At 44.3% G+C, this 121,536-nt stretch overlaps 1 protein-coding gene and 9 pseudogenes across 1 annotated transcript; 5 read left to right on the forward strand and 5 right to left on the reverse strand.

Moving 5' to 3' along the window:
* Positions 1-8,625: 8,625 nt before the first annotated feature.
* On the reverse strand, positions 8,626-9,219 carry LOC100396469 (guanine nucleotide-binding protein G(s) subunit alpha pseudogene; annotated as a pseudogene).
* A 2,531-nt stretch (positions 9,220-11,750) lies between these two features.
* On the forward strand, positions 11,751-21,317 carry FAM240B (family with sequence similarity 240 member B). Its single transcript, XM_054238142.2, has 2 exons — positions 11,751-11,893; positions 20,717-21,317. Exons 1-2 carry the CDS (start codon positions 11,751-11,753, stop codon positions 20,808-20,810), a joined length of 237 nt encoding a protein of 78 aa, XP_054094117.1. The 3' UTR covers positions 20,811-21,317.
* A 14,381-nt stretch (positions 21,318-35,698) lies between these two features.
* Positions 35,699-35,799, reverse strand: LOC118148326 (U6 spliceosomal RNA; annotated as a pseudogene).
* A 5,605-nt stretch (positions 35,800-41,404) lies between these two features.
* On the forward strand, positions 41,405-54,044 carry LOC100396098 (tyrosine-protein phosphatase non-receptor type 1-like; annotated as a pseudogene).
* Positions 54,045-55,467: 1,423 nt separating this feature from the next.
* Positions 55,468-59,944, reverse strand: LOC100395741 (DNA repair protein RAD51 homolog 1 pseudogene; annotated as a pseudogene).
* Positions 59,945-60,310: 366 nt separating this feature from the next.
* Positions 60,311-62,013, forward strand: LOC100395385 (ubiquitin-conjugating enzyme E2 S pseudogene; annotated as a pseudogene).
* An 8,034-nt stretch (positions 62,014-70,047) lies between these two features.
* Positions 70,048-81,944, reverse strand: LOC100395018 (trinucleotide repeat-containing gene 18 protein pseudogene; annotated as a pseudogene).
* A 1-nt stretch (position 81,945) lies between these two features.
* On the forward strand, positions 81,946-83,271 carry LOC100392247 (ataxin-7-like protein 3 pseudogene; annotated as a pseudogene).
* Positions 83,272-96,134: 12,863 nt separating this feature from the next.
* On the reverse strand, positions 96,135-98,351 carry LOC100394303 (stromal membrane-associated protein 1 pseudogene; annotated as a pseudogene).
* Positions 98,352-107,647: 9,296 nt separating this feature from the next.
* LOC118145520 (G-rich sequence factor 1 pseudogene) lies at positions 107,648-109,314 on the forward strand (annotated as a pseudogene).
* The last annotated feature ends 12,222 nt before the right edge of the window (positions 109,315-121,536 follow it).

Consider the following 121,536-nt stretch of genomic DNA (forward strand, 5'->3'; position numbering starts at 1 on the left):
TGGGTTCTTTGTCCACTAGACACACTGAGTGAAGCACACCATATTAAGTTAGGTCCTTGCCCCAAGGTAGTTAAGAGTCTAGTTGAAGGGACAAGATTTTGGTGTCAAAGCCCCAGGGAACAGATACCTGGCTTGGCTTCTGGTCCCAACCCTAACAGGCATGGAGGCAAACCCAAGGGCAGCTCTGTGTGGGCAGAATGAGCTTAAGAACCTCCCAGTTCCCTTCTAGGTCACAGTTGGGTCAAATTGAGCAGCCTGGATGTGACCAATAAACCCGCAGTGGTCCGCAGTAACCTGCAAGGGTGGTGCTGAACTCTGGTTGCTTTCACGTAGTTTTATTTCAACTCTACAAGCACCCACTATACGTTTTTCCAGGAATCGAAGGCGTAGTTAGCTACACGGAGAACTCAGAAGTCTTCTCCATTAGTCCATGTGGGGCTCAAAAACTAGTGACCCAAAGGCCAAGTCCAGCCCACAGGCATATTCTGATGCTCTGCATAGTCTTTTGAAATGTCTATAAATTATTATAAAAATTTTAAAATAAATTACACAATGTTTTAAAAATCAGATTTCCAGCTGCTTTCGAAAAACTCGAATATCAGGTAACACAGGGACCATGCCCCACAAGCGACAGTCGGTTGGTTGGAGTTGAGTGGTAGTGTCTGTTTGAAATAAGTCATGCATTCTAGAATTTGCCACAGAGCCTTCTAAACACACCAGGATTCCACAGGCTTCCGAGTGAGTGCATGGCCCCTGATCTATCAGTAATCAATATACGGACATAAATTAGGTAGCCCAGGATTTCATGAAGCACTTACTGTGTCAGGCAAAACATTTTTCACAGCAGTCTTTTCCACTGAAAACTGGTTAATTGGTAAAGTACATACTGTTCCATTTTACAGATGAGAAAACAGATACTTAGTCAAGTAACTTGCCCTATATAGAGGGTGGGGGGTCTCCTAACTCCTAGTCCTGGGCTCTTACCACAGCACAGGGCTGAACAGCAGGACGCTGCAGGCTCCAGGACGGGCTATCACTGTGTGCACTGAAAATGTTCCTTAATTCCTATGTGCCGATGGTGTCAGGAAGATGCATGTGCTTTTTACTTTTTATTTCAAAATAATTTTAGATTTAGAGAAAGTTACAAAGATAGTACAGAGTGTTCCATATACCTGTCATCCAGCTTTCTCTGATATTAACATCTTACATAGCCATGGTACATTTATCAAAACAATAAAATTAGCATTGGTACAGTAAAATGTACTGCAGAAAATTTATTCAGATTCTCTCAGTTTTCCACTCCTGTATTATTATCTCTTTTTTCTGTTCCAGAATCCAATCCAGGATACCATGTTGCATTTATTGGTGTATGTGTGTGTGTGTGTGTGTATATATATACATATAATTGCAGGTAGAATTCATTGATCAGTGCACTGATAATGCACACACACACACACACACACACACATATATACACCCATAAATATATATATACCAATAAATGCAATGTGCTATATATATGTATAATCAATCATATCTCCTTATTCTTCTCCCATCTGTGGTTGTTTCTCAGTCTGCCTTTATCTTTCATGACCTTGACACTTCTAAATGAGCAGTGTTCAGGTATTTTGTAAAATATTCTGGAATTTGAGCTGGTCTTCAGTTGTCTCATGAATAGACAGCATTCTGGTGTTAGGGTAAGTACACCATAGAGTCACCGTGTCACATCACGTCACATCAAGGGACACATGATATCAACAATGCTTAGAAGCATTAAGAGCCTTAACCACATTAGGGGTATTTGTTTCTCCACTGTAAAGTGACTACTTTCCCCTCAGTCACCAAGTTATCCCAGGCTCAGGGAGAAGGTGACTTAACTCCACCTTCTAGAGAGAGGGGGAGTATCAAACAATTTGTGATCATATGTTAAAACCACCAAAGTCATTAGTAAATTTTTGGAGACATATCTTTGATGTTATGCAAGCATTCGGTTCCTCTTTAAAACGTCATCCACTCATTTTACCACTGATGAGTGGCTTCTGCCTGTGATAATTATTAGTGTGGTATTACTACTGTGGTATTCTCATGGTGACTTTCGTTTTTCCTGATTCTTTCTACACTTACTCGCTGGAAGTCTTCTGAAAGTAATAGTTGTTCTTTCTCCTCCATTTGTGTATTTCAATAATTTATATCAATTTGAATTCATTCTTTGGGTCATAACTGACATCATGTTATTTATTTTGTTGTGCAAATTGTTCCCTCTTTGAATATTGAGAACTCTCAAGTTGACTAATTCTGCAATGCCCGTCACCTGTTTTTTAAGGCTTTGTTACTTTGTGACACTACAAAATGCATTCAGGGTTTATTTACAGAGGTTAGAGCTCAGTATAAGAAGTTGTAGGGGGAGGGAGATAAATGGGAGAGAAACAGAGTAAATAGCAATTTTTCTCTTGAAAGGAGATAAAAGTAATGTTTACTTTTCAGCATTCTTTTGGCAGTAACTTCAAAATTACAGAAAGAATAATTCAAAGAATTCCTCTATAGTATTAGCCAGATGCATTTATCATTACCATTTATCCTGCTTGATTTATCATTTGCCTTATAAATTTACATATCTTCTCTGAATCACTCGAGATAAGATGACACATCATAACCCTTCACCTCTCCCGGGTGAGGTTCCTATTTGATTTAGTCAGCAAGGCTCCCTGACCCCACCCACAGACTGGCAGGATTGAGCACGCAGGTTGGACCTGGATGGATCCAACTGAGGCCCTTGCAGAGCATCTTAGAATAATGATAGTCTATGATGACAGATGCTAACTAGTCCTTATTTTTCTAGGGCATGGGAACTTTCCCCTAAATGAAGGAGGAAAGTGGCTTAAACTGTGGGAGGTGATGACAGGACTTTTGGCATCAGACATTGTGGCTTCAGAGCCCAGGACCAGTGCTTACTGGTTCTATGACTTAGACAAGGATTTAAACCTTCTACCCCTGGCTTATTGTCTGGTTACAGGGAACATAATAAGATTTACTTCCCAGAGCTCTTGATACCTTTAAGTGAGATAACTTTGAAGATCACATTAGCAATTACAAAATACTATTCATTGTTCACTGTCACTTCTGTGATGCCAGCACCCAATGACTGGACATCCTGGGGGCTGTGAAATCAGCAGGTCTGGACCCTTGGCTCTCTCCATCATGAGCTCTAGAGCTTGGGGCAAGTCAACCTCTCAGACTCATTTTCTTGCTCACAAATACAGGAAAGTAAAACCTAGCACAATATGCTGAGGACTAAATGAGATAGCATTTGGTACTGGATGCAATGAAGGTTGCTAATAAAAATATAGATGGGGATGATATTTATTATGAAGCAGATAGTACGTTAAGTACTTTTCATGCTCTGTTGTCTCATGTAATTCTCAGAACAACGCATTTTTCATGTGATAAAATTAAGCTCCGTAAGGATCATATGGAGTAAAAGTCACAGGGACTTACCTCATAATTGTGGTGTCCTTCTTTCCTGACTTGGAGCCACCACAATCAATTCGGGCAAGCTGAATGATCGTGGATACATCCAGTACAAAGAAGCTTTTCTCCCCTGTTACGTCCTTTTTTAGTTAAAGCTCCCAGCTACCCAAGAACTCACTGGTATTGCCCAGGCGATCTTTTCTTTCTCCTGAGCCTCCTCATAAGACCCAAATAAACTGCCAGCAAAATCTGAGGTGGCTTTGAGGGATATTAGTTATAAGTAGATGGTGCAGAGGGACTCAAGACTGAATTTCAAATGGCCGGACAGAATTTTGGAGGGAAAGTTAAAAAGACGATGCTTTCTGAAAAGGTGCTAAACTAAGGAGAACGCTCCCACATTGCACTCCGGCTTCCATCTGAGAAGGTGAGAGAGGACAGGAGGAAACTCCATCTGCTCTCCATCCAGTGGGGCCTGAAGGTGGGTGGAAGGAGAAGCCCATCCAAATGTCTTCGGGCCACAGCCAGGTGGAGCCATCTTACTCCCAGACCTAGTAACTTTGGACCTAAAGGTATTTTCACCGTGGGTGAAAAAGACCACCTGAGTAGAAATGGAATGAGGGTGAGTCCCCTGTACCTGTGGAAGCAGAATCTCCAGGTGAGGGGGCTAAATAAACAAACAAGTTTGGTGCTGGTGTCAGGAGGAGTCTAGTTTTTGTTTGTTTGTCTATCCTTACCATGCCCGGCATGAGACTGGCCACAGTGAGCACTTTGACAGAAAGCGCTGAGATGTGTGCCTTGATGTGATGCACAGGAGATCATCTTGGGAGAAAGTTAATCTAGTTCTGCTTTGAGAAAGAATGGATGACTTGCATATTGCTCTCAGCAGATTTAACTGGATGCCTGCTTTCTCTGCTCCCTGCTCTTGTCATGAGCTGCCATCTCTCTGTCCAGCGGCTGGGTGGTGTGCTGGTGATGACATGGGCTTTGGAGTTGGGTGTGGTTTAAATCCCAGCTCCATCACCATCAACAAGGCGATCTCAAGTAGTGGCTTGCCTCTTTGTACTTCCTCTGTAAAATGAGGATAAGAAGAGGGTTGTAGTGAGAATTGAAGGTGAGATGTAGAGCGCTTTGAAGAATAAAAGGTATTCAGTAAGCACTCAATAAAGAGCATAAAAATAAGCCAGAGAACACAGACCTGCAGCCCACCAGCCATTAGGCAAAAATAGGGTGGCAGGTTTTGTCTGACCACTTAGCGGGGGCAGACCCGCTGCATTTCTGAACTCACTTCCACACCCGCCTGGTTGCAGGGCTGAGTTTCAGTTGCCAAAACCAATGGATTTCCCACCACTGTCTATACTTTAAAAAGGAGAACTATTGCCCTCTACCCATGAGTTTATAAAAACCAGGGAAACAAAAAGATGAATGCAATAAACCTAATTTTTAGAGGTGGGAGGGAGAAGCAGACAATATTCCTAAGTGTTTGTTATAAAAATAACCAGAATAACACAAGTATGTGGCCTTCTGGACACTATAGCTATTTAAATTTGCTGTTACTGCTTTTGGAGCCCCTGGGGATGGAAGACAACACAGTTATCTAGGTTATGAGAAAAATAAATGATCTTATATTCTGAGAGAATCTCGGGTGTAGAGGGAATTTAAAAGACATCAAGGTCAGGCGCAGTGGCTCACCCCTGTAATCCCAGCACTTTGGGAAGCTAAGGCAGGTGGATCACAAGGTCAAGAGATCAAGACCATCCTGGCCAACATGGTGAAATCCTGTCTCTACTAAAAATACAAAAATTAGCTGGGCATGGTGGCGTGCATGTGTAGTGCCCGCTACTTGGGAGGCTGAGGCAGGAGAATCTCTTCAACCCAGGAGACTGAGGTTGCAGCGAGCTGAGATTGCATCACTGCACTCCAGCCTGGCAACAGAGTGAGACTCTGGGGGGAAAAAAAAAAAATCAAGAGCACATACAGGCTCCTTGCTCCTCTGAAAAGCTCTTCTCTTCCATGTGCATACGCAGGGATGAAAGTAGCAAGTGGAAATTTAAAAGGCACATGAGTGTGCACCTCTGAAATTGGGTTTATAAAACAAAAATCAGTTACACAAGAACAGAATGGAGACACCTGAATTTGAAAAGTTTCTCATGTAAAACATAGGAGCTTAATCTTATAGAACTTTAAAAGTAGCTCGGGAAGGTTCAGATAGCTAATGGTTTTACGTGTCTGCACATTGCTTAGTATTTCATATTTCTGTTACAATAAAAACACTACCAATCCATCCCACAGGGGATCACAGCAGCTTTCCCTTCTTCCCCACCACACAGAGAGAACAACTTGAGAAAGTAATGCTTTTCCACTCTCGTTTGAGCTCCAACAGGGGCAGCACCATATGCATATGACATATAGCTAATGATTTTCTCTGCCTGGGCCAGGTGCAGAGGCAGAGAGCAACTGTCAGTGCCTAGGTTTCCCATCAATAACCCAGGGAAAGGCAGACCTCTTTTATTTCCTGTTTCCTGCCTTATTTTGATGCTTTCCTAAAAATGCTTTTCTAAAATTGCTATCCATTCTGCTCAAAGTGGGCAATACCAGCAATAGTGAGCCCAGTAAATGGGAGCAATAAATGTAAAACAAGTTTTTAAAAATGGAAGGAAGAAGATGTCATGGCTCATCTCAAACAAAATGCACTTTCTCTTATGGAAGTTCTTACACGTTGTCATAATCCTACCTGCTGAAGTTCAGGTTCCCCGGCAGTTTTCAGCAAAACAAGCAGTGAGGCTGTGAAATCACATGGAGAGATTGAGCCCAAGAGTCAGCACAGTGGCAACTGTCGACTTTAGTAAGACAGTTTCTCCTTAAACATGTTCAGCATCACTCAGTAAATGTGATTATAGGGCCTGACCACAGAGAGCCCACAGATATAACATCCTAAGTGATATAAGGGTGAAACTCATCACCAAGAGCTTTGCTGAAGGCTTCTCTGGACGTGGTCTGACACTGGACCTGGGACAAGATAGGAAACCTCTTATCCCCATGATCTAAGGCTTTCTAATTCTTACAGCCCAGTAACAGAGATAAATAAGCCTTCAAGATGGGCTGAGTCAGTAAGAAGCAAAACATTTGGTATCATGTATAAACTAAACACAAGGAGACTGTATTTAGGTGGTGGTTCAAATTCAGTTAGCACTTTTGAGGCCTGCCAGGGATGAGAGATGGACCGTGAGTTCCCTGGACAAGTATGTGGCATGTGGGGAGAGACACTGAGGAATGAATAGTGGGCTGTGTTGGGGGCACTTTTCTGCACATCACCACACTTCATCTCCACTTCAAGGCTAAGGAAAGGGGCTCAGAATGAGTGAAGGGCTTGCCTTCCCAAAGTCACAACAGTGACAAGTCCTCTACTGAGCTTTATCTCCATCCTGGTTGTTGGGATGCAGCTGTGTTTTGCAGGCAGGACAGCTGTGTCTATATGACCCCTAGTGGGGGGGCTGCAGCTTGGTGAAGAACTCCAATCCCAGTTGCTGCTGGAATGACAGCAGTAGCAAGCCTGGCCAGCCAGAGTGGTATCTGCCTGCTTGGGTGCAGAAGCGGGATGGGGGCTGCCCCATGAGACAGCAAGAAGGAGAAAGGCATAGAGAAATCAACATAGTTCAGGGTGCCCTGTAGGGAGAGTACAGGGAGGAGGTTTCGAGGAAAGCTAATGGAGAAAGACATAGGCTCTATCTGTAAACAGAGAATGCATCCCCTAAGAGGGGCAGGTGGGTAACCCTCAGACTGCATCCAGCCAAATGCCATGTTTTGTTTGGCCAGTGTGGTGTTGGGCCTTTTTTGGAAAGCATGTCTTGAAGCAGAACACGTGCCCTTCAAGACCTAGTGCCACTGCTCCCAGTCGCTTCACTCCTTTAGGGTGCCTACTGATCCCTGAAGACGTCTGAGTTCCTGTCTCCTCCTTAAGTTCTTCCAAAACTCATGCTCGCTATTCTCAAGCTACTCAGCGAAAATGGAGATCCCAGAAGTGCTTTTTGATCAAACAGGAATTGGAAGCAGACCTCGAATACAACAGATTCTTCGTAGCCTGATTTCCTCTGGGTTCACCCTGATTTTAATTTACTCCTTGGGTGTGTGGACACCACCCTGCTTTCATCAATTTTCCGTAACCCAGCTCGTGACTCTGCAACTACAGAATATGCTAGAATAAATCCTCTCTCCATTTCCCAAACCACACCTTCCTCCCAGACAGAGAGGATGCGAAATGCCATGCGGATGTGAGCAGCCTGTGTTCCTTGTCTTCATAATGAAGCTCTTTAGAAAACAATGTTCATTATTAATTTTGAGAAAAGAAGAACATTTCAGTGAGTACCTGTTTGACCAAGCTATCCTTTTTCTAAATATCAGGTACCTAATATCAACTTGTAATCTTCAAGGGTATTCTGTAAGTTTAAAAATCTGTGAAACTATCATGCACATAAAAGGCATAACCTTTTGCATACTTAAACTGCAAATTCTGCATTTAACACCTTCCTCCCAGTTAAAAGCAAGCACTATTTTTTTTTTTTTGCTGAAACATGCAGAGAATTTTTATTTATCATGAATATTAATACTTATATATACTTGCAGAACAGTCACAGAGAGATGTGCAGGCGAGGTATGAGTAGGTTCAAGGGTTTAGCACACCATCTAGTACACAGCAGGTTGCTCACTAAGGAAGGACTTGTCATATTTTGCTCAAATGCCAACTTTTGGTACAGTAGATTGTCAGTCATTTTCTTTTCTTTTCTTTTTTCGAGACGGATTTTCACTCTTGTTACCCAGGCTGGAGTGCAATGGCGCGATCTCGGCTCACCTCAACCTCCACCTCCTGGGTTCAGGCAATTCTCCTGCCTCAGCCTCCCGAGTAGCTGGGATTACAGGCACGCGCCACCATGCCCAGCTAATTTTTTGTATTTTTAGTAGAGACGGGGTTTTACCATGTTGACCAGGATGGTCTCGATCTCTTGACCTCGTGATCCACCCGCCTCGGCCTCCCAAAGTGCTGGGATTACAGGCGTGAGCCACCTTGCCCAGCCCATTTTTTTGTTTTTTCAATCATCGTTCAAGGTCAGGTAGTAGGGGCCCCTCCCCGTTCCCTCCCCCCCCCCCCCCCCCCCCCGGCACAACAGAACAGTATTCTTATTATAAGTTTCTAAGACCGAGCATGCAAATCGTGCAAATTCCAGCATGCAAATTGTGATAGGACATAGCCGGGAAGATGAGAAACTGTAGCCATCATCTAGGGATAATACATTCCAAAGATGTTGCTCCTTGCAGCCTGCTGGTCCTCTTCGCCGCCCTCTCCATTAAATCCATTAAAATGCAGGATCTTCATCTGCTTCACAATGGTGCTTTTACCAGATTCTCCAGCACCCAGCAGCAGCAGGCAGTGCGTGGCCCGGTAGACCTGCTTGTCCTTCTGCAGCTGCTTCTCCATCTTTTTGTTGGCCTCGCGCTGCGCCTTCTCCTCGCTGCGCTGGTCCTCGGTCTTACTGTTCCCGAGGCAGCGCATGGCGGCGGTGGCGGCGGGCGCGAGCGTCCTCACGCGAGCCAGGAGGGCCGGGGCAGCCAGCACTATCTTCTTATCTTGAATTCGTATATCAGGAAAATGAGATGCCTTAAATATCCCTGGAGTCTGAACAAAACCCGCAGGAAGCCTAATTGCTGTGGGAGGGCATGCATTCCACACCCTAGTTCTATGAATGAAAATGTAAAATCAGATATATTTTGTTAGTGGCTTCTCTTTCAATGTCCAGTGGCTAGAAATTTATTAAAATTCTGTGCACCGAATTATTAGCCCGGGAAAGAAAATAAGCAAGAAATATGCCCTTGAAAGACAGAAGTGTGTACACGGGTCAGGCTGGAGGATAGCCCCAGCGTTCAGAGAGAAATTCCAGAGGCTCTACGGCACTGCTCCAGCTTGGCAGACTGCAGAAAGACTGTGTTTCCCTTACCCAGAAAGCGCAAAAGCAATCCACTCTCAGACCCTCGATGTCTGAGATACTTCAAAGGGGCCAGCTCTTCGTATGAAAAAGATAATTTGGAAGGGGGTCATTTCATTTAACTTGAATAACTGAACACCCATTAAATGCTTCAATGCATTGAAAATAAACTAAGACTGGGCTTCTGATCACGAAGCTCTACCCCTCTAAGACACAAATACCGCAGCGTCCATCAGTCGCAGGAAAGGGTAAGGTCACCGAGCGCCTCCAGTGCGAGAGGGCACGTAAGTCAAACTTCCTCTTTCCAAGGAGTGGCCGGGAGCGGTAGGAAGAGTGCAGGCTCCAGGTCCTGACAGCCACACCGCTCTCAAGCTGTGGAACCTCGAGGGGGTCTATCAGTGCCTCTGAAAATCAGCTCCTTCATGTGCAAAATGAGATGTGAATTAGCTCGATTTAGCTATTCCACAATGTGTACATATTTCAAAACTTCATGTTGTATGCAATAATATACAGTTTTTGTCAATTTAAAATATATTTTAAAATTATTTTTAGATGTTTAATAAAAAATAAAAATGTTTTAAATAAGAAAATAATGGCCCTCATGTAGCTGTGTGCGACCAGGGAGAACCCCCCACAGAACGCCTGGCAGGCACTGAAGAAAACGTTCTCTCCCTCTTCTCTGCTAGAATCTCCTTCCACCATCCCCACCCTGACCTGCCTTGCCACCGCCACCCAGCACATGCTCAGCACAGCTTTTTCCAGAGCAGCTCTGACAGTAGAAATAAGCAGGTGATTGGAAGATGGGTCCAGGAGGAAGAGCGCCAGAAGCAGATTCTTAAAATCTTTATCGAATACCCAAAGCTGTTTTCAGTTTCAAGCTTCTTACCTCAGGACACTTACAGACACTGTTCCCTTCACGCAGGAAGTTCTTGCTGCCTCTCTGATAAAGGCATCATATTTTACTACTATACATATAAATAAAATATAAATTATTTTATATCATAAATATAAATAATAAATGTTATTCTCTAAAGCTTTTTCTAAACTCCTCTGTCACCCCTAATCCTTTGGGTGCCCCAGAAAAACCCAGCTTGTGTGGGATCATATCAACTTCGTAGCTGGGAAGTAAGGGACCAGGTCCCTTTCCAGTCTCCGGCCAGGGCTGAAGCACTTCTCTGAGCAAGAGCTGCCAGCAGGCAGGGAGGGCTCTGCTGTGCAGGCATTTGTGTGTATCTGCCTGATGGCACTACAAGATCTGGAAAGTGGGCCACGTTCAGGTAAAAAGCAAACATTTTTGGGTTAAATATGTGTCCCTTCATAGGATGTATACACATATGCTGAACGAGCTTGCTCCAGGCGTACCCATTTCCAAACGCAGTGGGCACGTCTGGCAAGCAAAGAGGATCTGCTTTGAAGGTGGACACACCTAGGTTCAAACGCCAGCACTTGTATTTTCAGTGGTGGCCACAGGAAGATTCTCACTCTAGTTTGCTCATCGGAACAGTGAGTGGAGACAGAGCTACAGTGAGCATCAGATGGGATGGTGTGTAAAGCATGCCTGGTGCACACTGGGTGCTTGATAGATGGCAGAGGCTATTGCTGTTCTGTGAGGAAGGATGGAAAGAGCACGCTGTTGACTGGGCGCTGGCTGTCTGTCATGCATGAGGCTTAGCACTTTTGTTGGCAATGCACACCTTCCACACGCACACACACAACTGTGAGTTCACTCTTAAAGGATCATTTTTTTAAGAAAGCTAAAATAATGAATCACATACAAATATAAAATGAACATGCATCAAATATTTTATTTAACTTATAAATAAGGAAAAAACTAGTAACGTATTACAATTGATTCAGAAGAAAATTTAAAAACACATAGATGAAAAATTGGTTGATATTCGTGGATAGAGTAATTGCGTTTTAGTGGACAAAATTTATTTAGATTTCTATGTTCGTGAATCATTTTCATTACTGTAATTGTTCTATAATTTACAAAATTGTCAAATGTCTCAAAGACAGTGAAAGGGCAAGCTTTAGAATCGGGTAATCTGGAAGAGTTACCAGATATCCTTTTTGGTTTTGTCTAATTCAAAATTTTTCACAATGTTTTCTGGCATAACTATTATTATTCCCATTTGCAGTTGAGGAAATAGACTAAGAGTACAGGTGTGTGATATGTCTACAGTCACCCCCCAAAAAGAAGTGTAAATAGCAGTGTCTACGTGTAAGCTCATCTTTCTATCACTCCAAACCTTGAGTGGCTTTATTTGAAGGACTGGGATTTGCTTTACTTGTATATTTCAGGGGATGAACAATCAATACATCCGTAGAGAAGTCTTCTGCTGTGAAACTTGTCATGAGCTCAAAAGCTTCTGGGAAAAAGAAATTAGCAAACAGACTTTTTACCGCGAACTGGAGGAAGATCGTCAGGAAAGAAGCGCCCTGAAAAAGTATGTGAATTTTTTCTCTATTATTACTTTTAAAGTGGATTTCCTAGAAAGATGTCAGATATGAAGATGGACCTAGTGAATGCTCTTTGGTGTCCACTGTTGAAGGAATGTACATATGCGGGACATGAAAGCGTAAAGGCTGTACAGCCACAGGAGGAATTGCGAGCTCTCACGAGGACATGGGAGCAAGGCTTGGAAGGAAGAAGTTCACTGTACTCACAGGTCTTAGAGAGGGGGTCACACATGTCCCACAGGGCCAGAGGGGAAGCTCCTGGTTTTGGTTAGGTGGGAGAAGAGCTGGTGAGAACCTCTCAGCCAGAGTCTTTATTGGGATTTCTATGAAAAAGGCAAGGCAGGGCAGAGTGTATAATTCAGGATTGGTCAGTTTGGGTCATTCTGGTAGGCTTTGGGCTGTAAGAGTGGTTTCCAGTTACCTGGTACCTGGTCCCATGATAATCAAGGGCAGGAGAAATAGTGGCTCAGTGTGTGAGAGTTAGACGCAGAGGTGGCTAGGGCTACAGACTTGAGACTCGTTGGTCTGGAGATCGGCCAAGCATTTGCTGTCTCTAAGATAGGGCTATTCCTAGCAGGGACAGTCTCTTCATAGCCAGCAAACTGTAAGATGTCAAAACATCATAAAACGCGGAAAACATCACCAGTACATCCACTCATTCAGTCTTGCAAGTATACCAGGGATTTTCCAGCTCAACACTATTGACATTTAGGGTCAAACGTTGTTTGTTGTGGAGAGCTGTTCTGTGCTAAGACGTTTATCAGCATCCTTAGCCTCAAAGCTTAGCTATCTGTGAGATTGCCACACACCTTGTGACAACCAAGGCCACCTGGAGGGCAAAGTCAACCCTGATTGAGAATGAATGACTTGTAGATTTGGACAAGACTTTTTAATACAAAAAATGAGATTATATTATTTATGTCTTGATGAATTAAAACAATATCTTCGCCATTTCTTCTCTGTTGCAATCTCCAGCACATGTGGTTACACTAAATTTTAGGGTTAAGTTGACAGATATGTATATGTGTGAAAAACTAGTTTAATAAAAAGACTCCTCATCTGGGATAATATCAAGATTCTCTGGAGAAGGATTCCTAGTCCAAGGAGTTTACTGAGAGATGAAGATTTGCCGATGTGGGAAGATGTGTCATTTGGACCAGTTCTTCTGGGCCTGTCCTGGTTCTCTGTCCCTAAAATGGGAAGAGGCTAGCCAGGATGTCTGTCTGCTAGGATGTCCACTGCAGGTGGAATGGCAGTTGTGTGTTCTCCACAGCAGAGCACCACGATTCCATGTTTCTGTGTCTGCCTAACGCATGCTGAGCTGCAAACATCAGTAATTCACATGTGTAAAACTCAAAGTTAATTTCTAAAACAAAGTCCTTTCTTAAGCCCCAGAAAGGAGCCTGCTTCCATACTCAGAGAAGAGCTCTGCCAACATTCCAGCCACACTCCTGGTGGCCTAATACGCAAAACTAGGCTTTTCTACATGCTAGAAGAGTCTCATGTTAGAGCATCCAATCCTGGAGATTCTCAGGGAAGTGAAGGGAGTCTGTTGTGTGGTCCCCACCATCTTCCTTCCCCTGGTCCTGGCCCACTAGGCCACTGGAAGCCAGATCCCATCATCAGCCCTGTGCTGTATCTTCCCTTCCAGAAAGCTTGCAATATGATCTTATTTTTGTCAAGATAGTAAAATATATATATACACAAATACATATACATATATATACACATATACATATACTATATGTATATACGTATACATATACATATGTATATGTGCGAAAAACTAGTTTAATAAGAAGACTCCTCATCTGGGATAATATCAAGGTTTTCAGGAGAAGGATTCTTAGTCCAAGGAGTCTGTATTAAACTAGTTTTTTGCCCATATATATATATAGTATATGTATATAGTTACATACTATATATATACAGAGAGAGTATGTAAAAGAAAAGGATTAGAAGAAAATACACTAAGATACTGAAAGTGGTTATTTTTGACTAATGGGATGACAGATTGTGTGTGTGTGTGTGTGTGTGTTCTCATATCTTTTCCAAAAATTTGGTCCTGTGCCATTTTGTAAGTAAAAAATAATAATAAGTTATAAAAATGGCAATCAATTGCAAATGGTCCACAGAACGAACTGCATTAATTCTCCAGGCTCCCATGTGCCCCAGAAATGACCTCCTTTCCTAAAGTTTGGAGCAGATTTCTCTACCTTCTGTGACTGGAAGAATACATCTTTGCACTCATCATGAAACATTTTGCTAGTCTCCCCCAGCTAAGTGTTTAAAGACACGATCACAGCGGCCGCAGGACTCAGAACCAGGATCCCACCTGGAGCTGGGGAAGCGAGGCAGCTCCCTGTGGTCTCTCCTTCAGCCTAGAGTCCACCCACCAGAGCCAGCGTGCTTGTCAATTGTGAATTAAAATTCTCAAAAGCCTTTCTAATTTGGTAAACAATGAATTAAAACCTAGTCGTTTTACTTTTACTTTTGCTGAAAAAAATGCAAACTCATACCTATCCCACATGAACCAGGTTTCGCAAAAAACCTAGAATTTTTAAATGAAAACCAAAATGTCTTAACATTTGCTTAAATCCCCACTGATCTGAGCAAATAGTTTGAAACACTGTCTTAACAAAATAATAATCTCCCAGCATATACTTGCAGACCCATGAATATCATAGATACCTGGGTCCCTATTTCAGCCCTGTGGACCCTGCCTCCCCCAACTTCACTATAGGCAAATGCCCACCCTCCAATGTACACATGCAGGCACACACACCTTTTTTATTCTACCCGTCATTTATATAAAAAAAATCCAATCCACTGTACAATCAAGAAATGTTCTAAGTGTCTGAGTGAGCAGTAGAGTCAAAAAACCTCCAAAACCCTTTGTTGACAGGAGACAAATCCAATAATGTCTCATGCTCCTCTCCCTCTGCTGAGCTAACCTGGGAAGATGCTGTACCAGAGCCGGGTGAAGGGTGTTAAACACACACCTGTGGGTTCAGTGACTCTGGGAAGGAATCCAGGGACGGGGAGAATCCATTTTTCCTAGGAACCAATGTTCTATATCTGGCAGAGGACTGGCGGTGAGATCACAAGGCAAAGTGGGTGGCCCCAGAACTGGAAACTTCTTTACTTTCTCTGAGTCTGGATAGAGAAAAGCAACAGAACATGGATGGGTTAGTCCCCCAAAGAAGTTGGAAAGTGTTTGCAAGCAACTGATTGAGGTAATTCGAGAAGAGTCCAGGGCTGCGTGGACATCCTCAGTGAGCACACCTCCTGGTTTGCCCGGGCAGTTTGGTATCATCATTGACTGTAACCCCTTCAAAGGTATCTCAGTTTAGATCATAAATCTTATGGACACCTAAGTGCCCAGCCGGTAGCTATAATTAACAAACTGATCAGTGAACAGCTAGTGTTTTCATGCAAGAAGTGTAGTCTTCAAAATACCACTTCATAATTTAGCAGATCTCAACAGTGTCAAGTAGAGGTTAAATCTGGGGGTACATCAAGCCTCACCCCAAGACTACTCACCTCCTTCTGCTCTGAAGCCTGCTTATCAATTATATCAACTAGGATGTTTTCAGCTTCAGGCAATCACATATTTGACTCAGAATCTCCCAGCCAGATGAAATCGCTATTTCAAACTTTTTATAAGACAAGAGTTAGTCTACAAAGAATAAACAGAAGAGAGAAAATTTTTAGTTAGATTTTTCATTCAAACTAAAAGGATAGGAAGGAAGCATCTGGTAAATTGAGTTGGTCAAATCAGTATGCCAAAGCTTGCCAGCCTGTGTGGATGGACTGAGCTCTGACCCTTGACCAGAGACCCAGCCAGCGAGCTACAAGTCACAAAGAAACCAGACGCAGGCCCACCTCTCCCCACTATGAGGAAACAATTGTCAAGGCATGCTTCCTACCCATGAGAATGGCATAGGTACAGCAAAATCGTCCTGTCACTTTTCATACTTAAGCAAAAGGACAGAGATCAAGATCGGAGTTCTGAGATCTGAAATGGGAGATCAAGAATTCAGTCAACTCTCAATGCCTTGGGGACAGGGAGTATTCGGTTGCTCTTCTTCACATAGCATGGTAGCCACGGAAGTGCCCCACTTGGAGGCCCTCCAGGATCATTTGCTTTGGGAGCATAGCTGACTGGTAATGCCAGTGGCTCCCTTTCTGCATCTACCATTGTGGGTGAGCCAAAGCCATACCTCCCCAGGCTGCCCCTAGCCAAAACTGAGGTTGGCAGAGGTCCTAGTTCTAGGCAATTCCTGCATGACAAGCCTTCTCTGAAGGCAGCATTTGCTCAGGGACTCCCCACCAGCCCAGTCCAAGCTTCCTCAGAACTGTGCTATCGGATTGGTTCTTCCTACTCAGTCGTGACTTCCCCCTCTCTCCACAGATGTCAGACCAGTACTGAAGTCTGTAAGGCTCTTCCTGACTGCTTCAGTTTCCTCCCTCCTTTATTTTTCATAGGAGTTTCCCACAAATCTGCTTCTTGGAGGACCAAAACTGTCACATACGTTTAGTACCTAGCACATGATAGGAAAAATATAATTATGGATCCAGTTGTCCTCACGTACCCCAGGAATAACATTATGATCATGACTTAAGAATCTCACAATATCTGTGATCTCACAAATATCTCACAAATACCTGTTTTCTAGGTAAGCCCCAGACTTATCAAGGAGAATCTGTGCTCCTAGAAATTAACAACTCCTTCACAAATTAGAAGACTCTGGAACAAGAAACAGTAGACATGACTTGGTCTCCATTTGAAAAGTGAGGTCAATATTTTTAGGCTGAAGGTATAAATGCTCTCTCTGAGCTTTAATGCCAGTCATATGGCTCTTTTGATGTAGCTGAATTTGTAAGCAAGTTTTAAGCATTATCTTCCTCCTATGGATCTTCCCTGCTGCAAAAGGAAAGCCCCATATGTATAAATCTATATTCACCAGTTTACTGAGAACCCCAAAATAAACAGAAGCAACACAGTAGTGAAAGATATTGACCAAAAAGGAGCAGTAAAGTGTCTAAATATTCATCAGACAAGATTTAAAAGACATTTGGGTAGATAGAGACCTGAATTCTTTACCATTAGCAATAGCATATAACTGCTATGAAAAGTAAATAAATATGTTACGAATCCCAGATTCCCAAATTTTTTTTCCTAGAATGAATGCATCACACCAAATGTGTTAATTCAGGCCCTCTAAGAAGCAGAGGGTAAGGGATTAGATGTGCATGAGATTTATTGGAGGAAGCACCTGTGAATGAAAAATTGGAAGGAAGCTGTGGTATGCCGATGAATGTTTAACCACTGACTCTGGAGGAAAAATGTATGTGTGCATATATGTGCACACTGATACAAAAGCTGTGTAGCACACAATTTATAAACAATAAGAAAACGCACAATATTCTTTATTATAAATCCCGTATAGTCACCTGGTTCTCACAGAGAATAATAATGAAAAGTGTTTTTATTCATTTTTTGCCAACCTCTTGTGTCGGGGCCAACTGATGGTTGAAATTCAACCATAATTTGAAAACTTACACAACAAATAAATGCTTGATTACTATCCAATTCAGCAAAGAAGTCAATTGCTTTCTAGTACTGGAAGAATATTTCCTCAACGTGTTCTTGCTATTTATAATATATTAGCTACAGACATGGCACACTTAGAAATTTAATACATGTTAAGATTTTGTCCATCATTTTCTTAAGTTTAGACCAAGGGTCAGGAACATTTTCTGAAAAGAACCAGACAGTAAATATTTTTGGCTTTTTAGGTGATGTGATCTGTGTTGCAGCTCTTGAACTTGTCACTGTAGTGTGAAAACAGCTATAGCCATATGTAATTAAAATATGTCAACAAGTGGGCAGGGCTATATTTCAATAAAACCTTATTTACAAAATGGGTGGCTGCCAGATTTGGCATTAGGGCCAAACCTTAGTTCAGACAATGAACAAAATGGTACATCAAGTCATGCATGATTTATATTGTTTGCAACTTCTGTGGTGTAAATATTCCCACCAGTCTGTTTCAAGCTATCAGTGAGATGTCAATGAAGGCAGGTTCAGAAGAGGTGTTTGGCAGTAACCCCTCATCATCTAGTACTTTCACCACACAGGTGAAATCGACCTAAGTAACCTGGAGAGCATAGATTGTTATAAAATGCAGTAATACATTTTACATACCTGTTTTAATACAATTTAATTAGAACTTTATATAATTTACTTTTAATAACGTCTGCATTTAATAATTAGCTTAAAAAATTCCTGAAAAGTAATCCTCGATTCTCATGAACTGTTATGAGCCAGCTTCAGCCCACCACACAGCCAAAGAAATGAAGGAAAGTCATCAGATTGTGCTGTGGGTCTGACCTCCATGAAGGAGAAGAAGAAAGAAGTAGGACTGGAAAGACAGCAGGGCAGCCCTAGTAACTTTTGGGCAGAGTAACGAGGAGTCAGTGAACCAAAGCCACCTGCTAAAGAAGTTCTGCAGCTTGCTGGGAGGGGCCTGCGCTAATACCACGGCCATGCACAGTCGCTGTCTGAGAGCAGCCTGCAAGAAGTGTGGCCTTGGCATTGATCTGAGGCAAATACAAATGGAAAGAAGCTGCAGCCACCAGTCAGTTTTGCCACCACACCCAGTGCAATTACAGTCCCTTTTGTTAATGAATGAATCCACATTAGGTTAAGAAGTCCATCAAGTTCAATGAAACACTAGGCAGCAGCCCTTGTTGGTGAGCTTTGAAGGATCCTAGGTGACAAAAGTCAGGTACTTGAAGGCAGATTTAGTTACAGAGGCTTTCAGAGATGTGTAACCAAAAAAGCTTGTGAAATTGGGTATTCTCCAGGTTGGAGAGGTGGATTACAAATTAAAATATAGGATGAATGCTTAATCACCATGATGCAGAAATATAATTATGAAAATTACTAATCTGTAGAAATCAAAGTAGAAGGTCATATAAGCTCAATTAAATCATCCCTTTGTAAGTACAACGTCCTCTGACCAGTGGTGCGGAGCGGAGTTCCCCACATGTAAGGAAGCTGCCCCCTCATGGAAGAGCAGCAGCAGCCCCGTGCTCCGCAGACAGACAAACTATACTTTGACGTCATTCGTTTCTATTTAAAATTGAGGTAGAATGAGGACTACAACCAATGTCTTGACACTATTGCCCATGTGCCTCATCCTCTGACAATATTTCAACTTTCAGTCCCTGCTTGCTCATGTGTTTATGCAACAGGCACCACCCAGCAACAGGCTTGCGCGCCAGATTCTTTCCATTCTTTCCGGGGCCCATAATTAAGCAGAGTTGTAAGTAAGAAGTTTTCCTGAAGCCAATCTAGTAATAGGTGCCTAGAGCCTTCAAAATATTTATACCTTCTAAGTGGTATTATTTCACCTCTGGGAGCCACTCTGAGGAAAACAGACTGGGATACAGAAAGAGTATTAAGTACTATACCCCTTGTATGGTTATTTATAAGAATGAAAGATGAAAGTAAATTCAACAGTTTTAATTCTTTTCTGAATGTTCTGATTTTCCTGTAGTACACGCATATTATCTCACCCCCAGAACCTCAGAGCATGAGTCCAGAATCTTCCCATTCTTTCCCAGGCCCATAATGTAGCAGAGTTTAATACCATCCCCTTGGAAGTTAGGATTTCACTATATGAATCTGAGGGGAAACACACATGTTCAGACCATAGCAGATTTCAAGTCTATTGTTTGATTATAGATACATAATGCTCTGGCACCATTTGATGAAAAGCCTATCCTTCCTCTACTGAGTCGCCTGGCCACGTTACTGTGTATTTATTTCTGGACTTTCTATTCTATTCTGTGCTATTAATCTATTTGTTTATTCACTGCCTTGATGATGGTAACTTAATTATATTAAGCCTCATTGGGAGGCCAAGGCGGGTGGATCACAAGGTCAAGAGATCGAGACCATCCTGGTCAACATGGTGAAACCCCGTCTCTACTAAAAATAAAAAAAAATATCAGCTGAGCATGGTGGCATGTGCCTGTAATCCCAGCTACTCAGGAGGCTGAGGCAGGAGAATTGCCTGAACCCAGGAGGCGGAGGTTGCGGTGAGCCGAGATTGCGCCATTGCACTCCAGCCTGGGTAACAAGAGCGAAACTCCGTCTCAAAAAAAAAAAAATTATATTAAGCCTCAAATCAGGTAGTGTGAGTCCTTCAACAGCGTTCTTCAAACTTCTTAAGGCGAATCTACTTTTGTCTTTCCATATAGAAGTTGGAACTGGCTTGTTGATAGGTATAGAAAAGTCTTCCTGGGATTCTGATTGGCATTACATGGAGTCCACCTATCAATTTGGGAAGGATTACATTTGGGATAAAGCCGTCTATTCACAGACATTGCCTTTGTGACTATTCATTTTTTTCTTTGTTCGTTTGTAAAAAGCATAGGGATTTAAAAATTATTATTTTACTTTAAGTTCTGGGATACATGTACAGACTGCAGGTTTGTTACACAGGTATACATGTGCCATGGTGGTTTGCTGCACCTATCAACTCATCATCTAGGTTTTAAACCCTGCATGCATTAGATATTTGTCCTCCCCTTAACACAGGAACAGAAAACCACAAGCACTGCATGTTCTCACTCATAAGTGGGAGTTGAAGAATGAGAACATATGAACACAGGGAGGAGAGTAACACACACCAGGTTTCTTTTAAAATATCCTTGAGAAGAAAAAGCCATGGTTCAGTGGACCAACATAGGTGGAGACAAAGGCACTGAGTATGTGCACGGTTTCCCCTCCGCAGGCTCAGAGAAGAATGGAGGCAGAGGCTGGAGAGGAGGCTGAAGATGCTGGACAACCCTGATGAGAAGGAAAAGCCGGCCAACACCACGGACTGAGCGTTGCCCACCTCACTGACTTCAAAGATAGCAAGTGACCATGGGCAATTTTCTAGGGGAAAAAAACTGACACCCAAGTTATGCTGACTTAATAAACAGGATGTTCTCTATTTGTGCTTCCATTTGCTAGGGGATTTACATGTGAAACCTCCCCCAGTGCTAATGGGAGTTATTATCCTGCTCAATCCCCTCTGCACAGAGGACAGGATGACCGAAAGTGGGATAGGACGCTCAGGCTATTTAATAAAAAAGCACTTGGAATTAGCACTCCCCAGGACTCACAGGCCCATGTAGCATAATGTATTTCCACATTTCCTTCTCATTTCGAAATGTTTCAAGTCTTGAGACATTTGGAGTGTTTTCTCTAAGCTTACTGAGGGCAATTACCTTGATGAAAATTTGGCTTCCCCAGTCTCTTGGAAAAGGAGTCATAAAATCTTGTCCTTCTTTCCCTGCTTTTTATGAACACAGAAATGTAACTGCTTGCAGAAATAAAGCTATTATTATTAAAAGAATTTAACAATGTGGCTTGAAAAGGAACTCAATGAATTTATTTCTTCCTGTAAATGTGTTGCTCTTTCTTCATAAACGGGTTTAATTAGAAGCATGCAATGAATGCATGGCGATAAACTTGGTTGCAGCTCCCTAGAGGTCAGTCCCCTGTGTGAACTCCCTTCACACCTGTGGGGTTAGCTTTCTGGTGGCACAGCAGGTGTCCAGACACATTCTAGAGTTTAAAGTCACCCTCACGTTAGCCTCCTCTCAGGCCTCAAACACGATCATAGGGCAGGTGGCCTTCTATGGGGGCAGTAGTGATGGGGCCACCATTGCCCGGCTTCCTTCCTGCAAGGCTGAAGCAAAGGGATAAAGACTAGGTGGCCAAGAAGCAGAGAGGGCCAGAAGGCACAGAGGGTGCAGTGGGGGCATAGTTTGAGATGGTGCTGAACAGGATCCCAGCCCTCGCAGATGCCATGTGCTGGCATGACTGCTTCCTTCTGCTTCCACAGGAATCTAAATGGCCTCATTTCAGCTGACAGAGCCACGGGTGGCTAGAAGGGTTGGAGATGTGTTCTACTAGCCCACTGTGATGAGATCCCGGGTGCCATGCTGGCCCCTGCCGTAGGCTTTTATTCAATTCAGATGCAACAAATTAGCCATAAACTATAGCTGGGAAAATCTGCACAAAGTTCATGGAGGCTAAAAAAAAAGAATAATAGAACTTGAGCAAGGACAGAGGACCATGGGAATGAACATCTGGAAGGCTACCACATCTGGAGATCAAGGAAAAGGGAAAGCTCCCCAAGAAATGGATGCTTTAGCTAAGGTCTAGACAGTATTAATCAATTGCGCATGTGTTCATAAGAACATCATGGTGTACACCCTAAATATATAGAATAAAGAAAGAAATACAAACAAGTAAGAATCATCCAGGAAACTGTGTCAGGGAGGATGTCTTGGACAGACGACAAAAGCGAGTGTGAAGAACCAAAGAGGATCAGGAGATGGTGCAAGGGGTGGGGACCTGAGGTCCCTGGGGAGATGTGTCTGTAGCCCGAAGACTGGGGAGGAGACTAGTATATAGGAGGGGGAGGGGTGAAGGGGCCTCTGGAGCCAGATAAGAAACTCTGGATCTAACCACAGGGTAACAGCAGACCATTGACAGGTTTCAGGTGGAGGAACAAGCTGATCAGATGTGCACTGTGAACTTTTTCAAGCACACATATACATGTTTATGTAACTTCGTGTAGGTGCACAAATATGATCATATCATGCACGCCGATTGGGCTTATTACAGTTTTTTACTAACCTTTTCTCCCTCATCTCTGTGGTTGGGACTTAACTCCCTCCCTTTTCTTTCTACTTCCTACTGTCAGCGACCCCCACACCTCAGTAACAACCTCCCCTAGTTTGCTCCACGTTCACATAAATAACAAACACACACACACACTTGAACACACACTCACACTATACATCTAAAAGGCTTTATGTGGATGTGTTCATGTGGTAGCATCTTACAAAACAGGATCACATTCCTTTATGTATCTTGTGTTCCTCACACAACCATGCTTCATACAAATGCACCCAGGTGAATTTAATTCCAATTTACATTTTTAATGCAGCTGTATTATCCCATGATGTGGATGTTCTGTAATAAAGTTAACAATTCTTTTAGAGATGGACAGTCACATGATTTCCAGCGTTTTGCATTTGAACAATGCAGCAGTAAGTAATCTCGTCTGGAGGTCCTTTATCACAGGAGTTTGATACTGGAAAATAGATTCCCAGGAATGGAAAGTTAGAACATGGTATTTGCAGTTTTTACTCTTAACATGCTACTAGAAGGCTTTCCAGAAAGGCTGGAGAAATTCCCATCTGAACCAACGGTTTATGAGAGTATGCTTCTCCCCACGTCACTGCAAGCATTAAGTGTCATAGCTAGCTTAAATTTTCTGTAGTCTGAGGGGTGTTGAGTGACATCATGATTGGAGTCTCTTCATTTGGTTGTAGATTAGGTGAATTTTCTCATCTGTGAATTGCTTATGCATACTTTATTGCCCATTTTTCTAAGATATGTCTTTCATGTCAATGTGTACAAACTCTTAACATCGTATATAACTTAACCCCTGGATTGTCATTTGCATTAGAAATCTAGCTTAAATACTCACAATTAAGTTTGAAAACCTTGAAGTTATCAAGGCAGAAATAGACATATTTATTTATATAAAGTTGAAAAGCTTCTATGTCATAAAATGTACCACAAGTAGAGTAGCTTCGGCAGATTTGCAAGTTTAAATGATCATTCCCCTGCAGCTGAGAAGACAGATTTGAGGGGAGATGGCAGGACACGGTGGGAGACAGATTAGGAGGTTGTTCCCAGGTCTCCATGACAGAGAATGGACATGAGCAAACAGAATTGATAGATCTTGCTGGTTAGATCTGCAGGGGCATAAGGCATGGAGCATCTACAAACACAGATATTCATTTATTTTACCTAGCATTTATTTAACATAGGATAAGGAAGAAGAATGTGAGTCCAAAGAGATAGCAGAGCTGGTTTTGTTAACATCTCCACTACGTACCAGTGGGGACCTCATACGAACTCCATGAGCTTTGGTTTCCTCATCTGTCGTCATAGGCATACCATCATCTGTTTCTTGCGGTGGTTGAAATCAAATGAGTGGGTATAAATGCTCCCAGAGCAGAACCTGGCACAAGGTGGGCCCTCAGTGCACCTGAGCTCTCTGCCTCCTCTCTCTCTCTCTCTGCTCCCTTCTGGCTATCACCTGGCTGGGCCCATGGAAAATGCATCCTTGATCTGAGCAGTGGTTACAAGGTCTGCTTGCCAGTCAGAATCACCTGGAAAACTACTTTAAATTCACAGATTCCTGGGCTCTGCTCCCAGAGATTCTAGTTCTGTTGATCTGGGGTGGGTCTCGGGGATGGTATTTTTATCATGCTGCCCAGGAGAGCAGATGCTTGCCAGACTTGGAAACTGATTCCTCAGAGGGTGCAGAATCTAGCGGAGAAGACAAAATGATAAAAAATGCATCTGCACGGTAAGTTCTTTCAGAAGAGCACTGAGTGCCTGGGGGAGAAGCATGGAGATCTCCCAGAGAAAGATCAAGCCTTGAGGTAGAGGCCAAGTGCATCCCGGACACAGGAACCAGCTGTGTAAAGGCAGGAAGTGGCCTCTGTGCTGTCCCTGTAGGGAGTGGAGGGGGGCAAGGTTGGGGTTAAATGGGGAAGGCCCTTGAATGCTGAGCTAAGGAGTTTGGGCTTTGTCACATAGGCAATGGAGGCTCATCAAAGGTTTTTAAGCAAGCAAGTAACGTGCTAAGAACCTGTCTTAATGTCTTAGTCAAACAACCCTGGCAGCAGTGCAGAGAATGCACTCTACAGATGTTAGGGATTGTCTTTGTTAAAACTATGATGATCCAAACAGCTTTATTTGGAAAATACACCCTTTATGTGATCCTCTACTCTGGTCAAGGTGAGTGAAAGTACAAAAATAAGAGTGTTGTTTAAGTGATGAGATACAGAGACCAAAGCATGGTAACTGTACCTTATGTTGTGGCTCAAGACAAACACGTTTAAACTTCCAGTTCTCATTTCAAACTTGTTAGCAGTTTTCCTTTAGTAACCTTGTGTGAAACGCAGATTGAAAAATGGAAAAATTATTTTACCAACTTAGAGGTGACCTCAGCTGCTCAAAACACTTTACTGAATTGAAACCATAACTTTATTTACGTTGACAAGGAGTAACAACAACAGATCCTTCTTTCTTTTGGACAGCTACACATGATTCAGAATTAGTGACAGAAGAAATTAAACCAGAAAAGGTACCTTTTTGCAAAGCAATTGAATGATGAAATAAAAAAGAGCTCTCGAGTTTCAGACCAGTCTGCGAGTCCTCAGGCTGGTTTTGGTGCATATGAGCTGACATACATGTGCCCAGCCCAGAAGACACACTGGCACTTGCAGGCTTTGCTGTGGGAGACATTACAGATGGGGAGAGGGGGAGGGAAAGGGAGAGAGACACTCGTTAGGAAAGATTTACTGTCCTAGGCATGTGGACGAGATGGGTAGCACCCAAGGACAGTTGGGCAAATCAAAGGATTATTTGCAGCACAGAGCCACCTCCCCCAGATGCCATGAGAACTGAAGCAGCGCTAAAGTGCAAACCAGGCACAAAGCCAGTCCTCCCAGGACGACCACAGCAGCAGCAGCAGCCGCAGCAGCAGGAGAGGGTGCTCAGGGTCGAGGTGCTCCAGGGCAACTGTAACATTTTCCTTGAAAACATGCAGATTCTAAAGGAAGAAGACAGGATTCTCCCACACTGAGAATCTCCCATTAGCTTAGGAAATAAAGCGTTTTCTTTTAAAATAATAAATAACCTGACTTTTTCTGATTATAAAATATTTGTTTATGGTAAAAATTCAGAAAAGGAAAACGTGTAAAGATTACCCACATTGCCACCACCCAGCAATAAACACTACTAATATTTTGAACAGTGTGTAACAGCTCTCTAGTCATACCTACACAAAAAAATTGATAAATAATTTTTCAAAAGAGAGGCCTTGCCGTAGATTTTTGTCACCTGTTTTTCCATTCAGTAACATTGTGGACATCTTAAAATTGATAAATATAAATCTCCATTATTTTTGTTGGTTGTATAATATTTAGATATGAATGATTTATTTAAACATTTCCTTTTTTCTTTCTTTCTTTTTTTGAGACAGAGTTTTGCTCTTGTTCAGGCTGGACTGCAATGGCAGCATCCCGACTCACTGTACCCTCTGCCTCCCAGCTTCAAGCGATTCTCCTTCCTCAGCCTCCTGAGTAGCTGAGATTACAGGTTCATGCCACCACATCTGGCTAATTTTTGTATTTTTAGTAGAGACAGGGTTTCACTGTGTTGGCCAGCCTGGTCTCAAACACCTGGCCTCAGTTGCTCCACCCTCCTCAGCCTCCCAAAGTGTGGAGTACAGGCGTGAGCCACTGAGCCTGGCCTGAACAATTCCTTTTTAATAAAAGTTTAGAGTTATAACAAATGAATTACTTAAGCATATTCTACATTACTAGAATTTACAAACAATTCCTTGAAAACGTTATTGCCGACATGATAACATAGAAAGGTTGTGTGTGTCCTGTTATAATATTTCACATTTCATTTAACAACTCTGGTTAACTTTCCGGTTAACTCTAGTTGACTTTCTGGTTTTTCAGTTTTTTTTCTTTTGAGGCATAATCTCACTCTGTGGCCCAGGCTGGAGTGCGGTGGTGCAATCTCAGCTCACTGCAATTTCTGCCTCCTGGGTTTAAGTGATTCTCCTGCCTCAGCCTCCCGAGAAGCTAGGATTACAGGGCCTGCCACCACGCCTGCCTAATTTTTGTATTTTTAGTAGAGATGGGGTTTCACCATGTTGGCCAGGCTGGTCTTGAACTCCTGACCTCGTGATCCACCCGCCTTGGCCTACCAAAGTGCTGGAATTATAGGCGTTAGCCACTGCACTCAGCCAACTTTCTGAGTTTTCACTCTGTGTACATACATACACACATGCTTCTCCAGTTGTGTATTTTGGATAAAGTCTAAAAGTAGAACTGCTGTGTTGAAGGCCAGCCACAGAATAGACAATTCCTGGCTCACAGCCACCTCTCCCAATGCCGGGGGCATTGTGGAAGCTGTAGGTTGTGCCTGACAGATGCCTAGTGTCTCCTTTCCCTTACAACAGACTGTACTGGCCAGAGAGGAGGAAGACACCCAACTCAATTCACCTTACCTGCGGGGAGGGCAGGGCAGCTCCACTCATAGGCGCTTGACACAAACCTGGCCAAATGAAGTGCCACAGCCTTGCGGTGCCAGCGATTGGCTCAGGGATGGCCCCCTGGCCCAATTGAATTCAGGAGGAGCCAGGGCCCAGGCTTGGGCCGGAGCTACAGGGAAGGAGATTGCTGGCACTTCTGGGTGGACAGTAAAGACGATGGAGCCTGGAGCTGCTGCCAGCCATCCCAGAGAGTATTACCTAGGAATGAAGCCAGCGCAGAAAGGCAAAGCTCAGGGAGAGAGAGAGATGAAAGAGAGACGCAGAGAGTTTTAGTCCCTGGACCCAAGCGATTTGGAGCCAACTTTATCTCTCAAATCTTTTAATTGTTTTTTCTTTTCTCTTCTCTTTCTTTTCTTTTCTCATTGTAGTTGTCTGTTTCTTGTAATTTAAAACCTCTGAATGGGGCCTGGTTGGGGGCAAAGGGAATTCACTGGGACTGGCCCCAGTACATGGGCCTCTGCCCCAGGACCCTGGCTGCACCTAGTGATCCTTCCTGCCCTGCCATATGACTGATCCCGGTCTGGACGCTTGAGCTAGCCGGCCGGCCGGGCACAGAGACCCCTGCGCTTAGAGATACCCCGCCGGGGAGCGGGTAATAGACTCTCCTCCTCGGTGCCTACGCAGCCAGCCCACAGCAGCCCGGGCTCACCCCCTCCTGTGTCCTGGGGTCTGATCACCCCATTTCAAAGGAAGCATGACTCGTCAACTAAGTGTGACAAACTCTGGAGTAAAGAATAGAAACAACTGCATTTTTTTTTTTTTTAAAGACGGGGTTTCACCATGTTGGTCAGGCTGGTCATGAACTCCCGACCTCAGGTGATCTGCCCGCCTTGGCCTCCAAAGTGTTTGGATTACAATCGTGAGCCACTGCGCCTGGCCGCACAACTGCATTTTAAAATATTCTCTTCTGGACTTCTCAGAGTCACTAGCATGCTAATCCGAATCAGGACTCTCCTAACCTAGTGTGGTCGGAATGTGCAGAGCAGGAGACCGCTCCGGGGCCTGGCAGCCCACAGGCTTCCCGGTGAGAGTGCCAGGCCGGCCTCCCAGCTGGAGCCCTCAGGCAAACCGCTTAACCTCTCTGAGCCTCCGTTTCCTCCTTCCTAAAGCACCTACCTCATAGGGCTGCTGTGAAGATTACCTATGCAAAGTACTTGAAAAGAACGGGAAACATAAACAGTCTGCAATAAATGTCAGCTGTTAGCATTTTAGCATGAACGTCTAGAGTAGCCTCTGTCTGAGGACTCTTGTCTTCCTGACTGGAATTCCGTTTGGCCTCCACACTGACCTCTTAGACCTGCGGGGTTCTCTGTGGATGGACTGCAGTCACAGTGAGGGACGGGGTCTTCCTGGGAGCTGCTCTTCTCCCCTGAGGTCTACTCAGGACTGGCCTTCAGGGCACTTCTGTCGTTTCAGTCTCAGAATGTTCCATTCAGAATGAAGTTTTTTGATTGGAACGGTGCACCCTGGAGTAACCGAAGTAAATGGAGGCGTTTGGCATTCCCCACCCCACAAGCCCTGATCTCCTGAGGGAGGAAGAAGCAAGTGGTCAAGAGAGGGGGCTGGCTGTTGGCACTCGAATTGCAGTTCAGAAGGATCCCTCTGTGGGGGTGGTCTTCAACACCAGTTCCCACCAGACACTCTGTCAACTTCTGCCGAGGGATCCTTACTTTAAACAGCTTTCGTCTGGTTTTGGCTGAGCTGCACACCCCACCCCCACCCCCACACCAAAGTATGGAACAGTTCCTCCTAGGAAGAAAATTCTTAACTCTTCAGACACCTCCTTGATGCCCCAGAGCATCGCCCCCAGTGCAATAAATATGGGGCTGGCTCCTTAAGAGTCACATCCATTCCCAGGCACAGGTGTCCAGGGAGGCCTCCTTGTATTTGAAACAATGGTAATGCCTCAAGGTCAAGTCAAAGCTGAACCTTCTCATGACCTAGCACTAGAAAAGCGGCCAGGTCAGGAGGGCACATTGTCCTCCTTTATCCTCAGGCCCTTTCTTGAAAGACCATTGGAAAATATATTAGAATGCAAGAACTCTCTCACTGGGTGAGCACCAAAGACTGAGCAATGTGGTTGGCAGGCAGGCTGGGGAATGTTTCTTGTTATTCTGATATTAATATTCCTCCTGTGGCTTTCCTCTGGTTGGCACTTGCCTGGATTCTTTTTCCATCTATTTTCCACTGTCCTGCATTGTACACAAGAATGAAGCACTACGGGTGAACATCACACTTCGTCTCTACTAATTGCCTCCTCAGTCATGGACAGACAGCGAAATGCTCCCAAGTGCAGCACAGAACAGGGTTCCTGGCAGGTTCTTCATGCACCACCACCTGTGATGCTGAGTGGGTATCTGACGACCCAGAGAGATCACTTTAATTCCCATGTTTGATCTTTCCCCTGTTAAGTCATGCATGGGAGAACCATGCTAAGAGATTGAGTTTGGGTGCTAAAATTGGCTAAAAAATAAATACAAGAGGTTAAGGGGCTAACTTTTTACCAAGTATGGCCTGATAACATTTCTCTTTCAAGACTTTTGCAGGGCTAACTTCACATTTTTAAGCACATATGTAGTAATTAACAGTCAATCGTTGACGTGCATCTATCCATTGTGGAGTAGTGGGTGGGAGAGGGGCTAAGAAAGGAACAGAAATCTACAAATCTGGCTTTCACCGGCTGCTTGCTGGGACTGTGGCCAAGACTCAAATGCAAATAGCCAATTGTTATTTGTAGAGACCGGGGATTAAGGGCATGGGCTTTGGTGTCAGGCAGATCTGGGAGCTAATCTCAGGGCTGCCACTCATTAGCACATTATCTAACTTCTATAAGCGTTAAACACCAGTTTCCACAGCGTGGGGATGGGGCAATAATTCTACTTCACAGGAATTTGGGGAGGATGTCATAAGAAAATGTACCTGACCTACTTTAAAATCAGAGCCTTGGTTCTTGTGGAGACGTCATTGGGAGAATGAAGAGTCCGGCCTCAGAGTGAAGGGGATGTTTTGTAACTTACATCAGAGAAGACTGGCATCCAGAATGTCCTGAGAGTCACAGAAGGGGCAGATAACCCAGCGGAGGAACGAACAAAAGAACCAAATGGACACTTTTCAGAGGTGCGTACTCAGGTGGCTGTGGAACACAGGAGCGTTCAACCTCACCGACAATGGAAAATGCTGGTCAAAACAGAGAGCTGGGCCGGGCGCGGTGGCTCAAGCCTGTAATCCCAGCACTTTGGGAGGCCGAGGCGGGTGGATCACGAGGTCAAGAGGTCGAGACAATCCTGGTCAACATGGTGAAACCCTGTCACTACTAAAAATACAAAAAATTAGCTGGGCATGGTGGCGCGTGCCTATATCCCAGGTACTCAGGAGGCTGAGGCAGGAGAATTGCCTGAACCCAGGAGGTGGAGGTTGTGGTGAGCCGAGATCGCGCCATTGCACTCCAGCCTGGGTAACAAGAGCAAAACTCTGTCTCAAAAAAAAAAAAAAGAAAAACAACGGAGAGCTGCCATACGCACGCACAGGATAGCTAATGTGAGGATAACTGGCAGCACCATGTGTTGGAGAGAGTACGAAGCATGAGACTGTGAACTGGTGCAGCCACTTTGGAAAATGTCTCAGCTTTGCTGCTTGAGTGGAAGATGCTGCACATGGCCTATCGCCCAGCAATTCCTGTGGGCATCAGGAAGCATGCGCAAGAGAGTTCAGAGCAGCAATGTTAATGATGAGTTACAATGGCCGTAATCTGGAACTGGTTCAGATGTTATTCAACAATAGAGTGGAGAGGTGGATCCTTTTTCATGCAGCAGAATGTTAAATAGCAATGAAGATGAATGGATCACTGCTATATGCAGCAAGATGGATGAATTTCAGACACTGAGCAGAAAAAGCTGGACACACACATACATTCCATACGTTTGAAATTCCTAAAATGCAAGACAAAATTCAACTTCGGAGATGCATATTTGGTGACTGGCAATCAAAAGCAACAGGGAAGTGATTACCTTAAATGTCAGGCAAGTTATTACCTACGTTTTGTGAGGAAAGAGAGGTCAGTGGCAAGGAAGGGGGATGGGCATGATTTCTGAAATGCTAGTCATATTGTATTTCTTTTTTTATTTAAGTGATGATATACCAACATTTGCTTTTGATAATTCACTCAGGTGTGTATTTTTGTTTCGTATGTGTGTCATATTTCACAGTAAAGGGGCTAAAAAAAGAAAATGCACATCAAATCTTTAGCACCATGGAAGTTCTCATTAAATTAGATATGTATTTGTTTCAAGAATATTAATCTGGAGACTTTTAATTAGAACTGCAAAACTAAATGAAGCGTTTCAAACTGTCAACTCTCCTTCTAGTTGTAAAAGTCAAGAGTGAGATATAAGGTACCTGGCCTAAGAATGCATCAGGAAACACAGCTGTGGGGTCACCTTTCCTGGAGATGTTAATCAAACCCGCAGGTTGCAGGCAAAGGCAAGGCACAGTGCTTTGCAAGGCCGGCAGAGCCCAGGAGAATTGCCTAGCTTGAGAGGCAAGAATTTCTGAGTGTGGAGATGGCATGGGCATTTTGTTAAATCTCCCTGATGAGTCTAACCTGCAGCCAGGGTGGCAGAGCTTGCACTAGTGCTGAGGTGAGAGGCGGCGGAAGCTGCTGTCAGAGGCCCCCAAGGAGAACAGCTTTCCCAGAGGTGGAGCAGAAGGGCCTTTAGCAGACCTGAAGTTTTGTAGAGCAGGCTGACATGAGTAGAAATGGGGGTGGCTGATGCCCAACTCTGCCTCCTCTGAATAAAAAGGTGAGAAAAGTTGGTTCTTGAGACAGGATAGCTTCTGTGCTCATGAGTACATCCCTTTGTTCCATTTAGGGATTGATCCTGGGATTAATTTTTCAAAGAAGGGCACATCGCTTGGTTCAGCATCCTCCTGGAGAGCAGGCCACATACTGGATGCACAGACACCAATGATTCGAATCCAATTTTCAGACCTCCTGAGAAATTCTGACTTTGTAACTACTGAAAATGGGAAAGTTACAAGGCATTTCAATGATGTAACAATAAATGAAAATGCCAGTTTATACATTTATGAGTCTTTCTCAAAACACATGTGCCTCTAGAGACAAAAGACATAGAATGAAGTTAAGAGAGACAAATCTGACGTGGGGCGATCTGACACACATCCCCGTTTATTGTGCAATACGGCACACACATACAGCACCACAGGACTCTGAGCAGGCCGGTAGTGCCTCTTCCCCTGCCAGGAGCATGAACTTTCTGCACTTCTATACGATTTTAACCACCTAGAGTTAGCAGCAGACTCCATAGACCAAAGGGCAGAATACTCAATAAGATGGCTCTCATTTCAGATGTCAGACACAAGTTTTGGGATCCCCATACCACCCACATTTCTGACCAAATGTTGCAAGTTCAGGAGGTTCCCATAACTCCCCTCAGTTTTAGTAATTTACTAGAATGATTGACAGAATTGAGGAAAGCACTATGCTTAGGAATATCAGTTTTATTTTAAAGGAAGGTGCAGGGGTTTTATTATGTTGCAGGTGCATCACCTCCAATGCATCAATGTGTTCACAAACTGCAAAGTGTCACTGAGCTTTAACGTCCAGTTTTTAATTGGAGTTTCTCTGTGAAGGTATAATTGACTGAAACACTGGCCATGTGTATGAACTCAGCCTGCTGCTCTCCTCCCCTCTTTGGGGGCCAGGCTGGCTCAAAGCCCCAATCCTGTAATCACATGTGTGGTCTTTATGGTGACCAGCCCCATTCTGAGTCATTTTGTTAGGATAAACTAAGATAGTCAAATGACTTGGAAAATTTCAAGGACTTAAAGTCTCTCTCCCAGGAACTGATGATGGCTAGTCAAATTCTTTATGATCTAAGAAGCTTTATACTCTGGGACCCCATGTCCAGAAAGAGAAAAATAGGATCCTGCCATCTCAAAGGCAGCTTTCATCTAAGAGCCATATATAAGAGAGTATTTAAGCCAGCCCTCACATGAAATGGAGATCTAAATAGAGCAAATGCTCAAACTCAGAATGTTCTATTTAAACTAAAATGCTGTTCATTGGCAAGTGTGAAGCATCCTGCTGCCCCCCAGGCTGTGGGCTCATGGGAAAGAACCAAGCAGTTTAGAGGATACCTACAGGACCAGCAGGAACCTAAGGAGTTTGTATAAATGCAGATAACAATGAGGCCATTCATAGTAAGGAACAGTTTGATTAGGTAATTCAGCATCCTTGACCCAGCCTGTTAATGCCTTCTTCCATAGGCAGCAAAGCCAGCAAGCAGAGCAAATTTATAAGAGAATGGTGCTTGGTGAGGATGGGATTGGAGCATTGCTAAACACCACACATTCTCACTTTGGGGCCCTTTCCAGCACTCTGGGTGCACTACTTCCCTTCATTTTCAATAGAGAATATTGTCCTTAGATATGCTCATCATATCTGTTTATATGTAGCCTTACTTATACCCTGTTGTGTCCCCGAGGACAAATCAAGAGCCTCTTGGTTGACCTTCACAGATTAACAAGTTTCCTTCAGTACATGTTCACCCTTAACTGTGAGAGTGAGTCATTGCTAAAAGTGGTTTACCTCATATTCTCATCCAATTCCAAACTAATTATGACCAGCCACTTTTAGGGAATTACATTTCTAAACTTACCCCAGAATTTGGCCTGAATGCTTCTGTACATAGTAAGAAGACTTCATCTGTTGACATAATTAAAAAGCCGTCCTTCATTCCAGCACGTTTACTCCTGGAGGCATGCGTGGCTAATTGCAGGCATTTATTACATGCCTAGTGGTCTGGGTGGTATGTCCTAACTGTTGTTTTCTGACATTTGATTGTTTAGTTGGAAGCTTTATGCATGTTTCAGCAGCAGGGCATGAATAAAGAATGATATTCCTTCACATTGCCACTAGGATGGGCCCAGGGAGGACAGAGGGACTGGAGGCAGGGACGAGAGAAACTCACAAATACAAGGCCACTTCTGCCTCTGGTGGATCTCAACCGGGTATGTTATTTTTTGTTTTTGTTTGTTTGTTTTGAAACAGAGTTTCGCTCTTGTTGCCCAGGCTGGAGTGCAATGGCACAATCTCGGCTCACTGCAACCTCTGCCTCCCAGGTTCAAGAGATTCTCTTGCCTCAGCCTCACAAGTAGCTGGGATTACAGGTACGCACCACCATTCCCAGCTAATTTTTTGTATTTAGTAGAGACAGGGTTTCACCATGTTGGTCAGGCTGGTCTCTAACTCTTGACCTCCGGTGATCCGCCCTCCTTGGCCTCCCAAAGTGCTGGGATTACAGGTGTGAGTCACCACACCTGGCCAGTATGTTTTTATTTTCCAAGATTGTTAAATGAAAAGGCAGCTGCTCCAGAGACTCAAGCTTTGTGAGTGGATGCAACATTTAGCTTCAATCACTCAGCACAGTGTCTGCCTTATAAGCCAGTGCTTCAGAAGCGTTCTGAGTACTTCCCACCCTGGGGTCTACAGGACCCGGAATTGAACACACGGTTAATTGGCAAGTCTAAAATATGAACATGCCCCAGAAGATCCAGTCAGGATGCTGTCGCAAAGCCAGTGTGGTTTATTTGGGAGCAGCCATGCAAAAGAAGAAGAGATCGTTTTTGTCAGCTGTCCTGTTAGCAGGCCTGGCTGCTGCATGTGGCAGAAAGAGCGTTCCATCTGTTTTCCCTCGGGAGTGGTCCTGAGTCCTCACCAGTCCCATGACAGAAGTAACTCAGAAAACAGTGCAGTGCATGAGCCAGCAGAATCCCCAGAGACTCCACCAGAAATTAGTGCAGGCCTTAGCGAGCCCTGAGTCAACCACCCTTGCACAGGATCTTCCCCCACTGGCAGCTGCAAGCCTCCCTGAGGCACAAACTCAACACCATGCCCAAAACAACCATCACTATCCATCCTCCAAGCCCTTCTGTCTGGGCTTCCTACCCCAGTTACTGGCACCACTGTCCACCCAGCGGTCTGTCCCAATGAGTCCTTCTCACCCCCAGAGCAACTCCTCAACAAGTTTAGCCATTTGTCCTCCAAGTTTTCTTGAATCTATCTACTTTTCTACATCTCAACTCCAGCACCTTATCCCAAGTGATAGCCAATGTCTCCTAAAGAACTCTGACACCTTTCTACCTGGCCAGCTGCATCCACTGCCCTTCCAACCACTCTCGCCCTAGTCCAGGGGGATTCTTTTGACACAAGTTATGTCAGTGCCCTGATAAAATCTTTTCAGTAATCTTTCCCTGGCCTTGAGACAAAGACTGATAATCAGATTCTGCAAACCCAGTCTCATCTTGGGCCACACGCCACCCCACAAATCTCAGCACACAAGTCCTGGCTGCTGGCTTTCCTCTCGGGCCACTAACACTTGTACCTGATGCTCCCTCTGCCTGCAATGGGGCATTTGCAACTCCACACATTCTCTCCTTTTTAAAATTGTGATACATATTATTACAGACATAACATAAAATGTACCAATTTAACCACTGTAAGTGTACAGTTCAGTGGCATTTAATGCCTTCACATTGTTGTGCAGAAATATGAAACACTGAATTTATGATCCTCCTTGCACAGGGCCATGTGAATCTTTCCTGAATTGCTCCAATTTTAGTATACGTGCTGCCAAAGCAAGCACCTTAACTCCTTTTGCCTATAAACTCATCTTTGGATTTCAGTTTAAAAGTCATTTATTCAGAGAAGCCTTCAGAACAAGGCTCAGTGCCCCATCACACATCACCCTGGCTTCACAGTGTAGCAGGAGCAGCCTCGAGAAACGGATCTCTTGGACACCGAATACAGGAGGAAGGTTTATTCAACCGGGAGCAAGGTGGCATAGTTGCCTAGCAGCCAAGCTCGTCTAACAAAAGGAGGTTCAGCCTTTATACAGGCTTATACTTTAGATAGTACAAGTGAAAGAATCTTAGGTTTATAGTTTTAGGACTCACATGTGAAAAGGTTTTTGTTTACAGTTTCAGGAATCACATATGAAAGGGTTCCGGTGTACAGTTGTAGGACTCACAAGTGAAAAGATTTCTGGTTTGATCTTGTTTTAAGTAAAAATAGTGCCTTCTGGAGAGTTTCCCCAAGGCCTAGCCAGTCACCTATAGGAAGAGTAAAACTAGAGGCACCAGTCAGTCAACCTTTTCTTCTATTGAAATGCAGCATGATAGTCAAAGGGGAAGTTGATCTGAGAAGCCTGGGTCTCCCTCTTCAACAGCACTTAGTGGCAGTGATGCAATTGTTGGATTGGTGTCTGTTCCTCTTACTAGACTGCAGGATCCATGCAGGCAGTACCCAGGCCTGGAGGGTGCAAGACACTCTGTTGGAATCTGTACATCCTAGCTCAAAGAACAATGCTTGAATGAGTGAAGAAATGCAGTTCTATACACAGTGAAGACAACCCTTGACATTATTGTAGAAAACTGTGTGGTTCTCTGTTGTCTTAAATGCTATTTCACAGTAGGATCTTGGCTTCACCTTTCAAAAACCAAAACCCATAGTGAAGTGTCTTTTTTTCCTTTTTTCAAACAGAAGAGCAATTTTCCTCCAACCATTAATTTGGGCTTCAACTCTTACAAAAGAGAAAGCCACCTAGTAGTTTCTAAATGGTAGGTTTTCCTTTGATTTTGTTCATCAAAGTTCAAAACTAGCCAATCCAGAATCAGACTTCTGAAGCAGTTTGTAATTTCTGAAAACTAATGTGAAGTGGAATTTCTTTTGCAGCAAGACACTTGGCCCAATTGATACATTGCCATGTCTGCAGAAAAGCACCCTCTCACCCATCTGGGGTTGAGTGTGGGGCCTGCAGATGGGTCTCCCTGGAACCTGAGGTCTGTCTGCACCACCCAAGTTCATGGAAAACTCAGCCATGCTGGACGCTAGGAAGCCCTGCTATGGGGCCAGATGGGGTGGGTCTAGGATTTCATGGAACCAAAGACTCAACCCTGAGTTAGAGCAAGAATAGGTGATATTCACTCTTGTGACCCTTCACACTTTAGTGTTACTCATAACATCAGGAGCAAGAGATAAGCCCCATCTTCATCTGTAACAGCATCCTAAGTTTATAGATAAAGGGATAACATTGAGAGGTCAAGGAGCTGGCCCAAGAGGTTTTGAGGAGTACTGGGCTGGGTTTATCTGATTTCAGTACTAAAACTTTTGTGCTTTTCACTCCACTTTGCTCCATATGACATTCACCACTGCATTTTTAGAAGCAACTTCCACTATAATGTCACCCTTGAAGTGGCATAAAGATCTGGTCTTCTGCACTGTGGGCAAAGCCATACAAATAGAAAGAGGTGTGCCCTATGACTGTAAGGCCCTTTAATGTGACTGAACACTCAGACTTGGCCACACACTCTGTGGTTGTTCAGTGTGTGTGGACTCTCTGGCTGATCAAAAGCCTGAGAGGGGGCAGCAGATGCTGAGCAGGACTACCCGGTAACACTAAGCCCCTAAAAGTCCTGGTCCCATGAGCCATGCCCCAGGCTCTGCCTCCACTGTCAGGAGTGTCCTATGTAAACACTGTCTTGAAGTTGGAGTCTATTCTGGCTTTCTGCAGTTCACTTAATCTTGGGGGGAAAAGTTAGGATGCCCTCTGCCTTCCCGCATAGCCTCCGGTAGGCTGGGTCCCTCGGGCTTCCTCTAAATCCTGCCTGTCCCCACCCTCCTCATGGAGATCCCAGTGAAGAACACACTAATCTCTTGGAGCAAGTGAGGAATGAAATGCATAAGGCTCCCACTGCAGGATCAGAGCGTGCTGAGATAACCCCTCCAGCTCTTGCTTGGCCCAGGAGGTGATAAAAGAGGCACCTGCCATGAGGTCACCAGCTGAAACCTTGTCCCTCAGCACCCCCGTCCACCCTTGGCCCCACTGAGCCAATGGTTCCAGTGACCCTAAACATCCCACAATCCCACATCTCCCATCTCCCCATGAGGCTTCCCTGCTTTCTGTTGACAAAGCTGCCTTTCATCACCTCTGTGGCATGTTCCCCTCCATGTGCCCTCCATGACCCTCGCCTCCTTTGCCCTTGGCCACAGCTCATTCCCCTCCATGTCAGCTGTCAGATTCCAAGTGGAGCAGCCCATGGGCACTCAGCGTTATTCACATAGCAACACACATACACATCCCCCAGATGTTTGTTTTCTGCCTCCTTTGAGGTTTTCCAAAGCTCCTTTGTTTGAAAAATAACTTTTCCCAGGACCTCCTTACCTTACCTCCGTAGTCTCACCTTCCACCAGATTCCTAGAGGACTTCAAATTGTTTGGGGTGTGGGGAAAGTGCTTTATAATGGTTTCTGTTCTTTCCATGATTGCTAAAAAGTCATTTTCACCATCATTGTAATTATTATCTACCCTGGATTTCCACTCTGATCCCTATTCCTGACATAAAAAACCTTCTGCTTTTGTATTCTTTTAAGTTAGTGGTTTTATTGTTGAATCTTAACTTTGTCACCTTAGGAGTAGTTTCCAGTGATTTCTGCATTTTACGTTCTGTTCCTGCTCATTTGTCCTTTCAGGTGTGTGTTTTTTACACGATGACTTCATAGAGGACACATTGTGAGTGTACAGCGTCAAGAACATGCTGTGGCCGGGATCACATCTCCCTGAGGCACAGAGGATGGCTCTGTTTGTTCAAGTATTTGTTCCTGATCAATAACTCTTCCTTGCTTTTCAGGCAAAACTGATGCCCTTAGAAAACCACCAGAGGACCAGGTGCAGTGGCTCGTGCCTGTAATCCCAGCACTTTGGGAGGCTGAGGTGGGAGGACCCCTTGACCTCGGCTGGTGGAGACTGCGGTGAGCCATGATCATGCCACTGCATGGGTGACAGAGCGAGACCCCATCTCAACAATAACATCAAAAACAGCCACCAGTGGTTGTAGAGAAATGCTATTGATTTTTAAGGGGAAATTCTTAAGGGCAACTAATCCATTATCAGGTGCTTACTTATTTCCAGCACCTATAGTTTAAACCATTTTACTGTTAAAATTATTCATGACCATGCACTTTAGAGGGCTCATTTAACAAACTGACTGTTGAAAATGCAGAAGCGGTGGAATGGTGGGGAAGCAGCACTGAGGAAGAACAGCACAAGGAGTTGGAAGCAACTGGGCAGCTTTCTTTAAGCTCATCTGAAAGGGCAGCCCCTGGCTACAAAGCTGGCCATTGTGTTGTAAATTAACTTCTCTTCCTGTACTGAGTGTTGAGCAAGCAGAAGGGCTGCTGTGACTTTCCACGTAGAGCATCTGGTGCTGGGGAAGAATCTGAGTCTTCTAACAACAGCAACACAGGCTCTAACCAGTTCCTCCATCATTTGGTGAGTTCGAACCTGACTTCCTAGTGGTTCAAGAGCATAAACCAGAAGAGGATTTATAGGGACTTGACATCTTTAGAAAGCAAAGTAGTATAATGAGACCAAAATACAACTATACAACTACGCAGAGGCTTTTCCTTCTTCCTCCTCACACTGTCAAATTGGCAAAAGAGGCCTCAGTTGTCATGCTTGGTTCTCTATCCTGGGAAAATTCCTTACAATGCCACTTTCTTATGGCTGTTGCATTATTAGTATTTTGTTCCAAAGTCACCCACATTCTCCAGATGCAGAGGCTTTAGGGTCCACAAGTGGAAAGGGGCATCTAGAAAATGAATAACAACATTACATGCGGTTTTACATTTGCAGGACTTGGTATGCTTTAATTTACATAATGCCTTATCGATAGCACTCAAAGCTTGTTTTGTAGGTAGATTATAAGAGATATAGAACTTCTCACATCTCAATCATTCCCAGCCATGAAGCATCCTGTTCAAACATAATCACTAACTCTGAAGACAAGGATTATCCATGGCTGTGTAACAAACTACCCCCAAAATTCTCTGGCTTAAAACAACCATAAATGCCTATTACCTCTAGAAGTTTTCTGTGGGGCAAGGATTTACAAGCAGCTTCACTGGATGTTTCTGGCTCAGGCTCTTTCACGAGGCTGCAGTCAGAAAGTCAGGACTGCAGGAGCACCACGGCTTGAGTGGCTGGAGAATCTACTCGCACATTGGGAAGATCACACAGCTGGCACAATGCTGCTGATTGCTGGTGTGAGGCCTCAGTTCCTCATCCAGTGTGCATCTCCACAAGGCTGCTTGAGTGCCTTAATGATATGGTGGCCGGCTTCCCACAGAGTGGTCATCCTGACAGAGAGAGAGGCAGATGGAAGCTGCATCCTTTTGATGGTCTTGTCTCAGAAGTCACAAGGTCTCACTTCCACAGCCTTTATTCACTGGCTGTGAGTCATTCAGTTCAGCCCAAATTCAAGGGGAGGGAGTTAGTCCCCGTTTTGAAAGGAGAAGCATCAAATAATTTGCAAACATATTTTGAAACCGCCAGTGGTTATATTTTCATGCAGATGATTTTAAAGCATATAACTTCTTTTGAAGTACATTTATACAAAGTAAAATTCACAAATTTTAAATGTACAGCTTAGTGACTTTTCACATGAGTAAATGCCGTATAACCATCACCTAGATCAAAGTATGGAATGTTTTCAACACCTCAGAATGTTCTGTCATGGGAATCTCATGAATTTGAATGTTTTATGTACACAGTTATCACATACAATAAAGACAGCTTTAGTTCTTCCTTTCCAGCCTTTGAACAATAAACTTTCATTTATTGTTCTTGACTTACTCTACTATCAAGGTTGAATAGATCTGGTATGAGTGGGCATCCCTGCCTTGTTCTAAACTTAGGGGGAAATGTGTTCAGAATTTTACTGTCTTTATCGGTAGAGTTTTTAATAGATAACTTTTATCAGATTGAGAAAGTCTTCTACTCTTGGTGTGATTGAGTTTTGGAAATAGAAGAGTAAGTAGAATCACAAGTCATAACTTGTGACAAGTAGAATCACAAGTCATAGCTTGATCATAGGTTTAAGCATTTCCCAGAGTACTGACTTTAGCTGTGAATGTTCTTTATCTAATCTACAAAAAAAGAAAATTGTACTAGGCCTACACATGGAAAATTATTGTCCAGGCGGTCTGCGATCTCCAAATATGTTGATCTTCACATGTATATTGGTTTGTCAGCTCCTTGGAATTGGAAATTGTCAGACTTCTTCACATGCAACCTTAATTCTGCATGGTGCTTCCATATTTAGGTCAATTACAAAAGTCTATTTAATTACCTTATGCCCAAAGTATGGTTCTGTGCCATGGTGGCGGGGTGTGGGAGAGGGGGTTTGAGGAGAAATGGAAGGGAGAAGACAGAGGAAGCCTAGGTGCCAGCGGTACCGGCAGCAGCAGCATGTAGAGAAGTCAGTTCTCACAGCCAGAGACTCACGGAGCCACCCAAGCCGGGTGTGGCTGACATTTGTGAATTGGCATTCTGTAAGTCAGGGCTCTATAAACCTTGCCACGTGTGGTGAGAATTTTTAAATGTCTCAACACCCAATTCACATGGCTTTAAAAGCAATAAATTTTAAAACAAGAACGTTTAAGTGGCACTGACAAAGTGTCCTCAGATTCATTATCGCATTTACTCTTCAGCGCAGCCCTGTGAGGTTCACATCCAGGCCTCACAGAGGACACTGAGGCCGAGAGACACGCTGGGTCCTGCCCGAGATGGCACAGCTTGGCTTCGGTGCCCCGGACTGAGCCACAACTTAGGGCATGTGCTCTTTTCATTGTATTATGTTGGCAACGACTGCCTGACAACTTTTTATATGGTTTTAAAAAGTCCCTGCAGCAGATGTGTCTCTGCTGAGTGTAACTTGAGGTGTTAGTTGGTTTCACGTAATTGAAGCGCCTCATTCTCAGTCCCCAGGTTTTGGTCACGGTGTGTTTAGCCATTTGGCTGAACAAATACAGGGATTGTTTCTTCCTCCTCCTCTCAGCACATGCACCTTTTTCACATTTTATGAATTTTGCTCCAGTTGTCCAAGCATGAGAGAGGGGGGAAATCTGGAAAAGGAATACTAATTCTGTAACTTGGCAAAGACTGTCTGCCATAAGTCAAACAGTCAGTGAAAATCACCAAGCGTCTGCGTTTCATTTACGTTCCCATCACCAAGTACAAGGCCCTGCCTTGGGCACTTTGAGGGCCATAACTGTGGAATATTTCAGAGAGCAAGTCTCAATTTACTAGTTAGTCCCTAAGGGAGATGTTGGGACCACTCTTGTTTTAAAAGTGGTAAAACACACTAGGCCACTGTAGGACATACACATTTTAGATGTCAGATTGATTTTCGGGCAGGCAGTGGTCTGCAAAGCTGGTAGAGGAGTGCCTTTGGATAGGGGACATGTCAACATTGATGGGGGCAGGGTTCCTGAGCTCTGTCTAGAGTGAAAACCCCATGTGCCACCAGGCACCTCCAAGAGCTGGAGGAGAATGGCACCAGAGAGCAGCAGGACCCGGTGAGCCATCACAGAGGGACCCTGTGGTTTCAGAGGTGACCACAGATACTGCTGAAGGGCTGGACAGAGAGCAGCTGGCTCTGCTGGGTGTGGCCAGTGTCACTGTGGGGTACAGGCCCAGCAAGGACAGCAGTGGGGCTCGGCGCTCACATAACAAGCTCTGACCTCTGGGGAAGGCAGACTCACATTTCCTCAAGGTTCTCTATTTGTACCAGATGAACTCACTGTCAAATATGAAAGGGCATCATTCCAAGGGCCGTTGAGAGAGTCTCGTTTACTATGTAAACAAGGACAGAAGGCATCAAAGCCAGAATGCCATTATTCCTTGGCTTCTGAACGTTCAATTGGAACTGCTCGCCCCCTGATTACTATTATCCTTAAAATACTGGTTGGATTGTCCCATGAACGTGAAAGTTTATAGCAAAGAGTGATTTTTCCAACAGAGGAGCTGAGATGGTATCTGAGTTTGGCTTCTGTCTCCTTAATTTTCTGAGGGTCCCTCAGGGAAGACCCCAGTGGTCGGCAGAGTGGGTAGGATTTAGGCTTTTTCAGGGCTTTGATTAGTCTAAAATCTTTTTCTTTCTTTCTTTTTTTTTTTACAGCTCCCTTAGAGATTAATTTTGAGGTGCCCCTGCCATGACTTTTCTGACTGCCTGTGTGGCCTTCAAACCTGCCCACCACAAGTTTAAGAGTGAGTCATTTCCCCACAGGTAGGAGTGTAAGAAGAATCTTAGCCCCCACGGGGAGGGTCAAGAGAGCAAACACGAGAGGACTTGTTCCTTACCAGAGGTCGCCTCCAAAACAGTGAGGTGTTCCAGTGATCATTCCTGACTGATAACTTCCTGAGCTAATTATTTTCTCCAGTAAACCAAGTCTATATGAGATATCATAGAAAATGAGTTTTTTAGACTTTCTTCCACAAAACATGTCTTTTCTTGTTTTCCAGCAGCATTTGCATTGTTTTACCCTGATCTCACTTATTCACAATTTGTGACATTTTTTCAAATGTCACCTTGGTTCACCTTTTTTTCATGTTGTCTTCTGGTCCTCTGAGATAACGCTTTTAGAATTTTACCATTCTTCTGTGAGGCCTGTGTCTATTTCTGTGAGAAGAATTCCATGTGGAGGAGGTGAGGTCCCAGTGTTCTGATTTGGAGAAGCCCATGATTGCTCATTCTTTTCAGATCCTGTCTTTGCCAGATGTACGGAATACCTTCTTGTGACATGTACAGCTCTTCCAGCTGAGCATAGAAGCAGGCACCTCACCTTTTTATCAAATAATTGACTCAGAACTTTAAGCAAGACAGATACAAGTATCTCAAGACCTGAATTGTTGTTTAATTTACGAGGTGTTGTGTTTCGTTTTGCACACTAATTACAATGCACAATTAAGAACAGTGTAGGATGGGCTAAGAAAGAAGGTGATGAAACTCTGCTGCAGAATGCCCTCTCAGCAAACTTTCACAGGGCCTGGGCTGTAGCAGAGTCATATGGAGAAAAGCCATGGGCTTTGATTCCAATGACTACTTCTCATCTCTTTCTCTTATTTACTGATTTGGGCTCTTCATGAAAGGGATGTTTTTCTAGTCCTCTCCAACTCTTGCTCATAGATAGTTTAATAGTTAAGTCAGAAATGTCTTAAATGAGAAAAGCTTCATCCTATTTAGATTTCTAATTACTCTGTGGAATTTGAATTCCACATAATTTGAGATTGCTTTAAGAGTCCACTAATACCCAGTGCTGGAGCACTCTCTCATCACTTATAACGGGGCACTAAATGTCAAATGTTCCTCTAGTGATTTATGTTCCTATTTCACAGCTTGCCTTAATTGCTTTTTACATAAATCTGAGAAACAGTGATTAAAGTATTGCTGACTTTGGCACATTTATCATTAGTTTGTAATATCTTCTGATACAATGTTAAGTGCTTGGCTAACAGAGATGAAGCAATACTTTAGTCACAGGGCTTCCCTGCCATGGAGAAGGCTGTCCCCAGCAGGGAATGGTGAGTGGTGCCGACTGTCCCTGTCTCAGAAGAGCCCATCTGTTTCCTAGGAATTCGCACCCCACGGCGAGAAATGACATCACTTTCTGCCTTTCCTACGGGGTCACACTCACTAGATAGAAAAGATGATGCGATATCCTCTTTCGTGTTAATTTTTATAACAGTGAATACTCAAGAAATGGGATCAGCCCTCAGTTTCTCCTCATATTTCGGCCCTAAAGCCCTGGTAACTGTGAAAACTGCTCCTGAGGATGAAATGGGCAGGATCTTTGAACTAAAAAGCAATAGCAAATGTGTGGTGCCTGCTCCATGGGCATTCTGTTTCTGAGAACGTGTTGTCCTGCCCCAGTCTGGCTGTCTGTTCTTTTGTAGGGTCACACAAGAGGTGGGAGGACCATGGCAAGAAGTGCTCCAGTCTTTATAGATGTTCTTTTCCCAGAAAATGGGTAAAAACTATGTTTTTAAATATCCTGGAATGACAATTCAAAACACAATGGAGAAGAAGGAAGGAAGGAAGGAAAGAAAAAAAAATAAAGAAAGAAGGAAAGAAAGAAAGATGGAAGGAAGGAAGGAAGGAAGGAAGAACGAAAGAAATGGAAAGAAAAAGTGAGTCACAGGCACAGCAACTGTGGAGATAATCTGAATCAGCAGCAATGCCTTGAAGCTCTTCAGAAATCTTCTCATTCCCCAATTAGAAACTGACCAAGTGGTCTATTAAAAACTCTCAGGCTTCATTCTACAAGATCATCACCAGGCATGGCCTTTGCTAAGCCATGAGGCTGCAGCAGGGGCTTTGCATGGACCCTGGAACCTGGGACTGACTGTGCCTCAGCCATCAGCACTGCCTTCCCTCCTGATGGCCTTGGCCTCTGGCCCAGAGCTCTTTCCCAAGGCTGGCTGCCCCTCCATCAAACATGCATGTGGATGTGATCAGACAACAGGCTGAGTTCTTCCAGTGTCCTCTCCCATCTCCAGAGCTTTGCCCCTTCCCCTCTTCACAAACACCTGCCCGAGTCCCTCCTCAGGGCTCCTGTTGCCTGTTCCCTCTCTCTGTGAAGCCACCAGTAGTCCATGTGCAGTAAAGGGTTAACTCAGCAAGTCTGGAGCATTCAAACTCTGCCCGTTGAAAAACATGCCTCACCCTTGGCCAGTTTCTGGGAGGTGACCTCTAAGTGCTCAAAACATCCCGCCTTACAAAAGCATCTGTGTGTACCTGACTGTGTGTCTCGGGCCACACCAGAGTGTGTGTGCTCCCCATGGGATTATTTCAGGGTGGAGGGCTTGGCACATGCTGTCTCCATTGACCGCTGAGGAGGCTGGAGACTGAGTAACTATGGTCAGTATATGGTATGAGGAGAGAATCTACATCTGTTCCCCACCTATTGTGCCTGCATCACTGACTAACCAGTTTTCCTTCCCTCATAAATAGTGATGCTGCCCATAAACCCTTATTCTGGGAGTGGAGCAGAGGAAGGGTCCCTGCAAGCAGCCTGTGCTCTCCAATTCATCTACCTACTCTTATAACAGACCTATATCTGCATAGAGGTCTATAATATCTTTAAATTTTTCCAATATTCTTTATATTTAAAGACTTCATGGTGAGTATTGGTGCTTACCTACAGGATATTTTAGCAAAGCTTTGTTCAATCCTGCTCTCCAAATCCCATGGGGCTTTTGATTTGAATTTAAACGTATTTGAATTGAAACTCTTGCCACTTATTCAAGTCTACTTTTATTGCTGTCTGTAAAGGTTTATGTTTTATGTCATGAAAGCCTCTGTACTATTTTTTCTTTTGGATTTTTAGTTACTGTACTGTTGTAAATGAAATTCTCCACCAGCAGCATCTTGGTTTTCTAACCTGGCTTTGCTGTGACCAGCATGTAGTTATAGACAGATGTTAACGTATAAAAACCATGACCTGTTTCTAGGTTTGAAACTTCTGTATAAGCAATCAGCAAGTCAGAAAGTACCATGACTACTATTTGCTAAGAATCCTGTGCTAGGCGCAACCCCCAACATTTAAAACTTCCCTAAGGACACACTAAATCGAGGGGAAAACCCATCCAACAGTTCCAACTTGCCATTGGCCGTGATGTAGCTTCTTTCACCTTTACAGCTCTCGTGCAGTTACCCTAAAATGCAAATAGGAAACCACATGAATTCTTTGGGTCACCAGGTTTTTCATGCGTGATTAGAACAGTCCAGCCAGCCAACTTGCAGCCCTTCCAATACAGGGAAAGAAACAAACAGAAATCAAGGCAAGAAGTCCTGGCCATGCTCTCCTTTGGCTGGAGGCATAACAATATTGATAGTTTTGCGAGAGCAATAAGGAAGGAAAAAAAATGCCTTTGCATGTCCCCAGGTCATAGCATGAAAAATAAAATCATTTTGAATCACAGAGAAGTGGACCGATTCAGGTCCTCACAGTCTTTTACAGGTCAACATTTTCTCAAGAGGGAGAATCCTTCACTCATTCTGTTTTTTTTGTTTTGTTTTTGAGATGGAGTCTCGCTCTGTCTCCCAGGCTGGAGTGCAGTGGCGTGATCTCAGCTCACTGCAACCTCAACCTCCCGAGTTCAAGCGATTTTCCTTCCTCAGCCTCAGCCTCCGGAGTAGCTGGGATTACAGGCATGCACCATCACTCTCAGCTAATTTTTTATATTTTTAATAGAGATGGGATTTCACCGTGTTGGCCAGGCTGGTCTCAAACTCACTTGAGGAAGTGATCTGCCCGTCTTGGCCTCCCAAAGTGCTGGGATTACAAGAGCGAAACACTGCATGGGGCCCCTTCACTCATTCTTGAGATAAGACCATGGATTTCAGAATGGACTGGCTCCTTCGGCAGTGTGAGAACTAGACCTACGAGATGTCACTAAAGTCTTTTATTCTTTTGACTGGAACCACAGATCAGCCTGATGTTCTCATCACCCCCACAGCAAGTTTCACATAGATTTAATGAGCAGGTAGAGCCATTTTATTCTGAAGAGGCTGATCCAGTTTGGAAGTGTTTCCAAGCTTTCCAAAATTATCATGTTTTACATTTATTATAGAACACATTTCAAATGTTATTTACATATTTTTTCTATTTCTGTAAATTTTCACACATATGGAAGCTTTTTAACACTGCTGACCAGTACCTGCACTCAGGGATTTTATGCATACCTGTGTTTTTTAATCACAGGTTTCCACCTCTTAACAGAGACCTCAAAGGAGGCAGAAAGAATCACTCCCCACTGACCTGAGGGACAAAAGGGAAAGAGAGAAAGGGAGGGAAATGACTCACAAAAAAACGCTGGTGTCTCTTCACAACTATGCCTAAGCTCAACCATGTGGCTTTGCCTTTTTTTCTCTTAACACTTTCTTTCACAGAGCAGAAGTTTTATTTATATTTTTAATAGAGATGGGATTTCACCGTGTTGGCCAGGCTGGTCTCAAACTCACTTGAGGAAGTGATCTGCCCGTCTTGGCCTCCCAAAGTGCTGGGATTACAAGAGCGAAACACTGCATGGGATAAAGTCCAACTTACCTATTTTTTTCCCTTCATAAATTATGCTTTTGATGTAGCATCAAAAGCTCAGAGTCAAATCCAAACTCATGTAAATTTTCTTTTATGTTATCTTGTAGAAGTTTTATACTTTTATGTTTTACACTTAGGTCTATGACCCATTTGTAGTTAAGTTTGTGAAGGGTGTGAAGTCTTTGTCTAGATCCTTTTTTTCTTTTGCACATGATGTCCAGTTGTTCCACCACCATTTGTTAAAAAGACTGTATCTTTGGGCCTGGCACAGTGCCTCACACTTGTAATCCCAGCACTTTGAGAGACCAAGGCGGGCAGATCACCTGAGGTCAGGAGTTCAAGACAGCCTGGCCAGCATGATGAAACCCTGTCTCTACTAAAAATACAGAAATTAGCCATATGTGGTGGCAGACACCTGTAATTCCAGCTACTTGGGAGGCTGAGGCTGGAGAATCGCTCAAACCCAGGTGGTGGAGGTTAAGGTAAGCTGAGACTGCACCATTGCACTCCAACATGGGCAACAAGAGCAAAATTCTGTCTAAAAAAAAAAGACTGTCCCTTTGTCCATTAACCTGCATTTCTTCTTTGTCAAAAAATCAGGTGACTATACATTTACATGGGTCTATTTTCAGGCTTTCTATCCTCTTACATTGATTTATCTATCTGTTCTCTCACCAATACCAGACTTTCTTGTTTACTGTAACTTTAAAATAAATCTTAAAGTTGGGTAATGTCATTCTTTCTCTTCTTCTTCAATATTCTACTGATCTATCCACAGATATTTTGCCATTTCATGTAAACTTTAGAATTGATATGTTGATATCCACAGAGTAATCTGCTGAGATTGTGACTAGAATTGCACTTAATCTATAGATTCCCAGATGGGAAGAACTGACCTTCTGACAGTATTGAGTCTTCCTATCTACAAACATTAAACATCTCTCCATTTATTTAGATTTGTTATTTCTTTCATCAGAGTTTAGTAGTCTTCCTTCATATAGATCTTACACCTAGTTTGTTAAGTTATGCCTAAGTGTTTCACTTTTTTAGTGCTAATGTAAATGGTGTTTTGCTTTTCATTTCTATTGTTTATTGCTGATATATAGGAAACCAATTGACTTTTGGATATTAATTAACCTGCATCCTGTAACCTTTCTTTAATGACATATCAGTTCCAGGAGAATTTTTGTTAATTATTTGAGATTTTCTACTGAAGAATGTAGAATAATGTCATTGTTTCTTCCTCCCCAATCTGTATACCTGTTATTTCCTTTTCTCGTTGCATTGTATTAACAAGGACTTCAGTATAATGCTGAACAGGAGTGAAGAGCAGGGACACCCTGGCTTTATTCCCAATTTTAGGAAGAAAACATATAGTTTCTCACCATGAAGTATGATGTTAGCTGTAAGCATTTACAGATGTTCTTTATCAATTTGAGAAATGTTTCCTGTATTCCTAGTTTGCTAAGAGTTTTTAATAGAAATAGGTGTTAGATTTTGTCAAATGTTTGTTCTGCATCTATTGATATGATCATTTAATCTGATTCTTCTTCTTTAGCTTGGTGCTATGATAGATTGCACTAATTGGTTTTTGAATGTTGAACCTTGCATACCTGACATACACCTCATTTGATTGTGGTCTATAACTCTTTTTACACATGGTTGGATTCAATATGCCAATAATTTGTTGAAGATTTTTGCATCTATGTTCTTAAGAAATACTTGTCTGTAGCTTTCCTTTCTTGCAGTATCTTTATCTGGTTTTGGTAGTAGGGTAATACTGGCCTCATAGAATGAGTTAGGAAGTGATCCTTATACTTTCATTTTCTGGAACAAATTATGAATAACTGATATCAATTATTCCTCAGTTGTTTGGTATAATTCACCTTTGAACTCCTCTAAACCTGGTGCTTTCTGTTTTGGAAGTTCATTGATTATCAGTGCGATTTCTTTAGTAGATATAGGCCCATTCAGATCATCTGTTTTGCCTTATGTGAGCATTGGTAGGTTCTGTCTTTCCATGAATTGGTTCTTTTCATCTAAGTTGTACAATTTATGGGCATAGAATTGTTCATAATATTTCTTTATTGTCCCTTTAACATCCACTTGATCAGTAATGATGATTCCTCTTTCATTTCTGATATTAGTAATCTGTGTCTTCTTTCCTTTTTCTTAGCCTGGATTGAAGAATTTTAAAATTATTTTTAAGTAAAAACATGCATGGGGCCGGGCGCAGTGGCTCACACCTGTAATCCCAGCACTTTGGGAGGCCAAGGCAGGTGGATCACGAGGTCAAGAGATTGAGACCATCCCGGCCAACATGGTGAAACCCCGTCTCCACTAAAAATACAAAAATTAGCTGGGCGTGGTGGCACCAGCCTGTAATCCCAGCTACTTGGGAGGGTGAGGCAGGAGAATGGCTTGAACCCCGGAGGCAGAGGTTGCAGTGAGCTGAGATCATGCCACTGCACTCCAGCCTGGCACCTGGTGAGGATGCAAAACTCTATCTCAAAAAAAAAAAATTTAAAAAACCACGCATGAGCATATTTGCAAAGACGTCCCTTGGTTACTGCAGCACCAGCCCCACCCTCAGTCATCCTGCAGCCTGTGCTTCCGCTCTTTTACAGGAAACTTGAGGAGTTCCTCAACATCTGACTCTCTGAGTATTACATTTCATTGCTCCTCTGAACTAGGGCACTCAGGGAAATTTTTCCACTGAAAGGTAACATACTAATTTCTTTGCAAATAAGGACAGAAGAGAGAATCTCGCACTTCACACTAATGAAAACAGTGTGTGGTTTTGTGCTTTGGAAACCTAGCAAGGCCAAGCAAGCTTCTTTCTGAGCAGCAGCACTGCACTGCCTCTGCCAACTGTTAACATCCCCAGCCTTGAAAGTCAAATAAAAGTCAAAGTGGACAAGCGGGTATTGTGTGGAAGGATGAGAAGGGATAGGAGAATCCACCTAGCTCACTGTGGCATGATGAAACAGAGATACAGATTTGAGAGTTATTCAAGGTATCAGGAATTTGACTTATACTTGCCCCCTCTCCACAGAATACTGTGAATACACACAGAAGCTGGGCATTAATGTGATGTTACACAACCCTCAAGAGGTTGCTACAAGTTGTCTCTCTTATCCATTTATTTTTTTCATGCCAAAGATAAAGCTATGGCATAAAGTTATATCTACAAGTACTTGAAGGAATTTAAATATCTATTAGTAACATATGGTCCATATATTATTAATATTCATATGGAAATAACCTACACAGAAATGACCACATTTCATCAGTACTATGAAGATTCTATTGATTCATTCACATTACATTAGAAAAATGTGCCTATCTAGCACAATAAAATCTGAGCACATTTAACTGAATATATGAACCGAATTTTGATTTCCAAATCTTAAAGTTCATTAATACACATAGTGAAAGCTCACGTATATCATTATCTTGCAACCTTAGCATAAGGTGATTTTACCATATCTCACAGAGTATTCAATTCTTTAACTTCCTCTTTTTTTAGGTTTTAAAAGCCTTTATTTTTTAAAGTTACTATGTGCATTATAGAAAACTGAAAAACACAAAAAGCAAAGAACAAAGTCATCCACAATCATAAGCAGTTTACAGTTTAACATGTCCTTCTAGGTCCATGTGGTTGTAGATGTTAGGATTCATTCCATAAATTTCCAGTGAATGAGTGGGCCAAGGGGTCTTGAGCCACTCACAGAGAGAGAGAACAGCTACACGATCCTGTAGCTGACTAGTTTGCCCTCTCCCCATTTAGTCGGTATAGATTTAATAACAGAGGCTCTAAGTCAACACACTTGTAGAGAAAAATTAAAGGCCAGGTTTGGATGCCCAAAGCAAACACCATTAGTGAATAATCTCCCTAGTCGACCTCCCCCAAGGGGACCATCTGGCTCAAAGGTTAGTTTTAGGACCACATGAGTAAACAACCTAGCTAGGTAAACTACTCACAATCCTTTGTATTTGCACCTTAATCTCTCTGGCTCCTGCAAAGAGACTCTGGCTACTTCAGCCAAGAATTGTAGAAAAAACCCTTAGGCCTTCCAAAAGGGTTTGAGACTACATCCTATAACTTTCTGTACTATTTTTCCTTTAATAATTTTGCCACCACACTGAGTGAATTCCCACATGTAGACACAACAGTTAATTTTATGGCACTGAGATCATACAGTATATATCATGCTTTTTCACACATCTTGAGTATTTACCAATTCAATATCTCAAAGCTATATGAGTACTTTGATAACCAAGAATACACTACACCAACTTAATCTGTTAGAAAAAATGTAATCCTGCCTTTCTTGGGACAAAAATGTCATACAAGACAAAAATGGTGACATGCCTCTAGATAAAAGCGTTGGCAGAGTTTTGATTAAAATACTGCATTCGCTTAATACTCAATTTAAAATGAAATACACTAATGATAATGTTTCTAAGAGAATTCATTAGCAAATCTATACTATTAAAATATTAACAAGGTATGTTTTCATTGAATTACTTAATGCATTCCTATGGTACAGCTAAAAAGGGTGCACATACATCAATGGCTATCATAAACATGTAAATATGGACACATCTGCAAACATCACTCTCTTTATACTTCCTTCTGCTCCTCTGTTGCCAAGCTAATGAACAAGTCCTGGCATACACTGCTCAGAGGTGGTTTAGCAATTCCATGTCAGCTGGGTGTGGTGGCTCATGCCTGTAATCCCAGCACTTTGGGAGGCCAATGCTAGCGGATCACTAGATCAGGAGTTTGAGAACAGCCTGGCCAACATGGTGAAACCCCGTCTCTACTAAAGATACAAAAAATTAGCCAAGCGTGGTGGCAGGTGCATGTAATCCCAGCTATTCGGGAGGCTGAGGCAGAGGAATTGCTTGAACCTGGGAGGTGGAGGTTGCAGTGAGCCAAGATTATGCCACTGCACTCCAGCCTGGGTGACAAGCCAAGACTCCGTGTCAAAAAAAAAATCCTTGTCCAAGTTGCATCTTTTCTATAAACTATAACAAAAAAATTACAAATTGGGTAATTCACTAGTTCTAGTTTTTATCACTGGCCACAAAAAGAAGAAAAAGAAATGATCTTTGAAGACACAAGTTTGAAATTAACATTGATCTCTGAAGATATCAAGTCATATTATACAGTTCAACAGCTAGAATTGGAACTTTCTTTTCAAAGTCAGAGAGTCAGGGCCACTCAGCCCGGAGCATGGCTCCTTAGTGGTGCACTGCAGTGCAGGCATTGGCAAGTCCGGGACCTTTTGTCTGGCTGATATCTGCCTCTTGCTGATGGACAATAGGAAAGACCCTTCCGTTGATATCAAGAAAGTGCTGTTAGAAATGAGAAGTTTCGGATGGGGCTGATCCAGACAATAGACCAGCCGCCCTTCTCCTACCTAGCTGTGATCGAAGGTGCCAAATTCAACATGGGAGACTCTTCCATGCAGGATCAGTGGAAGGAGGTTTCCCACGAGGACCTGGAGCACCCACCCGAGCACGTCCCCCAACCTCCCACACCCCCACCCCCACCCACACCCCCCGCCTCCGGCCACCAAACGAATTCTGGAGCCACACCATGGGAAATGCAGGGAGTTCTTCCCAAACCACCAGTGGGTGAAGGATGAGACCCAGAAGGATAAAGACTGTCCCATCAAGGAAGAAACAGGAAGCCCCTTAAATGCCGTACCCTACAGCTTGGAAAGCATGAGGCAACACACTGACGTTAGAAGTGGGGTCGTGAAGGGAAGTCTTCGAGGTGCCCAGGCTGCCTTCCCAGCCAAAGGGGAGCTGTCCACCTGCGAAGAAGGAGGACCATGCACTGACTCTCTGAAAGCCCTTCTTGGTCAAAATGTGCGTGGCCATGGTCTTCACGGCCGGTGCGCACCTCTGTTACAGGGTTCTGTTCAACAGCAACATGTAACCTGACCCTCCTCCACTCCACCTCCACCTCTGCCCGCAGAGCCCACCCCGACTAGCAGGCATGCCGAGATAGGTAAGGGCCGCCGGACCGCGTAGCCAGCCAGGCCCCAGAAGGATGTTGATTCTGCACTGAAATCCTTCTTCCCTGGGTGTGTGTCTTATCCCTCATCCTTTTACTTTTTGCCCCTTCCCCTTTGAGTACCAAATCCACAAGCCATTTTCTGAAGAGAGCGAAGGAGAGGATCCTGCTGGTGGCACAGAGGGAAGGGGCCTACATCTGTCTCGGGGCTCGCCCCACCCCAGGGCTCCCTTCTAGAGCAACCCAGGCGGGCGGCACACCAACAGCCCCCCTCAAATCCGCAGGGAGCAACTCTCCACTCCATATTTATTTAAACAAAATTTCCCCCAAAAGCATCCATAGTGCACTAGTGTTTTCTAGAGGATCACGAGGTCATTAGATCAAGACCATCCTGGTCAACATGGTGAAACCCCGTCCCTACTAAAAATACAAAAAATTAGCTGGGCATGGTGGCGCATGCCTGTAATCCCAGCTACTCAGGAGTCTGAGGCAGGAAAATTGCCTGAACCCAGGAGGCAGAGGTTGCGGTGAGCCGAGATTGTGCCATTGCACTCCAGCCTGGGTAACAAGTGTGAAACTCCGTCTCAAAAAAAAAAAAAAATTTTTTTTTGATGTCAGCCTTATATCAAGGGCTTTATGAAAAAGCACAATAATAAATCCTCAGGTAGTACTGGGAATGGAAGACTTTGCTATGAGCCTGCTGCATCAGACCAGTACTGGGAAGGAGGACGGTTTTAAGCAGTCGTTATTAGTGATATTGTGAGTAACTTGAGAAGATAGAACAATGCTATAATATATAATGAACACATAGGTATTTAATAAGAAACATGGGCCCGGCGCAGTGGCTCACACCTGTAATCCCAGCGCTTTGGGAGGCTGAGGCTGGTGGATCACTAGGTCAGGAGTTCAAGACCAGCCTGGCCAACATGGTGAAACCCTGTCTCTACTAAAAATACAAAAATTAGCTTGGCATGGTGGTGCATACCTGTAATCCCAGCTACTCCGGAGGCTGAGGCAGGAGAATTGCTTGAACCAGGTCCAAGAGGCAGAGGTTGCAGTGAACCAAGATCGTGCCACTGCACTCCAGCCTGGGCTAGAGAGCAAGACTCATTTCAAAAAAAACAAAAAACATGATGTGAGATGACTTTGTCCCGCTTATTCTCCTCCCTGTTATCTGCTAGCTCTAGTTCTCATCACTGCTCCCCCACGTGTATTAGAATGTATGCAAGGTCTTCTTGTGTCCTGATGAAAAATATGAGCTTGAAATGAGAAAATAAAGAAATAAAATCATTATTTTTACACTCCAGAAGGAATAAACATTTTAGATTAGTTTGTGACTACTGACCTGTCTCCTGTTTACACCATCAGAAAAGCTGACACAATAGCTGTTTTCCTGGAAGCCTTTTCCTGGCAGTCACAACAGGAAGAGGCCTGTGGAGAACCGCAGGGGGCAGGGTGGTGCACTCCCATTAGGCTGCCACACTTAAGGTTTGTAACAGGAAAAAAACACCAATGATTCAGTCTTTGGCATCTCCCACTGCATCTGCACTGATGGCAAACATAGCTTCGGCTTCAGGAAGACAGGGAGAGTCGTAGATTTTGCAGATTCTGGTTTCTTCTCTTCCTTTCCTCAGATACAATCTGGTTGTCGATGCATGGGCAATGATATTTCCTCCAGTAGGTTTTTTGGGATGGGCAGCAAACACGGCTGCTCCATCCACCTAGGCTACCACCTGATTAGTGATTACCACTGCAACACCAAACTCATCAGCAAGTCGCAGAAGCATCCGCAAAAACCCGGCCAAGTGCATCTGCCTGGCTGAAAGCTCACTTCGACCCGAGTAGTCTGTTCTGTAAAGGGTGGTGGCACTGATTCTCCTATCGTGGCTGATGCTTGATAAAGGAGCTGGGTCTGGCAGTCTGTGTTGAACGCTTGAGCGTATGCTGCATTATGCAGGACATCACTGCCAGAGAGACTATACCTCTCAGCCACTGCTAGCAGCCTTTCTGCCCTAAAGTACCCTTGGTGTCAATGTACATGGCCTTTCCTTCACCTCCACCTCGGTCAATGGGAAGCTGGCAGGTGACAGCCAGTGTATGTGTGACAGATCTGGGTCTTCCCAGTTCGGAATGCTCCAAATGTTTCTGTGATCCATCCAGTCTTAATTCTACCTTGAAGTAGTTTGTCAAACTCTTTGGAGCCAGTAGTGATCTGTGTGATCTCTGGCCGCCTTTGGTGGAATTCAGTTGCATGCTGAAACCTGCTGGAACTAATTTAGCTGCTTCAGCCAGAATTGTATCAGCTTTGGCTTCCTGATACCCCTCGTATTTATTAGCTCCTTCTTTGGTGCATAGGCAACAGTCTCCACAGTATGGAATCCAGCTTCTTCCGATTTTTTTCACATCATTGGCATTTATGCCACACTGTTCTAACCGTGAAATGGGTTGTAGGCCAGACTTTTCTTCTTCCACTGAAGAAGAAGCTGCATCTACATTGCCATTACTAGGGCTGCATGCTCCGACTTCAGCTGTGGGCCTGGCACATGCACAACTGGTGTGGACCCCAACACCCCTGGGTTGCGCCCCACTTCTCTACTTGCTTGCCCCAGCCTGCTGCACACACCCCAGGTGAATTTCAGCCCCCAGCTGCACGCCTGGGCTTGGTCTCTGGCAGCTGCCATGCTCCCCAGGACATTCATAAAGCTTAGATGTTGCAAAATAATGAGCTTTGTCCAGAATTACACACAGGCACTTTACTAAAAATGCTATGGTTACCATCTGAAGCTGTCTTCTAGATGTGAAGATACTGGCAAGGAGCCCTTTCCTTCACCCTTCCTTTTCTCCGTCTTCCACTATCCCAGTGACTAAGTATAGGACTATATCTGGCTCCAAGAGGCGGAGTAACGAAGGTCACTCCCAGAAGACAGGCCTTCCTAAAATCTAACAAAAGAGATAGATTGTTTTACTACATCTATTTTTTAACATACTTTGAGCATTAGGGCTTGTCTTTAGTAGCCACTATTAGCTGGGTGCAGTGGCTCACACTTGTAATCCCAGCACTCTGGGAGGCTGTAGATTAAGCTGAAAGTTTCTAATAAACACTAGCAAAACACCTTTTGCAATTTCTTCCCTCTCACCACCCTCAACCCAATAAACGAGTACAGAGATTATACTGTTTGCAGAGATAGTTCAACAAATCCACTTCCAAACAGTATTTCCCATCTGTTTTGTTTAAAGCTATTTACAAATTTTAAAAATGTGATTATTCTACTTCTAATAATCACATGCCAGGTGCAGTGGCTCATGCCTGTAATTCCAGCACTTTTGGAGGCTGAGGCAGGTGAATCATTTAAGGTCAGGAGTTCAAGATCATCCTGGCCAACCTGGTGAAACCCCATTTCTCATAAAAATACAAAAATTAGCAGGGTGGTGGTGGTGTGCACCAGTAACCCCAGCTGCTGGAGAGGGGAGGCAGAGGTTGCAGTGAGCCGAGGTCACACCACTGCACTCCACTTTGGGTAACAGAGTGAGACCCATCACAAAAAATAAATAAAAATAAAAATAAATAAATGAATAATCAAGCATTTTCAAATGTCTTGAAAGACTAGGTATTTCATTTAACTTGTCCACCATGTACACAGCACCGTTAAATAAAATCGTACACACATAGCAATGGTTATAATCTGAGGTATCTTCTAAAATGACCTTTTTGGCCTTGAACCATTCTCTCCTCACTTTTTTCTCTCTGCCTTCAAACCACTGGACAAGTACAGGCACATGTAATGCTTAGAGACGAACAAATTTCTATCCAAAAGTCATTGACAGAAGACAAGTCTTCCTATAAATTTCAACACAAGGAATAAAAATATACTGATTTTCTTAGTACTTTGCCATACACTGGAAACCTCTTTAACATCTGGAGACTAGATGCTACAAAATTAAGACTCGCTTTTTCATTATATGCACTATATGCACAGCAAAACAAAATGCACAAAACATACAGAAAAATGGCGTCTGAAAATGTCCAAGTATGAACACACTAGCATATTACCTTTTGCAATTTCCTCCCTCTCACTTCCTCTAAGTCGTTGAACAAGTATAGACAGTACTATACTGCTCACAATTCAATTTCCAAAAAAGAGTATTTCCCACAAATTTTAGCAAAAAGATATTTGCAAAGTGTTATGTTGTCACCTCAACATTTAACATGTATCAGGCACTTTAGACATCTAGACAGACTAGATGTTTCAGGTAAGGAGTGATTTTGTCCATTATGTACACCACAGTCTGGAATAAACTGCGCACATGTAACCATAGTTATAATTTGAAAGAGTCTTTGAAATATGGACATTCTGGCCTAGGATCCTTCCCAGCTCCATCAACCCAGTGAGAAAGAATGCTCAACTTTTCAGGAGACAATCTTTTCTTGGAATTTTCAAACAAAATATACGAAATATATGAGTTCACTAACTCTACTTTTGCCATACACTGGCACCCTCTTTAACATCTAGAAAAACTAGATGTAAACTAGGACTCCTTTATATGCACTGTATACAGAGATAAGTAAAACAAAATGCACAGATATAATGGATAATGGTTCATCTTGCCTCACTGTGAGCACAGTGGCACAGAGCTCTCTACACATTAGCCTTCTCTCGACTCCCCTGAACCAGGTTCAAACACACTGCAGGTTACTCAACAGGTGGTTTTGATTCCAGGTTTCGGGGTGCAGGGGAGGTTTAGCTTGCTCCTTGGTGTACTCCAGGCTCTTGGTCTCTCCCTCTCCCAAGAATGGGAGAGGGGACCACACCGGGCACGGTGCACTTGCAAGTAAATACTGGACCCAAAAGGTTTTTGCAGAAAGCGATCTATTTAGGCAGAGAGAAACAGAGAGAAAAAAGAAGGGAGAGAGAGCTAGCTCTCACACTGAGTGAGGAGAAAGAAAAGCTGCTTTCTCCTGAGAAGGGTCCCCAGAGGGGGAAAATCAGGGAAGGAAAGCTCCTCTCACACTGAGTGAGAGAATCCAGAAAGATGGAAACCAGGAGAGAGAAAGCAGCTTCCACAAAGGTAGTGGCAGGGGACCCACGTATGGAATCCAAGGAGGTGAGGAAGAAGGGGACTTTTAACATGGGAGGAATTTCCACCTTCTCTAAGCCCGCTGGCCAATGAAAAGAGTTCCTTTAAACTTCCACTGGAGTGATTGACCTTTGGTCCTTTTCCACATGTGCCAAAGTTAAACAAAGATGGTTAAGTCTCCTGGATGGTGACATGGGGGAAGGTAGGTAAGGTCTGTCGCTAGAAGTTCCTGCCCTAGAAACTACTCCCCTTGTGGACCTGGAAAGAGCACACATTCCCTCAGTTTGGCCATTCTCCCCCAAAAACAACATTTCATACGAATTTTAACAAAAAGATATTTGCAAAACATGTTTGTTATTCCCTCTAACTTTTCCATCTATCAGGCACTTCAGAACACCATGGCTGCAATGGCGGAGACCTCTAGGATTCTCAGCAACGCCAGGTACAAATCATCTGTTACCAATGAACAATGCTGACAAGCTGGCACAGCTCACACCGTGCTCCTCAAATCCACAAGTGCAAAGCACCACTATTAATTAGTCATGACGTTTCATGCTCTGACTAGGGGTCAGCAGTTGCTTTAGCAAAAGAGCTCAGGCCTGACAACACCTACAGGTAACTGATATTTCTGGGTCACAAGACAGGCTTAGATCTAGTTTGAGTAGGTAGTTCCAGTTTTTCAAAGCAGCCGATCCACCCTTTGCCTCCTTGCAGCAGTCGGTGCCATCCCTGCCAGCACTTGGCATCGTCAGTCTTTTAAATTTTGTTCATTCTGTTGAATGTACGGTGATGTTTCATGGCGAGTTTAATTTGCATTTCTCTGATGAGTAATGATATTAAACATATTTCCATATTTCTTGACCATTTTGTATATCCTCTTTGGGGATGTGCCTGTTAATTCTTTTGTCTTAAAAAATTGTCTTTTATTTATTTGAATGTGTTCTTTAGATACTCAGAACATGAGTCCTTTGTTGGACATATGCATTGTGATTATCTTCTCTGAGATTCTGGCTTGTCTTTTCACTCAATAGTGTATTTCAAGGAGTAGAATTTGTTAATTTTAATGAAGATTAATGTATCACTGTTTTCTTTATTGTTAATGCTTATGGGTCATGTCTAAGATGATGAAGGTGAGAACATTGAGGTGGTGTATTCGAAGACTGCCAGTGTACCGAAATTTGAAATCGTGAAGTCTGACAACAAGGATGACGACATTGATATTGATGCCATTTAAGCGGAGGGATGCAACCTAGCTTAGCAGTGTAATGCTGCACATTTTTCCATTATCAGCCAGAAGAGCAACATGTATGTGCAAAAGCTAAAATGGCTTAACACCATGCTACACATTGAACTAAAAATCTATTACTGTGGGTGGTCTGTAATTAAGCCCAATGAGACATCTAGGGAGTCCATACACATCAGTGAGCAGAGGTAGTTTGCTTATTTATAGCATGTTTCTTCTTGAAAAAACTAGTGGTGGACACATTTCGATCACATTTATACATTTATAAAAATAAAGATTTGATTTCGGTCATTCTACAGATGTTTGGCTCTGAATGACTTAAGGTGAAGTAATTGGCTCCTTTTTTAAATGTTGTGCCATCATTTCACCTGATGAGCATTCTTGGAGCCTGATAGATATTGTTAGGTGCTGAGGCTGTAAAGAGGTCTTCAACAGAAGGTAAAGCAAACTTACTTGTAATTACCTTATTCAGCCAATTAAATATAGAACTAAAGTTTTATCTCTAGTTCCTCAAATCGGCATTCGGTAATGTACGTTGTGAGGTAGATTGATAAATGACAGTGCAACATCCTACCAAGAAGTAAATACGACCTGATGACCTGAGTGTTGTATAAGAAGCAGGTTTTGAAACTTGGAGAGTTATTTTCTTACATCGTGTACACTAGCCCCAAATCGTAGTCTTTGCTATGCATTGTACATTGGATGAGCCAGGGAAATTATTACATTAACATGCATTTTGTATGTATGTAGTAGTTACTTTGTACTGAGAGAATTTGCTTTGGGGTGCAATTAAACAACAAACTTATTTCATTTGGGAGAAAAAAAAAAAGGGCTCAGTGCGGCTGGGCACCGGGGTGGCGGGTCGTTGGACGCTGTGAGTGGCAGGTGTCAGAGGCAGCCGGGAGCTGAGCGGGGCCGCCGGGGTCTCGCCAGGGCCGTAGCAGCAGCAGTTGGGCCCCCTGCCACGGCCGGCGGGCCGAAGAATGCAGAAAGGGGGCCGGGGGGACCCGCCCCCATCCGGTCCCAGCCGTAAACTCCAACGTGGAGAACCTGCCCCCGCACATCATCAGCCTGCTGTACAAGGAAGTGACGACACTGACCACAGACCCACTCGATGGCATCAAGGTCTTTCTCAACGAGGAGGACCTCACCGACCTCCAGGTCACCATCACGGGCCCTGAGGGGACCCCATATGCTGGAGGTCTGTTCTGCATGAAACTCCTGCGCTGGGCATCCTACAGTGCTGCTGACCATCAAGTGCCTGCTGATCCACCCTAACCCCGAGACTGCACTCAACGAGGAGGCGGGCCGCCTTCTCTTTGAGAACTATGAGGAGTATGCGGCTCAGGCCCGTCTGCTCACAGAGATCCACAGGGGCGCTGGTGGGCCCAATGGCAGGGCCGAAGTTGGTCGTGCCCTAGCCAGTTGCACTGCAGCCTCCTCCACGATCCTGGGGCCCCAGGGGGGCCCAGCGGGGGCTGAGGGTCCCATGGCCAAGAAGCTGGCGAGTGAGACAAGAAGCTGGCGGCCAAGAAAAAGACGCACAAGAAGCGGGCACTGCGGCAGCTGTAGTGGGCTCTCTTCCTCCTTCCACTGCAACCCCAGTCTCTCCTGTCCACTCCCTCCAACTCTGTCTCTAAGTTATTTAAATTATGGCTGGGGTCTGGGAGGGTACAGGGGGCACTAGGACCTGGATTTGTTTTTCTAAATAAAGTTGGAAAAGCAAAAAAAAAAAAAAAAAAAAAAAAAAATGACCTATCCCAAGGTCATGAAGATATTCTCTTACATTTCATTCTCAAATCATCATTGTTTTAACCTTCAACACAAGGTATTGATCCATGTCAAATTAATTTTTGTAAATGGGGTGAGCTAAGAGCTTAGTTCATATTTTCCAAATAGATATGGAGTTGATGTAGCATCATTTATTGAAAAAGACATTCTTCATTCACTAAATTGCAGGAGTGGCTTTGTGTGATTCTGTGACCATTTATGTGCAGGCTATTTCTGGATCCACCAGCCTCTTCCATTGGTCTATTTGTCTTTATGCCAATACCACAGTGTCCTAATTAGCAAAGTTTTATTGTAAATCTTGAAATCTGGCATTGAGAGTCCCTCAGCTTTGTTTTTATTCTTTAACATTTGTCTGGGCTCTTCAAGATCCTTCACAATTCTATACAAATACAAGGCAGTGTATTTCTGAACAGGCTCATGAGAAAACACAGCCCATTACACTTAGATAAGTGTTTTGCCACTTGGGTGTTCTAGGGCAGTTTCACAGGAGAGAAATGCTCAGGTGGAACATGCCCAGAACAGGAGGCAGATGAGAATTGTGGGCAGGAGCATCAGCATGTGCAAAGACATGCAATCCCATGGTTGAGGCTGGGGGTAGGGCAACAAGGAAAAGGGCAGGCTGGGGCCAGCTTGAGAAGGATTGGCCCCTGTGGCAGGGTCTGCTGGTACTCTCCAATGCCCACATCTTCCTCTTCTCCCTGGGTGCAGAGATGGATGACATTTCCCAAGCTCTGTCACAGTTAAGTGGTGTACAAGTTCTTGCTAACGACATGTCCGTGGAAGTGACAAGCTCTTTACTGGCTCTTTCCTCATCTCGTGGCTGCATGGTGAGGACTCCCAGTCACAATGTGCCACAAGCCTGTGTCTCAGAGTGGCTGTGCAGAACAGCACAGATTTCTCACAGGAAGAGACCCAGGGCAAGAAGAAGAAGAAGAAGAAGAAGAGTTATGAAGCTACTGCGGTTGTCTAGAAAGAGACAGTGAGAACTTGCACCCAGGTGGCGGTGGAGAGGACAGATGGGTCTTCTCCAACCCTTGTTTTTTTTTTTTGAGACGGAGTTTCCCTCTTGTTACCCAGGCTGGAGTGCAATGGCACAATCTCGGCTCACTGCAACCTCCGCCTCCTGAGTTCAGGCAATTCTCCTGCCTCAGCCTCCTGAGTAGCTGGGATTACAGGCACGTGCCACCGTGCCCAGCTAATTTTTTGTATTTTTAGTAGAGACTGGGTTTCACCATGTTGACCAGGATGGTCTTGATCTCTTGACCTCGTGATCCACCCGCCTCGGCCTCCCAAAGTGCTGGGATTACAGGCTTGAGCCACCGCGCCCGGCGCACCCTTGTTGATTTTATCTAATGTTCCCTGCTTTGGAATATGTTTCTGAAATGATATTTCATGCAGTGCATAAAACTCATTCATAATATTCACACTGATGATGCTGATGAGTAAAGGGCAATAGAATGAGAAGCACCTTTCAGAAAATACATAAACAAAAGCAGTGATTTTGGTGCACAGACAGAAAGGCTTGAATGTGACAGTCAAGCCCCAAAATGGACTCACCACTCAGATTAAGTTCAGACTCTTTCACCATCACTACCACAGTAAAAAGTTATATTTGCTGTTTGCTTTCCCTGCAAACTTAGCCCAACTGTCCCTATTCTACCTGGAAAAGGGGAGCCCAGGCTATTTCCTCTGAGGCTTACTGAAGTCCCCTTCCACCCTTTCGGTTTCTGTCTAAATTATTCCTAGACGGTCTGTTCTGCTTGCCTCACCCACCACCTCCCATCAGGAAAAAAATCAGTATGACCTTTCTTAGTAAGACATAATGAAGACTTCAGCTTTCACATTCTCACAAAGGACAAAAGCTACAATAAGGAACAAATAATTTATAACATTTGAGTCTTTGGAAAGCCAGATGAGACAAAATTTCTGTGAAACTGGCCCCAGAAGACACAAGCACAACCTCCTCTTTGATACTGACATGAAATATTCTCCATCTTTACCCCTCCAGAATTCTTTATAAGTTGAGCCGTTTTGAGAGCGATTAAGCGTTTTGGAGTCAGCAGCATTACTAACAAACAGTGGAGAGATGGACAGAGGTCCTTGGTGCAGAGGGGACACAACAGCAGCTAAAACTGAGGGCAAACTCCAGTGTTGGGAGTCAGTCTTGCTCCTTTGCGTGTGTAACTGGGATGAAATTTTAACTTCATTGCTGTGTGTATATATTAAATGCCACATTATTTTCTCTAAAACAGATTAACTTCCATTCTGGAAGGAAATCAGTCATGATTGGGATAACCTCCCCATTCCCTCCTCGAAGTGTAGTGAAGTGCAAGGGGTCTGAAACACACACACGGGCACATGCATGCACATACCCAGACCCGAGGGTTCTACTGTATGCATTTTCTAAAAATGCTACTTTTTATTTAAAATACATCAGGGACACTGCTCTTAGACAAGACGTGACCTCTGAGAAGTGTGTGTGGCAGAGCTGCCATCAGTGGAAAGCAGTACATGGCAGAAGTGGGGAGTGGGGACGACACTGGCCAGGCTGCTGCTGTGTCTTCGGCCAAGCTCCTGTGAGCAGAGATGGGAGAGTATCATGCAATCCCACCTGCTGCTCAGTCACACTCCAATCCTGTCCTTGTTGCTTCTAACTACATGACTTTGAACCTCAGTTTTCACATCCCAAAGTGGGAATAACAATAGTCCCACCTCCTAAGTATTAAGGAAGAAAAAGTCATACCTGTAATCCCAGCACTTAGGGAGGCCGAGGTGGGTGGATCATTTGAGGTCATAAGTTTGAGACCAGCTTGACCCATATGGTGAAACCCCATCTTTACTAAAAATACAAAAATTAGCCAGGCCTGGTGGCATGTGCCTGTAATCCCAGCTACTCGGGAGGCTGAGGCAGGAGAATTGTTTGAACTCAGGAGGCGGAGGTTGCAGTCAGTCGAGATGGTGCCACTGCACTCCAGCCTGGTCAACAGAGTAAGACTCGTCCAAAAAAAAAAAAAAAGTACATAAAGTGCCTGGAAACAACATGAGCACAAAGAAATGTTAGTGCCTGCCCCTCATGGTAATGAGAGTTTTGGTGTGACAAATAATGGAATGACCATGGGGACATTAGACCCATCTCCTTGAAGTCAAGGCTATTCCGGAATACTGGGGCCTCCACAAACCCTTTCTGCTGCCCTCTCTATAACCCTGAGAGCATGATTTCCTTTACCTGCATAATTTCAAAATGTATTTCATCTCTCTACTTACTCTGCTTGTCAGTGCCTGTTGCAAACATCATCAACTTAAAAGAGGTCCAGCACGTGTCATCCTGGGCTGTATCCCATATGAATAACCCCCTTCGTGAAACTGTGACCACCTCCAATCACCTGAATCTCATTCTCATGATCATCCTTTTAAATGCCTTGGCTGTGCTGCTGAAAATTGCAGCTCTGAAAGACATACTCAAAATCCCTGCCTAAGAAAACAGTGCATCATCGGGCTTGCACAGAGTAAAATCTATGGGTGCTGAACCCTTGCGCTTAAGATTCCTCAACAGCTGGCTGAAGGGAACACACCTAGAGGTAATTTGCATTTACCCCCAAATAAGCTTTTTAATCAAAAGTACTTTGGAATGAAGCATATTGAAATATCTTGTATTTGCAGTGGGTGGGGTTGATTGATTCATATGCCTATGCAACATATGCTGCTCGTGCCGTGGTTTACAATTATGAGTTTGACTGAGTGTTCCATTCTTCTGTTGCCGATGCTCTAGTGGACTGCTTGCTTTGTATTATCACAGTGCTCAGAGCTGGAGGGTTCACTGTTTCTTTTTTTTTTTTTTTTTTTTTGAGATGGAGTTTCGCTCTTGTTACCCAGGCTGGAGTGCAATGGCGCGATCTCGGCTCACTGCAACCTCCGCCTCCTGGGTTCAGGCAATTCTCCTGCCTCAGCCTCCTGAGTAGCTGGGATTACAGGCACGCGCCACCATGCCCAGCTAATTTTTTGTATTTTTAGTAGAGACGGGGTTTCACCATGTTGACCGGGATGGTCTCGATCTCTTGACCTCGTGATCCACCCGCCTCGGCCTCCCAAAGTGCTGGGATTACAGGCTTGAGCCACCGCGCCCGGCCGGGTTCACTGTTTCTATGATTGCTGGCTCGGGGTTAGAATGGCTTTTCTTTTGGTTATTAGTATTGCAGAAGATACCATTTTTGAAATGTGAAGCAGTCTTGTGATGATGTCATCAAATCAGATGCAAACATCATGAAGACCTCAGCTAGGGGGTCATGCATAACACCACATGCAAATATCATCAACCATTACCACCCAAAGAACTCGTGGTTCACACGACAGGGCGTTGACTCAGACTGGAGTGTGCTATAAAGGCAGATTCACAGCCCCACTCAGGGAGACCGAAGCCAAATGTACATTTTATAGGATCTCCAGATGCTTCATGCATATTAATGCCTGAGTGGCACCATCCTCAACCACCTAGGACTTGGGACACTTTTAAGACGTTACTCCAAGGCTTCCACAAACAGGATCCCATTCAATACAACAACCTAGTGGGCAACTGCCGTCCTACTTATCTCTCATGGCGGGAAAAGGAGGCTCAGCAAGTGACCCGTGCAGGGTGGAAGCACTGACTCTTGGAGGAATCAGAATTCAGCCCAGACCTCTGAGGGGCTCCCTACCCTGCCTGTGCACCAGGAAAAAAAAAAAAAAAAAAAAAAAAAAAAACCTGATTATTTTAAATCAGTTGCCTAGTTCTCTTTGACCCACTGACCTAGTCTTCTGGGACCACGACCCTGGTGTCTGTTTTGTTATGAAGTCCCCAGCCTTATGCAGCCAGTCTAGGGGCTGCATGCAAAACACCACCCCATCCAGCCAGACCCTTGGAAAAACTGGCATGGCAAGCAGCTGCTAACATTGATTTGGCAGCTAGCATTGTGGCTGGGGGATTTAAAAGTATACGTCAGGTGTTCGGTTCCTACATATCCCCTACACTGAGACGTGCAGGAAGGTGACAACAAATGGAGGCTTGCAGGGCCTGACACTTAGCAGGTCCTCTGTAAGTGTCTGCTGATGAGTGTTGGTCATCAGTGGTCCCCATCCTATTTGGTCTTCCAGCAGCCCTAGTGCTGTCAGCCACTCCCTCCTTCCTGAATGTTCTCTCTGTGCCTCTGAAATAGCCCCTCCCTGATCATTGTCTCTCTGATATAGCCCTACCTCATCTACCTTCTTTTAGGCTGCTCCTTCTCTACCCATCATGGCATGGGGAGCTCACCAAGACTCAGGCCAGGATCCACCCCTCATCAGCCTGAACTTTCTTCACAAGGCAACCTGCTGATGCTCCCACTCTTAAATATCCAACCTGCATCTCTGAGCTCAAGACTGAGACATCTTCCTGCATGCACAAGATGTCCAGTAAAGTGATTCGGAATCTCAGGGTCCTTGTGTATCATTTCAATGCCAGTCCTTTGAAGATGGAACCCCTGATCTTTCTCTGTTAACCTGGTCCTTGTCTCATGGTCCTTGACTCCACAAATGGCCCCAGTCTATGCAGTGTAGAAGACAGACACCTAAGAATGCTCTGTAACATTCTCTTCCTTTTCTCTCATATTCAACCCATTTCTAAGCTACTACCTGTCAATTTTACCTTTTAAGTGTCTCTCCAACATATACAGCCAGAGTCCATCGTCACCACAGCTACCAGCTTCTTCCAAGCTATAATCTGCACCTGTCCCTCGCTTAGACTCCTGCAGGAGCCTTTGAATCTTCTCACTATGTTCATTCTGACCCCTCCAATCCATTCTCCACACTGCAGTAGGCAGCATCTGCACTGGCACCAAGACATTCCCACCCCCTGGCATTCACTCCTTGGTACAATCTCCTCCTCAGTGTGGGCCGCAGCAGGTGAGTTGTTTCTATGAATAGAATATTGTAAAAGTGACAGAATGTCACATTTCACATTCGGTTACAAAAACGATGTTTTCTCTCTCTCCTGCCTTACCATTCAGGGGGAATCAAATTGCCATGTTGTGAGAAGCATTAGGGAGAAGCTCCTGAGACAATGAAGAAATGCTTCCAGCCGGCAGTGAGCAAAGGCCTGAGGTCTGCCCACAGCCACTGGGTGACCTTGGAAATGAACCCTCTCCCCAGGCAAGCCTTGAGATAGCTGCAGCTCCCGTTGACACTGGATTGTAATCTTGTGGGAGACCCAGAGGCAGAGGACCCAGCTAAGCCATGTCCAAATTCCTAGCCCAAAGAACTGTGAGATAATAATATAAGTTGTTTTATGCCACTACACTTTGGGGTAATTTGTTACACCGCAATAAGTAACGGATACGCCTATTATACCACACTCTGCTTTACTTCAAGACCACCCGTTCTTTAAGAATAAAGACTAAAACCCCTGACACCTAAGGGTCATGTGATCTGGCCTCTCCTGACCTCTGTGCCTCACCTGGCACCAGGCTCCCCTACTTTCAGGGTTCCATGATGGTGCCTGTGGTCCTAGCTGCTTGGGCAGCTGAGCTGGGAGGATTCCTTGAGCCCAGAAGTTCAACGCCACAGTGAGCCTGACTCTAGCCTGGGTGACAGAGTGAGATCCTGTCTCTAAAAACACAAAAATAAAAAATAAACAGCAAACCTATGTGAATGGCAGAGTTCACTGGCTTTGGTCAAAGACTAGGATCACCAATAAAAGGGGGACCCCCTGCTGCTAAATGAGCTTGCGACATGTTTTCATAACTCCTGCACATTGCCATTGACCTCTCATGTTCTAACCTCTCATCTCCTGACATCTTGTCCTCTGGCAGGTCCTTGAAGAAGTTCAGCTTCCTCTAGACACAGGGCCTTTGCACAGGCCTCTCTGCTCCAGACACCTGTGACTCAGTGGAAGTGTGGCTCCCTATGGGAAGCCTTCCCTGACTCCTCAGTTCTATGCTGGGCTCCACCGATGGATGGATGCTTTTACGGCTGCCTGTCCCTTGACTTTTCAGGGTTGACCTGCTGCCCTTAGTTTGTAATTGTCCACTTATGTCTGTGGCTCTTTTACTGCAGTCTATCTCCCTCACCAGACTGTAAATTTCAGAAGAACAAAAACTATGTGGCAGAGCTCATGTCTGTTTAGGCCCCCACTGTCTTGCCAGTAGCAGGCACATCAACGTTCTTAACTGATAGCTGTCTAAACAGTGAGTAGGTCTATGCCCTGCGTGGAGGTTGCTCTTCTGCCATACAGGAAAGTTTCCTGTCTCCCCTCTCCCAGTTCAGACATCCACACTTCTCTACAATCATTTTCAAGAACAATTGGGAGGCTAAAGGGGCTGAGACCAGTCACACAGCTATGTGAGATACAGCAAAGGATGCGCCTTTTTTTGTTTGTTTGTTAAAAATGAACTCGATGTGTTTAATAAAGCTTGGTAACCAAAATCGCGGTACAAACATCAAGTCACACGCCCACAAGACAGAATTCCATTTACAAAATGTTGCTCGGGAAGCCTCCACCGGGCCGTGCCCCAAGAGAGCCCGATCCAAGCCTGGGATCTCTGGGTGGGCAGAAAAGGTGAGTGCAGGGGTCTGGGGTGGAGGGGGAGGATCTTGGGCTAGGGGGAGGAGGACAAAGAGGAGGGAAAGTGGAGAAAAATGCAGACTCAAAGCGGTCCACATTACAGCTCCAAAAGAGCTAGCCGGTGAGATTATCACAATGATACAGTCCAAATAAAAGCAAAAATAAAAATCATTCGGCTGATGCAGCAGGCTATGCTGCCAAGAACCCAGATGGCGGCCTTCCTGCGGCCATCTGCACGGGCCTTCTCACCCACCATCTCTCCCGTGCGCCCACTCGCTTCCCTCTCGCTCACTCGCACTCACTCCCTCGCTAGGAAACACGGAAGCTATTTTGCGTTTGGAGCTAGTAACCTGGTCAAGCGATTCCTCCGAAGAGTCGCTGAAGAAGGACCGCGCCTCGGCCTCTAGAAGCAACAAACAGAATGGCTGCTTCCTGCTGGTGGCCGGCTTGGGTTTCAGAGTCCGGGGTGCCACCAGGCCCCTCTTGGTCAGCTTGGGGCCGCCAGCCGCCTTGCTGTTCTTTGCCACCATGCCACACAGGAGGGAAGGCGTCAGTTTGGAGCTGGAGGGGCCTTGGGCGGGCCACTCGTCCTTCAGGAATTCTTCATCTTCATCTGAGTCCGTATTGTAAGAGTAGCTGCTCACTTCTGAGGCGAACAGGGAATGGGCCGATTTGGGCTGGCCTCTGGCCGTAAACCCCACCTCCATCTTCCTGGTTTTGGCGGCCCTTTTGTGTTTACCTTCTCTGGAGGATTTCGGAGACAGGCCGAGGCCCTTGGCCAGCGCCTTCCTCTCCTTGCCCAGCAGGCTGTCGTAAGGAGTCAAGTACCTGCCACAGCCCCTGCCAGTTTTCGATTTCCACCCAGTACTGTCCAAAAACTTGAAGGGCGACTTCAACTTGTCCTGCTTGGTGAGGGAGAGGGCCTTGTCGAGCTTGCTTGCCAACTGCTCCTGGTAGCTGGCCATCTTCTTCTTCTTAATTTTTAGCTGACTTATGAAGTCAGACAAGGTCTCATGTTCATCCCAAGTCTGGCTCCTCCCCCTGGCTTTCCCCATTCCAATGTGGGCATCCTGTTCTTCCTCGGGCCCTTTGTGTCTCTTCTGTATCCCTGCTCCCAGCTCATAGTCATCTGACGTCAGCAGAGACTTGCTGCTCAGCTTTCCGCCACTGTTGCAGCACTTCCCTCTCTTGTGGGGGCGGGCAACAGGGCGCTCAGGGCATGGGTCCGTTTCTGCAGCCTGCCAGGGCCTCTGCGTGCCAAGCTTCTATGGGGTTCCTCATGCCTGTCCTCGGAGTCCCGGCGCCACTGCAGCTTCAGCAGCTCACGCTGCTTCTCCTTGTACTCACGCTGGACCTCAGCCAGCCGCATCTGGAAGTCCAGCTCCAGGGCATCTATGTCCTCTAGGGAGGAATTCATGGCATACATCCGCTCCTCCTTCTTGTGCATCCAGCTGTACTTCTTGTTGGGCTTCAGCTTCCCGGGCAACCGCAGGTTCTTGAGCGGGTCCACCACAGGCCCATCCAGCACCTCCCTCAGCATGTGGCTGCCCACTGCCAGCAGGCTCTCCAGGGAGGGCCATGCCACCAGGGCCCGCTCCACACCTCCTAGCTCCTGGCTCCTCCTCTCCAGCTCCAGCTCTGCGATCTCGCTCAGCAGGGTGATCCAGTGCAGGAAGCTCTGCTCCAGGACAAGGCTCTTGGCCACTTCCAGCTTCTCCACAGCCTGGGCTCCGGCAGCGCCCGGGGAGGGCAGAGGCCTGGCCTGTGGCAGCTCCGCAGCCGCTGCCAGGGCATTCATGCCAGCCAGTGGGTCCTCCAGGCAAGGCAGGAACTGGTCAGAGCTTCCCTCTTCCAGGTAGCAAGTGCTGCCGGGTACAGGCACGGCCTCCTGGGGCTCCAGGCTCAGGCACTGTCCCTCCCCAGCAGGCACGTCACAGTCCATTTGAAGGCTGGGCTGGGGCTCACTTGGGGTTTCCTGGGCCAGGCCTTCCTCAGGCACTGCCTCTGCCACGGGCACTGCCACAGGCAACTCCACGGGCTCCTCCTTGGTCTCCACCAGTGTCTGAGGTGCCTGCTGCACCCCCAGGTCCAGGGTGGTCATGCAGGGTTCTGTCCAGCCTGGGGAATCCACCCGAGCTTCAGGCCCCTCTGCAAAGTCTGGGCACTCGGAGGGCTCCACGCAGCCCTGCCCGGTGGCACTCAGCGCCTGGGCCTCCAACAGGCCACCTCCACAACTGCCTGCAGGGCTCGGGGTGGCCATGGTTTCTGCAGCGGGCAGGGGCAGCAGCAACTCCAGAGGCAGTAGCTTTGCGGGACCCTTGTCCATGTCCTCCACCTCTGCCCTCACCTCCCGCTGGGCCAGTGGTTCTTCCTCTGGGCCCTCCCGCAGTGGCTCTGGGATCTTGGAGGGGACAATTGGATAGGCTTGTCTTCCAGCGAGAGTGCCAGGCGCTCAGGCCCATCAGCCGGGAGTGGCACATCTGGGGCCAGGCCATCTGCGTCAGCAGCCTCCGTGGGTTGCAGCAGGAAAGGGTAGGGCCTCCCGTACTGCGGCGGCAGGGCTTGGAACGGGTACCTGGGTGGGATATCTGAGAACAAGGCCTGGAAGGGGCTGGGGGCTTCCTTCTCCAACTCCAAGTCTTTCTTCTCGACCACATTCTTGGGGGCCTCCTCCTTGTGGGTGATACCCGGGGTGGGGGGCGGAGAGGTGGGTGGTGAGCTGGTGGGGTGGGAGCGGAGGGGGGGTGGCAGGGGATGCATAAGTGGGTGACTTGGACGCATCCTCCAGCTTCTGGATGACCTTGGCTTTCAGGGCAGCCACAGGGGACGCACGGGGCGATGGTGGCGGGTTCACAGCCTTGCCATAGGTGCCTGCAGGGCCGGCGGCCAGGCAGGGGGGCTTCCAAGGCAGTAGCCCAGGGCCGGCGGTGGCCAGGCCACCTTTGCTTGGGGCCTCCAGACCCCCCTTGCTCCCCTTCTCCTCCATCTCCGCCCGGTGCTCCTGTGCCTTCAGCCGCTCCTGCAGTAGCTAGGCGCTCCTCTGCAGTTCCAGGGCCTGGGCCGCCTGCTGCTGCAGGTACAGGAACTCCTGCTGCCATAGGAAGTGCTGCTGCAAGAAAAGCTGCAGCTACTGGGCGTGGTGCAGGGGGCTGCGGCCCGGCTGGTATACAGTGGACCAGAGGGGTGGCACGGTGGCCCACTCCATCAGCTCCACGAAGTGAGGCAGGTGATCGCTGGGAATGACCACCAGCTGGCTTGACTGGGGGTCCCTGACAAACTGGTAGGCCGACAGCAGGGAGCCCCCCAGGCCGGATGGAAACGCAGGGGCCATGCTCTGGTGCAGAGATGGGGGCGGCAAGCCATAGGGGTGTCCGGCGAGCCACATGGATGTGCTGCCCAAGTGGGGCAACCAGGGGTGCGTGGCCAGATGCGCTGCGGGCTCAGCAGACCAGCGCCCTGAGCCCGCCAGCGCCAGGCCCCCGGTCACCATGAGGTTGGGGTTGAGGCTGTTAGGAGCACAGCTGGTAGGCTGCAGGCGGGCCAGGTCTGCCAGCTCCTTACTGTCTCTGAGCCACTTCTCCTGATCCCAGTCCAGCCGTGCCCCCAGCAGCCGCTCCTCCCGGTGCCTGGCCCGGTCATCCACACAGTCCTCATCACTCGGCAGTGCCCTTCGACGTCACTAAACGACAAAGAGCACTCCTGGTCTGCCAGTCCAGGCCCCAGCCTGCCACTGCCGCCACTGTCTTTCTGTCGGGCCACGGCCACTGCAATGCCCATGGGCGGGTGTCGCACTTCTGCCTCACCCTGAGCACCAGAGCCCTCATGCCCAAAAGCCTTGGCACTCTCGGGCCTCTCGGGGTCCCGCTTCAGCTGCCGGCTGCCACCCACTGCAGGGCCTCCAGGGTGTGGGAATCAGGCCTGGGCTCAGGGGGTACCTGCAGAGGTGGGAGCAGGCTCAGGTTTCATGGTGCCCAAACCTCCAAAGGGGCTCTTCTTGCCACAGCTACCAGGGCGCACGGCCACGGCCTCCCGGGCGAAGCTGCCACTGTACTTTATAAGGCTCTGAATGGCCGAGGCCTCTCCAGGCCCATGGGCTGCAGAGTGCATGTCGGCAATGGGCCGGCCATAGGTGGCCACTGAGCGGGGCAGCATGGCCCCGGGATCCAGGTAGGCCTTCTTGGAGCAGGTGGCGGCAACCACAGCACAGTCCCTGTGCTGGACTCTGGCCTGGGTGGTGGGAATACTGCAGTATGCAAAACAGACTCAGCCCTGGGGCTCGTAGGGTTTCTAGTCTGGTGGGGGAGAAAAATGTTAACCAAATTATCACACTAATAGACACAGCAACCGTCCATAATGGCATTGTGCAGGAGTTATGAAAACATGTCACAATGGAACCAAGCTAATCCAGCAGCAAGGGGTCCCCCCTCTTACAGGTGATCTCAGTCTTTGACCAAAGTCAGTGAACTCCACCATTCACAGAGGTTTGCTCTTTCTTTTTTATTTTTGATTTTTTAGAGACAAGGCCTCGCTCTGTTACCCAGGCTGGAGTGCAGTGGCACCATCAGGGCTCACTGTAGCCTTGAACTTCTGGGCTCAAGGAATCCTGGTACTGGGGAGACAGCGGTGACCTAAACAGACCCAAGCAGCTGGGACCACAGGCGCTACCATGCCCTACTAATTTTTATTTTAATTTTTTTGTAGAGATGGGTTTTCTATGTTGCCCAGGCTTGTCGGAGCTACTAGTCTCAAGTGATGCTCCCCCTTCAGCCTCCCAAACTGTTGGGCCTGTAGGCCTGAGCCACCGTGCTCGGTCTGACTGTGGCAAGTCACACATTGTCAAGACCAGCTCTTGAGATTCCCATCCCCACACTTCACTCTCCCCTCACTTCCCATTCCGCATCATTCATAAATTCCATGAGCAATTAAACTGGCATATTACAGGCAAGGCACATTTGCCTCATCCTCACCATATATTCACCTGGTAGATTTTAGACACCAAAAAGAGAAAAATACGTATAATGGGGTGAGATCCAAACAAAGTCTTCATACTTTGCAATGATACACAACAGGGCATTTAGACGTGTCCAGTGAATAGCTTCCCCAAAATTCACAAACCAAAACCGCTTAATGAGATACCTGTCCACTCAGATTTTAAAACTTTTGGCAGCCAACATCCTTAAGAAATATGTTTTCTGTTAAATGAACCTAATAGTGCAGTAAATGCAGGAGCGTAAGATGGCTTTCCCTCTTCTGTTTTAAATCATAAACTCCATGATGGAAAAAGTAGAAAAATATTTCTCACTTAAGAGTGAAGGGGAAGGCCGGGCATGGTGCTCAGGCCTACAACCCCAGCACTTTCGGTGGCCAAAGCGGGAGGATCACTTAAGGTCAGGAGTTCAAGACTAGCCTGTTCACCAACATGGTGAAACCCCACCTCTACTAAAAATACAAAAATTAGCCAGGTGTGGTGGTGCATGCTTGTAATCCCAGATTCCTGGGAGGCTGAGGCAGGAGAATTGCTTGAACCCAGGAGGCGGATGCTGCAGTGAGCCAAGATTGTGCCACTGCACTCCAGCCTAGACAACAGAGGAAGACTTTGTTTCAAAAAATAAATAATAATAATAAGTAAGAGTGAATAGGATACCTCATTTGCTCTGATGCAATGCATTTTATTATGCATTGCATGCCTGTATGAAAATGTCTTGTTACCCCGTAAGTGTATATACCTACTATATACCCACAAAAATTCAAAATCAATTTTTTCAATAGTCATAAGGAAGTCAAAGCTTTTACTCAACAGGTTTATTGGCTAACATCCATAAGTAATAATGGAATGTATAATTGAAGTGTTTTAAGTGCCACCCGAAAAGGAAAATCAAGTCTCTCTTCCTTTAACTGATAAAATTTTTATTTCACTTTTGAATTTTTACCTTTTTCTTGATTATTCCCTGTAAGGCAAAATAATAAGTGTTTAAAGGACATACACAAATCTAGTATATTAATAACCAGGCATTTTTCGTTTTGTTTCTTTTTTCTTTCTTTCTTTTTTTTTTTTTGCTATTCTATTTTCCCAGCCACAGGTATGCTTGCTAGGCAATAAATATAACTATCAGAGAAGCAAATGTTAGGCAGAATACTGGTAAGAAAAAACAAAGCTACCAGACACACAAACAAGACGAGATTGGTTCCACATTCACTACTCATTTTCAAGCAGCAAGTATTCACTGAACATACGTTTTTGTTCAGCTACAAAGGAGGGAGGGATTTGTATTGTCTTTTTTTCTTTTTTGGTTTGTTTTGAGTCAGTGCATGCATTTTTTTTTCATCTCAGCAGATAGGCAAACAGATGGACCCTGAAGCCAGCTGGAATGTCAGAGGTGGAGGGAGACCCTGGGAGACTGATGGGGCCTGGATCCTCTCCAGCCTCTCCCTCACAGTGTCCACACAACTGCCCCAAGTGCTAATGTCTTGTTTAAACACTTCTGAGAGTGAAGCTGCATGGGTGCACTTGGCAGACCTGACGACAGGTACTTACAAGCGTGATCAGGGTCAACCTCAATAGAGGGAAAATACTGGATATTTTAAAATACTCTTTTGATGCATGGTGTGACTGAAGACAACACTATATTGAGAATTGGAGGAAGACAACGCTGTGGTGCAGGCAGCTCTTCTCAACTCTTTAAAGCAAGCCTTGCTCACCAAGGTGCTCGCTCATGTCTCTCACCCCTGCCCATATGTAGCATTAAAAAGTGAACAAAAGACAGATAAAGCAAGAATTCAGAAAGAAAACGATGTAAGAAAGCAGAAGGACAGAAATTTAAAGAGAGAAGAGAAAACCAAAGTCAGCATTCGAAAGGGACAGGGGCAATGAATGTTTAGATTTCAAAATCTAAAAGATCCAAGCATGCCTATAATCCCAGCACTTTGGGAGGCCAAGATCTCCTGAGATCAGGAGTTCAAGACCAGCCTGACAAAATGGTGAAACCCCATCTCTGCTAAAAATATATAAATTAGGCGTGATGTCTCATGCCTGTAATCCCAGCTACTCATGAGGCTGAGGCGGGGGAACAGCTTGAACCCAGGAGGCAGAGGTTGCAGCGAGCTGAGATTGTGCCATTGCACCTCAGTCTGGGCCACAGAGAAATACCTCCTGTCTCAATAAATAAATAAATAAATAAATAAATAAGAGCCCCACGCTAGGAAGAACCTAAAGCCTGAGTACTCCTCATGTGAAAGGCAATCTCTGTAGAATATTATTATTTTTTTTTTGGAGACAAGGTCTTGCTATGTTGCCCATGCGTGAGTGCAGTCGATATTCACAGGTGCTACCATAGGACCCTACAGCCTTAAACTCCTGGGCTCAAGTGGTCCTCCTGCCTCAGCCTCCCAAGTAGTTGGAACTACAGGCACGCACAACCACGCCTGACTCAGAGCATTATCCTTAAAAGTATTATCCAGGAATGTGGGGTGAAGGCATGTGGGGAAGGGATATCTGTGCTATAATGACAGTGGCTAACACTTGGGGTGAATGCTGTGTATCTCTGGTGTTCTGAGCACTTTGAACGCATTGTCTCATTAAATTCCTCACACCAAAAAAAAAAAAAAAAAAACAAAGGTAATACCCAGGAAACAGATTAGAGCATTCATAAACCACACAGCATTTAGCTCAGTGTTAACAATGAAAAATAATTCCACTCCTGAAGCACAAACTGCAAATCAGTTACATATCGCTGCAGGAAAGGGGGTTTAGTTAGGTGTGTCATATGAGCACCAGAACTTTTCACAGTGTTGCAAGCAAGTTATCTGTCCCAAAGAATTTCAACTTCAGGATTTGAGTTTCCTTCGAGGAAGATGCTGTGGACATTTGTGGTCATGAACTTTTGAGCGCCAATAGCCCAAACAGCTCCAGTGTCTCTAAGCTCTGAACAGGCAACATCACTGTGAATTACCGTTAAACTCGGATACCAAATGACGGTGTCTCACTCCAAATCCCAGCATCATACAACATGATCTCTCTAACTTTCTGTACAACTTTACAATAGAATTGTATTTCAGTGACTATTTTGATATTGGATTAAATATTCCAAAGAGTTACATAACATTCAGGTCTATTTTTCCTGTCAGAGTTCTGCTGAATTATAAAACCCATCATCACAGTGTTCAGCGTTAAGAAAATTAAACACACAGTAATCTTGCCAATGTTAATCAGAACCAAAACTCCAGAATGCCTTGCCATTTATGGAACCAGTCTGGGTTTTAGATACAAATGCCAGCTGTTTATCCTATGAACTATTTTTGCTAGGCTGAGGCAATACACAATTCTTTTGTTTTAATCTCACAAAGGGATGTATGTGGGTGGGACAGGGTGACACTGAACAAGGGATTACGGGGCATGACAGAGGCAGTTCTCAGCCTCCCCAGCATCTCCTGAGTCTCCCTGGTTTCCTGACGTCCACAGAGTGAGATTGTCCCAAACTCACTGCATGGTGAGAGTGCCGTCTTTATAAGACCCTTCATGCAGTGTATCCAATCCAGTGATTGCTTGATCAAATGCCACGTTTGCCAGGCTGCAGACCTTTTCAGGAGAATTTCAAATCTCATAACAAAAGAGTGAGAAATTAAGTGCCAGGCCCAGTCGAATTGGGTGTGCAGACTGCTCATCTTTCTTACTGATTTCAGATGCTTCCTGGTAAGCCTGCTGGGAGTTCAACACAGTGAACCCCAGACGCCACCCCAGAAAGACACTAAGGCCGGTTGCCCCCTCAGGAGGCCGGACACACCCACCTCTGTATTCAGTACCTGACTCTGCACCCGACACCAGGCTCTACAGTCGGCACCTAGCTCTGACACATGGCTCCCCTGGAAGGCTCCCGCTAATGCAACCCTGGCAGGCTCTCACCAGAAAACCCGCCCAACAACCCGCCAACCAAATATCGGCCCGCCCTGTCCCAATCCCGCTCCCCTGGAGCCAATCAGAGCCCCAACTGTTGCTTCTTCCTCATAGCCATAAAACCCCCCCACCCCGGGAAGTCAGCGCGACTTCTCTGGCCCCCTTTCCCCGAACCAGAGAACCTCACCTGGGAGCTGAATAAATTGGCATTTAATTTTTTTATACTGGCCTCAGTTTCCTCATCTTAAACTGGGCAATAACCTTTACAGACACCTGACACAATCTCCTCTCATTTTCAAGCAGAACACCTTGCTTTCAGATTGTGTCACCTGGGGAATAAGAGATTTCTCCAACAGCTCTGGAACCTCATTGCAGATGTCCAGCAGTTCTGCTGTTGTCTCCCACAGTGTTCTTTGCCCATCAGCTGCTTCTCTTTCCTCCCTGTTCTCTGCTCAGCCCTGGAGATGACAAGCCAGAAAGGATGGCGGGCACCCATCGTGTTCCTGTAGGCGGCAGAGGGCACATGGCTGCCTTGAGCAGGGAGTGCGTGCCCCTGTTGTGCGGCTGCTTCTCAGGCTGCAGCCACATCATCACCGTGCTCAGCCTGCCCAGCGGGCTTGGCTTTCTGTACCAGCGCACTTTTACCCATTGTCACTTCCAAGCACAGCTCCGGGCATGGTGACCACCACCTTCCCAAGCCCACTCCTCAGGCCGCTGCAGTGGCGGCGGCGGCAGCTACTCCAGCTCCGGAATCAGCGGCGGCTGCTCCGCTTCCCAAAAACAACCTCTCTTTGATGAGCTATTAGCATGTCTTGCCTGGATGGACCACAGCACCTCTCAAAAACTAAGTAAAAATGAGCAGAAACAAATGAGCCCCAAGCTGCTAACTCTCTGGAAAATTCCGAAGACTGCCAGCAGATGTAATTTCCAGGTGTGAGAAAAATAGATGTGTCTGAGAAAGGACGGGACGCAGCAATCAGAATGGCCAACGCACAGGGAACCGAAGCGGGCCAGGGAGGCCAGTAGCCACGTCAGGGCGAGTGTGGGTAGTTCCTGTGTTCCTTTCAGAGGCCCAGTCTCACCGATAGGCCACACAGGATGGTCTGTCTCTAAATTTTAATCTCGAGGTAACAAAAGTGGCATTCAGACATCAGAGCATCGATGGTGGCAGTTTTCTGCAAGCCCCCACTCACCCCTGCATTAAAAGCCCCCCCTCCACTCTGGGCTGATGGTCATTCCTAAGAGGGACCCCAGCTCACCACTGGGAAGGGGTCCACACTCCGGTCCTAGAGTAGCTGCCATCTCTTGGGCAGCCCAGGCTAGGAACACCCCACTAAAGTGCACATCTGACAGTATCATACAATTCGTCATAGTAGGAATAATTGAACTTAGCTTCCCTTGGGCCCTTTTTGGATTTTCAGAAAGTTTAGGACATTCCATGTTTTTATTTCCTCCTTTTCCATTTCTCAAATGTGAAATTCAGTTCTCCAACCCTTGCCGTGTGGGTTCTATAACGCAAGCCAACAGCACCATCTAGTGTACACCTCCCCAACTTTCTCAAAATGACTGTGGCCAGTCCTCTGAGGAGAGGTGCTAGGCATGTGTGCTTTTGACTCCCTGTCAATCAGACTTAAGAAACATGAGGAGAGACAGGAGGATCGCTTGAGCCCGGGAGGTCGAGGCTGCAGTGAGCCATGATGGTGCCACTGCACTCCAGCCTGGATGACAGAGCGAGATCTTGTGGGGGGGGGGGGGGGAAGAAAGAAAGAAAAAGAAAAGAAGCATGAAGACCTAATTCATTTTTCAGTGTCAGAATAAATTGCATTTTCTTTCTGATAAAATTGCACGTAGCCCTTGAGCTATATCCTGTCTACACTTTATTTCCATGGTTAGCACAAGCGGGGGTGGACCGTGCCTGCTCTGTCCTGAGGCACATCAGCTGTTTCCCAGAGCCTCCAATTTCAGGAGGTGGGTCATAGGGGCCATGTGCAAGGTCTGAGCTCTGAGAGAGAAAGTCCCCCTGGGGAAGATCATGAAGAAGGTCAATTGCCGGCAAATCACCATCGTGCTCAGCTTCAAGGAGGCACTTTGGGCTAAAGTGAAAGATCCATATGAAAGCCAGATCAAGTCAAAGAGGGATTTTTGTGTCAAGATCCAAGCATGCCTCGCAGGGCCTGACGTCACTGCTCTGAAGTTATGTTCACTTTCTTCTTCACGTTTTTATCTCTGTGTGCTGGTTTCTGTTTTTTTTTTTTGTCTCCTGGCTGGCTGAATTTCTGTTTCCTGGGCCACAAGAGAGAGCTGGCTTTCCACAGCTGCCAGGTTCCCCAGGGCTCTGTTGTAGGAAGTGAACCCAGGGGCAGGGGCAGGAGCAGGGGAGACAGTGGCAAACAGCACGATATGAGGCACCCAGTGCATCCGAACTCAGCAGAGTGCTAGCCCAGTCTGTTTTCTCTCTCCTCTCACCCCTTAGAGACTCGTTAACATAAAGACCCCTCCTCCTGGGAACATCACACACTGGTGCCCGTTGAGGGGGTGGGGGAAAGAGGAGGGAGAGCATTAGGACAAATACCTAATGCATGTGGGCTTTAAAACCTAGAGGATGGGTTGATAGGTGCAGCAAACCACCATGCCATGGGTATGCCTTGCAGGACTGGAAGGTGCTCTGGGTGAGTCAGTGTGTGAGTGGTGAATATGAAGGCCTAGGACATTATGTACACTACTGCCCACTTTATAAACACAGTACACTTAGACTACACTGAATTCATTTTATTGAATTTTTTTCTTTAATAATAAACTAATCAGCTTACTGTAACTTTTTTATTTTATAAACTTTTAAATTCTAAAGCTTTTTGATTCTTGTAATAGCTCAAACACAAACACACTATTCGGTTGTACAAACATATTTTCTTTCTTTATATCCTTATTTTTTTGCTTTTTCCTATTTTAAAATTATTAACTGTTTTTTACTTTAAAATTTTTTTTTATTAAAAACTAAGACGGGGTGGGGGAGAGGTGCGCGCCGAACGTGCCTGGGCAGGGTGAGGTGAGGAGGAGGAGGAGGAGGAGGAGGAGGAGGAGGAGGCGGTGACGGGACAAGAAGGGAGGGGAAAGGGCCACAGCCGCCCAGTGAGGCGGCGAGGCGGGGTGGGGGGGTGGGGGGTGCCCGACCCCCCAGCCCCGGGCCCTGGGCCCTGGGGAGAGGCGAGGACGGACCGGACCCACAAGGGGCTCCGGAGCACCCGACGCCATGTTGCGGCCCACTGTGCTATGAGCAGTCAGAGCGCCGTCTCCACAAGAGTTTACAAATGAAAATGGAGAAAATGTCTTTGTCTGGCCTGGATAACAGCAAACTAGAGGCCATCGCTCAGGAAATATACGCTGACCTGGTCGAAGATTCTTGTTTGGGATTCTGCTTTGAGGTACACCGGGCTGTCAAGTGTGACTACTTCTTTCTGGACTGCACGGACCCTGATGGCATGAAGGATTTTGAGATCGTGGGCCAGCCGGGGTTGGACATCTTTGGACAGGTTTTCAACTAGTGGAAGAGCAAGGAGTGTGTTTGCCCTAAATGCAGTCGCAGCATTGCCGCCTCTCGCTTTGCTCCCCATCTGGAGAAGTGCCTGGGAATGGGTCGGAACAGCAGCCGAATCGCCAACCGCTGGATTGCCAATAACAACAATATGAACAAGTCTGAGAGTGACCAAGAGGATAATGATGACAACGACTGGTCCTATGGCTTGGAGAAGAAGAACAAGAAGAGAAAATCAGACAAGAACCCCAATTCCCCTCGAAGATCCAAGTCTTTAAAACACAAAAATGGGGAACTTAGCAATTCGGATCCTTTTAAGTATAACAATTCAACTGGGATCAGCTATGAGACCCTGGGGCCAGAGGAGCTTCGAAGCCTGCTGACTACGCAATGTGGGGTGATCTGAACACGCCAGGAAGATGTGCACAAGGTCCCTGCGCTGCCCACAGTACACAGATGAGCAGAGGCGAAGTGTGCGGAGTTATTTCCTCAGACCCTCGGCCGTCCTTCCGGAGGTCCGAGAGCTCCCTGGATAATGACAGCTTTGACATGACTGACAGCCAGGCCCTGATCAGCCGGCTTCAGTGGGATGGCTCTTCTGACCTCTCACCCTCTGATTCAGCCTCCTCCAAGACGAGTGAAAATCAGGGATGGGGTCTAGGTACCAGCAGCTCCGAGTCACGGAAAACCAAGAAAAAGAAATCCCATATGAGCCTGGTAGGGACGGCCTCCGGCCTGGGTTCCAACAAAAAGAAGAAGCCAAAGCCACTGGCACCCCTGACGCCCAGCATCTATGATGACAACTGACTTGGGTGCAAGGGATAGCCTTTGGCTGAGCAGAGCCCTCTCTCCTGACCCCCACCCAGGTGGCATAGCCTGGCAAATGGACGGCTGCTGAGGGTTGGGGCTTGGGAAGCTTGGTGGGCCAGGCAGGCAGAGGATCCAATTATGCGCCCCTGGGGGGTGTCAAGGTCCTCTGCGATGGAGCACGACTCCTCAGCATGCAGGACTCAGACCTGGACATATTATGCCTTGGATATAAGTTTGGTGGGGAGGCAGTTTTCCTATTTATTCTGTGAGTTACTGGATGTCCAGCTAGGCCAGGGGCCTGACCTGGGCACTGTGCCAGAGCACTGCCTGCCCCCCACCCCAGGAACTGGCCCTGCTGGGGAACTAAGCCCTGCTGAGGGGCAGTGTAGTGACCTGGGAGGCTGTGGGTTGGAAGCTGAGCCTGAAGGGGGTCTGCCCTGGCTGCCCTCAGCAATGTGAATAGGTCGGGTGCTTGGAGCTGAGGGATATGGCTGGGCATGTGCTGTCTGTGTGCAGAATCCTATCAAATGCCCCCAGTCCCAGGGGTAGGCAGGTACAGAGTGCTGTCTGCTGAGGTGGGCGCCCAGAACTGCAGCCACCTTCCTGGCCCCTCAGTCCCCATGGGCCTCCTTGGCAGCAGAAGCTGTCCTTTTGTTGTTGGGTGCCAGGAAAGGGCCTCCAGCCTCTACAGCTTCAAGGAATGGGAAAGGGAGAGTAGAAAGAGGGAGATGTGTTAGAATTCCTCCCCCTGCCTCTCCTCCCTCACCCAGGGCTGGTGAGGAGTGGGGCCCCAAGGTGAGAGGGAACAGTGCTGTTTCATTTGAAATGTTTTCTTACCTCATTCCCTGCCCTAGGAAGGGACCCAGCCTCACCCTCCTGGGGTGGCCCCGTGTTCCTCCTGCCCACTCTGCCCCATTGCCCTACAGGGGTAGCCCATGTTCCCCACTGGTGCTCCACCCCCCTTCACCTTGACTGGCTTCAGTTCCTCTCAGCGTTCCTGCTTTCAAAGCCTGCCCTTTTTCCCTTCCTCAGCGCTTTTAAGTTATTTATTCTGTACTTGCTGTTTGGGGCTCTGAGGAAAATCCTAATCTTGTGCCTCTCCCCCTTTGCTAGGAGTCAGGTGGGAAGAGAGGGTGGCCTCTGTGCTCTGGGTTGTCAGTGTAGGGGAAGGGGTGTCACTGCCTCTCTGTGGGACGGTCATGCCAGTGTGCCCACCTGCCTGGTCTACATCCAGAAGAGATGTACCGTCCCCGCTCCACGCGGGCACCACCACTCCCAGGAGCCAAGCTGGACTGCGACCTGGGCTGGGAGCAGAGCTGACTGATACGGGTGGAGGTGACCTTGAGTTCTCTGGCACTTGCTGGACATGTCCGCTGCCCTCTTCCCAAGAGGGGCCATCCCACATTTGGGTAGCTGGTACCCAGGACTGGTTGGACTGATGGGGTTAGGGACCCTAGAGGGTTAAGGGAACAACAGAGATGGGGCCGAAGTGCCCTGTCTGGAACGCTGCTCTCCCCTTGGGGTGGTTCTGATTGTGGCTGATGCCTGGTTGCAAATTGGTTTTTAACCCACAAATTGTGATTATTTTTTAAAAAGCCAAACAGAATTTGGCAGGAGTTAGAATAAATCCTGGGGCCAGGCCTTCTCTGTTCTTGGCCCTCCGTAGCCTTCTCCCTCTGCCTCCGAGGGGAGGCTGGAGGGAGAAGAGGATCTCAGCAGGCCTCTAGCCGCTTCCAGATGCAGTCTAGGGAGTGGGCTGAAGGTGAAGGGAGGAAGGCTGTAGGCCACTCTCCCTTCTGAGAGGCAACTGCAGCTCAGGCCCTAATACACTTTTGCTCTGTGGCCTCTCCCTTTTCCCCCTTCTGGTTGGAGGAGGGAGAAGTGGGAAGTAGTTTGGGAACTGGTTTGTCCATATAAACTTCCCGGTTGTTCCTTGGCCCGCCCTCAGGGCAGAGCCTCCTGCCCAGGCTGGGTAAGAGATGGGCTTGGTCCAGCAGAGACCCTGAGGGAACAAACCCTTTTCCTTTTGGGGAGAGGGTACCCCGCTACCAGGTAGTTGAACAGGGGCTAGGAGCTCCCCACTCCCCTCCCTCTTAACAGCAGGCTGTGTGGGTTCAATTCCCATCCTTCCCACCCCGGCTAGGTGTCTGTATCCTATCATGTGTCTGAGTGTGTGTGTAGGGGGGAGCTCTGTACTAATTTCCATGGCCGGTGGCTTTTCCTTCCATGCATCATCCCCCTCTCCTGCGCATGCCCAGGGGCCACCCGCCTGGCATTAACGCATGCTGAGGTCATTGGGGGAGGGGGGAGGGCTCACGCTGTCCTGTGGTCTTGAGATTTTTATTTTTGCATACGTAATCCATTCTGTACGAGGAGCTACCTTTGTAAACGCTGTGTATTCCCTCTGCTCCCATGGCTGCTGGTGTAAATAAACGGCATCTCCCATTGGTAAAAAACAAAACAAAACAAAAACAAAAACAAAAACTAAGACACAAACATTCACATCAGCCTAGGCCTACATAGGGTCAGGATCATCAGTGTCACTGGTTTTGTCCCAGTGGAAGGTCTTCAAGGGCAATAACACACAGGGAGCTGTCATCTTCTGTATAATAATGCCCTCTTCTGAAATACTCCCAAGGACCTGGCCGAGGCTGTTTTACAGTTAACTTTCTTAATACATAAAAAGAGTATAGTTTAAAATAACAACAAAAAGTGTGATATAGTGAGTACATAAACCAGTAACAGTCATTTATTACCATTATCAAGTATTATATACCGTACATAATTACATGAGTTATACTTTTACATGACTGGCAGTGCAGTAGGTTTGTTTACATAAGTATCCCCACAAACACCTAAGTACTGTACTGCGCTACATTGTCACAACTGTGACATCAATGGACAGTGAGAATTTTTCAGTTCTTTATAATCTTATGGGACCACCATCATATATGCAGTTCATCATTGACTGAAATGTCATTATGTGGCACATGACTCTCTCTCTCTCTCTCCATCTCTGTGTGTGTGTGTGTGTGTGTGTGTAGAAAAAAGAATTACTAAAATCTTTCAAATTCGGCAAAAAATATAAGCTTATAGATTCAGTAATCTCAGCAAACACCAGACAAGATAAACTCAAAAAAATTGTTAAGGCACATCATAAAATAACTTTTGAAAACTAAAACAACACGATTTTCTTAAAAGAGTCAGAGAACGATGACATTTTATACAAGGAAATAATGACTTGAATGACTGTGAATTTCTCCTTACAGATCATGGATACCAGAAGGAAAAGGCACAATACTGATGTGTTAAAAGGCCTGTCAACTCAGGATTTGTATCCAATGAAAATATTTCAGTAATGAGGTGAACTAAGTACATTTTCAGATGAACAAGTTAATCAAAAGAATATGTGCTAAATGAAATTCTGCAAGTAGAAGGGAGATGATTATCAGAGGGAAACTTAGATAATCAGGTGTGAAGGAATAAAAACAGAAATTGTAAAAATCTTGGTACATTCAATACACTACTATTCTCCTAAGTTTTTTAAAGCATGTATGATGGTTGAGAAAATGTAACATTGTCTGATAGAGTTTTCCATGTATGTTAATATAATACATAAAACAGCTATAGATAAAATTAATGTGGGAGGATAAAGGGACTTATATTCATGAGGCTTCTTCACTCCACTTGAAGTAGTAAAATACTTACCCTGAGTAGATGGTTAAAAGTTAAATATGAATATACCACTGTTCTACAAAACAGATTCTACCAAGCTGAAGCTATGAAATAAGGAGGGCTGGGCACCCGCAGAACCAGGGAGCTTCAGAAAGATAATGCAGTCTCACCTGCAGCCTACAGTGGAAAGATCTGGGTAAGTCAAGCAGACCACGGAGGGCTCTTGGGGAAGGATAACATTAGGAGAAATACCTAATGTAGATGACATGACGGGGGATGCGTGCAGCAAACCACCAAGCACGTGTATACCTACGGAACAAACCTGCGCGTTCTGCACGTGTACCCCAGAACTTAAAGTGTGATTTAAAAAAAAAAAAAAAAAAGGAAAAAAAGATTTATTGCAGCAAAAAGATGCAAAGCAAAATCAGCAAAGAGAAAACACACATGAAGTAAATTCTCGAGGAAATCTGAATTTCCAAGAGTCACAGCCCAGTATATTACATAGGATACATACGATCCACTTAACCCTTCCAGCAACAAGTGTGCCGACATGTCTGTAGTGTTGTTTGCCATGAAAGTTCATTAGAGATCCAGCGTCTTTGTATTGGAAGCTGGTCATATAAGCACTTTCTGCCTAGCACATACCAAAATTCTAGATTTCCAGGAAGAAAGCATGTAGTCAGTAGAAACCGTATTGTTTGCTCAAGTGGCCCAGACACAGGAGCCATTCTTCTTGTTTAGGGAAAGTTTCCTGTTCATGTAGGGAACTGTTTACCCACTAGGGTCTCTGACACCAGCCAAATGCCAACCTTGCAATCAACCCTTCTGAGGAAAGCGGTCTCCACCCTGCTTTGTTAACTCTTTCTGCACGGTCACCTTTGTACATACTGTTTCCTCAGCTTGGATTGTCTTTCCAGTCTTCCAGGTTTATCTCAAATGCACTTTCCTTGAAGCTGTTCTTCTTCTCCCAGCTGGAGACTATTTTACCTCCCTGGAGTCCCTACAGCACTTAGACATCACTTATGGTAATGACCTCAATTTCTTTGTATGATAGTTATTTACTATTCCCATTCCCTCATGTCCTTCTACTGTAGCAGAGTGCAAGGTGACCCTATAGGGATTGCTGTGATATGGGAAACTGAAACAATGTCACTGAGGGAAAGGCACTCATGAGACATGGCAGAAGTGTGTATGGAAATTGCCAGGCCTCTGTATTCAGATAGACCTGGGTTTGGATTCTGACTTACAGTTCTACATTCTTGGTCATGTTTCTTAACTTTTCTGAGCCTCGGTTACCTCATCTGTGAATTTACTAGAATTGCCAAAATACTGTATGGAAAAATAACTTGGCAAATAGTCCCTCAACATGTTTCATTTCCTTCCTCTCTCCTTTCTATTCCACATCACTGGACACACAGATGGATTTGCCTCTCTAATTTTGAACTTATCTTAACTGCAAGTCACTGGTGTCAAGTTCGTCCCCCGTGGCCCCGTTTTCCTTCTGCTGTTTTGCCATCAGTTGGTCCATCAGCTCAGGTTTCTTGAACTGAGCCCCAAGAGTTCAGAAATGCTAAGGAGAGAGTGTACCCAGTCAGCTCAGCATCAAAACATTCAATGCTCTATTGCAGAGAAATGAAATATGCTCAGGTTCTACCAAACAGATTGTACCAACCAGAAGCTATGAAGTGAGGAGGGCTGGGCACTGGCAGAGCCAGGGAGGCTTCAGAAACTTGATGCAGTCTCACCTGCAGCCTACAATGGAAAGATCTGGGTAAGTGAAGCAGACCACGGAGGGTGCTAGGCAAGGGGACCGGTTTGAGCAAAGACTCAGAACAGGGAGTTAACCTACGATGCTGTGGAGACAAGAGAAATCTGTTGATCACAGCAGATGGTTTGTGATGAAAGGCTGGGAGCAAAATTTGAATAGGTAATTTGGAGACACACTCCCAAAGGGAAGGAAAACATGTTTTTCCACTGAACAAATTAAATATGAAATAACTCTCCGCAAGTGCCTCTTCCTATAACAATGGAATTTTAAAAGTAGTGGGATGCAAATAGGCATAAGGGATCTTTGGGCAGTCATTAAGATGTTCTATAATTGTGTTGTGGTGATGGTTTAATTATATACTTCAAATGGGTAAATTTTAGGGTGAAGAAATTTCATTTCAATGAAGCTGTTTTTTAAATATTTTATTAACTTTGATTTCCAATTCATGCTAGGTCTATTGTGATTTCTCTTTCTTTTCTTTTCTCTTTTTTTTTTGAAATGGAGTCTCACTCTGTCACCCAGGCTGGAGTACGATGGCATGATCTTGGCTCACTGCAACCTCCGCCTCCTGGGTTCCAGTGATCCTCCTGCCTCAGCCTCCTGAGCAGCTATGATTAGAGGTGCACACCACCACGTCCAGCTAATTTTTGTATTTTTAGTAGAGATGGGGTTTCGCCATGTTGGTCAGGCTGGTCTCGAACTCCTGACCTCAGGTAATCCACCCACCCGCCTCAGCCTTCCAAAGTGCTGGGATTACAGGCATGAGCCACCACGCCTGGCCTGTGATTTCTTTTAATCCCAGTTGCTCGAGATAGACCTTGATCCATGCTTGTGTGAATAAATGTTTTGTAGGCAAGTAATTTAGACACTGTGTCAACTGAATACATTTTATTTTCTTTCTCATCTGTTTATACTTACAGGGTATTGAGTAAGTTTTTTTTCTCTCAAATTCATGTTAAAATTTTGAAGGGAATAATCTTAAGCAAAGAAAAAACTCTTTTCTGGGAGAACAGCTTTGAGGGTCCGGCCAGGGTGCCTGCCTGCATCAATGACTCAGCCTCAGGCCGGAGCTGACGGGAGGGTGGACCCGCGGAAGGGAGCTTTGTCAAAAATCTTTCAACTGCTTTTCACATGATACTCTCAGCCATAAGAGAGAACAAGTAAAAAAAAAAAAAAATCAAAGGAAAAGACTATACTGAAATTATTAACACACGTAGAATAAAATGTTATGCGAAGCAGAAATCACAAAACCTTCCTAGCCCTCTTTTCAAAATAAAATATATTGGCCCAACCCTGCGGCAAAGACCAGCGTTTGATGGTGTCAAACACATTTGCACACGGTTCTCTGCTGACAGCTAGTGGCTGAATCACAAATGCCAGGTGTGAACCTGAGCGTGTGATGAAATATTTCTTGGCAAAATTGGCTCTAGAACAGACTGATCCTAAATCATTTTGTCTGTTTATTCACATGTTTCACGTCCTTTCATGGTTGCTAGTTATTTTGCTAGGGCTACAAACCCTGGGACTAACAATGATCAAAATGTCTAAATAAACCAAGTTGATCTTTCTTATCACAAATAGATGCCTCCACCTACAGGCCCCTCAGAGCAGGTCTCTCAGACCCCTCCTATGTTTGTCCCCTTAGTAATCCACAGGTCAGCAGTCTGTCTTCTGCCTTCCCCACACCTGCAGCACCCAACCTTGATGAAGGGTTCAGAGGAAAGCTGCTAACCGCATCCAAGTGGAGGTGGCTGCTGGCTTCAGATAAACAGTGCTGGAGAAACAGACTCTCCAAATAGAAGTTTAGGTACAATGACAAGGTGAAGAATTTCAAGGGAAATATTCAGGGGCAGTTCTTACTCCTAAGGACTCCTTTCGAGCCTGGCTCTGCTCATGGGGTTTGTGAGGCATTGTGGGAAGGGGAAGTTAAGCCTTCTTTTTCAACTTTGAAGGACAGATCCAGGGAAGCAGAGACACCACCTGTGAATGTGGGGGAAGCAGGAGGCTGCCTAGAGAGCTGAGTGGGGCATCCTCTCTAGGACAGACACTCTGGAGGGATCCAACAGGCTTTTTTTTATTATTGTTCTCTTCTCTCTTCTTGAATTAACGGCTACCCTCCCCAAGGTTTTTTAAATGATAGAAATCACGTAATCAGCCCAGAGGATGAGCTCTGTCAACCTTGTAAGTAGAATCTTGCTCTGATCCAGTAACTTACACCAGGCATGGATCAAGCACTTCATGTCCTGTCCTTTTCGTCATTGCTACTGTTGTTCTCATTGCACATTCCTTCCACAGAGAAATGAGCAGTAACAATCCACCCAGAAGCAATTCTGGGGTTGATTTGCCACCTGGCGTCAAGTTGACAAAAGGATAGGGATGTTAGAACTGCAGGAAGCCTCAGTAATCACTGGGCAGGTCTTCCTTAAAGAGGAATCTGACCCAGAGAAGTGAACTGGTCCAAGGTCATGCAACAGTGTCAGAGGCCAGGGCAGACCACAGGCCAGAGCTCCAACCAGCACAGACCTTGTTCAGTAGCTGTGCGTGTGCTTTTAGTCAATTTCTACCTGTTTGTTATAGGAAAGTATTAATATGTCCTTAAGAGGTAAAAATCCTTTTAAAATTTGGTACACTGCTAACAAAAGCACACTTGATACCATCACATCCAGATATTTTCTCATGGACTAACATTCGGGAAACTTTCATGAGAACTCAGGGGCAACAGTTGCTCTTTTGCGTATAAATGTGCACATCAAGGTTGGATTCGGGTTGGCTGGTTGATTGGTTTGTTGATTGGTTGGCTGTTTTCTCAACAAAGTTCTACTTTAAGCAGACTTAGAATGAAAAGAGGTAAAACAGCGGCTTCCTTCGGTGGACCTGACACTGTCTGTTTCAAGTCCTGAATGGAAAGAATGGGTGGTTCCTTTTCACAGGTGCCTGCATGTGCCTGTGTGTATAAATAGAGCAAGAAAATCATCAATTCCATTTCTTTTGATCATTCTGTGGAAAGGCACAATTATTTCTCGGACATCTAGCTATGCTGGAATAATGCTTACAGGTGCATCAATTTAAATGTAGCAACATAGAAGGCTGACTATGGCATAAGTCAAAAACCAAGTTGCAGAAAATATGTGTAGTATGATCTAATTTTATAAAAACAAAAATTGTATATAATCGTAAACATATATATGTATAGATAATGCACATATCTATCAATACAGAAAAATGTTAGAATACCACTCTGAGGTGTGGGATTATGGAGTAATGACTTCAAATTCTTTTGTGTTGTTTTAATTTTTAGAAAGAGCACATGTTCCTTTCATGACAGTTTAAGTTCATGTATTTCTGCCCTTCACTTCCATGGCCTTGAATGCTTCACTGGGCTCTAGAATAATGAAATTCTGATCATCTCTTAAGGCCCAAATCAAACATCCCCTCGATGTCCTGTCAGTAAAAAGTAATTGCCTCCTGCACTGACTTTGCATCTTGTCCTTACCTCTACTCCAGCAGTTAATCAAGGCCGCCGCGGTGTCTTCACCTTGGTATTTTTGCATCTCTTGTACTTAGCACGTTACCTTGCATTTAATGAAGCTTAATAAATATTAAATGATGGCTATCTGAGTGGTAGGTAGCTAAATGAAATTCAAATTCAACTCATTTCGCCTGTAAGGGAAGATTGCTGAGCATCTCTGTCCCCCAGGGAGCCAGCCACCTGCCATACCCAGGCTCCCTGGGGGACAGTGATGAAAAATACTGTCCTGCCCCCAGGAGCTCAAGGCTTATTTGGAGCAGTGCACACAGCAGACTCTTGGACTACATTTTAAGGATTTATGTTAGACACAACTACATATTTGGAGCGTCCTAGGCAGAACGGTAGAGGAAGAAAGGGATCTGAGAAGGAGGAATGAAAATCAAACTGTATCATTAAAGAACAAATAGTACTCAGCAGAGGCAAAGGTGGAGAGAAAAGGACTCCAGGCAGAAGGTCAGCTCATGAGAAAGGACAGAATCCTGAGAACACACAGCCCCTTCCTGGGGGCCCTACCCCATTGGAGTGCAGCAAGCTGCTGGGAAATGCTTTGAACCAGGATCAGAGGGCAGCAGGGACTGAATGACAGTGAGCCCCTGTGGCCTCCCCAGTGAGTGGGGAGTTGGATGAGTGTGGATCCTGCAGGCAGTGAAGAGGCTGGGAAGTGGCGGACACAAACTATGTAATGCATATCTGACCCTGAGTTGTTTCCTTGTTGTGTGTTACTGTTCAGCAGCACTGCATAAGAAAAAAGAAGTAACTAATAAGTCATCTTGATTTTATCCTTAGACTTGTGGACATGTTTATGTAAGCAGCTTCTGACTCAAATGTAAGCTACCGGGTTCATAGAAGGTAAGTACCTGCTATAGGTTTAAACTGGAAATTACCTTAAAGTTGTAAACATGTTGATGTAAAACATAGTTTGTAAACAAGTAGCATCTCTTGTAAACATCCTGGCTTATTGGGAGTGTGAAAGCAGACTCCAGAAGGCTTCAAATAATAATTTACGTAATAATAATTCCAATAATAATTACATAATTGGACACAATAAAAAGTAAGGGATGTTTAACATGATCAGGCTTCAAAACCACCTCCATATAATAAAAAGCCAGATACGAAAAGACTGCAGCAAACATCACGCCCAGTGGTGAAAAATAGAAAGCTTTTCCTCGAACATCAGTAACAAGACAAGGATGCTCACTTCTGTCATTTCTAGTCAACATAGTCCTGGAAGTTTTAGCCAGGGCAATTAGACAAGAAAAACAAGGCATCTACATTGGAAAGAAAGAAGTAAAATTATCTCTGTTTACGGATGATAGAATTTCATCTGTAGAAAACCCTAAAAATTCCACATACAAAAAAAAGCCTGTTAGAACTAATACCTTGATAATTTAAAGTTTTTGTCTGGGCATGGTGGCTCACACCTGTAATCCCAGCACTTTAGGAGGCTGAGGAGGGTAGACTATCTGAAGTCAGGAGCTCAAGACCAGCCTAGCCAACATGGCGAAACTCTGTCTCTACTAGAACTACAAAAAATGAGCTAGGTATGGTGGTGTGCACCTGTAATCCCAGCTACTAGGGAGGCTGAGACAGGAGAATCACTTGAACCTGGGAGGTGGAGCCTGCAGTGAATTGAGATTGCACCACTGTACTCCAGCCTGGGTGACAGAATGAAACTCCATCTCCAAAAAAAAAAAGTGTTTGCATGCACCTACATAAAATAAACAGGATAAACTCTTTTAAGTGCTTAAGGACTGATAAGCCTTATTTAACAGCCTTGCTCAACACCGAACTTAAGGGGGATCAGAAATGCCAACTTGTACAGTTTGCTTGTGATTTTCCACAGCTTCACATGAAGTACATCCTGTTTGCATAAAAGAGAGAAATAAGGCTGTGCTGCCAGTTTATTGCTCTGTCACTACTGTCACAGTCAGCTTTTGCATTAAAGGTTCAAGGATTTTTACAGACAAAATTGTAGTTAATAATTTAAAAAAAGGATACGTCAGACCTATCAACTTGTGTTTTGTGTTGTTTGATTTGGGTGTCTCTGGTTTTGTTTGTCTGATTTTTGTCTTGCCCAAAGGAAGCCTACAGGATACGGAATAGGGTCCATTTGTGCAACGACAGGAAATTCAGTCCAAATAAGAAGACAAATCCGCTACCCCTGGGAATTGACCAACACTGAGGACCTGGTTGCCAGCTAGGGTAGATGGAGATTCATTCATGCTGGTCCCGGGAGCAAGCCGCTGAGTCACCCAGTAGACCCAACTCACCGGGGTTTAGCGAGGCGGGGGGACTCAACCAGATATTCCCCAGACAGGGCTTGGGGCACGCCGCTGGGGAAGCCTGGAGTCTGCAGCAGCAGCTCGGGCCCACCCACAGCCTGCCCAAGCTGGGCTCTGGGGCTTTGGGATCGGATCCCCAGGAGGACAGGGACCAGCGTGGGTTAGGAAAGTCGCTGAGGAGCGAAGCTTTGCACCTGTGCTCACATGGATCGCACTAACTTTTTGTTGATTCTGTCCCTCCTCATCCCCCCTCCCCCTGCCACCTGTGAATAGGATTTCATTTTTAAATCTCATTTCATAGAAGAATGGATAGATATTGTAAAATAATATTGACCAAAAAACACGCTCAATGTATGTGACGTAGTAAAATGATGCTTCCATAATATTATGTTCGTGTGTGAGAGATGCGTGATTTGCATGATAACCATTTTCTTACTTTGTGTTGTATTTTTGTGTATTCTGTATTTTTGAAAAGGTGTCTTCTTTTCTTGTTTTTCTTGAAGTAAACGCAGTGGTCATATATACAGTTGTTATACAGTAATGCTGTGCTCCGTTTTCTACCATTTTATTTTGAAGGGCGCCAGGATATGCCACCCCAACATATGCCACTTTGGCGTAACAATTACTTCATGCTAAAGGCACTTGCAAAGCTGCAGATACAAGAGGAGCATTCTGGTGCACACCTGTGGTCACAGCTGGTGGGGATGCTGAGGCACGAGGATCACCTGAGCCCAGGAGTTCGAGGTTGCAGTGGACAATGATCAGGTCACTGAACTCCAAAGCCTGGGCAAGAGAGTGAGATCCTGTTTCTAAAAAAAATAAAAGAAAGGCATTCTGATCTCTCCTTTTCTTCTTGGGGAAGGAAGATTGGAATTGCCACGTGAAAGATTCCCCCACTGTACCAGGAGAAAAGGAACATTCTTTGATGGGTATTTATAGCTTCAGAACATTCTGTAAAAACAGACCTTGTTAAAATAACACCTATCTTCCTTTAGGTTCCCAGTATACATAATTACTTTTCCTCATTTACCTCTCTTTGTTCAGCCTAATACAAAAGCATGTAAGTTCTACCACCTCTTTGGGTCAGCTCCTTCTGAGGGTTCTAATGTCACATGTAACATATTTAACTTGTGTGGTTTTTCTCCTGATGATTTATTTTATGTCAAGTTGATTCTTAGGCCTAGCTGGAACCCTGAGAGGTGGGGAGGTAGAGTTTTGATTGCTCTACAATTTACATATCACAGTTGTATTCCCAAGGGATGTGTACCTTGACTTCTTTTGGCTGTTTTGAGTTTTAAAGGAATGCTGCGGGAGGAAAATTCAGCATATATATGAATTTATATGAAAATTTTATATATACACACATACATACATATATACATATAGAAAAGGTGGCTATTTTAGCCTAAAAAGCCTAGTTTTTATTAGAAAATTAAGCACCTTAAAAATTGTGTTAATTATCTAATTTTTTCTTTTATATTCTTTTCAAAAAAGTTGCACCCAATCTTCAAACAGAAAATTTTTAACACTTTGTCCTGTTTCATTTGCTTACTTGTTTTGGTTGGAAATTTGTAGAGTTGCAGATTATACAGTTTTTATCATAAATACTTCAATAGGCATGACCGTCAAACATTAGCAAATTTTCCAACATAACCCCAGCATTATTTTCATAAATGACAAGAGTAAATTTAATTTTCCTTAATTAATGTCCACATTTCTAAGGTTCACTGACAATGTCTTCCAACCATTTTTAAAATGCAGAAAAATTCTTTGTCTACAATGCATCCAAAAACTCGGCCTTGATGCTGTATGCTGAGCTGACATATAGATCTATAGATCCTGAAGGTTTTTTTTTAGTGGATTCGTCTGTTTAATATAGGGAAATAACATTTTATCAATACTAGGCACCATAAAATGTAAACACAATTACTGTCATAAACCTGGATATACCTTCAAGGATTCAAAGTGGCTTAGTTTTAGTTACCCTATTTGCATATAGAGCAGAAAAAGGTCTTCACGTTAGCACATGTACATTAAGAAGAGATCCAGATTACAAGAAAGGCAGATAAAATTTGAGTTCTTTAAACAGTCATTAAACTAAGTTTCGGAGTAACATCCAGGTTTATCTTCCTCTCACTAACCACATTCCCTGTTAAGCACATCATAACAACAGCACAGTGAAGTGAATGATGAAATAAAAGAATTTTTGATACACTAGAAAACAGTGCTCAGTGAGACATTGACATTCTATTTATATGATTAAACATTTGATCATACAGTACCTTCCTACAGGATTACTGGCTAATTTGGGGATGGGGTTTATAGTGTTAGAGGTATTACTAACATGATAACTACTTCCCTTATATGTAAACATTAGAGCTATAATTTTATTGAGAGGAAAACTGATTTTGTAAGTTGACTGAGCAGCTTCTCAAATAATGCAGTATATGAAATCATGGGAAATATGAACAAAGCCGCCCTTTACATTAAAATGGTTTATCAACCTGCTTTTCACCACATCAAATTTAATCAGTACAGACCAACACAGTCAATCAGATCATTCTTAATATGAACAAATGGGCAAAAAGAAAAAAAAAATGTATATGAAAAAACAGGGGAACTAGATGCATTTTAGCAAGAAATGTCAGGTGGTAGTTCTGGATGAAACTTGTATCGCAGTTTGCGTTTCCATAGTTGTGTGCTGAGAGTCTGACCTGATGAGCTTCCAGACCATCCTGCTGTTATGCTGGGGTGCTGGCCAAAACCCGGAGTAGGGGTTGCACTACTGATACTCATGCCAGCCGTTTGTTGATTCATCTGTGAGAGGCTCCACTGGGGCTGCTGAGCTTGCGGCAGGCCAAACTTATTCTGGGGTGCACCCATTTGTCCCACCATTCCTCCTTGGGGGCCAAGAACGTTTTGAGGAAGTGGCATCACACCAGTTTGTGCATTTCCCATAAACCCATTGGGCATGGGCATGCCCACCGTGCTTGGACTCTGCCCCATCACGTTTCCTATAGGGCCAGGAGCTGCAGCCACAGGTACACCCATCGATGGAAAACCCTGAAATGCAGCTGGTCCTTGTGAGGTAAATGGTATATTTGTGGGTCCCATAAACACACCAGGAGTACTTTACTGTTGAATGGTTCCTGCGCTATACAGAGATAAGATGGAGTCTTTGGAAAGTTGTTTCTTTGCCACTTCTTCTGATTTTGTAGTCTGCTCAGTGAATAGATCCAGATCCCCAGATGTTACTGTAGACAGGCTTGCAGCTGCTGATGCAGAGGATGTCCCCTGAGCTGGGGGCATGACAGTTGCAGGTAAGGGATTAGAAATCATCGGTCCAAAGATGTCCAGATCATCATTGAGGGCTGGCACTGTGGTGTTCCCATTAGTCACTGGTGCTGCAGCAGGGCCATCAAGTCCTGAAAGATCCACAGTGGGCTCCACAGTTTTTTAGGGTTGCTACTTTTTTTAGGCTCCAGTTGCTGATCTTCTTTCTTCTTTAGATTTGGAATAGCTATAGCATTTTTATCGTAGTATTTCTTCTTTTCATATTTATCTCTGATGAAAAATTCCACTGCTTGATCTGTGGTCTTCGAAAGTTCTCTGGAAGATTGGCTTCGTAGAGTAGTCTTGCTTTAGTATTTCCCATATCTTGCATGCACTGTAGCTGTTCTAGGTTGGTCTAGGTTGACTGATTTGACCCTGGATATATGAACCCCAAGATTTCTATGAATTCCAGCACATTTGATGCAAATAAACACACCAATATTCCAGGAAGCCCATCGAGGACTTTTGGCCTCGCAGTCGGCGCAGTACTTGTCCTCCTCTCTCAGAAGCTTGGAGAGGATGAGCTGATGCTGTTCGTTCAGCTTCTGAGCCTTTTCCCTGCAGGAGCGCGTCGCCATCTCGGCAGCGGGGCGGGGAGCCCGGGAAAGCTACAGCGGCGGTGGACGCTGGCTGAAGCCGGGCACAGTGAACGCACCTGGCGCAGCCCGGACCCCGGGCAGCCTCAGCCCAGGAAGCGGCGGCGGCGGCGGCGGCGGCGGCGGCGGCGGCAGCTGGAACAGGAGGAGAGGCAGCAAGCAGCAGCCGCGGTGGCAGCGACGTGTCCCGCCTCCTCGCCGGGCCGGCCAGCACGCATCTTTCCTGAGAGTTTTATGTTTTATGTTTGGAGAAATTTGAAAGACTGACAGCGATTTCTTAGCATGAGATAGAATTGTCTCCCCAATCTCTAATAAGCCAGGGAAGGTTAAAGAAGTCAATTCCAATTCAGGCAGCAGAGAAAGCCTTATATTGGTTACTGCTATTTGCAACATTGACATTACAGTGACCGTGAGAGAATACAATCTAGGGGAACTCTCTTCTTGTTTAAGTTTCTTGTTTGAAATCATTTCAAACTTACAGAAAAGTCTCAAAAAAAAAAAAAAAATGGTATAACGAATACCCAGATTCACCTATTGTTAATATTTTGCCTTGTTTGCATTACCTAACATTTGTTCAGTCTCTAACTGGCAGTATGTGTGTAAACACCCGACATCTAGACACATACATGGTTCTATTCTGGCCTTATGTGAGTGCGTACGTCACGGGCATTACGCCTACTCAGTGTGCAGAACCACAATATTCTCTTCCATAACCATAGATGCTAACAATTTTGGCAATTTTAACATTGATTCTACACTTCTATTTATCGTACTGTTAGCATTCTAGCTTTGTAAAATGACCTAATAATGTCCTTTTTACAGCTTTTTTTCATTCTATACTAGTAGTCTAAGATCAGGTGTTGTATTTTGTTCACGTCTTTTCAATCTCCTTAAACCTAGAACATTTCTACACACCATTTCCTACCTTTTTAAAACATTCACATTTTAAAATTACTCAATTTTTTCTCTTTTTAAATAAAATATTCCTCTTCGGAGGTGTACAAAAGTGCAAAAGAGCTGGAAAGGTCACCGCCCGCTGGGGCGCGGGTGTTCATGGGAAATGTAGTCTTGAATGGCGGGGGCGCGCGCACAGCCTTCGGAAGACGGCCTCGGGGCTGCTTCTGCGCATGCGCACCTCTAACTCCACCGCCCTCTACGTGTCTCTCGTGTTCGCGAGTGTGTCCACTTGGGTGCGGAGTGTTGGCACTGGGATTCGAAGGCGGAGGGACGCGGGATCCATGAGGCCTGGGGACCACCCGGGATGGTCCGGGCGGGAAGTCCGGGAAACGCCCGGAGCGCTCCCTCCTGGCGCTGGTGTGAGGGCTGAGGCGGCCGGTGGGGGCTGAGCGCCGGTCGGGAGCAGGTGCTCGGTGCGGGCTGCTAGAAGCAGGGAATCTCTGGAAACAGGAGTCTTAACCTCGGATAGAGCACTTCTGATTTTTGTCCTCTCACAGAGCTTTAGAACACTCACCAAAGTGTCTAGAAAGGAACAGATCCTCGGTTTGAATGGTCAGAACCAGTCCTTGATCCTCCTTCCCAGAATGACCCAAACTTGCAGGTGACACCCCCTCCAGCAGCCCCCACAGACAGGGTGACTGGGAGGTTTGGACCAGCTTTGAAAAGAGTAAAGTAAGCTGAGGAGGCCCAGGGCAGGCTGCTCTGGAAGGGCCTCTGCACTCCAGAGCTTGTAAAGAAAAGGCTGAGGTAGGGGTTATGAGGCAGAGGATGGAGATTCTGTCCCCACAATCCCAAAATAGTCTCCAGTCCCTTCTCCACTCTACAGATACTGCACTGCCGTCACACGTGTGGCACTGTTGAGTTTACCCTAACCGTACAGAATCCCAGCATCATGGCTCATGAAGGGTTTCCATAATCATCTGTGTATGACCCATTTTAAAGCATTAAAGACATTCCGCCTCAGAGCATCAGTGCATTGTCTGGGACACTTAGTTTGTGATGAAGCCAGGGGGTAAACACAGTACTCCTCAATCCCTCACAGGTAAGTCACCAAAACCAAGTTACCATAAGGGACTTTTAAGAAACTGCAACTGAGTTAAAAGAAACAAATATTTTCTAAACCTTGCCATAAAGTACCCCATATCATTGTGGGAAGAATAAAGCTGCACCGGTTGCATGGAGGGGGTTAGGAAGGACAGATTTTAGTTTTACATGAAGCAATCAGGTAAGCTTCTATAAGACGTATTTGAGAGAAACTTCAAAGAAGATGCGGGCATAAGCGACATGGATAGCTAGAGAATACTTCAACCTGAGAAAGTTACCATGCAGATGCCAGTGGTGCAGGGTGGTCCTAAAGGTGTTCCAGGACAGCACACAGGCCAGCGTGGCCAGAGCAGAATAAATAAGGGGAGAGTAACAAAACCAGTCATGAAGGAGGGATCATGTGGGGCCTTGCTAAGGGTCCTCTCAAACTCAGGACAATGCTTCTGACACCAGATTCTCCAGCAGACCAATTGTGTGACCTCTTAATTCGATTCAGTTCTGATATTATCTACCTGGAGGTAGCCTCAGATCCCACAGGTGAAAGGCTCAGCCCCATGAGTCCGCCCCCACTTCAGATGTCAGCCACAAGCTCCAGGCATGTGACCTGTGCTTCTCGCCAACCAGCTATAAGTCAGGGTTCACATGACTGCCTTCTCAGGTACTAGAGCAGCTCACAGAACTCAAAACACTTCATTCACATTTACCTATGTATTACAAAGGATGTTAATGAAAGGCCCGGTAGAGGAGATGCATAGGGCCAGGCATATGGGGAGGAGCATTGAATTTACTGTGACCCTCTCTGGGTGTGCCACCATTCAGGAATTTTCACATATTCAGCTATTAGGAAGCCTGAACCCAGTCCTTTAGGTTTTTATGGAGTTTTCAATAGTAGTCACGATTGATTACAGCATTGGCCATCAGTAATCAACTCAATCTTCAGCCCCTCTCCTCTCCCCAGAGGTTGGGAGTGGGGCTGAAAATCCCTACACTCTAATCACCTCTTGGCCATTCTTGGTACCAGTGCCACTATTACCTCCCTCCTGCTATCTAGGAGGTGTGGGCTCCTAGATATGTCTTTAGCATACAAAAGACTCGTCACTGGAGATTCCAACAATTTTAGGAGCTAAGTGCAAGGAACCATGGACAGAGACAAAAATACATATCTCTAATATCAGAGTATCACAGGCCATTGTAAGGAGTCTGGCTTCTGCTGTAGTGAAATGTTGAACCAGCCATTGTGAAGGATAACATTGCATGAATTCCCCTAGACCCTGAGACATGGCTTGAGTGCAGGTAGTTTATGTTGGAAGAAACTCTCAGGGAAGAGGAGTTGGGGGACTGGGATGAGTGAAACAGAACAAGAGAAACCTAGTCCAAAAGAGAGTTATGGAGCGTTTTATCACTGTGGGTTGTGGCCTCGGCCTCTGTGGAAACACTCCAAGGAACCATAGGGAATGTCCCTTAGAAGGCTCCATCGGGATAGAAGATTAAGTATTTATCCACTAGTTTCTGTCCTTAGCTAAATGCTGTCCTTGGACACAGTCAGTTCCCTGCACATGCTGTTGCAGTAATCAGTAGGAGTTCCTTTGAGCTTTTTTGACTCCCAAGGTGGCATCAGAGGTCTGGTCTGGTATAGAATGAACAAAGACACCAAGCAAGCACTTGACAGGTCCTGGTGTGGGGAGTTAGGCATGTGACATGGCCACTTACATGCATCTGGTACAGGATTTTTGTTGTTGTTGTTTACTAAAGTAGTTTAATTTACATACAGTAAAATTATGTTTTTTAATTATAACATTCTATATTTTGAAACTAATTTCTTCCATGTTACGGCTTGATTTTTTTCTGTTCTTTACAATATCTTGCAGAGTATGAAACCACAAAATGCCCCAAATAGCTAAAGCAATCTTGAGCAAGAACCAAATTGGAGGCATCAAATTTTCTGATTTCAAATTATATTACAAAGCTATAACAATCAAAACAGTATGGTATTGGCATTAAAAACAGACAGACCAGTAGAATAGGCTAGAGAGCCCAGAAATTATCCCACATACATACAGTCAACTAATTTTTAAAAATGGCACCAAGTATACAAAAATGGGGAATAAGTAGTCTCTTCAACAAATGGTGTTTGGAAAACTGAATACTCACATGCAAAAGAATGAAACTGGACCCTGCTTTTCCACCAATCACAAAGTCAACTCAAAATGAATTAAAAACTTACATGTAAGACCCGAAACTTTACAGAGAAAAGCTCCTTGACATTGGTTCTGGCAATAATTATTTCGATTTTACACCAAAAGCACAGGCAGCTAAAACAAAAATAAGCAAGTGGAGCTACATCAAAGTAAAAAGTTTCTGCACAGCAAAGGAAGCAATCAACAAAATGAAAAGGCAGTCTACAAAATGGGAGTAAAATATATGCAAACCATATGTATCTGATAAAGGGTTAATATTCAAGACATAAAAGGAAATCTTATGACCCAATTTAGAAATGAGTGAAGGACCTGAATAGACATTTTTCCAAAGAAGATATACAAATGGTCAAAAGGTATGTGAAAAGATGCTCAACATGACTAACCAGCAGGGAAATGCAATTCAAAACCACAGTGTTCTATTACCTCATATCTGTTAGGATGGCTATAAAGTCCAAAGATAACAAGTATTAGCAAGGATCTGGAGAAAATGGGACCCTTGTACACCATTGGTTGGAATCTCAATTTTTACAACCATTTTGGAAAATATTATGGAGGTTCATCAAAAACTAAAGATAAACTACCATGTAATCTGGCAGTCCCAGTTATGGGTGTATATCCAAAGAAAATAAAATCACCATCTCTGGGTATCTGCCCTTTCACTCTCATTGCAAGATTATTTACAATAGCCAAGATGTGGAAGCAATCTAAGTGTCTGTTGAGTGATAAACAGATAAAGTGTGGTTTGGGTGTGTGTGTGTATTGGAATGGAATAATGGAATATGATTCCATTATTGGAATAAATGGGATATTATTCACCTTAATAAAGAAGGAAATCCTACTATTTGTGACAATGTGGATGAACCTGGAAGACATTATGCTAAGTGAAATAAATAAGCCACACAGAAAGAACAGTATTGCATGGTCTCACTTATACATGAAATCTGAAAAAGTCAAACTCATGGAAACCAAAAGTAGAAGGGTGGTTACCAGTGGTCAGGGGGTGAGGAAAATGGAGAGATTTTGGTTCAAGGTACAAATTTTTAAATATAAAATGAATAACTTCATGGAAACAATGTAGAATGTAGTCACTATACTTAATAATAATGTATTATATACTCAAAATATGCTAAGAGAGTAGCACTTAAGTATTCTTACTACAAAAACCTCAGGAGGCTGAGGCAGGAGAATCATTTGAACACAGGAGGCAGAAGTTGCAGTGAGTGCATTGCACTTCAGCCTCAGCAACAGAGCGAGACTCTGTCTCAAAAAAAAGTAGTTGCTATGTGAGGTGATGGGAATGTTAGCTCCCTTGGTTGTGGTAATCATTTCACAATGTATACACATATCAAAATATATTGTACACCTTAAATGTATAATGTTGTCAATTATATCTCAATGAAACTAGGCAAAAAGAAAAAAAGAATACTGCATCCCAGCCTTGGGCACTAGTAGACAGTGGATTGAATGGTTAATAGGATGATATGGGCTGGGAATGACTCTCAGAAACATGAGGACTTGGTTAGATGGCTAACCATCCCAAGTTAACCTGATAGGAAGGCAAGAGACCTGGAGCCAGATCCCAGAGTTAAAATCGCAATCCGAAGCAAAGTCCTGTTATAAAACATTGGTTGTTATCTTTCTAGAGCCAAGGACAAGAGCAGCAGTTCTTTCCTGTACCATGAATTTGTGGGATGATTCCAATCAAATTCCTTAGCTCTCTTCAGGACATTTTGGCTAACTGAGGTCTTGTCATGTTGAAGAAAGGGAACAAGATGGAGAGTCTGCACAACTCAAGCCCCAACATGTGTGAACAGACTCAAGTAGATCACCACTGAGGCTTTTTGTGATAATGTTGATACTGGGCAGCCTGAGGAAGGCTCTGGCCACAAACAGGCCCATTGAATTTACCCCTTTAAATCTGTGCAGACCTTGGACATCTCACTCCCCGATGAGCCATCACATGTATACCTGCAGCTGTGACCTTTCTCTTAAGCCTCAGAACCTTATATCCTCCTGAGCACTGGTTATTTCTATACTGATATTTAAAAGGCCCCTGAAAACTAACTCCTCTCAAACTAACTCTTCATGTGGACGACTAACCTGCCAGAACAAAACCTTAGACTTCCCTTTTCCTGTGAAAGCAACATGATCCTAACAGGTGTTCAGAATACAGCTTTGTGGTATTTCTTGACTTACTCCCTCGTTGCCTTTTCTCCATCCTATCAGCAAAACCTCTATCCCTACCTTCAGGAGATGTCCGTCTTAACACTTTTTTTGCCTTCATCTGTTCTTGACACCATCACTTCTTGACAGGATGTCTGTGGTTACCTACTAATAATATTCCTTCTCCTGCCCTTGCACCCAGTCTGTGCTCCAGCCAGCACCAGAACAACCTCTCAGATCACTCCTCAGCTCAAAACCCCAATCTATTTCCACTCATCAGGGTAGAAACCAAAATATGCCCACCACCCATGAAATCCAGGCTGAACTGGCCACTGGTTACCTCTCTGATCCAACGCCACAGCTGGGCCCTCACTCACTCTGCCCTGGTGTAAGAGGCCAGCTTGCTGCTCCTTAAATGCATGAAGATGCGCCTGCCCCAGGGTTTGGCACCTGCTCTTCCCTCCGCCTTGAATTGCTACCCTTGATATCCAAATGATGGTCCCTCTTCTGTTGTGGTCCTGCTGAAATGTCAACTTGTCAATGATGTCTCCTCAGATCACTCGTAGTGATGATACCTTAGGAACAGTGTTGACACTTATCCCCAAACCACCACCTCCTACCAACTTCCTGCTCCATTTCTCTTGCAGCCCTCATTATCATTTGGCATGCCAAATACCATCCTTATTTGTGTATATCTCTCCTTCATTGCTAGATTTTAAGTTTCATGAGAGCAGGATTTTTTCCACTTTGTCACTGCTTTATCTCCAATGACTTTTACCAGTAAGCACACAGTAAATGCCTGTTAAAAGAATGATTGCATTGCATAAGGACAAAGAAACATTTATTTTACTGTAATAATGCTGTGACTTCCTCCAAATCTCCGTGTGGATCTCTATGTCAGCTTTTTTCTGCCTCTACTTAATTTTCTCCAAGACCTTCCTTGGAAATATCTGTAGGCTTAGGAATTTTTAATAGTAAATAGTGGAGTAACAGCTAAAAATAAAATCAGTTATGGAATATACCTAGCAGCCATGAAACCTCACATTATAAAATGCAGAGAAGACCAGATTTGTAACATTCTCACCTGTTGGGGGTGGCTGAAGAGTTGGTCTCTGTGTCCCCTAAACCAGAATTCAGATGGCAAAAGTGAATAACTCCAATCTCAGGCTAGTGGAATCTGCAGGAAGCAGTGAGTATGGCTTGTGAAAAATGTACTAAAGAACCAAGGATACCAGCAGAAAAAGATTATTGAGTAAAGAATGCAATAGAATACTAAGGCCTCCAGAAGAAGCAGGAGCAAATCTCCTATGGAAATTAAGACATTAAAAACAGCTGTCTATGTGAGGTATTTGGAAAAATAGCACACACACAAGCCCATGGAAGGTGAATGTCCAGAATATCTTAAACCTTACACTGCAATGATTAACAAAGGTCTTTCCCTGTGCAGAGCCATTCTTCAAAGATTGGGAGAGGCAGCCCTTTAATCAAAATTGCAATTTTCAACAAAAACTTGCAAAGCATATAAAGAAACAGGAAAACATGCATAGTCCATTCAAAGGAAGAAAGTGAATATCCAGACTCATCTTTGAAAAAACACAGGCCTCAGAATTACAAGACCAAGATTTCAAAACAGCTGTCTTAAATTTGCTTAAAGGGCTAAAGGAAAACACAGACAAGGAAGTAAAGGAAATCAGGAAAACAATATGTAAACAAATAAGAATATCAATAAAGAGATTGAAATTGTAAAGAGAACCAAATAGAAAATCTAGAGTTAAAAAATCGAGCAATCTAACAGAAAAATTTATTAGAAGGATACAACAGCAGACTTGGAAAGGCAGAGGAATTAGCAAACTTGAAGGTAAGTTCACTGAAACTATCAAGCTACAGAGCAAAGGAAAAGAGTGAAGAAAAGTGAACAGAGCCTAAGAGTCTATACATACACCAAACACATATACATTATAGAAATCCTCAGACAAAAGAAAGAGAAAAGGGCTGAAAAATTATTTGAAGAATTAGTGGCCAAAAAATTCTCAAATTAGAGGAAAGATATAAATATACAAATCCAAAAATTTCTCTGAATCCGTGTAGGTTAAACCCAAAGTTACAACACATTCATGCATATGTAGCACCTAAAGGTAAAAAAAAATTTAAATACCTTTTATAATAGCATCCCAAAACGTAGGGATACATTTAACAGAAGTATTTAAGAAGACTATAATGAAAACTAAAACTTTGCTGAGAAAAATAAAACTACTGTTAACAAATGACTTCTTTCCAAATTTATCTGTAGATGTAATGAAATACCATTCCAAATCCCAGTTGGTTTTAAAAATAGAAACTAACAAGCTGATTAAAAAATATATATGGAAATTCAACCTAGAAAATATAAAATATATATGGAAAAACAACTTAGAATAGCCCAAAGAATTTTGAAAATGAAGAAATTTAGAGGACTTATACTACCTGACTTCAAGATTTAAGATAAAGTCACCGTCTTCAAGATTATAATGTACTGGTGAAGACAGACAATAAATCAGTGAAAAAGATTCCAGGAATAAACCAAATGATTTGTTCAACAAAAACTGAAAAGCAATTCAATAGGAAAAGAAAACAATTTGTTTCAAAAAATGATATGGAAACAACTAGATATCCATATGAGGGGGAAACAAACTTCAACCTTTACTTCACACCCTGTACAAAAGTGATTCCAAAAGAGATCATAGGCCTACTCATAAAGTAAAACTAGAAAGCTTTAGAAGAAAAACTAGGAGAATATCTTTAGAACTTTGGGGGAGGACATAAATTTGTTAAGGAATTGACAGAAATCACTGGCCATATTGTTTTGAAAAATTTGAGTTCCTTAAAATTTAAATCTTCTGACCATCAAAAGACATTATTAGGAAACAGTCAAATCTCAGACTGAGAGAAAATATCCATAGGTATCTGTCAAGGCACTTATGTCAAAAATCTATTTTCCAAAAGTTGCTGCAATTCAATAATAAAAAGGCTAACATCCAAATTTTAAAATGCGTAAAAACCTTGAACTGACAATTTACAAAATAAGATACATGGCAAATCAGCACATTAAAAGATGCCCAGCATCATTAATCATCAAGGAAGTGCAGATCAAAATCACCCCCTGTCGGCGCCGCCTCGGGAGTCCACGGATCGACACGCGCTGGGTACTCCGGGCACTGCTCCGGGGCTGCGGCCGTAACTGCAGCAGCTGCCAGCGCACCGCCGCCGGCTGCCTGCCATTCTACTTTGCCTCTGGCTCATTCCCGTCGGGCGTCTCGGGCCGTCGCCGCCTGCTGCTGCTGCTGCTGCTCGGGGCCTCCGCGGCCGCCGCCTCCGAGACGCGTGGCCTCCAGACCCGGCCTATGCCTCCCGGGGGGCTGGCAGGGCCTTCCCCTGCGGCCATCTCTGCCGCGGCTGCAGCGGCCGCAGCCACCGCAGCTTACCCTGCCCTCCGTGCCCCTCTGCTACCGCAGTCGCTGGCGGCGACCGCGGGTCCTACCCGGAGCTACAGCCAGGAGTCTAAAACGACTTACCTGGAAGACCTTCCATCACTCCCTCAGTATGAATTGGCCCCATCCAAGTTAGGAGAGGAAGTGGGTTATATATCTCATTGGAGCTCAAGGACTTCCCTGCTCATGCACTATAGAAGATGTGCTTAACTTTTTCCCAGACTGCAGAATTCGCAATGGCGAGAATGGAATACATTTCCTCCTAAACAGAGATGGAAAGCGAAGGGGTGATGCCTTAATTGAAATGGAGTCAGAGCAGGACGTGCAGAAAGCCTTAGAGAAGCACCACATGTACATGGGCCAGCGGTATGTGGAAGTATATGAGATAAACAATGAAGATGTGGATGCCTTAATGAACAGCCTGCAGGTCAAATCTTCGCCTGTGGTAAATGATGGTGTGGTTCGTTTGAGAGGACTTCCTTATAGTTGCAACGAGAAAGACATTGTAGACTTTGCAGGACTGAATATAGTTGACATTACTTTTGTGATGGACTACAAAGGGAGACGAAAAACAGGGGAAGGCTCTGAGCAATTTGAAGAACCAGAAATGGCCAACCCAAGCTCTGTTGAAACACAGGGAAGAAATTGGTAATCGATATATCGAGATATTTCCAAGCAGACGGAATGAAGTTCGAACACATGTTGGTTCTCATAAGGGAAAGAAAATGGCATCTTCTACTACTGCTAAGTATATAACTGAGCCGGAAATGGTCTTCGAAGAACATAAAGTAAATGAGGATATTCGACCCATGACACCTTTTGAAAGTGAGAAAGAAATACAATTGCCTAAGGAGGTGCCAGAATAGCTTCCAGAGGCTGCTGATTTTGGAACTACGCCTTGTCTGCATTTTGTCCACATGAGAGGATTACCTTTCCAAGCCAATGCCCAAGACATTATAAACTTTTTTGCTCCACTGAAGCCTGTTAGAGTCACCATGGAATACAGCTCCAGTGGGAAGGCCACTGGAGAAGCTGATGTGCACTTTGAGACCCACGAGGATGCTGCTGCAGCGATGCTCAAGGATAGGTCCCACGTTCATCGTAGGTATATTGAACTGTTCCTGAATTCATGTCCAAAAGGAAAATAAGACTTCAGGGGCTCCAGATAATAAGAATGGAGCAAGAGCATTTCACTTGTACATCTTTCTTGGACATGGGATATACAGTTCCAGTTTATTAGCAGCAACTGCTGGGAAATTGATTTTGGTGTTTTGGGTTAACGGCTTCTAAAAAAAATTTCATAATGGACTGTTTAGAAGAAGAAATGAAAGATCCAGTTTTGGGCTTATAAAATAAACCACAAATTAAAAGTTTTATTTAAACTGTCCAGGATCTGATTGCTCTACTGCCCAAAGTAATTTACAGAATCAACGCTATCCCCATCAAGCTACCATTGACTTTCTTCACAAAACTGGAAAAAACCACCATGAACTTCATATGAAACCAAAAGAGAGGCCCGCATAGCCAAGTCAATTCTAAGCAAAAAGAACACAGCAGGAGGCATCATACTACCATATTTCAAACTATACTACAAGGCTACAGTAATCAAAACAGCATTGTACTGGTACCGAAACAGAGATATAGATCAATGGAACAGAACAGAGGCATCGGAGGCAACACAACATATCTACAACCATACAATCTTTGATAAACCTGACAAAAACAAGCAATGGGGAAAGGATTCCCTGTTTAAGAAATGGTGTTGGGAAAACTGGCTAGCCATGAGCAGAAAGCAGAAACTGGATCCCCTCCTGACACCTTACACTAAAATTAACTCCAGATGGATTAAAGACTTAAACATAAGACCTGGCACCATAAAAACCCTAGAAGAAAATCTAGGCAAAACCATTCAGGACATAGGAGTAAGCAAGGACTTCATGACCAAAACACCAAAAGTATTGGCAACAAAAGCCAAAATAGACAAATGGGACCTAATCAAACTCCACAGCTTCTGCACAGCAAAAGAAACAGTCACCAGAGTGAATCAGCAACCAACAGAATGGGAAAAAATTTTTGCAGTTTACCCATCTGATAAAGGGCTGATATCCAGAAATTACAAAGAGCTAAAACAGATTTACAGGAAAAAAACAAACAAGCACATTCAAAAATGGGCAAAGGATATGAACAGACACTTTACAAAAGAAGACATACATGAGACCAACAAACATATGAAAAAATGCTCATCATCACTGGTCATTAGAGAGATGCAAATCAAAACCACATTGAGATACCATCTCACGCCAGTTAGAATGGCGATCGTTAAAAAATCTGGAGACAACAGATGCTGGAGAGGATGTGGAGAAATAGGAACACTTTTACACGGTAGGTGGGAGTGTAAATTACTTCAACCATTGTGGAAGACAGTGTGGCGATTCCTCAAGGCCTTAGAAATAGAAATTCCATTTGACCCAGCCATCCCATTACTGGGTATATATTCAAAGGACTATAAATCATTCTACTATAAGGACACATGCACACGAATGTTCATTGCAGCACTGTTTACAATAGCAAAGACCTGGAACCAACCCAAATGCCCATTGATGATAGACTGGATTGGGAAAATGTGGCACATATACACCATGGAATATTATGCAGCAATCAAAAAATGATGAGTTCATGTCATTTGTAGGGACATGGATGAATCTGGAGAACATCATTCTCAGCAAACTGACAGAAGAACAGAAAATGAAATACTGCATATTCTCACTCATTGGCGGGTGATGAAAAATGAGAACACATGGACACAGGGAAGGGAGTACTAAACACTGGGGTCTATTGAGGGGAATAGGGGAGGGACAGTGGCGGGGGGAGCTTGGGAGGTATAGCCTGGGGAGAAATGGCAATTGTGGGTGAAGGGGAGGAAGGCAGCAAAACACACTGCCATGTGTGTATCTATGCAACTGTCTTGCATGTTCTGCACACATACCCCAAAACCTAAAATGCAATAAAAAAAGACTACTATTTTTATTCAGTAGTATTCCTTAAACTCTTTCATTTAAAAAATAATACTCTTTTTTTTTTTTTTTTGCCTGTGAATTGAGTGCTCTGATGTAAAAATTCTCACGGAGTGAAACAGTGATTTATTTTTACCAAACATTGACCAAAGCAAAAAAGGTTTCTGACCTTTGAACTGGTATGGTTTGGTAGAATAGTTTTAAATTTTGCTGTATTTGATTACTTAGAAAGGAATTTTTAAAAAATCAAAACAAAAAATAAATGCCACAGCTTAATGAGTGTAAATAGCAATTTGGCAGTTTTATGTCTTTAGAAATGTTTTGCCTTTCTAAGCTTTGTGCTAAAGGTGTTTAATGTTGGCGCCTATCTACTTAAGGGGCATTCTAGTCTTAAAAGTTGTCTGAACTGTCCCTCCCTGGCTTTTTTTGGTTTGGGGTAAACCTAAGGGTGCTTGTTAGTCTCAAAACTGTGAAGTGACATGTCAGAACAGTCCAGACTGGTGAGAAAATTAATGGCTTCACTTGAATTTGAACCAGCTCTAGATAGGAAACAATCAGTCTCCTCATTTGCTTTTACAATGGAGTAGCGCATCCCATATTTTAGAACAAGGGTGCCTTGCTTAAATAAAAACAGCATTTAATGTATAATCGTGTGAAGGGTTTATGGATAAAGCTGTACTTCTGTCACAGTGTGGCAGTACATTCTGCTTTAATATTAAACAGCTTGTTACTTAAATATTGGACAAAATGGCTGGCTTCAAAATGTAGTCATTAATAAACTAACTTTATGTGCACCTGTGTAGGAGAATCAAAATCCTGTATACTTACTTTGCCTTGTGCCTGTTCTCAGGGTGACGACTGCCACCAGGAGATGCAATTCTAGTTCTTAAAATTAAATTTGCCCAGATTTCTGAGAGGTGATAGTCTGGAAGAGAGACTACGTCTTCTCTTATTTAATACATAACCATCTTTGATTACCAGCTAAGCTGTGAAATCACTGTACTGTAAGTAGTCAATAAATGAAGATTTGTTTCAGACTGAAGATTACCTAAGAGTATTTATTATTGGAGTGTGTGTCACTGAATATATTATTACCTCAAATACTCATATATTAATATAAGAAAAAATGATTTTTAAAAATTTACCCCCTGTCATGAGTACGGACCTACCAGAACTGCTGAAATTAAAAAGGCTAATCACTACAGAGAATGTAACGCAACAGCAACTCTCATACGTTACTGGTGGCATTAAATGATACAACCATTTTGGAAAACTATTTTCAAGTTTCTAAAACATTTATATATACCTCTTTCATTTAACTCACAGCATCTACAGAAATGCTGTAGGGAGGGGTCTGTGTTAGGAGGCAGTGGGGACAGATGGTGTTGACCCTTTAGCTCATGGAAGGGCCTGGGTCCAAGCTGTGAGGGAACCAGGAGGCTGTTGGTGGGTTTGAGTGGAGGAGTCACATGATCTGACTTTTGTTTAACAGGAGCATCTCTGACGTTCTGAGAATAGACTGAACTGCCAAAGCATGGAGGTCAGGGCAGAGGCAGCTGTATGTGGAGCAGCCTTCCCTCACTTGAATCTTCAGTATTGTTTGCACAGGAAATGTAGGCTCACTGCTTGATTCTTTTCCTTTATTTACTAAATTGTAATAGCAATCACTTGGTTCCCTAGCATCATCCAAAGGAAACAACTGGCCTTTTTCTTTTTTTTTTTTTTTTTAGAGACAGGGTCTGGCTCTTTCGCCCAGTGCAGTGGCACAAGTCTTGGGATCAAATGATCCTCCTACCTCAGCCAAGTAGCTGGTATTACAGGCATGTGCCACCATACCCAGCTGACTCTTTTCTTTTTTGTAGAGACAAAGTCTCTACAACCATCCAGCCTCAGCCTCCCAGAGGGCTGGGATTACAGGTATGAGCTCTACTTTGGATCTTCTCTTTCTTTGTAAGCATGTTTGCATTCCTTGTTGGAGGCATTTTTATCATGACTGCTTTAAAACATCTATCAAATCATTTGAATTTCCTTGTCATCTTGGTGTTTGTATCTATTCATTATCTTTTTTAAAGAACACTTTTTAGCAGACTTTATTTTCTAGAGCAGTTATATGTTCAAAGCAAAAATGAGCCCAATGTACTGAGAGGTTCTATGTACCCTCTACCCCTTCCCCACAAGTGCAGCCTTCCCAACTCTCGACACCCACATTAAAGTGTTACATTGGTTCTCATCAATGCACCTACACTGACACGTCATTATGACCCAGAGTCCATAGTTTATATTAGTGTTCACACTTGGTGTTGCATATTCTGTAAGTCTGGACAAATATATAATGACATGTATCCACCGTTATGATATCATACAAAATTGTTTATTGACCCCAGAATCCTTGGTGCTCCATCTGTTCATCCCTCACTCTCTCTAACTCCCGGCAACCACTGATCCTTTTCATGTTTGCATAGTTTTGCCTCTTACATAATGCCATGTAATTGGAATCATGCAGTATGTACATTTTTCGGACTTTTTTTTTCACGTAGTGATATGCATCCAAAATTCCTGTTTTGCACCCAGGCAGAGTGACTCAATGCTGAAATCCCAGCACTTTGGGAGGCCAAGGTGGGCATATGGCTTGAGCCCAGAAGGTTGAGGTCAGTCTGGGCAACATGACAAAACTCTGTCTCTATAAAAAATACCAAAAAAAAAAGTTTGTCCATGTCTCTTCATGGAGAGAGGGTCTCACTCTGTCACCCACACTGGAGTGCAGTGCCACCATCATAGCTCACTGTAACCCCAAACTCCCACCCTCAAGCAGTTCTCCTACCTCAGCAGCCTAAGTAGCTGGGACTACAGGTGCATACCGCTACACCCAACTCTTCTTTTTTATTCTTTATTTTTTTGTAGAGAACAGGTCTCTACGTTGCCAGACTAGTCTCTAACTCCTAGCCCCAAGCTATCCTGCTGCCTCAGCCTCATTTCTTTTTTAGTGCTGAATATTCCATTGTCTGTATGTACCACAGTTTATTTATTCATTCATCTACTGAAGCACATCTTTGTTGCTTCCAAGTTTTAGCACTTTACAAATAAAGCTGCTCTAAGCATTTGTGTTTAGGTCTTTGTGTGGACTTAAGTTTTGAACTCATTTGGGAGTTATTTTTAATAGATACAAAGTTTTAGCTTTGCAAGATGGAAAGGGTTGTGAGGATGGATGGTGGTAATGGCAACAGAGCAATATAAATGTCTAATACCACTCTGGTGTATTTTACTGCAATTTCTAAAAAATAAAAAACATGACACTCATACAAAAATGTACTACCTTACTTTCTCAGTAAAATTATTTCAGCAAAGTTTCAATGGTAGCAGAAATCAAAACCTTAAAAATATGTATATTCTTTGAGTCAGTAATTCCTTTTATAGATATGTATTGTAGAAAACCTGTCAAGAGAATAATATTGTAAATACACACATTTGGCATGAATTTTTTCAAACAATGACAAGTGAAAAACCAATGTTTCAAAATAGAGGATTGATTAAATATTTGTATTTTCTTTTCTTTTTTTTTGAAATAGAGTCTCGCTCTGCTGCCTAGGCTGGAGTGCAGTGGTATAATCTCAGCTCACTGCAATCTCCACCTCCGGGATCAAGCAATTGTCCTGCCTCAGCCTCCTGAGTGGCTGGGACCACAGGCATGTGCCACCACACCCAGCTTATTTTTTGTAGTTTTAGTAGAGAGGAGATCTCCATCTCCTGACCTTGTGATCTGCCCACCTTGGCCTCCCAAAGTGCTGGGATTATAGGCGTGAGCAACTGTGCCCAGTGTAATTTTAATTTCTTAAGGAAACTCCATTGTTTTTCAAGCCAGCTCTACCATGTTACATTTCTACCAACACTGTAAATGGGTTCTCTTATTTACATTCTTGTAAACTTTAGTTTTAGTTTTATAATAGCATCCTACCAGATGTGAAGTGATATCTCATTGTGGTCTTGTTTTTTGTTTTTTCATTTCCCTGATGACTAATGATGTTGAGCATCTTTTTTTTTTCTTTTTTTTTTTTAATTGAGACGGAGTTTTGCTTTTGTTACCCAGGCTGGAGTGCAATGGCATGATCTCGGCTCACTGCAACCTCTGCCTCCTGGGTTCAGGTAATTCTCCTGCCTCAGCCTCCTGAGTAGCTGGGATTACAGGCACGCGCCACCGTGCCCAGCTAATTTTTGTATTTTTAGTAGAGATGGGGTTTCACCATGTTGACCAGGATGGTCTTGATCTCTTGACCTCGTGGTCCACCTGCCTCGGCCTCCCAAAGTGCTCGGATTACAGGCGTGAGCCACCGGGCCTGGCCTGAGCATCTTTTTATCAGTTGGTCATTTGTATGTCTTCTTTGGAGAAATGTCTATTCAGTTTCTTCACTCATTTTTTTAAATCAGACTATTATTATCATTATTATTTGCTAAGGAGTTGAATAAGCTCCTTATGTATTTTGAATATTAAAACCCTTATCAGATTTGTAATTTTTTTCCCATTTTACAGGTTATCTTTTCATTTTGTTGATTCTTTTGCTGTACAGAGCTTTTTAGTTTGGAATAATGCCATTTTGCTTTTGTTGCATTTGTTTATGGGGTCATATTCAAGAAATCATTGCAAAGACCAATTTCAAGAAGCCTTTCCCCTATGTTTTCTTCTAGGAGTTTTATTCAGGTTTTATATCTAAGTCGTTAATCCACTTTGAGTTGACTTTGGTATACGAGGTAAATATGGATCCAATTCCATTCTTTTGCATATGGACAGCCAGTTTTTCCAACACTGTTGGTTGAAGGAATAGTTCTTTCTCTATTGTTAGTTTATTCTTGGCATCTTTGTTGAAGATCAACTAACCATATGTGCCTGAGTTTGTTTCTGAGCTCTCTATTCTATTTCATTGGTCTATATGGGTATCTTCATGCCAGTACTATGCTGTTTTAAACACTATTGCTTTGTAATGTATTTTGAATTCAGGAAGTGTAATGTCTCCAGCTTTGTTTTTGCTCAAAAGTGTTTTGGCTATTTAAGGTCTTTTTTTGTTCCAAAAATGTTTTCTCTATTTGTATGAAAAATGCCATTGGGAATTTGATGGAAATTGTATTCAATCTGTAGATTGTTTTAGAAAGTATGACTTTTTTTGTTTTGTACTTTAAGTTTTGGGGTACATGTGCAGGACATGCAGGTTTGTTACATAGGTATGCATGTACCATAGTGTTGGCTACATCCATCACGCCCCTAGCTCCCCACTCCCCAACAGGCCCAGTGTGCAATGTTTCCCTTCCTGTGTCCATGTGTTCTCATTGTTTAAATTCCACTTATGAGTGAGAACATGCAGTATTTGGTTTTATGTTCTTGTGTTAGTTTGCTGAGAATGCTGGTTTACAGCTTCATCCTTGTCCATGCAAAAGACATGAACTCATCCTTTTTATGGCTGCAGAGTATTCCATGGTGTTATCTGTGCCACATTTTCTTTATCCGGTCTATCATTGATTTTAACAATCTCTTCCAATTTATAAACACAGGATGCCTGTCTATATTATTCATATCTGCTTGAATGTTATCAATAATTTATAGTATTAAGAGTAAAAGTCTTTTGCTTCTTTGGTTACATTTCTTTCCAAGTATTTTATTATTTTTGACATAATTGTACATGAGGTATTTTATTAATTTTTTTTATTATTAAAGTATAGAAACACAACTGGTATTTGTTAATTTTATATCCTGCAAGTTTACTGAATTCATTTTTAGTTCTAACAGTGTGTGTGTGTGTGTGTGTGTGTGTGTGTGTGTGTGTAGACTTTAGGGTTTTCTGTATATAAAATTATGTCATCTTCAAACAGATAATTTTACTTCATTTTTTTTCTGATTTAATGTATTTTATTTTCTTGCTTAATGACTATCTGGGACATTCAGTGTATGTTGAATAGATGTAGCAAGAGTGGGCATGTTTACCTTATTCCTACTCTTGGAGGAAAAGCTCTACATTTTTCCCTTGAAAAAAATTAAATTTTTAAAAATATTTAAAAAATTTTTGCCTTTGAGTATAATGTTAGCTACGAGTTTCTCACACATTACCTTTGTTTTATTGAGGTAAGTCTCCTTTATATCTAATTTGTTGAGAGACATTATTAAAGAAGTGTTGGATTTTATCAAATGCTTTTTCTGCATTTATCTGGATGATCATGTGATTTTCATCCTTAATTTGTTGTATACTTTTAATCATACTTCAATTTTTAAAATATTTTTCTCCTTCTCTCTCCCCAGTTTTTGTTAATCCCTACAATAAAATGTATATATTTGTATTATATTTGGTAAGGTTCACATAATTGTTTCAATTAATAAATCCTTATTAATTAAAATGAGTTCTCCTTCAGTCAAGATCATAAATGACATCAGTGTAGTGTGCTGTCATAAAAAGGAATAGTGAGATAACTCTGTTTCATACAATGAAGGAAAACAAAAAATTAACTTTATTTTCTTTCCAGCCAATATTTTATTTTTTATTCTAGTATTGAGATTCTCCATTAAACTTAAAAAGGTGGATATTTTACCAAAGGGTGATATTTTTTCTTTAAAACAGAGAGATAATAGGAGAATGGTAGAAGGACATGTCAGTCCAAAGCCAGCATCATACTTGGTGGTGAAAAATTAGAAGCATTCCCACAACACAAGAAGCATATTTAATGCTATCCTTTAAAAGTGGTGTCTATTCAGTGAAATTCAAATAATTGAAGAAAGATAAAAAATAGAAGACATAAAAATTGGAAGGTAGAAATAAAATATTATTATTTTCTCATGACATGATTATATTAGAAAAACTCAAGGACTGTTAGTATAATAATTATAAACACTGAGTTCTTTCAATAAGTTGAGTGATTACAAAATTAATATATACTAAGTAATCTTTATATTTAAAAGTAAAATCCAGCTGGAAATATATTAAAAAGAAAATTTAACTAGGAAAAAATTATTTCCAAAAAATAAACTTTAATAATAGGCAAAATCTATATTTAAAATTTTTTTTGGAGGGAAAAAGAAGATGGCACAGTAGGAGCAACTCAGGATTGCAGCTCTCAGTGAAGACGTAGAGGGTGAGTCCAAGCCACATTTCCAGACGGATCTTTATTGCCCACAGAATGGGGAAATTCCCAGGTGTAGGAGAGACACGGGATGCCAACGCCGCTGTTTTGGCTGGCACAGCTGTTTCAGCCGGCGCAGCAGCGCAGCGGCATTCTGCACAAAATGCACTGGTCTGGGTGCCCGTTAAACCAGCAATCTGAGATTTGGGAGGGCAGATTAGCATATCCATCTGATTAAATGGGACTTGGACAGTGAGCCAGACCAGAAGATTCCTGGGAAACAACGTTTGAGCCGGCGCAGTGGGTCGCTGCCCGGGAAATCACACAGATCCCGGGGCCCTATCAGCAGGCGACTGAAAGACCAGGGAGAGAGTCAACCAATCAACTTTAAAAAAAAAAAAAGGGGGCTCTGAGGCAGGGAGCCAGGTGCTCAGGCTCGGCGGGTCCCACCCCCACAGGGACAAACAAAATGGTGATTCGAAATGCTCGGGGTTGAGAGTTTCACTGTGGGCACAGCTGAACCCAGGACGGTGCAGCTCGGTGGGGGAGGGGCGCCTGCCATTACCGAGGCATTCTGCCCCTACTGAGGTACTTTCCCATTGCTGACACAACCTGCTGTTGCCGAGGCAACCCGCCATAACAGAGAGACTCCGCCAACAGGGCAGAGCCCACGACAGCAGAGCAGAGCCCACGGCAGCAGGGCGGAGCCCACGGAAGCAGGGCAGAGTCCACGGCAACAGGGCAGACCCCACGGCAGTAGTGCAGAGCCTCAGCAGGCAAATAGTGACTAGACTGCCTCCTAGCTGGGCAGGACAGTGCAATGGATACTCATAAAGAAAGCCCTAACTCCCCAGGACAGAGCATCTGAGGGAAAAAGGGGGTTTTATGAGTTCTGCTGCAGCAGACTTAAACATACCTGCCTGACAGCCCTGAATGATCAACGGAGCTCACAGGTCAGCACTTGAGCTCCTATAAAGTACAGACTGCCTCCTCAAGCAGCTCCCTGACCCTTGTATATCCAAAGAGTCACCTCAAAAAGGACTGATCAGACTGATATTTGGCAGGCATCATTCTGGGACAAAGATAGCAGAAGAAGAAACTTGTAGCATCCCTCACTGTTCTGCAGCTGCTACAGGTGTACCCCAGACAAGCAGGGCCTGGAGTGGACCTCAGCAGTCATACAGCAGAGGGGCTAGACTGTCACAGAAATACTTCATCATTAACAACCTGGGTGTCCACTCAGAGACCCAACCAAAAAGTCAGCAACTACTCAGACGACAGGTGGATAAATCCACAAAGATGGGAAGAAACCAGCACAAAAAGGAGGAAAACACCCAAAACCAAAACACCTCGCCTCCTACAAAGGATCAAAACTCCTAACCAGCAAGGGAACAAAGCTGGACGGAGAATGAGAGTGATGAAATGATGGAATCAGACTTCAGAAGGTGGGTAATGCGAAACTTCTGTGAGCTAAAAGAACATGTTCTAAATCAATGCAAAGAAACTAAGAACCTTGAAAAAAGATTTGAGGAAATGATAACAAGAATGGACAACGTAGAGAGGAATATGAATGAATTGAAGGAGCTGAAAAACACAACATGAGAACTTCGTGAAGCATGAACAAGTTTCAACGGCCGAATTGATCAAGCAGAAGAAAGAATATCAGAAGTAGAAGATCGACTCAATTAAATAAAATGAGAAACCAAGATTAGAGAAAAAAGCACAAAAAGGATAAACAAATTCTCCAAGAAATGTGGGACTATGTGAAGAGACCTAACCTACGTTTGGTAGGTGTACCAGAAGGGGACAAAGAGAATGAATCCAAGCTGGAAAATACTCTCCAGGATATTATCCAGGAAAATTTCCCCCACCTAGCAAGGCAGGCCAATATTCAAGTCCAGGAAATACAGAGAACACCACAAAGATATTCTGCAAGAAGAGGAACCCCAAGGCACATAATCGTCAGATTCACCAGAGTTGAAATGAAGGAGAAAATATTAAGGGCAGGCAGAGAGAAAGGTCAGGTCACCCACAAAGGGAAGCCCATCAGACTCACAGCAGATCTCTCAGCAGAAACGCTACAAGCCAGAAGAGAGTGGGGGCCAATATTCAACATCCTTAAAGAAAAGAACTTTCAACGAAGAATTTCATATCCAGCCAAACTGAGCTTCATAAGTGAAGGAAAAATAAAATCCTTTGTGAACAAGCAAGTACTCAGAGATTTTGTCACCACCAGGCCTACTTTACAAGAGCTCCTGAAAGAGGCACTACACATAGAAAGGAACAACCAGGAGGGAAGGTGCGGAGAACTAGAGGACGCCACACTTTCAGACAAAGTCTGGTTGCTCACGAAGCAGAAGATCCCCCAGTGGTGGAAACACACGAGTCGCCAGCGCGTCTCTCATGGTCAGCGCAGCGGTTCCGCCAGCACCTCGACGCGGCAGCGCTCGGCGCAGAGTAAACAGGACCAGTTTCCCTTCTGACCAAGGTTTGGAGCCCCAGGAAGGCAGAGTCGCCTACTACGGAAACAAGAAGGAAGCCCGACAGGAGAATCCTGGGCAGAAAAGCACCATCAGTTTTAACGCCGCTGCTCTGGCCCTGGGAACTAACAACCTCGACGTCCACTCAAGAGACCTAATCTGAAAGTTGGTAATTTCAAAGACGACAGGAGGATAAATTTACAATGATGGGAAGAAACCAGCGTAAAAAAGCTGAGAATACTCAGTCAGAACACCTCTCCCTCTAAAGATGATCACAGTTTCACATCAACAATGGAACAAGGCTTGATGGAGAACGAGCGCCTCCTGATGACAGAATCACTCTTCAAGGAATGGATAATAACAAACTTCGGTGAGTTAAAAGAACATGTTGTAGCCCAACGTAAAGAAACTAGGAACTTTGAAAAAAGGTTTGCTGAAATCCTATTGAGAATAGACAACTTAGAGAGGAGTATGAGTGAATTAATGGAACTGAAGAATACAATACAGGAACTCCGAGAAGTATGCAGAGGTTTAAACACTCGAATTGTTCAAGCAGAAGAAGGGATATCAGAGGTCAAAGTCCAACTTAATGAAATAAAACGTGAAGAAAAGATTAGAGAAAAAAGGATAAAAAGGAATGAGCAAAGTCTCCAAGAAATGTGGGACTATGTGAAAAGACCAAATTTACGTTTGACAGGTGTACCTGAATGCGACGGAGAGAATGAATCCAAGCTGGAAAATACCCTTCAGGATATTATTCAGGAAAATTTTCCTAAACTAGCAAAGCAGGTTAACATTCAACCCCAGGTAAAACAGAGAACACCACAAAGATATTCCTCAAGAAGAGCAACCCCAAGGCACATAATCGTTAGATTCACCAGGGTTGAAATGAAGGAGAAGA

The sequence above is a fragment of the Callithrix jacchus genome, chromosome 1 (genome assembly GCF_049354715.1).
Source record: "Callithrix jacchus isolate 240 chromosome 1, calJac240_pri, whole genome shotgun sequence".
Lineage (NCBI taxonomy): Eukaryota > Metazoa > Chordata > Mammalia > Primates > Cebidae > Callithrix > Callithrix jacchus.

Bases quoted from the DNA above. Each gene is read 5' to 3' on its own strand.
- FAM240B (XM_054238142.2), top strand. From the start codon at position 11,751: ATGAACAATCAATACATCCGTAGAGAAGTCTTCTGCTGTGAAACTTGT. The intron at 11,894-20,716 runs GTATGTGAATTT...TCCCCTCCGCAG, and splicing joins GAAAGAAGCGCCCTGAAAAA to GCTCAGAGAAGAATGGAGGC.